Source organism: Pygocentrus nattereri, chromosome 17 (genome assembly GCF_015220715.1).
Source record: "Pygocentrus nattereri isolate fPygNat1 chromosome 17, fPygNat1.pri, whole genome shotgun sequence".
NCBI classification, from domain to species: Eukaryota; Metazoa; Chordata; class Actinopteri; order Characiformes; family Serrasalmidae; genus Pygocentrus; species Pygocentrus nattereri.
In genome coordinates, this window is record NC_051227.1 from 34,632,493 (window position 1) to 34,776,288 (window position 143,796).

The 143,796-nt window shown below is 41.0% G+C and overlaps 6 protein-coding genes and 2 long non-coding RNA genes across 13 annotated transcripts in view; 6 read left to right on the forward strand and 2 right to left on the reverse strand.

Moving 5' to 3' along the window:
* Nucleotides 1-5,301: 5,301 nt before the first annotated feature.
* Nucleotides 5,302-10,510, reverse strand: phykpl (5-phosphohydroxy-L-lysine phospho-lyase). Of its 2 annotated transcripts, none has more exons than XM_037546352.1 (12): nucleotides 10,353-10,510; nucleotides 10,164-10,282; nucleotides 9,921-10,080; nucleotides 9,747-9,821; nucleotides 9,569-9,656; nucleotides 9,364-9,480; nucleotides 9,193-9,233; nucleotides 8,208-8,433; nucleotides 7,943-8,097; nucleotides 6,220-6,309; nucleotides 5,988-6,118; nucleotides 5,302-5,876 (listed from the first exon to the last, which is right to left on the reverse strand). In XM_037546352.1, the coding sequence occupies exons 1-12, from the start codon at nucleotides 10,409-10,411 to the stop codon at nucleotides 5,836-5,838; spliced, it is 1,302 nt and encodes a 433-aa protein (XP_037402249.1). In that variant the 5' UTR covers nucleotides 10,412-10,510; the 3' UTR covers nucleotides 5,302-5,835. The 2 variants fall into 2 exon arrangements, with proteins under 2 accessions (XP_037402249.1, XP_017574144.1); XM_017718655.2 differs by having other exon boundaries at nucleotides 9,151-9,233.
* A 1,887-nt stretch (nucleotides 10,511-12,397) lies between these two features.
* Nucleotides 12,398-32,134, forward strand: ube4a (ubiquitination factor E4A (UFD2 homolog, yeast)). The gene is made up of 20 exons (XM_017718653.2): nucleotides 12,398-12,551; nucleotides 14,114-14,283; nucleotides 14,982-15,158; nucleotides 16,656-16,768; nucleotides 16,876-17,028; nucleotides 18,626-18,785; nucleotides 18,930-19,132; nucleotides 19,265-19,456; nucleotides 23,204-23,537; nucleotides 23,628-23,754; nucleotides 24,320-24,627; nucleotides 24,750-24,882; nucleotides 27,245-27,435; nucleotides 27,562-27,662; nucleotides 28,166-28,279; nucleotides 28,431-28,605; nucleotides 28,698-28,878; nucleotides 28,965-29,112; nucleotides 29,457-29,614; nucleotides 30,520-32,134. Exons 2-20 carry the CDS (start codon nucleotides 14,157-14,159, stop codon nucleotides 30,653-30,655), a joined length of 3,231 nt encoding a protein of 1,076 aa, XP_017574142.1. The 5' UTR covers nucleotides 12,398-12,551; nucleotides 14,114-14,156; the 3' UTR covers nucleotides 30,656-32,134.
* Nucleotides 32,135-33,916: 1,782 nt separating this feature from the next.
* kmt2a (lysine (K)-specific methyltransferase 2A) lies at nucleotides 33,917-68,088 on the forward strand. 2 transcript variants are annotated; one of them, XM_017718652.2, is made up of 35 exons: nucleotides 33,917-34,326; nucleotides 42,795-42,867; nucleotides 43,235-46,596; nucleotides 47,170-47,347; nucleotides 47,428-47,656; nucleotides 48,412-48,476; nucleotides 48,571-49,059; nucleotides 49,144-49,217; nucleotides 49,317-49,556; nucleotides 49,829-49,975; nucleotides 50,546-50,638; nucleotides 50,746-50,866; nucleotides 50,944-51,057; nucleotides 51,229-51,413; nucleotides 51,756-51,929; nucleotides 52,104-52,214; nucleotides 52,317-52,390; nucleotides 53,751-53,953; nucleotides 54,093-54,193; nucleotides 54,704-54,841; nucleotides 54,979-55,137; nucleotides 55,238-55,355; nucleotides 55,455-55,533; nucleotides 55,633-55,787; nucleotides 55,883-56,029; nucleotides 56,197-60,724; nucleotides 60,813-60,872; nucleotides 60,964-61,046; nucleotides 61,156-61,314; nucleotides 62,248-62,322; nucleotides 62,460-62,634; nucleotides 62,792-62,899; nucleotides 62,994-63,077; nucleotides 63,192-63,321; nucleotides 63,449-68,088. In XM_017718652.2, exons 1-35 carry the CDS (start codon nucleotides 34,081-34,083, stop codon nucleotides 63,722-63,724), a joined length of 12,753 nt encoding a protein of 4,250 aa, XP_017574141.1. In that variant the 5' UTR covers nucleotides 33,917-34,080; the 3' UTR covers nucleotides 63,725-68,088. The 2 variants fall into 2 exon arrangements, with proteins under 2 accessions (XP_017574141.1, XP_017574139.1); XM_017718650.2 differs by having other exon boundaries at nucleotides 33,918-34,326; nucleotides 55,880-56,029.
* Nucleotides 68,089-70,744: 2,656 nt separating this feature from the next.
* LOC108439983 lies at nucleotides 70,745-72,400 on the forward strand. The gene is made up of 2 exons (XR_001858798.1): nucleotides 70,745-70,908; nucleotides 72,166-72,400. It is a non-coding gene; the product is annotated as an uncharacterized LOC108439983 (long non-coding RNA).
* Nucleotides 72,401-74,002: 1,602 nt separating this feature from the next.
* On the forward strand, nucleotides 74,003-79,006 carry c1qtnf5 (C1q and TNF related 5). 3 transcript variants are annotated; one of them, XM_017718649.2, is made up of 4 exons: nucleotides 74,003-74,168; nucleotides 74,489-74,539; nucleotides 76,545-76,780; nucleotides 78,010-79,006. In XM_017718649.2, exons 3-4 carry the CDS (start codon nucleotides 76,555-76,557, stop codon nucleotides 78,528-78,530), a joined length of 747 nt encoding a protein of 248 aa, XP_017574138.1. In that variant the 5' UTR covers nucleotides 74,003-74,168; nucleotides 74,489-74,539; nucleotides 76,545-76,554; the 3' UTR covers nucleotides 78,531-79,006. The 3 variants fall into 3 exon arrangements, with proteins under 3 accessions (XP_017574138.1, XP_017574136.1, XP_017574137.1); XM_017718647.2 differs by lacking the exon at nucleotides 74,489-74,539 and having other exon boundaries at nucleotides 74,005-74,168; nucleotides 76,528-76,780; XM_017718648.2 differs by lacking the exon at nucleotides 74,489-74,539 and having other exon boundaries at nucleotides 74,005-74,168.
* A 9,338-nt stretch (nucleotides 79,007-88,344) lies between these two features.
* rnf26 (ring finger protein 26) lies at nucleotides 88,345-92,126 on the reverse strand. The gene has a single exon (XM_017718646.2). The coding sequence runs from the start codon at nucleotides 91,486-91,488 to the stop codon at nucleotides 90,172-90,174; it is 1,317 nt and encodes a 438-aa protein (XP_017574135.1). The 5' UTR covers nucleotides 91,489-92,126; the 3' UTR covers nucleotides 88,345-90,171.
* Nucleotides 92,127-117,128: 25,002 nt separating this feature from the next.
* Nucleotides 117,129-119,544, forward strand: LOC108439967. The gene is made up of 3 exons (XR_001858796.1): nucleotides 117,129-117,205; nucleotides 118,947-119,061; nucleotides 119,250-119,544. It is a non-coding gene; the product is annotated as an uncharacterized LOC108439967 (long non-coding RNA).
* Nucleotides 119,545-123,278: 3,734 nt separating this feature from the next.
* mcamb (melanoma cell adhesion molecule b) overlaps nucleotides 123,279-143,796 on the forward strand; it is a 57,118-nt gene continuing 36,600 nt past the window's right edge. Inside the window, exons 1-2 of one of the 2 annotated variants that reach the window (XM_017718643.2) lie at nucleotides 123,279-123,823; nucleotides 130,137-130,260. In XM_017718643.2, coding sequence (XP_017574132.2) covers nucleotides 123,821-123,823; nucleotides 130,137-130,260 — 127 coding nt within the window. In that variant the 5' untranslated portion in view covers nucleotides 123,279-123,820. The remainder of the gene's footprint in view (nucleotides 123,824-130,136; nucleotides 130,261-143,796) is intronic. The other variant, XM_017718644.2, reaches the window with a different exon arrangement.

The following is a 143,796-nucleotide window of genomic DNA, read 5'->3' on the forward strand; positions in this document are numbered from 1 at the left end:
TGGGATTCTGCAATCTCCAGATACCCACCAGTCCATAATCGGACATGTACTGTTTAAGCAAAGTTGTTGAATTATTATTTATGTCACATTGTGCTGAAATGGAACGATCTATGCGTGGGTTCAGAACTGTATTGAAGTCACCACCAATTATAAAAGCTGAGTCAGAGAATTTAGACGTTTCTGAGACGAGTGAATGAAAGAAAGCAGGAGATTCTGAGTTTGGTCCATAAATATTTACTAAAGTTAAGGTGTCTTTCCCAATAGTGCCATTAATAATAACGTAATGGCCCTCTGGGTCAGTCAGTATATAGCTACTTATGAATGATATGTCCTTCCTGATTAAGATGGAAGTACCACATTTTTTTAAATTACATACTGAGTGATAAGTCTGGCCAATCCATTTGGCAGTTAATGTAGGAGACTCTGACTCTGTAAGGTGGGTTTCTTGAATAAAACATGATTCTAAACTATTGAGACGGTTTAACACTTTTGTTCTTTTGGCAGGGGAGCTGATTCCGCTTATATTCCATGAGATTATTTTCAGGGATAATACCATGATTGTCGAGTAGCCATATAACATTGAACTGGCATAATACATATAGATGGGGTGGTTATATTTACAACAAGCAACAGAGACAGGACAGACAAGTACAGAGACTCCATTCAGAAACAGACATAAAAAACATGGCATGGATATGTATGTGTGTGCGTGTGTGCACACACTTGTTTTTATATACTGGTTATAGACCTAACTGCGCACTAAACGCGTGGGGACCACTTGCGCGGTGGGGACCCTCCCCCAACATTACAGAAAGCACATGGTCATTTTGAGCAATATGGCTGCTGTGTGTTCACCTGACATTTGGGGTTCCCACCGCTACCACCCCTTCCCCAACATTAAAGAATGTGCATGGTCATATTGCAATTAGGGCAATAAGAGTAATAAACCCCTATCTGGATGTGCTGTAGAGAAATGGTGATATTGGATATGATATGATGAAGAGTATAATGTTTCAGTATTTATCTGGAAACACAGCATGCTGGGTATTTAAATAGTAACCTTTAATCACAATGTTTCTACAGTATAATCTGAACAAGACTGTACCCAGATACACTATACTGCCAAAAGTATTCAGTATCCAAAACACTGAATTCAGGTGTTCCAATCACTTCCATGGCCACAGGTGTATAAAGCCCAGCCCCTAGGCCTGCAGCCTGCTTCTACAAACATTAGTGAAAGAATGGGTCGCTCTCAGGAGCTCAATGAAGTCCAGTCATGAAATTTCCTCAATACTAAATTAGATTAGATTAGATTCAACTTTATTGTCATTGTGCAGAGTACAAGTACAGGGCCAATGAAATGTAGTTAGCATCTAACCAGAAGTGCAATATATAACATTATTTACATAAAGTGCGGTGGTAACAGTGACCAGTGCATAAATATAACTGTTATATACATGTGTGTATAAGTGAAATGTGAAATATGTAATATAAAATATGAGACATACAATATAAAATATACAGTGTTATATATGCAGTGTTATATGTATCTATCTATCTGTGTATTATGTTTATATACAGGAATGTACATACTGAATATATAGTATATAATATACATATATACATAACACATACATAGTGAGATATGCAGTAATATGAATGTAGGTTATTATATACACATGCGTATACAAATATAGACAAATATAGACTTAAATATTCCACAGTCAACTGTCAGTGGGATTATAACAAAGTGGAAGCAATTGGGAACGACAGCAACTCAGTCACAAAGTGGTAGGTAATGTAAAATGACAGAGCGGGGTCAGTGGATGCTGAGGCGCATAGTGCGCAGAGGTCGCCAACTTTCTGCAGAGTCAATCACTACAGACCTCCAAACTTCACGTGGCCTTCAGATTAGCTCAAGAACAGCGTAGACAGCTTCATGGAATGCGTTTCCATGGCCAAGCAGCTGCATCCAAGCCTTACATCACCAAACACAACGCAAAGTGTGGAATGCAGTGGTGTAAAGTGGACTCTAGAGCAGTGGAGACGTGTTCTCTGGAGTGACCAATCACGCTTCTCTGTCTGGCAATCCGATGGATGAGTCTGGGTTTGTCAGTTGTCAGAAGAACGGTACTTGTCTGACTGCATTGTGCCAAGTGTAAAGTTTGGTGGAGGGAGGATCATGGTGTGGGGTTGTTTTTCAGTAGTTGGGCTCAGCCCCTTACTTCCATTGAAAGAAACTCTTAATGCTTCAGCAAACCAAGTGATTTTGGACAATTTCACGCTCCCAACTTTGTGGGAACAGTTTGGGGATGGCCCCTTCCTGTTCCAACATGTGCACAAAGCAAGGTCCATAAAGACATGGATGAGCAAGTTTGGTGTGGAAGAACTTGACTGGCCTACACAGAGTCCTGATCTAAACCCGACAGAACACCTTTGGGATGAATTAAAGGGGAGACTGCGAGCCAGGCCTTCTTGTCCAACATCAGTGTCTGACCTCACAAATGCACTTCTGGAAGAATGGTCAGAAATTCCCATAAACACACACCTAATCCTTGTGGAAAGCCTTCCCAGAAGAGTTGAAGCTGTTATAACTGCAATGGGTGGGCCGACATCATATTATTCCCATTCCCATGCAAAATGAATGATTTTCTTTAGGTTCTTCGAAGTCAAAAAGAAGAAAATGGTCCTCTGAAGAGATCAAGGCAGTGGAAGACATTCAAGGATTGGATATTCTCTGGCAGAGGTTTGGGGAAATAGGAATGCATGGAACGTATAAGTGCAGCTCCAGCAGCACTTAAATCCAGAAACTGGGAAGCAGTTAAGTTTTATGTGAAGAATCGCATAACTGTGTATCAAAGAGTGTGAAAAAAGGAAGTAAACAATTAGTCTTGTGTGTGTTTGGTCAGCGTGACCTACTGTTTTATTTATCAGTTTGGTTTTTTGGACCATAGAGGCTTCACCTAATCTGTTAAAAAGAAAAAACTGGTACCTTTCTATCTTATCTGTCTATCTGTGCATTTAACTATCTATCTTTGTCTTTCTGTCTTTGTCTTTCTGACTATTTGTCTGTCTATCTGTCTGTCTATCCATCTATCCCTATTGATCTCATTGTCTCACACACCCCATCTATGTGGATCACTTCATTTTCTTTTCATTGTAGCATCTTCCCTCCCTTCATTCTGTTATTCCATCTCTTTACTATATTTCTTCATCATTTTATCCAATCTGCTCCCTTTCTTTTTCTATAACTCTTTTGTCCTATCTCCATGCTTTATCATTTCCTTATTCTTTTTCCTAACTCCAAGAAAGTTTATGACCAGTTTTCCACCCAAGAGACTTTGTATAAGTAAAAGTTTACCTAATCTGTGTATATAAAAAAAACCTGACTTTAAAAGGAAGATGCAGATTAAAAACAATATATTTGGAGTAAAAAATTGACCTTTTTTTTCCTAATACTGTACTGACCTACAAATTCAAACAAGTCAAATTTATTTATGTAGTGCTTTTACAACTGTTTGTCACAAAACAACTTCAGAACACCTAATGAGCAAGCTAAGGGTAAGAAAAAAATCTTGACATCTGGAGAACAGGTGAGCAAGAGAATACTGATGACTGTTGATACGGTCTGGAGTACATGTGAATTATGTTTAATATTTCCTTAGAAATTGAGAGGAAAAAAACATTTAAAAACCATATTTAAGATTTGGTCCCCATCGTTAACCTTCCATACATACATATGATGTCATATTTTCATATGCAATTTTTTTACATCACCGGTCCCCACAAGGATATCTGACCTAACAGGGTCCCCATCTGTATGTAGAATGTCAGGTCTGGCTTATGTTGCTAATTCTTGTTTTTTGAAGTGATGTGCATTGCAGTGGGATCTTACTCAACTCAGATCAGCTTCTGCCTTGTCTGTAGACACTTTAGAAAGGGTGGTCCCCACCCAGCTGCATCTAGCCATGTGTCCCCACCAGGTAGCAAAGACACGTGTGTGTGTGTGGGTTTAAATGGGCTATAAGCTTGGGTTAACGTGATATACTGACGAGAGAGAGGGGGAAAATAAAGGGGGAAAGAAAGATGGAACAAACGCATAGAGGTGCATTTCATATAAGGTGGTTGCTGGATCGAATCAGTTTATCCTCCTCCTTTTCCATGATCCTTCTTCTTTCAGAAAAGGCACGGTGTGATCTGTGAGTCTCTGAAAAGCTGACCACTGATGTATAACTTTGTCTACAACTAGTGAGACGCGTTTGCTAGAGAGTCTGTTCTTTCATAAGAGGATATAACACCTTGCGTCGCTCATTTATCTCCTGAGGAAACTGGTCATCGATACCGAAAGTTGTTCCTTTTAGTTCTCTTCCTTTGCTTTTTACAAGCTCTTTCTGTTTATAGTGTTCGAATTTAGCGATTATTGGTCTGGGTCGATTTTGTGAGCGGGCTCCGAGACGGCGTACATGGTGGAAGGAGATGTTTTTCACGGTTTCAGGTGGCAGTTTCAATTTCATAAAGTCTTTAATGAATAATTCTGGGTTATCCATTTCGTTTTCATGTATTCCGGAAAAGATGAGATTGTCTTGCATGTTTCTAGCCTGAATGTCAAGGAGTTTCTTTCATTTCTTTGTTTTCTTTTTTGACTAGCTCGACTTGTGAGGTAAGTAACGCCCCAGAGTTTGAGTTATTTCATTGGAGGTTGTTTATCTGTTCTTGAGAATATTCTAAACTGGTTCGTAGGTCTTTCATGTCCTGATGCAGTATTCCTACTATATCCAATACTATATCCATATATTGGGCTGTAGCAAATGTCTTACTATCTAGCAGCAGGACGACACCACGTTGGATTCACCTCTACGTTCACCCTTCAGTCGCCCTCTGCTTGTTATATCAAATTATAAGCTTGTTTCTTCCCTTAACTCTATAACATTCCAAACGTGCGTATTCAAACAATTTTATACTGTAGTGTTGTCAAGTTAGACTAAAGCGCTTTTCTGCAAAGGTGACTTCATTTATTTTATTCCCATTCTATTGTTTATTTTCACTCTCCATGTATCAGGTTGTGTTAGTTATTTTTCCTTTCAGAGTTTTGCTACTAATCATTGGCTGTTTACAAGCAAACAATTTGGCTAATTCTATTGAATTCAATCTCATTCTAGATTAAGACTACGTGTTCATAGACACACTATTTAACGACCTGATGAAAATCTCTGTTTACATGCACACTACAAGTAATGAGATCCAAAATTACATGCTTGCCTAGAGTGCCACTATGTAGAAGTTTCCACAACAACCATCACATTGTTTTTAGGAGGTGCACTTATGTTTTTAATTGCCTTAAAATGAAGGCAGACTCAGTACATTTATCCTTCATATGAACTTATTAAAGAAGGTGCAAGAGGAAGACATGCTGAGACAGTTTGGGTCAACCCACTGTTGTTCATTTGCTCATATACTTATCTGAACAACTCGTTACTGTAAGCATTAATAGTTAGCAGGATGGCTATAATTAAAATTTTTTTAAATTAAGTCTTTTAAAGTTTGAAGCATAAACTTTGTCTCCTCTGTGGCCCAGTTTCTGTATTTTGCCATGCTGAATGTTATAAACCGCCATTATGACACAATGTCATTGGATACAGGTATTTACATGGCTAATATTCTTCTATTTTATGGATTATTTCCAGAATTACTCACCTCATTCAGTTGATACAGACTGTATTTGAAATAGCTTCAATCAGAGTAGTCTAATCTGACTTAGGTGTAAAAAAGTACATATTCTATTCCAATTTAGCTATCAGTCGCATTAACAGATTAGCAGGCTGCATGTAAACAGGGCTATTGTTTCTGTTGTTCCTGGTTGGAGGCATCTTCAAATTCTGTAAAAATACAGAAGTACAGTAATCACTTTCACAAACCTTTGTTGTATGCCATTACGTTTTTTCTACATTATTAAGTACTTCAGTTGGTATCAATGTCAGGTTTCTGACCTCTGAGAACATGGCTGATTTCTGCAGAGACCCTTTCAGCATCCTCCAGGCTGAAGCACATGGGGGGTTTGAATTTGATGACACTGTTCCATGGTCCATCAGTGCTCAAACATATGTGCTTCATTTTTAGCCTGATGAAGCAAAGTGACAACACAGTCTTTAAGATCACTGTGAATCCTGAGTAAGCATGAATAAACACCCAACTTGGCTCAGCATTCTTGGTGTTTCTCACCTTCCAACGAGCAGTGCTGCCTCCTCAGTTGCAGGTGTTAAAGTCACTCTATCTTTAACCAGTTCAAGCCCCACAAAGAGCCCGACGCCACTGCAGAGACGACAGAGCCAAATATTCAGCAATAAAGTATAAATTACACAAGATAAAGTCTAAGTGCTTTCAGATGAGCTTTGAGGAGTTCAATATTTACGCATTATGACTAAACAAGGTGACCAGGCTTTTTGTATTAAGCAGGTCCCACATTTCAGGTTTTTATTTATTTACTTAAGTAACATAATAAGTAACATAACTTAAGTTATAACACATTCTCCACCAAGCAGAACGTGCACTTTGATCATTGATGTGCACATGCAATATGTGTGTCATTCTGACTATATCAGACCAGTCCTGTAGGCGATGACATTTTATTGTACTGTGCTATATTGTCACAATATGCTTTTCTGAGCACATTGTGCATATAATTACTACTTAAACAACACTGATTAACTGCATGTATCATTAATAAGAGATCATAAATACATCGTTTTTGATTATATTTGTGTAAATGTGGCACTATTAGTGCATTCCGATTAGTCCAATCCAATTCATCACAACTCACAATACATATCACAAAACAGGATATTGTGATCTGTATTGTAAAACACAAATACCATGGTGTTATACAGTACTGTAGAGTGTGTAAAATGTAGAGACCACCCTTTGTTTATATCAGTTCTAGTCAAAACAACTGTTAGTTATGAGTTGCTCTTTTTTTTCCAGACAGGATTAAGACAGGTGGAAAATAACAGTAAATTACACAGAAGCCTCAACAACTAAACATAATACCAATTTTTTGCCTTATTACAAATTCCACTCTTTTCAAGGGACTTGCTTTCAGTTGTTTAAAGAAATCTGCAGGGATGTTTTACCACACCCCCACAGTTCAGTTTTAGAAGGTGGTTGCATTTTCTGCTCCTTATGATTCAATTCATCTGTGATGTTCAGGTCTGGCCTCTAGGGTGGTCAGTCTACTGTTCTGAGAAGACCAGCAGCTTTATTTGATGTGTAAATGTTTTTTTTTTTCCCTTTATGTTTAATTTCTTTTCTGAGTAAGGGCTTCTTGACAGCTACACATCCTTTCAGATTATTAGTGATTATTACTTCTCTCAGTAGAAGGATTGACAGATACACATGAATTTTTTTTAAGGAACAGCGCAACTTGATCTTGTCCTCTCAGTTCAGGTGGTCTACCAGCTCTTGTATTATTGTTACGAGATCCATTTTCTTTAATATATTTCTTTATCTTCTGATCATTTTCTGGACTCCTCAGTTTTTCCACTTATTTTTTGACTTTGCCCTTCATTTTGCGAGTGGATTAACTTTTATCTAATCACCTCAGAAGTATCTCCTGAAAAATGAATAACTTGTACTTCATGGCTGTTTTGGCTGGAAATTTAACAAACAAAAGGTGGTCAATGATGTCAATTGTACTGTTTTTGACATATTGTTTGTAATATGGGTAACGGGAGATTATTAGCTAGCTAAAATCTAGCCCATCACATTCCCCTATTTCTGACAGGACTGTAAGTGGGGCTGCCATGTTAAACAGCTATGGTTAAGTTGGCATTTTTAAGTAATGGAGGAAGAAAAATGTAGCCCATTTTGTGATCTTGCAAAAATAACTCATATCCTGGCAATGTTTTCACACCTGCTAGGCTTTCTTAAGGGCTTTTCTATTTCTTACCGTACATCTCCAATGATCGGGTGTTTGGCCTGGAGCTGTTTAAGGAGCTCCTTCAGGTGATTGCCAACACGAACAGCATTCCCTCTCAGGTCTTCCTTTTCCATCACATCTAAGACCGCCAGGCCAATCGCACATGACACAGGGTTCCCACCAAACTACAGTAAAAACAGGTTCAAATCTATACCATACAAAGCAAATTACTCATGAGCAGAGGACCTCTAATGAAAATGCCCCTGGGCAATTTGTAAATGAAACAATAGCTCACAGTGTTAAAGTACTCTACTCCATTGGCAGTGAAGGCTCCAGCTATCTCCTCTGTGGTGACCACACATGACAGAGGATGCCCGTTACCCATGGGCTTGCCCATTGTCACAATGTCTGGACAGAAATCTTCACCCTGGAGCTGAAAGGCCCAGAAGTGGCTTCCCACACGACCAAAGCCGGTCTGAACTTCATCAGCTACAAACACTCCCCCAGCAGCTCGAACATACCTGCAGGAAAAACACACATTCATCAGGCAATCGAGTAATAACCAAACTCACTGTATACAGATTGGCATGTAAAACCACTCAATCCCTCTCTTGACTTTCCAAGTACAGTCAAGTGAATCAGAGGACAAACAGAGCAAATACTGCATGTTAAACAGGTCATAATAAGCAGGGATTAGAATTTGAATCTGCATTTTTAAATGAATACGACCAGAACATCATAATGAGAAAACATTTAAATTGTTATGAAAAGTTTAGCATTCAGTGTGTGCAGCTAGTAGTAGCGGTAGCAGCATTCACTCATTCAACTGATTGTGATTTATCTGTTTTGATACTACTACTTATCCTACAGAATAATAACTCTGAGTTGCACAAATTTGCTATTGTAAATCTGTCAAACCAATGCTGCACTAGAGAATACGGAATAACAAGAAATAATAACATTAAAATCTCATTAAATGTGAGATGCAAGGTCAGCTGCTTGTGTTGTGATATCCACATACTCAGTTGAAAACATTTAAAAACCGCAAGACAGGTGCATTTCAAGCTATTCATGCCTTTACTGTACACCTGGTAAATACATTAAATGAGCTAAGGTGAACTACCACATCCATCCCTAATTAAGTATTTATGAAAAATGAATCAGTCTGAGGTTGGCCCACGGCTTTTTGACAAGACCAGTCTTATTTTTAACATACTTTGGCGTGCTACTGCACCTACTCTGCAACTTTTGGAAAGTAACCAGAAGGCAAGATGACTTGCCCACCAACGCTGGGTAAGGACTCCACAAAGAAAGATGAAATCTATGAAAAAAAAAGGAGGTAAAAAATAAAAATGACAAGAATGGAACAATATGCGACGTCAGACAAATCATCTCTCCCGTTTCTTTACATTCTCAAGAAATGAATCTCGTGCCAACACAAAACAGCGTACCTTGCGTCCTTTCCTTTGCGCTTCATCGATAAGATCCTTCACAGTGTCCGCATAGGCCTGGCCTGGATTAGGGTGGTCTCGTCTGTAAAGGCCTCTGTATGTATCAGGAAGGGGAGCCTGCATAAACACAAAGCAGCGCTTCTATGTGGACAAGAGTAATTCTGAGATGCTGATAATGTCTGTAGATCTCAGGTTCCTTACACACCACGTGAACCCACTCTTTTTGGCCCTCCAACTTCCGGAACTTGTAAGGACTTATGTCGATAAGACTGGTAAGATGCCCATGATACGCACTTGAAAAGAGGAGAAGGGAAACATTGGCTCAATCAAGCAAATGCTGCAGGTAAATGAGAAGATCATGTATCAAGAGTTGGATCCCTTACTGGTCTAGAACAATCACATCCTCATTTCGAGTATACTGACGGGCCAGTCGCAGGGCAAGATCATTGGCTTCAGACCTACAGGAGGAGAAATGTGCACAAGACACCCAGCTGATTATTCAAACCTGTACATGTAAAAACAGATCACAATGCTTTAAATCGAACAGGGCTACTTACCCTGAGTTTACAAAGTAGAAGATACAGAGCTTCTTGGGCAGTGTGGCTGCAAGCCTTTCAGCATAATGCACTATATTATCATGGAGAAATCTGGCGTTTGCATTAAGAAGCTCCATCTGAGCAGAAGCAGCCTGGGTGACAAGAGGATGGCAGTGGCCCACTGCAACACACAGGATAAGAGTCCTACTTCATAACAAGCTGCAGCAGAAAGGAAGGGGAGATTACGGCACTACATTGACCTACCGTGGTGAACATTGCTAATGCAGTCCAAATACTGCGTCCCATTCTCGTCGTACAAATACTGGCCTCGAGCTCTCACGATTTTAACCGGGTCTTGCGGGAAAAAGAGCCTGCATGACTGCCTACAACACGAAAACAGAGATTCAGATTCACTACCACGTTGCTCAGGGAAACAAGCGCAAAAGAACGTACCCAATCAGCCTTTCTCGCATTTTCAAAGTGCGCTCCTTCTGAAACATTTCCTGAGACATGACGGCGTCTTCTTTAAGTATCTGTCTTGACACTAACTCACTTTTATACTCATCACCTGAAGCTCACACCCTCTTAGTGATTTCTGATTCGTAGACGAATCGATTCGTTTGAACCGGTGTTCTAATGGTTCGTCCTACCGAGCATGCGCACATCATTACTATCGCGTAGAGTAGCACATGCCACGTTCACGTCGGAAATATCGTGTTTACGAGATGGATGCACATAAACGGGACCATCGTGTTTGCTCATAATCTCGTACGTACTTGTGGGAAACTCGAATTTTTCAATGAGTTTCTGAGTTGGGGGCGTGTCAACTGGTTGGTCAGTGTAGTGGGGAACACCTCTGCCTTCTACACTGTAGACTGGGGTTCAATCCCCACTTGGGTAAGCTCCCTACAGTATACCAATAAGAGTCCTTGGGCAAGACTCCTAACACCACCTTCGCCTACCTGTGTAAAATGATCAAACTGTAAGTCGCTCTGGATAAGAGTGTCTGCCAAATACCATAAATGTCAACCGGCCGTATTTCGGTTATTCATCAACGCTAACGCTGCAGACTGAAACCATCCACACATGGGAATACAGATGTAATCCATATACACAGACTCTCTTTAATAACAGAAAAATAATAGTAAACCAAGAACATTTACACATATTTCCAACCAAAACCACTTGACATCAAGTCGTACGACCTCCGAAGTCCTAAGTAAGAACATCTGAGGAGAACCTGAAGGGAGCTTTGGACCCCACGTGTCAAACACAAGGCCCGGAGGCCAAATCGGGCCCTTAGCATAATCCTATGTGGCTCGTTTTCATTTTCTATTAAAATGTGCCTGTTTTACAATGCGCTGCACTACAATGCATGCGCTGCAGCGTAATGTGCGTAATGTAAAGTAGCCTATTTTAATGTGCATAGTGTTGTGTCCTGTAGCCTATTTATTTTTTCACTCTTTCCAGTATTCAGTATGTAATATTTCAAGGTTCACTACAACTGCCTTTATTTTGATGCTGGTGTTTTGGTGTATTTTGAATAAGCAATGAGCAGCTCAGGTTATAGCAAAGTGTTATTTAACAATCAAATAAAACCAGATATTCTCTGGCCCACAATTTGTAGAGGTTTTTTAATATGGCACTTTTAGCGCTTGGTTTTGACACCCCTACCATAGACATATAGGCTGTGTCTAATGTCATAAATGCTGCCTACTGATATAGTATTCTTAGGCAGGAAGACACCCGGTCATGTCTGAATCTAACGTTTGTATAAAAGCTGTCTGTTGAGGTTCCACTGTTCAGGTGTTTTTGAAGGCAGCTGCTTTACATGTTATAAAATCCTATGTGTCTGTACAGATGTGCTTAGGAAAGCACCAGCACAGACACAGTGAACAACACTGCCTTCTGACTTGTGCTGGTCTAAGCTGGTATGTGCTGATTTATGCGGGTCTAGTGCTAGACTGGTGCTGGCTTAGCTGGTCACAAAGTATGGTTATGCTGGTTGACCAACATACAAGCATCCAATACCCAACATTAAGATTAAGTGACCCTTATTAGTCCCACAACGGGGGGATTCCCCCTCCACATTTAACCCATCTGTGAAGCGAAACAGCACATACACTCTAGAGAGCACACACACTAGGGGGCAGTGAGCACACTTGCCCAGAGTGGTGGGCAGCCCGATCCGCAGCACCCGGGGGTTAGGTGTCAGTCATAAGCTGTCGGCACTGGGGATCAAACCGGCAACCTTACGGTCATGAGGCTGGGTCCCTAACCTCCAGCCCATGACTGCCCCAACATTTATGCTGTTGTTTCTAACAGGATATTGTAAAACCTCAAGTCAGGGACGTTTTATGGGACAGCGCTGGCTCCCAGGCGAACTGACCTCTCCCGTTTTGTGAGAGATCAGAACATCTCTCGAATCCATGAATCATTCAGTTAGACGTTTGATTCACCGAGTCGGACATTTCTGAAGATTCGGCTCGTTGGGCTGGATCGCTGCGTTGTGTGGCTGCGCCGGGCGTCTGGTCCTCCAGTGATGACGCTCCACACGTATGTGTTTATGCAGGAAATGCAGTAGTGCAGAGTAGATTAACGCTGTCGTCTCTGATATAGGGAGCAACCAGACACGTCGCCAGCGGAAAACGGGTACGGCGTGGCTTGTGCTTGTTTTATGTGTTATGCTGGTGTCCTCCTATCTGCTTTAAAGCGCCCTGTCTGTCAGTCTGCGCTCACTGACGCCGCCGCCGCCGCCGTTCTCTGCAGGCTGCTACGCTAACGTCAGTTAGCCACAAAGCTAGTTAGCCAGCTAGCTGTTTGTCCTGGAAGGCTTTACTTGGCAGCTGGAGACCGCCACCCCAATATCTGCCATGACAGCAGTAACTGCGTTGTTATGTGAAGCCGTGTTGGCTGGTGTGTGCTGTTCACTGTAACGGAGCGAAACTAACAGACGAACAGGTGAAGCCATATGGCTGCATGCAGTTGTTTGGGGTCAGCGCTTACCAAACTGCCAATTGTCAACTTCGCTTACTTTAGGTAGCTGACCCAGGTTAACAGAGTTAGTAGTGTGGGTGAGGGTGGTAGAAATGCAGTGTTGAAGCGAGAGGTCAGTTCTCAGCGTTCAGGTACCGAGATTTCCGGAAGCTGGCGTTTAAAGGACGCTCTGGCCTTAAGGAAACTAACCTACCAGTAGGTCCGGTGTAAACATGCTTGTTGGGAGCATCTCGCCTCATGCCGATGTGCCACGGCAGTCTCCAGAGTAGCGGTGGGCAGTATAGCAAAATATGATATAAGGACTCTTCAGGAAGGTTTCTTGATCCGTGATATGCATCATGATATTTAGTTTTTCTGAGATTTGAAAGGTTGGAACTGACAAAATAGTACCTGTAGTAGTAGCAGCACATAAATAATACATAATGATACCAAACATACAACTACAGAGGTTTTTATTGAGTGTTTTGCAAACAGTGCTGCACTAAATCCAGTTGAACAGGACTAGTTATGCTCACTTTGTAATGAGATGTACTTTGTGTGCTTTAAGCACTGGCAATATGCACAGAAAAGCGTATTTTGGCATGGTTTATCACAAAAACGATAAAATATTATCATGTCGCCCACCCCATGTTCTAGAGTGAGGTTTTCCAGTTAAAATGCTACCTTCTGATGACATCATGAAGGTGGGAAGATCTGTTGAAAAATTGATAGAGATGTTTTTGTGTGTGTGTGTGTGTGTGTGTGTGTGTGTGTGTGTGTGTGTGTGTAAGCAAGCTAATGTTACTGCTAGGAAACCAAGTATCTTATTGCAGCTATATGACTGTCTTCAGTTCATTTCTAGCAGTTGAATTGACACCACAGGGTTTGAAAATGGCTGTTTAATCCCATTTGTTTAATGTGTTCTGGGTATTCTAGCGAGAGAACATCGCTGAACAGTACAAACCGATGAGGCTGAGAGATGTAACCCTGCTCTAGAGTATATTGCAGTAATGCAGCCAATAACATATGACACCTGCTCTTTTGGATTCACATTCAGAATAGCAAAGCATACAAAAGGTTCTTTTCCTCAAAATTTGTTTCAAAATCTTTGTGCCACGAATAGTGACAAATGTACGTGACTTTCACTGAAAGCGAATGCTCACTATTTAAACGCTAGCATGACCAACGTTGTGTTGAGAAGAGTGAATAAATGTTCACATGCATTGTTTCTTATACAGGCTGGTACTGAGCTCCTGTTGATGGAGTACATGCTCCAGTGAAATGACAGACCAGGGAAATAACAATCAGAATATCTCTGGAAACCCGTTTGCTGCCCTCTTCAGTTCCCTTGCTGATGCAAAGCAGTTTGCATCCGGCCAAAAACTACAGCAGCAAACTGAACCGCCTTGTAAGTTCCTTGTTTATTGCTCTATACTGGTATCCCAAAAGCATCTTGGCACGAAACACATTGTTGAATGGTGGAACGAGATTCATGTTAACCATTTGCTCCATCCATTCATCTTAAAGCTGCTGGACTCTGTAAAGTAAACCAATCAAAAGCATTCCACGTATGTATTGTGTTTATGAATATACAGTGGGTCCAAAAGTCTGAGACTGCTTTGAAAATCTAGGAATGTTTTTATTTAATCCTGCAAATAACCAGCAGATTTTTTAGAATTTTAAAAAAGACAAGTTAAAGGAGGTCTTTATTCAAATTTAAGCAAATTTGTAATATTGACCATGTTGAGGCCTTTGTACATAAAGTCCAGAATTTTTTTTAGCCTTTTCTCCATTGAAGTGCAAGTTCAGACGACTCTCCGGTGGATTTGATCTACTCATCGTAGGCTTTTATCACTTTTAGTGATCCAAGATTAAAGCAAAAGTGGGACACACACTAAGAAATTCTGAAATCCATATGAACACTCAAAGATTCTACCTTTTCAGATCATTATGCTGATAAAATATAATGAAAATCTTCGTGTTAAATTAGAAAGGAATGCAAAATAGAAGCCTTTTCACGAGTGGTCTCAGACCTTTTTCACCCCACTGTGTATTGTGATATGTCTTATTGTACTCTTGTCATGTTATTGTTGTGATGTCTTACAGCGGAAGACTCTGGGGAGAGCCAGTCTGAGTCAGACAATTCGGTGTCTGACAGCATAGAGGACAATGATGACTCGGTGGCAGAGATCAGCCGCTCTTTTCGCTCGCGGCAGGAGCTCTGTGAACAGCTCAATGTCAATCACATGATCCAGCGGATCTTCCTCATCACTTTAGACAACAGTGAGTGCTTTCTGTCCGGTTCCGTTGAGACGTGTCTACAAAATCAAAAAGACATGGTTCATTTGTAAAGTCTTCAGTATGTACAACTAGGGTTCACTACCTTGCAGAACCTTTCACTTGTGTTCTGTCATTTACTGAAGGCATGTGAAAGACTGTAAACATGACATCATTTCTCTTAACTCGCTTGATGAGCTCACTCGAGAAGATTACAATAAAGGGGTGACATTGCTTTCCAGAAGTAGAGCAAATAACGTCACCCTTTTTCTGAGGCATCTCCGTCATCCTTATCTCTTCCGATCCTGACTCATTTCTCAGTGTTTTAGGCCTGTTTTCCAATCTTGAAAACCAGTCTGGCCTAAAGTTAAATTCTAACTTGTAGTCTGGGTTTTCAGTCCTACAGCACGGCTGATATTAGGGGTGAACAAGATGGCAAAAATATCAGAATGCTTGACAAACTGATACACATCATATTTCATCTTTCTAAGGTTTGATGAGTTGGAACAGACAAAGGGCACCAGGAAAACAGTAACACCACATAAAAAAAAAATTAAAGTAAAAAAAAAAAAATAGTACGGCGCTTTAAAAACATGTAATGTACTGCACATACATTTAGTTATACAAGGTCAATTATGACCCCCTGAATTCTGGATTTTGTCAAGATTGTTGACTGTTTAGAGCAATGCTGTTTGGGAGCTTCATGTGAAACTATTTTCTATGAAACGTCAGTGTTCTGCCAGCGTTCTGTCAGCGTTCTTTAAAGATGGGAAAAGTTTATCATGATGTAATGACAATGTTTATTGTCTAGCAAATTGCTTGATTTACTTAATGATGCCATTCTTTTGTTTTATCACTAAAACGTTTTTGTAACAAACAATTTCATGTATATTTCATGTATATTGTAGCTTTGACACTTCTGACTTCTCTGCCCCTGACCTACAGATGAGGAAATTTAGTTTATTTCTTTTAACATTTTTGTTTGTTTATATTATTATCATGCAATATATGACAGGTACACACTTTCCATTTAGTAAAGAAAAAGAATCTGTCTGGAAGGGCTCAAACAGATCTATGTGCCAGTGAAATGCTGTATCAGCAATAAAGAAACAAGAAAAAATGAATGAATAAATAAATAAAAACAATAATTTTATTTGACATATAGAGCTTTTTGGACACTTTCTATTTTGAAGGGCTGTCCTCTTCTCTGGATGTCTCTCCGTCATGCTTTTTGTTTATGTTTGTTGTAAGAGGCACGTGTCCTGTCACAATTTATGTGTAAATGTGTTCTTTTCCCCTGGATATCAACAATTTTTCTGCTAGTTGAAAGGAAAAGGTTTTCATACTTTCATAAAAATATGGCAGAGAATTTCTGTTTCCATCACCTACATCCACAAAGATTTAAAAGAGTTAAAATATCTTTTTGGAAAAATTCCTTTTGATGGAAACTTTGGAAGCTGTTGTTGTGCTAAGTATTTAAATGAAGCCATTTTTGACCTTCAGGTGACCCAAGTCTCAGAAGTGGTAATGGCATACCCCCTCGCTGCGTCTACCTTGAAGAGATGGCCGCTGACCTTGATGGCCAAGACTGGCTTGACATGGACACAATAGAGCAGGTGACATGCAGGACATGAACAGTATTTTGCTGTTTTCTCTAAAGTGAGCTTGTTCATTGGTTGCTATGTGTTTTGTATAAGTAAAATCTTTCCACATGGCCTCTCAGGCTATTTTCAGCAGGCTGCTTTTACTAGAACCGGGGAACCACCTCATCTACATGACTTCCTGCAATGTAGTGAACCTGTCTGCAGATCGTGACGCAGGGGAGAAACGGGCCATACCGTACCTTTATGCCTGTTACCAGAGAGCCAAGGAAGAGGTGGGCTGCACTATCACCTACATACAGACTTCATTACTTTTGTTGCTGGAGGCCTCAACTGCTTTAGTTTTAGGACCTGTGAATAAAAACTCAGATTAATTTAAACCATTAAAAATAGAAAATTCATGTGAAGATCTGCCATCTCAGGTTATCCTCTATGGCTGTTATCCTGCATTGCCACTGAGGGGGTCAGCCTTTGTGGAACCTAGAGTGGCCTGCCATAGGGATACATGCATTGGGTGACTGTTAAGGCAAATTTGGTGTGGCATGTTCCAGTTAGTGCATGTCAACATTTCTCTCCAAATTTACTCACATTTGTTTTCACAACTCAAACCATGGGTGTGTCCACAAAAATGTACTATGTGAGGTTTTTTAACAGATTTATTTCATAGATATCAAGCAAGCTTGATATATTTGTGTTGTGGGAAGGACAGCTAGAGGGCTCAGTGGGTGCTAAGTTGAAACTGGGTAACGCCTTGTTTTAACCATAAGCCCAGAACGACCCAGTTCGATTGATTCATATTCATAGAACTTATATTGATTCTCTTGAAACGTTTTCCTCTAAAACTCTGAAAGTCCTCACTGCCATAAAGGGGCTTCATTATTCAATATCAGTTCCTTAGTAATTGAGTAATTTGCGTATTATTTTGATGATGTATTGAGTATTTATGGACTTTTTAAAAAGGCCAAACAATACAAAATTGACTTTCAAAGATTCCAAAATATCAGAAAAAATATGAACTAAGGAAAAAGACTTCATTTAGAATAGATATTTTTAAAGTATGGGGCAAAAAAAAATATTGTAAATTGATTTGTTCATCAGGTTCTTTTTTATTTGCTGAATTAAACATATCAGGAAAAAAGCAATTTTCTCCTAGAAAATAAACAAAACGTCATTTGACTGGGTGTGTTTATCCCATTGCATATCACTCTATGTTAAAAGCCACGTCTCTGCCAGCCCTATTAAAATGAATTTAGCCCAATTTAATTTAACTGTAGTATCTTTACAATGTTGAAGTTTTAAAGCACTTTTAGCTCTAGAGATATGTAAAACGTATATTCATGCACATGGACAAGTACTTACACCAGTTCACAGATAAGGTAAATTTTAATAGTTAAAAAAATTAATTGAATGAAAATGGAATTACTTTCAGACCCCTGGTCAGTTATTGTAGCAGTGCTATTTGATGCTGTGGACCCTCACTCCTTGTGCCTTTTTTAATAACTCTCCACTGTTGCACTTTCTTGCACCACAGAATCTTGTTACGTGCTTGCTGTGTGGCCCAGTTTTAACATTACTGAATCTCTAACCTTCTGACTTTGCTATACATGATAAATCATCTGTTAGGTTCCACCATCAGTAATTGTCCTGTAAAGACACCACAGCTGTGGTGGTTTTGTTGCTGTAACACACTCTGAACCTGATAATTGTGTAAATTCAGGTGTCTTTGGGCTGGGAAATCAGAAACTGTGCTTGAGCCCAGGTAACCAGGACTAGAATTGGTGATGTACTGCATCAACCAGCGTGTTGTTTTTTTTTGTTTGTTTGTTTTTTTTTAAATCATAAAGTAATAATTGTTTACATAATAAACCACAGGTCACTAAAGTGCCAGAGAAGCTTCTGTCTTATGCTGTGCGCTGCAAGAACCTGACTGTGTCCAACGCTCGCACGGTGCTGCTCACCCCGGAGATCTACATCAGTCAAAATGTGTACGAACAGCTGCTGGACCTGCTGCTGGAGTCGGTCAACAGAGCTCGTATGTCCTCTGCATTACTCATTCACTCTTGAGTTATGGTGTTACATTAGTAAACAATACAACTCTGTCTTCTTGTGTCCTGTAGCCCAACATTTATGAGTAATTGCTTCTGTCGGTGTTTCTTGTTTTGCTTTGTGTCTGCAGAAATTGAGGAGGTGGTGGAGTTTCTAGAGGAAGTGATCGCTGGTCTTTTGGCTGATCAGGAAGTGCGCTCTTTTGGAGAGGTTATGGTGCCAGTGTTTGACATTTTCCAAGGCCGCGTGAAAGACTTAGACCTCTGCCAGCTGCTGCTTTATTCCTATCTGGATATTCTGGTCTACTTTAGTCGACAAAAAGACATCGCCAAGGTTAGCGTTTTCTCTCAGTTAGTGTAATTCATATACTTTTGGAATGTGCTGATATTATTTTTTGATGGTGTTTTCTTTTAAAACTCTTAGAATCAATCATAGACCGTACTGTGGAACAATGGTCTTTTCTAGGTACTTGTGGAACATATTCAACCCAAAGATCCTAACAATGGACTTCAGTATCAGAAGACCCTTCTGGGCACTGTGTTGAATATTTCTTGTTTGCTGAAAACTCCTGGGGTGGTGGAAAGCCATGGATTTTTCCTCAATCCCTCCCGCTCCAGTCCACAGGAAATGAAGATTCAAGAGTCTAATATCCACCAGGTGAGCTCCCATTCTGACAGAGAAGAGAGTGTATACTTTAGTTCTTCACAGAAGTGTTGCATTTCTTTGAGCTATTTGAGATCATGTGAGTTTGTTTAGGTTTGAGTTTAGTGTCAGCAGAGACACGAACATTTAATAGGGGTGGGTGCTATAATGATATAGTTACTGCAATATAAGTTATACCACAAGATGCTTTCCTGAGCACATTCTGGGTTATATCAGTTATAAAGAGAAGAGATCCGGTGCCCAAGCTGAGCCAGGATTGAGAAAGGGGGTTTTGGGCCAGGTTTGGGTCAGTCTTTAATGTACAATATTTGGTTTAGATTTGGATTTGTTTTGTAAATGGTTTATTTAGTAGTAGGCCTGTTGCCAGTAACAGCATCCCCTTATTTGCCTAAGCATATGGAAAGTGACTGCGGCAAGTGGTTAAACATGGCTCGCAGGAGGGTTTTTCCTTTCCTTTCTGTCCAGTAATTTTTAGACGGCCCCTTACACTGAGGCAAGAGCATGCACAGTGATAGTGTGTGAGTTGAAGTGTAATCTTCAGCAAATAAAAGTACATAACAGTGCAGTTTAATGAAAGTTGTGGTTGTAGTATACTGATATTTCTGAATTCTGCATTAAACTGAAATGAATCAAGTAAGAAAAAAGAGATTGAGACTGTCACACAAACTTTATCATCTGAGATTTAGCAGCTGCTGAGCTTAGCCCTTTGGCTTCTTCTCTGAAGCTGTTTCACCGGAGGCCATTTGAAATGACCCCATTTCACTTGATGTCCAAGAGCTAAGACATGATTTTAATCATGTGTTTTTCCTGTGACCAAAGTCGTTTTGTCTGATGTGTGAAACCTGATGCTGTGGTCTAAGGATGTACATCACATCATAGAGGCAGCTTTTTGTACAGGCAGGAAATCTGTCTGCTGCATGTAGCAGGTTTAACCAGGGCATGTGTGCTTTTACAACAATCTCTGCTATGTTAGGTGCACTAATGGCAATGTTAAAGCTAGATATCACATCGCCTAACATTTGAAAGTTATGTTTAAATGGTTTGCATGAAGTGAATCAATTTGCTGTGGTACATCAGTAAATTAAGGCTTTTTTTTGAACTGGTGGTAAATAGGTTTTTATTGTCAATTACTGAGGTACAGGCCTTATTTTTTTTTATGAATATGCCTGTGGAAATTATTTTTCTATCTAGTATAGTGTAGTGTCTGTATAATAAACCATATCTTACTAACTGTTTTCTATGGACGAAATAAAAGCTTGCAAATGGGGAACTGTTTAAAATTCCAATTGTGTCAGGGACATCATATTGCAAGCATTATGACCCTTTCAATGCAGTAGGTGCAGTAAAGAGTTTGTGGTAGTATTACATTTACATTTACAGCGTTTAGCAGATGCTCTTATCCAGAGCGACTTACAAGAAGAGCTTTGTCTATCTAGAGAACGTATCTTTGGTAGTTACCAATAGCTTAGAGAAAAGCAGTGATGGACGAAGTACACAAATCACGTACATGAGTTAAAGTACAGACACCCAAGGTCAAATATTCCTCCAGTAAAAGTAGAAGTCCTTACTCTAGACCTCAACTTCAGTAAAAGCACAAAAGTATTTGCCTTCGAATGTACTTAAGTATAAAGTAAAAGTAGTAAAAGAGTAACTCTGGCTCTGATGCCCTGTTATCATTTTTATAACCAGACTGGCTTCATGAACTCATTTCAGGTGAAAGTCCTCCAGCGTCTCTCTTGGAAACCAGTCTTTTAATAGAACGTCATTAATTAGTGACGCTGACGTCTATTAAAATGATCATAAGCACAAAACACTGAAGGTAAACAGTTTCCATCAGGGAGAACCGAGTGGCTCTGAAATCACTTTTTACACACAAGCAAAGTTTCAGTTTAAGATTACTTTGTAAATTAGTTACAAGTTGAATAAAAACTGGCTTTAAACTCAGGATCACAGATGAGCTCCTTTACTATGTTGATCTGTAGGCGTCTGTTCATAAACATAAACCAGCCCAAACTAATTTACTATAAAATGAAAGTGTTTGTATGAATTCGGAAAAAAAGAAACGCGTCAGTCACGACTGCATATGTGGACATATTTCTATATTGTGCTCTATTTACAGGTTAGGTTAGTTCATCATTGGTGCTTTTGCTTTGCGCTTCTTTTGCTTTGACATGTTACACACAGAAACCAAAAGGAACGACAGATTTCTCAAAATGTAGTGGAGGAAAAAGTCAGATATTACACTCTGAAATGTAGCGGAGTGAAAGTAAAAAGTCGCCCACAATGGAAATACTTGAGTACAGATACACAAAAAAACTACTTAAGTACAGTAACGAATTACATTTACTTAGTTACTGTCCACCACTGGAGAAAAGTCCTGAGCTCAGATACTGCTAGAAACAAAAAGTCACTGTAGATACCGAGAGAAAAAGGAACAGAGTTGAACACAGAACTCTGTGCCATTCAATGCAATGCAATACAATAAAATACAATACGATAAACTACAATACACAGTGCAATACAATAAAATAGTATTTTTAAGCTGTGGTTACAGGAGGACTGGAATGTCATCTCTCCAGTGACACAGTGAGTCAGTGTCAGCTACAGCAGAATCTTGGCATGATCTTGTTGTTTATTTCATTTTCTGTCACTTAACAAAAGCACTTAGTAACAAAGCAAAGCGCTGTGAAACTGCATTCGCGATATTCCATCTCTCTTAGTTTGGGTCAGGTTAAGATTTGAAGTTTAGCAGTATCAGTCGGGCCGGGTCAAGGCTACATTCACATTACAAGCCTCGTTGCTCAATTCCGTTTTTTTGCTTGAGTCTGATGTTTCTAGCTTGATGGTTCCCATTTATGTAGGTAAGTGGATCAAATCTGTCATTAATGTGAAGGAATCTATGTCCTGAAACGACCTACAGGCACACATCCTGACCAATAACATCACGTCAGCTGAATTCTGCATTTCTGTCTTACTGATGCCTTTAAAACTTAAATATTGTATTATACATCGATCAGGCTTAACATTATGTCCTTGTTTCTACGCTCATTGTCCATTTTATTAGCTCCACATACTATATAGGTGCAGTACAATTGCAGACTGTAGTCCATCTGTTTCTCTGATACTTTGTTAGCCCCCTTTTACACTGTTCTTCAGTGGTCAGGACCCCCATGGACCCTCACACAGCAAATAATGTTTGCGGGGGTGGATCATTCTCAGCGCTGCAGTAACACTGACGTGGTGGTGGTGTGTTAGTGTGTTGCGCTGGAATGAGTGGATCAGACACAGCAGTGCTGTTAAGAGTTTTTAAACACTGTGTCCACTCACTGTCCACTCTATTAGACACACCTACCTTGTCGGTCCACCTTGTAGATGTAAAGTCAGAGACGATAGCTCATCTGCTGCTGCACACTTTGTGTTGGTCATCCTCTAGTCCTTCTTTGTTGGATGCTTTTGGCTGGATATTTTTGGTTGGTGGACTATTTTCAGTCCAGCAGCGACACCGAGGTGTTTAAAGCACTGTTGTGTCTGATCCACTCAGACCAGCACCACAAAGTGCACCTATAGAGTAAGTGGAGCTGATAAAATGGACAATGAGAGTAGAAACAAGGAGGTGCTCATAATGTTATGCCTGATCAGTGTATACTGTGAAGATGTCTTCATCTGTAATACTATATTTCTTGCCATGTTCTCCACCCTTATCCTTTAATAACTTCATGCTTTGTCTACTGCTGATATCAGTTCATAGGCCAGTTTCATGATAAGCTGCACCAGATTTTGAAGAACCTGCTGCAGCAGTCTACTGAGACCCGTCACCTGCTGCTCTCCTGGCTGGGCAGCTGCCTGCAAGCTAACATGGGACGGGCCAAAATCTGGGTCAACCAGATGCCTGAAATCTTCTTCCAGATGTTTGCCTCAGACGCGTTCTTCCTGAATCTAGGTGCTGCGCTCCTCAAACTCTGCCAGCCCTTCTGTCGCCCTCGCTCCCCCAAACTCCTCACCTTTAACCCCACCTACTGTGCTCTTAGGGACCTGAGTGAGGAGGAGAGGCGCAACAGGAATGTGCATGCCAGAGGTAAGTTGCATGTCCTCTGCTCAGAGCATCAATTCATTCATGTTGTTAAAGGTCAAAACAAACTCTGTTGCACTTTTTTTTTCTCTACAGGGCTAGATAAGGAGACTTGTCTCATTCCGGTTCCCCCTCAGCAAACGACTGAATTTGCCCAGTCGTACAGCCTTCTCACAGAGAACCTGATCCTCACTCAGCTCACCCTGCACTTGGGCTTCCACAGGTCACAGTCTGTTCTGCTACTTCCAAAAGAATTTTGCAGTTAGTGATGTATGTCGTGATTTAGTGCTGTATAAAACTTAATAATCGTGCCGTGCTGTGGCTAAAAATTCTGACAAACGTGTATGAATACCATATTTTTAAAATGGTATTTTTACGTAGTAAAATACTCTAAACACTAAACAGTAGTAGTGCTAGCGATAATTTCATACTTGTTTAAATTGTAGTTGAGGTTATAACATGGATGTTGGATTATGATATATAAAAAAATATTGACGTGACCAAAATTGTGTTTTCTATCTACAGTTTCTTGCCTTAAACATTCTGATTATATGTTAACAATGAAGCTATTGAAAATTTTGGTCACCGATATCATGACAGGAAATTTTTATACGCATTTTTATACTCTATCCCTAATCTAAGCAGTCATATTGTTGTAATTCCTCCCGCTTCTGTAAGGATCTCTAACATTTTGATATGAACAGTTATTAGCAGTAGTTCACTTTATTCTTTTCGGGAGGTACAAAAATGCTCATAAAGCTTTTTTTTTGTTTGTTTGCTCTGTCTAGACTACATGATCAGATGGTAAAAATGAACCAGTCTCTGCACCGGCTGCAGGGCACATGGCGAGAGGCCCAGCTGAGCGGAGGTCCAGTAGCAGAGCAGCTGCGGGAGCAGTTTGAACACCTGATGACGGTTTACCTGTCCACTAAGGCTGCTGCCACTCAGCCTGCAATGCTCCAGAACTGCCTCAATCTGCAGGCCTCCTCTGCAGCCCTGCTGGTCCAACTCAGCCTGGGCAACCAAGGCTCTGAGCACGTTCCCCTCTCGTTCCCTTTACCTCCACTACAGAACAGCCTGCTGTGCTATGTGCCAGGTAGAACAGCCCCTCATTAGCAGGTCTTCTGCAAGTTATAGTAGTTACAAAATAATAAAGCTGAAGAAAGCTGAATAACAAGCCAAGGGTTTGAGGCCTTAAATAAATACTTGGTTTTGCAGAGTTCTTTGCTGAGAACATGGGTGACTTCTTCATTTTCCTTCGACGCTTTGCTGATGAGGTGCTGGAGTTGTCCTCAGAGAGCTTGGAGCAAGTTCTCAACTTCATCACTGTGTACATGGGAAATGTAGAGAGGTGAGCCCATTACATTCCTTCTTTATGTCCTGAGTAGATGTGGGCAGTTTGACAATATATTGAAACATATAAATTATATCACATCACTCTCTTTCTCTGAGTATGTCATGCATGTAAGAACTTTAAGGCACTGAAAACCTGCATGTATCATAAAAAGACAGACTTGTATTAGTTATCTAGAGCCCTTAAACAACAGTAACCAGGCTGTTGGGTAATGTGTCAATATACCATGATAGTGACATGCTGTGATATTGCGTTCCAATTGAAGCCATATTTTCAATGATATTTTTGATAATGAGCATGTAATACCCCAAAAAAGCCCATAAAATAGTGATGTTCCTGTTGCCAAGTGGTTTGCTTCTCACTTTACTTGATACCCAGAACCTGATTGTTTACTGTAGTGCATGTCGTCTGCTGAGTGTTTCAGACTGTTTTAAAGGAGTAGTTCAAAGTCTACAAATATTAAACAAATAATAAGTTCTTTCTGGAAAACTGTTTTCTGTCTTCTAAATATTTACATTGCTGTGCAAGTTCCCTTGGCAAAAACAGAATAAGACAGTCCTTTCAAAACAAGCTATGTCAGCTTTGTAGGACTCTCTTTTTGAATAGCAGTAGCCAGGGAGGATGTTCATGAATTGTATCAATGCAGAATCAAATATCATCCGATTCTGCGATCAGGGTTGGGAGGGTCACTTTAAAAATGTTAAATCTCATCTGTAACTTCATCCAAAGGAGTACTATATTACAGTAATGTAATCTGATTCCTTTCTGCTATTTTTACATAACTTATCTTTTTAAAGCCATATAATTAAATATTTATTTAATTTTACATCCATGATGTATGGTTTGGAGACTCTGCCTCTGTCTAAAAGACAGGAGGCTGAGCTGGAGGTGGCGGAGATGAAGATGCTGAGATTTTCGTTGGGAGTGACAAGGACGGACAAGATTAGAAATGAGCAGATCAGAGGGACAGTGAAGGTGGAGCAGTTTGGAGATAAAGCCAGAGAGGCCAGGTTGAGATGGTTTGGACATGTGTTGAGGAGGAATAGTGGATATATTGGTCAAAGAATGTTGGAGATGGAGCTGCTGGGTAGAAGGAGAAGAGGTAGACCTCAAAGAAGGTTTATGGATGTAGTGAAGGTGGACATGGAGATGGTTGCTGTGAAAGTAGAGGAGGCAGTGGATAGGGCAAGATGGAGGCAGATGATCCGCTGTGGCGACCCCTAAAGGGAGCAAGAAGAAGAAGAAGAAGAAGAAAATTAAATAAAGATGGGAAAATGATTTTGACAAGGAGACTTTAACTCAAACCAAACAGGAAATTGCACAGTTTATGAAGCTAATAATAAGTGGCATAATTGTCTGTGGAGCAAAGACAAGGGGTCAATCTGTAGATATCTTCTGTTGCCACCCCTAATCAACAGTAATTATAAATACAGGCTGGTATATCTGTTAAAAGGCATGTACTGGTTTATTAGACTTTATAATAAAGCTTCGCTATTATATTGTGCTGATCACCATTTGCGATGTAATTTGTAGATGTTCCCTAAGCTCTCAGCAGACCACAGACATCAAGTTTAAAAAAAGTTTAGAGGTATGACTGTGTGTGTGTGTGTGTGTGTCTGAGTGAGTAGGAATGCAGGTTGTTATTTTACTTTATTTTTTGTAGTCATTTTATCTTATTCCCTATATGTGAATGTCTGTCTGATACTGTGTACTGTGAGCTCCTGTAACCAAAACCAAATTCCTCGTATGTGTAGCATACCTGGCCAATAAAGCTTGATTCTGATTTGCAAAAGTTTCAAAACAGTGAAGTTTTATATAGTAACACACACCTCAGTTTGCTGCTATAGAGTTGGGGGATATGGTAAATCAGGGCAAATGCCTGATAAAAATATATTTAGAAATACACTGCAGAACTTAGATCTGCCAATAAAAATGAAACAGTCAAATTTCTATAAATTGGCTGAATAAAACACTGCTGGTGAACTGCTGCTTCAGATTTGTCTGCTGGTGGCAGCCCCGACCCACATCTTCCCAAAAAATGGAAAACTCAGTGAATCTACACTTCTCATGTGGCATATTTATCATTAAAATACATACATTTTGACTAAAGGGGACGGCATTGTATGCATGCAGTTTGAGTGTTGTCATCCTGGAATAGAATACAGGTATTTCTTTTGTGTCCTGATTACATAACACCGTGACATGCCATTACTACCCAGTCCTGACCGTTACACACTGTAACACACTAAAAGAATACTGTAATGTTATATATGATGTTATATTTTTGCTGCATCACCTGCTCATAGTTCTGTATACTTGTTATAATGGTTGCTGATTTTCTTGAACTATTTACTGACAGAATGAAAAATCCTCATCTGCGGGCAAAGCTGGCCGAGGTTCTGGAAGCTGTGATGCCGCATATGGAGTCTGTTTCGCCTAGCGCTCCGCAGCCCATTATGTTCCAGCGACAGAGGGTGTTCTGCTCCTACTGTCACGCGCCTCATCTAGCTGAAGCGCTCATCACTGTGTTTGTAGACATTGAGTTCACTGGTGAGTTTCACATTACATGAAAACAGTTGAATCTAATTCATAATTTGTAATGGAAATTGAATTTAGTCAAATTTCATTACAACAGCTTACAAGGCTTACAAGCCTGTACTTTGTCTCTCCCCCCAGGTGATCCTCATCAGTTTGAACAAAAGTTTAATTACAGGAGGCCCATGTACCCTATTCTGAAGTACATGTGGGGAGAGGACAGCTATAGAGAGAGCATCAAGGTGGGAATCTCCAAGGATGATTGTTGTGTAATTTGTTACACAAGAGGTTTTATTTGTGGTTAAGCTAGAGTTGTAAGCAAATCATTTAAACACTCCTGGACAAAGTACATGTTTTGCTAAGTTAAATTAATGAACACATCCTTTACAGTGAACAAACTTAAAAATGCCATTTTTCTATACACATTTTTGCATAGAATTTCTGTTTGTTTGCTGAGTTTAACATATTGGGGGAAGAAATAAGAACAAAAACTTTCGCAGAGGCCACTTATTATGTCCATTTTTAGCCCAAAATATTAAAATCGGCAAATAAACAGTAATTGTACATTTAAATGAGCAGAAGTGTGATATCTGTAGAGGATGTGTTTAACTTATTTTCACTTCATCCACAAAACATAATTTGACCAGGGGTCAGATTTTGCATACAACTGTTCTTATGATTTTTAGACTTAATTTGCTTATATAAAACTCTAAAAGAATTAAAAGCATATTTTGTGTTCTTTCAGCATCTGGCGGATTATGCATCCAAAAATCTAGAAGCCATGAACCCACCACTTTTCCTAAGGTTCCTCAACCTACTTATGAATGATGCCATCTTCTTACTTGATGAGGCTATACAGGTATTGGTTTTCCAGTATGTTAATATTGGACATATTACTTCTGCAATATCTGTGTTAATTGCGATGACCCATCCCACCTTAATGTATGCACATGCAGAGAGTGCTATACTGATTTGTTGAACCTTGTCTGCCCTGGTTCCTTTCTGTCTAGTACCTGAGTAAGATCAAGCTCCTGCAGCTGGAGAGGGACCGGGGTGAGTGGGAAGGCCTGGCCCCTGATGCCCGCAGAGAGAAAGAGTCCAGTCTGCAGATGTTTGGACAGCTGGCCCGCTTCCACAACATCATGTCAAATGAGACCATTGGCACCTTAGCTTTTCTCACATCTGGTAAGATATACGGGGTATGTAGTCTGTAATAGAGATGTCATGATATTGTATACATGAAATTATTCTTACTTTTCTTCTCTCATCTTGCCCAGAGATCAAGGGTATCTTTGTTCACCCTTTCCTTGCTGAGAGGATCATCTCCATGCTCAATTACTTTTTGCAACACCTGGTGGGACCTAAAATGGGTGCCCTGAAGGTGAAGGACTTCAGTGAGTTCGACTTCAAACCTCAGCAGTTGGTATCGGACATCTGTACCATTTACCTGAACCTGGGGTGAGCAGTATGTATATTTGACATTTTATACATTTTCACATAATTCAACAAGAGCTTTAATTAAATGTATGTTTCCTTGGGCACAGAGATGAGGAGAACTTCTGTGCCACTGTTCCAAAGGATGGGAGGTCGTATTCTCCAACCCTGTTCTGTCAGACGGTTCGAGTCCTGAAGAAGATTAACAAACCCGGCGATATGATTGTTGCTTTCAGCCACCTAGCAGATAAAATAAAGGTTTGGCTCATTGTTGATCAGCACTTTTCAGACATAACACCGCAACAATAACAACACTCCACAGTGTCTGTTACCAGGATTTGTTATTATATTAATGTGCGGTCAGTTTGAACAGGACTAATTTTACAGAAGGAGCTCAGACAGAGAAAGCAGTTCAGTCTGGGTTATTACAGACTTATAAAAACAATAGACATTGCAGATTCATACTGGATTAAAATCACAGATCTCACAAATTACATTACCTGTAGAACTAATCCAGCTCAAGTAGGGCTTCAGGGTGCTCGTTTTCTCTCTTTTATGTGTTGACCCTGAGGAACATGTTGGAAATTCTCTTTGTCATACAGTCTCTGGCAGACCGGCATCAGCAGGAAGAAGAGACATACTCGGATGCTCCTGATGAGTTCTTGGATCCCATCATGTCAACCTTGATGCTTGATCCTGTGCTGCTACCTTCTTCAAATGTCACAGTTGACCGTTCAACAATAGCTCGCCACCTGCTTAGGTATTCTGTTTACATTGTATTTAACAGCTTGACCGCTTACACACAGTACTGTGCAAGAGTCAGAGATCATCCTGTATTTCCAGTCAAAATGGGTGTTAAATTTGAAGTTTTTTAATTTAATGTTACTCATTTTTCAGGAACTATTTCTGAAGAGATAAATATATGATAATCTACTTGCATAAGGAAGGAGAAAGGAAAATATGTGAAAAATATTCCGAAACATTTCATGTTTATATCCAATTATATATTAGATCTAGAGTAAAAGGGGACTCCTAACAACCATTTAAGGCATGGTAGACCACCTAAATTGTCTTCATCAGATAAATGCTACTTAAAGAGCTCCCCTCCTTTTTCAGATCCAGAAAAATGTGCTGAAAAGTTTTCTGTCCATTTTTGTCCAAGTTTTCTGTCTCCACTGTGACAAAACAACACAGTGGGTGAGACGGGATGTGTACCTGTCGAGACGCTGTTACTGAGAAAAAGCAAGACAAAAAAGGAAGAAAATTAGCAAAGAAAACAAACATGCTGACATTCTCAGAACAATGGACTGACCACCCCAGAGTCCAGACCTCACCATCACTGAATGTGTTTGGGATTACTTGGAGCATGAGAAGCAGAAAATGTAACCAACTTCTAAGACTGAACTTTGGAGGTGTAGAAAAATATCCATGCAAATTTCTTAGAAAAACTAAAAGCAAGCCTCACAAAAAAATGGAAAAAAATATATCTAGCTGTTAAAGCTTTTGTTTTCTGTTGTGTTCAATCCTTACATTAAAAAAGGAATGACTTGTACTTAATGGCTGTTTTGACTGGAAATTAAATAAATGAAGAGGGGTCTCTGCACATTAATGTACAAATGCAGTTATTATCTCAGTCCGACATCATTGATCTTTTCTTTCATGCAGTGACCAGACAGACCCTTTCAACCGCAGTCCGCTCACCATGGACCAGATCAGACCCAACGAAGAACTCAAGCAACAGATCATGCAGTGGCTGGCCGAGCATAAGCAAAGGGGTATGCAGATGGGACCCAGTGGCTAGTCCACTCGCGCTACCACCACCCCAACCCTCAGGCATGATCCAGCGGAGCTTTATGTACTGTTTCCCTTTCATACAGTTCTATGCCACAGAGAGACAACATTCAACCACTGGTGGAGGAACGCAGGTCTTCTAACATGGTCTGGTATTTTTACTTAAGGTCAAATGCAAATGGCATACATCTGTAGCATTTAGACATTCTTCTCTCCATCTGCTCAAAAGCCTGGCCATCATCAATGACATTAAGGCTATCTGGACAGCCAGCTTTTATACTGCTGCATTAAACACTTCATCTTACTTTTATTTTGAAAGTTGCCTTGTCAAGATTTTTTTTCCCTGCAAAAGTTTATTTTGATTTATGTGTAGAAACAATATGCAGATCTTTGCAAATAAATGTATTATGTTGTAATATAGATTTGTCCTCTACCTCTAATCAAATCAGTTTGAACACATAAATTCACGTATTTTATTCAGTTAGAGAAGTGTGTCTCGAGGTAGCTACTGTTATATGAAAATAAGGTGTGGAAGCAGTATTGCCATACTCAAAATTAAAGTTAACCCATCTTTGATGTAAGAAGGACAGAATACTCAGTCAGTGCCTATCCATCAGCCTTGTTTACTCGTGTATTACAACAATTTGTTTTGACAGTGGTGTTTGTGAAATCTAAAACCTCTGCTCACACTAGTTTTTCAAAATGTGTGTATAATTAAGTCTTTAAGGTGGAAGCAGCAATTCAGAGTGATTTGTTGTGAAATGCTCCATTTAACAGAGACTTACCAAGTCAAAACGGTTCACAGGTGGTGCTGATGGGAACTGAAGAGTTTAATGCCTCTGAAGGCTCTCTCACAAAGTTAGAACATAAAATAATTATGAATACACTGCCTGATATCTGAGACAATGTTTTACAGTAGTTTTGAGAAGGTTTTGGCCTAAAGCATTTTTGTAGTACATTTAAGGCGGAGTGGAATATGCAGGGTGTTGTAAAGCAAAATGGTACCCAAACAATCTTTTTGATTTGACAATATTTTACCTTTATAAACATCACATATAAAACACCATGTAGGTTCACTGGTCATTTTAGATTGTAAATTAAGTTGTTATATTTGCATTGTTAGACATTGCAACTCCTGGTTACCATCACTATTACTTTAGAGAAATTCTGAATCTGTAATTTTCTGTACACTTCACATCTAAAGGTTCTTGAATTCTTGATATTTTGCAGATATACGTAAATTTATTAAGAGCCATGATATACTAAAAGTTACATTCAGGAACTTGCAGCACTTTTTTTTTCTCTTCCTGGACCATTATTAGCCATAGAGCATATTATTATCTTTTGTTTATTGAAATTCAGATTGAAATTGAAATTTTATGTTTGTGTTATTTGGAATTGGGAAGTACGTTAAGTGAGTCTGTGTTACATGGTAATGACATTGTAATACCTTAAGTTTGGGAAACAGGCTCTTTTTATTTTGCTGGAATTCATTGTGTCTGTAGTCTTTGTTCCTCAGTTCCTTCTGGGAATGGTCAGCATCGGATGAGTCAGAGAAGGCATTTCCAGGTACTGTAGCTCATCATATGCTGTATGACATCAGTTTCCATTTGCTTGTGATACTGAAATGCTGATGTGCTGACTTGTCCTCTAAAGGGAGAACTTTAAAGGTGAACCATGCATCCTCTTTTTGCATGGATGTTGCCGTCGAGACAGCTGGTGATTGGAGTATGGCTGCATTTGGGTTTTAATTTTTTTCCCCACATATGCACAGTTTCACAGCTTGTTCAGTCACAACCTTGCCTTGGTGATAAAATGTATAAATAAAAATGCACAGCTTTTTAAAATGCTTTGAAATTTGCCACTTATTTTAAACCTGCCTTAATAGAGTGATGGTCGTTCTAACCTTAAATCCACATTCGGTTTGTGTCATATGGTATTAATTTGTTTATTTTACTGTAATACTGTTGAAATAGTGTAAACAATTCCACAGCCTTATTAGAAATACAGTTGTGGAGTTGCAAGTTCTAGGATACAATAAATATATAATAGACATTTGAATTGCAGGGGCATAACTAAGATCTTAGTTCTCTCTGTGTCTGCATGGGTTTCCTCTGGGTTCTCCGGTTTGCTCCCACAATCCAAAGACATGCAGTCAGGCCAACTGGACATGCTGAACTGCCCCTGGGTGTGAGTGTGTGAGTGACTGTCTGTGTGTCTGACTGTCTGCCCTGTGATGGACTGGCGACCTGTCCAGGGTGTATCTGGGATAGGCTCCAGCACCCCCCCACGACCCTGAGGGAGAAGCATCTTGGAAATTGGATGGATGGATGGATGGAACTAGGATCTTATAGACCCCACTGCAAAAATGAATGCCCACCTTTCAAAAGTGACTTTCAATGAATAAATAAAAACCAGGTAATTTGCATCTTACCTACCATTAAATGATGATTTTAGCATGATAAAAAAGTAATACATGTTTAAAGGATATAATGCATTTGAAAACAGGTTATCATGGGTGAGTTGCATCCTGAATGAGATGGAAGTAAAGACATCAGGACTGTCTGTGTGGCGTTGATGGAAGTTAACTGCTGAGGGATGTTAAGAAATTGGATCTTTCTGTGAGTCACAAGTGTGCCAGTATCAGGGTGGACTTCAGAGGGCCCAGTAACCCCGGGCACTCCTGTAGTCGGGGCCCCATCAGATACACCACTGATGTGTCGTAATTAAAAGTGCTAAAGAAATAACAGTAATAAGCGTCTTATTACAATGGCACTGAATGTTGAAGGGATCATTTCTAAAGGACCGAATCCTTATTATGCGACCACTTAGTTTAAGGGTGATTTTATGACTACACAACGTGCTGCTTCTATACAATCACTACCTACTGGTAGGAAATGGTGGTAAACTGCTGAACTGACTGATGCACCTGCAATACTCACAACTTTGTTTCATATAATATGCAGCTAAGAAGTAAAATAGACGGAGGTGAATTTTCTTTTCTGGCTTGATTTTTCATATTTTTCTAGCTTCTGTGAAAACTTGTGGCTGCACTCGGCTCCTGTGAAAAGTGCGTTAAGTAGCCGAGTTTGAATGATGTTCTGCTGCTGTCGAAGCGTCTCGCCTTCTCGGGTTTCATGACTACGTTCGTCGTGCGACCGGAGGCGGGTTTTTTTTTCCCATTCTGCTCTGTTTAATCTGTTCTTTTTACAGTCTGCTTTTCTCCTGGGTATCAGCAGTGAACCTGCGTACAGACATAATTATTCTGCTACTGGGATGTTGTAAAATGCGAAGTAGGGGTCCATGTTACCGCCGCCCCGAAACATGGATATGCAATGCTCGCCGCTTGACGAGAGTGGCAGCTCACTGAAATCGCTGGTTTGGGGCTACGCCCACCGAGCTCCCTGATCCTAGGGCAGGCAGGCAGAGTGTAAAATGGCGCACAGCTGTCGGTGGCGGTTCCCTGCTCGGCCCGGAGGGAGCAGCAGCTCGGGCGCGGGGAGGAAAGCGGGCCGGATCAGGGTCACCGCTTCCCTCCGAAACGGCTCGGGGACTCATCCGACCGCGAGCGGGCTCGGCCCGGGTTTCGACGCCGCGCTGCAAGTGTCCGCTACGATCGGCAGCAACCTGCAGAAATTTCGGGATGTTTTGGGGGAGTCGAGCGGCTCCAGCAGCGGAGAGGTGAGATACGCGGGACCCGTCCGCCCGCTGCTAGCCGTCCAGTGCACCAGCTTCAGCCTGGAGGAGCGAGAAAGAGCGGGGAGAGAAGTGGGAGAACTCGGCGCTGAGAGTTACTCGAGCTGGTTTCTCGCTGCGCACTGGAGCCCTTGAACAGTTATTTCGCTCCTCCGCGCAGACACACATGCCTCCATCCATGTGCTGTTTTCTCCTCTCTGACTTAAGCCAGCTAGCGATTAGCGAGCTAAAGCAACTTACTCGGAGCTTGTGAGCAGTGAAGAGATGGGCAAAACGAGTCCATCCGTACGCTTTCGTGCGCGCCGATTGCCCGGTCGCTAGTAACGCTGTCTTGTTTTGGTTAGGAAGCTGCACTAACTGCGAAGGCTGTGGCCCTTAGGAGTAGCTACAGCCCCAGTGCTGTGACAGAATAGAGTTTAGATCCTAATGAGGGCTCCTCGCTAACGAACGCTAGCTGACTGAGCTTCACCCGACGCTGCCGCTTCGCCGTGGTCTGCTAACTTCATACCGAAGACGTTGGGTGCGAATTTGCAGCTGAAATGTGAAACAGCTCTCCGACGTTAGCCAGCTGTAGCTAATGGTAAACTTTGGGCTACACAAGGGAAGCGTAACGAGCTAGCCTAGCTAGCAAGCGAACAAGAGGAGCGCAAAAAGGGGGAAAAAGCACCAAAGCTAGCTATAAGAGTCTGTTCCGGTGCTCATCTCGTTAGCCAGCTTAGGATAGCGACATTTGAAAGCCTCACGAGAAGAAAAGCGTATAACGGCTCGGTCTTCGGAGCCCGCCGTAATTTTAAAACGACGAGTTTAACGGGTTGCCTAGCCAGCTTTGCTAACTTAAGGTTAGCTCTCCAGTAATGTGAATTGAGTTTTATAAACTGAAGGCAGAGCAGGTCAGCTCAAAACGGTCAAGCTAGGAGGTCATGGACACAGTACTGGGCAGTAAACCGCAGGACTGTGCTGACCGGACATGATAACCAAAAGGCATTTGAGAGAGGTTGAGTAGCGCTGATGATTAAAGAAGACGTTTTCTGAATGAGGAGAGTCCTGCAGATGTTTCTAACAGCCTCTGGAGCTGACCCCTGAGACCTGACCAGCGTCCCTACCCATATGTACGTCTGAAATAAACATCTTCCATTTCAGCTGCGACGCGCGGTAGACGGTGAATTGGAGACTCTTGTGCGTGTTAGTTGTGGTAGTTGGCGTCATTTGTCTCCCTAAAGTGCTCCGGGGCGACGTATTTAGGTAGTTTATTAGCTCGCTATCAGCCAACGGCCCTTCACGTATCTCGGTAATGCTAGGCAGGTTTAGCCACAACAGCGCAGCTGCCATTATTTTTCCTGTGAGTTTCTCGGCTAGCTGGCTGGCGCCGCTTGATATCCGATTTATATGTGTTTGCAACAGTCCGTGCGACTTAAACCTAGACTGAGACACTCGCGCATACACGCTTTAGTTATTTATGTTTCATATCATGAAGGCAAACTGTGAATTTCTCCTCCAGCCCCCTTTACGCTTTAACGCTGGCTAAGGTTTATTAGCGCGTTAGCTATCGCTGCTGATGATGCACAGGAAAATGGGAGGTGGACATGTTTTTTTTTTCTTAGCACGTATTGCGTAGTACCGAGATGAAATCGGAAAAACTGCGAGGATTGGAAAATGGATTTACGAAAGTAAAAACGGGGACTGTGCTGAGATACGGAGCCTATATGAGTGATTATCGCTGTAACGATCGCACTTGTGCGACCAGCTAAAGGGCTACAATAACAACGCGCGTTTTGACGGAGGAGGAGGGTGTGTGTGTGTGTATGTATGTATGTGTATATAATATAATATAATATAATATAATATATATATATATATATATATATATATATATATATATATATGGGGGTGTGTACTGCTCCGAACCAGCTACCATCTTCCTTTTTCGTGATGAGCACGCTTACGAGGCGAGGGGTGGGAGTTTCGCACCATGGGGCTGTGGATCATACTGGCAAGCAGAAACGTGATGCGATCAAAAGGCGCAGGGACGTTTTGTACTTTCTCTTTGCAGATTTAAAAAAAAATGTTTGAATTATATTTAGACGCCGTAATAGCTTTAATCGGTCAATCTGCATTGTATTTTGTTCTATCAATACACACACATACACTCACACACACACATGTGTGTGTGTGTGTGTGTGTGTGTGTGTATTAGGGGTGGGAATCTCTTGGCACCTCACGATTCGATTACGAGTCAGAGGACAGCGAGGCAACTATAAAACCATTATTGAAGCATCTTTTTTCTATACAGGATCTTTTTTTTCACTGTGTGACGTCTTGGTACTTTTAAAGCAAAGTATTTGTAAAGATCTATAATGAATTTACTTCCAGTATCTTTTATTAATGAAATGAATGGAAGTGATGTGGTGAGTGAACTGGAAGGCTTTTGTTTGGAGCTCATGAGACGCTGCTGCCACTCATCTGCGATCAAATGCGCTGTTAGGGTGAAATAACCTCCAGTGATAATGGATGTACATGTTACAGCCGTCCTGCCCGGTTTCGTTATGGATTTTATAACTCCAGGTTTGGTCTCGTACAGAGTCAGGGACACAGCCCCGTTTCTCAACGAGACTGCAGGTCACTTAGCGCAGTCTCTCCTGCCTGGTAGCTACGAGAAGGCAGAGAGAGATTTAGCCAAGATGAACATTTGGAGACTTGTTCGCATTTATAAGCACCTTCGTTGGTTTCTTGGAACATTAAATCTGCGAAGGGAGACTGTCAAACACTAAAAAGTTGTGAAGTCGCTTAAATGGTGCCACGTTTACATTCGGCGCCTCAGTCAGAATTTAAGGTGGAATGGAAAAATTCGAGCAAGAAGCGACTTCAGTCTCATACCAGCCGAACGATGAGAGACATTTTACAATAAGCTGCTGTGCTTCTGAGGGAAAGGTTTAAGGTTGGAGACGGAAGGAAAGCGGCTGTAGCTGAGCTGAAGCTTAAAGCAGAGCAAAGTAAGTCCGTGTTTTGGTTCAGATTTTGTAGCCTATACTAGGACATCAGCACAGAGACACCCCGGGCATTAAATGCTGTGGCTCCCAAGGTGGTTTGACTTTTGTTGAAAGGACAAAATGTCTCTTCTAAACATTTGGGTTGTGACTCCTGATCTAACCTGGCTTTAAAGCAGAGCCGGTCTGATTTCTCACTCATCCAGCTGTGTTTTTGTTATGTGCTGCCACAGACTGTCCGGGCGCTGCGCTTACCCACTTCCAAGTTCCGCCCTTTGCGTTCCGTCAACATTACGTTATAAATTAAAATGTAGAAAATCTAATCGTGTGTGTGTATATATATAATTTTTTGTGTGTGTGTAAAAGGCACGATATTCTTGGGAAACTGGCTCTTAGCTTGTTCTGGTTTTTTTTTTTTTTTTTTTTTTTTTTTTTTTTTTTTTTTTTTTTTTTTTTGCCTTCTTGCACTTTCATCACTGGGACAAGGAGGGGGAACTGGCCCAGTGTGCCTTGCATCCCCATCTGTTCCAGTCAGACTTTGAAAGTCTGTATGAGTAAAATAAGAACACTATGTAAAATGCATAAGTGCTATACAAGGCAGACAGACGGGCAAAATCCCAGTGGAACTTGCAGCTCATGGAAGTTGCGGACACAGCATTGTGATTTCATTCAGAGGGGATGTTGCGCCTGGCCAGGATTGTTCTGGCTCATCACAGCCTGCTGAGCTCACAGAGCAGCCTGAGGCCAGTGTTCACTCAGTTAACAGAAGGACATAGAGCCCTCCTTCGTACTAAACCCAAATCCTGCTGCTTGGGTCTCAATAGGAATTCACTTGTTATGGATGCCTTTTTTAACACTGCTTAATCAACTTGCGTGGGTTACTAATGCTGCAAATGTGTCCATACTGCTACGGTTTTAGTAGTAAAAAGTAAAAATGGACCTACATTGTGTTTAGCATGCATAAAAATGTTACAGACCTAAAATCTGGTGGTCAGCAAAACATTAAAAGCATCCTCACTTAAGTCCATTCATGTTTTTGTTTCGTTAGGGACGCCATTTGGCTTGCCTTTTGGTGTCTAGAGTAAGTCCTGCTTACCAAAGTAGAATGAGGATCACTATCAAGGCCTCATACAAAAGTGTAGCTGAATAGATACAGCAAATTAATGCTTTGCTCCACTGGTTTCAAATGAATGGTGTAGCTTTTACAGAGGGAAAAGGTCCAGCAGGTGTTTGGCCTATTTATGTGGAGAGGGCCCTATCCCCCCAGACAGCGTGTGGATCATAGCAGGAAGCTTTGTGTCTGCTTTTATTCCAGTCTTTAAGAAGCGCAGGCGGCTGAAAGAGCACAGGCGCGGATATCAAAGGGTGAAGAGCGGGCCCTCCTCCCCCAGGGACAGTGCTGGGAGGGAATTGGACTCAAGCCCTCCATGGCTTTATTGTACTTTTTTGTAGGCGGGCAGTCAGAGGAGTTTCTCTCCCGCTTTTCGGGGGTTTGTTGTGTTGGGGGGCGGGGTGTGTTCAGCCGTTCGAGTATGCGAAGCTGTTTCTCCCATCTTTATGTCCCTCATTAGACTTTGCAGGAGGCGCCTCTTTGTTTTTATCACACCTCTGTTTTAAAGCCACAGCTCCCCAGTTGTGTAGGTGTTGGAACATGGTGTCTGTGCAGTCTCAGTTTAGGGCGCACAGTATGTGGTTAAAAAGGAGAGGCACAGGGGAGTTTTATTTGCATAAAGTAAAGGGAAATTTCTCCAGGTGCCTTTGAAGTGTTTTTGAAAGGGTGAGAAGATGGAGAATGAAGGCTGACAGGAATTCCCCTTGTTTCATGGTGTTTCGCTGGGGTGGTGAAACAACCCAAGTGAATGTTTCAGACAGCCTGCTGTGTTCTTTCCCTTTCTCGTAATTAGGCTATTTGCTAATCTTTCGTATGCGTTATGTAGGCTGACATCCTCTGGTTTCTATGTTTGTAGTTCAATAACATGCTTATTTATAATAGTTGCAGCCCTGACTTTTTTTTAGCAGCTTCGTCATTTATCATTTTAAAACACATAACCCAGATGCTGATGTTAAATATTCTTTATTTAGAGGATTTGATGATCAGCAGCTGTCAAAACTCCAAATGCTTTGGGGAAAATGTGTTCGGTAAATTTGTCGTAGGCCGCGCTATCAAATATCCTGGGATTTACAGTTAATGTTCAGTTATGTTACTTGATGTGGATATGTGGGTCTTCGGTGATTATAGGGGTTTGTGTATGTTTAGTATCGTTGGCCACACACACAGTAGCGTAATTATGCCCCATTCTGGAGGGGGATAGTTGCCAGCTTTTGCTGTGCTTGCCAGTTTATGCTGGTTCTCGAGTTAACTGCCGTGTTGAACTTTCCTGGGTTTGTGACCATCTGCTCAGGATGGGATGCGTCATGGCTGCATGTAAACAAATCGCCTGCTTGTTAACCTTTTGTTAACTAAAGCTGACAGATGGCCCAAAAGTTGTTTGTGTGATCATTTTTGTTATGATGTGTAGAGGAGCTCCATGCTGCCCTTGCTAGACCATGGCTGGGGGTCAGACTCTTCGTTTGTAAGCCAATCACTTTGGTCTTGTTTCTTTTTGCTAAGCTGAAGCCAGAGGATGGGCAGCATAGCAGAATTATAACATTGTGATACTTGATTTTACAGGACATGTTAAATATTGCTATATTGAGTTTGATGCACAAGTTGCAAAGGACAGAACTCACCAGCAAAACAGTAGAGCTATACTTTTAAAAAAGGAAGCGGAAAAACAGATTTAATTATTTATTTATTTATTTTAAGGGATGCCTAGGTACTAGCTTGATGCCGATATTCAATATTTTTCCATATATCAGGTCAGGCCTGGACAGACTAAGAAAGAAAACAATGACAAGCCTTTACAGTTCGCTCTCACCCATTTGCCACTGTGTGTTCCTCCCCCTTCTTGCACTCGGAGCAGGTGTCTGTGTGTTGGCCGTGCGGGGTGTCGCTTTCTTGAGCCCAGTATCTGTGAGCTCCCCGTCTGCCTCGGCCGTGGGCATTGATTGAGCAGCCCTGCCTGCAGTGTAGAGACAGGAACTTGTAGTGCGTAGGCGGTGTTGTTTAGATTAGCTTTTCTTGTGTGCTTGTCGGCCACTGAGCCTTTTTCATCTCCCTGAATCTGGGCTGTAGCTACTGTTGCTGTGTGGTCAAAGTAGTGCTGTGCCCAGCCTATCTCCCTCTTCCCCTCCTCCTCTTCCTCCTCATCCCCTCTCTCCTGTCACTGGATGTTGTTTACATCTTGCTGTGTGTGTGTGTATGTGTGTGTGTGTGTGTGTGTGTGTGTGTGTGTGTGTGTGTGTGTGTGTGTGTGTGTGAGTGAGGGCGAGTGTGCCGGAGGCAGAGAAGCACTGTCACTGAGAGCTACTCATGCTGTCATAGTGACTCTGAGCTGCAATCTTTCTTTAAGCTCTCCACTACTACCAATACATATTGAAGAGCTGCATTATGTTTTCAGTCAGATCCCTCACCACAGAATACGAAGAGAAGACTCCTGGAACTCTTGTTCATGAGTGCCAACCCAAATTGGTGTAGTCCCACTGATAATTAATTACACATTAATTAAAATTTCTACTAATTATTTCAGAGCCGTGTTCAGCACAAATGTTTCCAATATTTTTTCTTTAATAACTATTACGCCTCAAAATGAACTATTTTTAATTGAAAAATTTCATCTAGGATGGCCATCTAAAAGTAGGCAGTTGTGCTTAAACTACTCAGACGCTCTACTGCCCTGGGAAGAGATGTGAATGTGTGCTATTTCAGGGTAGATTTGTTACGGGATCATTTGCCCTACAGTATCCAGTCCAGCATTTTCTGCTTAAAACAGCCCATTACCAAATCAGCTATCAGATTGGTGCCACTTGTAATATTTAGCTTCTTGCCATTTCTAATGGCTATCTATAATTGATTCATTTATTAATTAAAGAAATTTCTCAGCACTTGTGGTCTTAGATCAGTTGGTAAGAGCTCTACAAACTTTGATTGGAGCCCTGCATGCTGTAAATAAAGATTGTGAAATGAAATGTCCCACAAGGAACAAAGGCTGTGGGATGAAGACTCATTGATAATCCTGTTGAAGAAGTAAACCTAAAATTCAGCTGTGTGGATTACATGGTGAATCCAGCTGTAACATCTACTTGTGTCTAATTAGGTCTTTATATGTAAAATGCATTTTGGTCACATATTGGTTTGCCAGTGAAGAAGATGCTAGGCTTAGTAATATTTGAGTGAGTGTTCAGGATGCAAAGCGTGTTTATACGTTGCTTCTGTGAAATAAGCATGTCTTCATGAGAATGACAATGTTAAGACTTGTTAACGCATTGTGTGTGTGATTTGTCTGACCGATTTCAGAATAGGCATTAATTAACATCATCTGTAGTGTAAGTCCAGTGAGAAATCTTATATGTGTGGACTTCAATGGACCAGTTACATTGCTTCTAAAATAGTTTTGGAATTATGACCTACCTAAACTGTTGTGACAGAATTAGATCAGAAGAACTATAAATGGCTTTTGTAATAAGTGTTCCTCCCACTATCCCTTGCTGTAAGCCAGGGATAGGCTACAAAATATTATGTAGTGCTGTAGTGCTGTAAGATACAAACACCTTATTTGTGCATCTTATCTGGTAGGACAAAAGTGGAGCAATTATCAGGTGATAACACTTCGTTCAGCAGATGGGTACTATTAATAACATAACTATTTGGTTAATTTTCAGCTTTGCCTGGCTACCTCCTCATTAAATCAGATTTAATTCTCTTTCAATCTAGTTAAGATTACAGACTTTGCACTGAAGTTGACAAGTCCTTTGGCAGAATTGGCAGCCGTTAGTTCTAGTTTGGCTCTGACACTGATGCTTTGATGTGGTACATAGCTTATTACTATATTACCATCATTCATTTCTGCCATCATGCCCTGCAGTTTCAACCATCCAAACAAACCATTCCCAGTGGATATTACTTTGAAATGATTAATGTAGCCTAATAGCCAGTTTATCAATTTACATGATAAAATATTCATAAATACTTTCACTCAGAGTTTCAAGCATATGTCAGGCACTGTATTTGTGAATGTTTGTTTTATTTCTGTTGGCACTGAATTGAATTTCAAAACGTAACTTTTGCAAGCAACTGAAATGCAGAACCGTTAGGTAAAGACCTGTTGTTTGGTTTCAGATTGAGAATTACTATCATTATGTGTGTTCTGCAACCTCAGGCATCACATTTGTCATGAAAATGGGATGTAACTGAATGAATCAGCAAATGAAAGCTAAACTGCATTGTGGTAATTATCTTGGGAAGTTATTGAGTCAGAAGATGAGAAGAATAGATAATGTACCAATAGTGTCTCACTAAATCAATGACTTTAAAAAAACACCAATAATGAATGAATCCAGCTGATGTCATTTCTGTATTGCTTTATATAGGAGGAAGCATTTGGAGGCTTTGGTACGATCACTGAAAATGGAAGACTACAAAGTCCTGGGTGGACCTCACCAGGTGAACTGTTTTTAACAGAACTTTTCAATATGCATACTGATACTAACTTAGACTAATGCTGTAGTGTAAATCTTTGCCTTTTATCATGCCTCCAGTTTAATACCCCAATAGGAAATTTTTTTGTTTGCTAAATTTTAAAACAGTTCAATTGATAAGTTGATAGATATGTTTGTTTAGATGAATGTGTGAGAAAAATAATTTTGAACTCTTTGAAGTCATATAGTGCTTTGGTTTTGTGATATGTGACATGATATGTCAGGACTTTTTCGAAGGCTTGTACTATTTGCACGTCACAGCACAGACTTTTATGCTGATAAGAGGGGTTTTACTTTCAGTTTCTGAATTACATGCTTTCTCTTTGTGTTAGTTACTTCAGCACAGGAGAAGAAGCCCAGAGGCCGTCCCCCAAGAGTAACAACTGCACAGAAATTAGCTGGAAGTGTTGAACCTAAGCATCTGTCTGTCATCACAGTTCCTCCTACAGAGAAAGTGAAACGGCCACCAGGTAGACCCCCTGGCTCTGGTGAAAAAAGAAGAGGCCGTCCTCCTGCATCTGCCAGCCACAGAAGCTGGTCACAAAGTGGCCATGTGTTACCTAATGACAGTAGGGATGCTGCGCTGGAGCACAGCTCAAGCGCAGCACTACGCAAGGACATGGTGGAGGATGACCGGGAGAGAAAGGCCACAAAACGAACTCCTCTTGGTTCTGTGCAACAGCAGGGATCTGAGGCCAAGCTGCCCAGAATGGGCCGCGATTCTAAGGTGACCAAACTAAAGCGACTACGGGATGTCAAGCTAAGCCCCCTTAAGTCTGGACTCTTAAAAGGTGTCCCAGTCCCTGTTGTGCCAAGACGGAGGCGTGGCAGACCTCCTGCTGCTGAGCGCCTCAAAGCCGAGGCTGCCGCTGCTGCTGCTGCCCAGGCTGCTGCCTCCTCAGTCCCAGAGCTGTCCCCCACTGAGGCTGGCACAGCCAAACAGAAGGCCTTCAGGGTTCGCCCAGAACGAGATTTTGACCCCCGCACTCCACAGCATCTCAAGCTCAGGGCCTCTCATCCTGCTGATGAATGCACTAGCCCAGATCCCCAAGATTCTCCATCAACAGACCCAACCACACCTTCAAAACTCGGAAGGCCTTTAGGGTTACGGCAAAGCCCTCGCCATATCAAGCCTGTGCGCATTGTACCACCTTCCAAACGCACTGATGCCACTATTGCTAAGCAGCTATTGCAGCGGGCTAAGAAAGGGGCGCAGAAAAAGAAAATGTTAGAAAAGGAGACAGTAGGTACCCAGGGATCGACAGGCATGGAGGCTGGTATTAGGAGGAGAAGAAGAACGCAGCTGAAAAATATTCGCCAGTTCATCATGCCTGTAGTCAGTACAGTGTCCCTACGGATTATTAAGACCCCAAAACGTTTCCTTGAGGATGAGGCCAGCTTTGGCACTCCACCACCACACATGAAAATTGCACGATTGGACTCTACTGCACCTACTCCGCCACCCCAGCCTACATCATCCTCATCCACTCTTGTTTCCACTGCTCCAGCAGCAACTGGAACACCTGCCATCACTGGGGCCGGACCTGCTGTTGATACTCTCCCACCTCCCCCTGCTCCTACCCCTACTTCAAGCTCCACTGTTGTTTCAGCAACAAGTCTCCTTAACAACAGTATGTGTAACAACAGCAATGGCCGCTTCAGTAGCAGTGCAGCGTCCTGTGGCTCCAGTGCAGTGTCCCAACATTCCTCCCAACTGTCCTCTGGAGAGTCTTCCCGCTCCAGCAGCCCCAGTCTGGATGACTCCTCCTGTGACTCCCAGGTTTCAGATGGCACCCAGGCTCTCTCAGAGGAGCCTGACCATTCCCCTTCCTCTCAGGGAGAGAGGGAGGCCAATATGCACCATGCCCCACATCCCCTATCCCCACCATCCGAGCCTGAGACAGAGCAGATGGTGTTGATGGAGCCAACCCGACGAGGACGCAGAGGACAAGGCCTCAGGAGAGGCAATCTTGTGTCACGTGGGCGTGGCAATCTGATAGGTGATAGAAAAAAGTCCATTATCAGCCCTGCCACAGGTGTACTGATGTCCTCTTCTCAGACAGGGTCCCAACAAGCTTCTTCTACTGCCTCTTCTTCCTCCTCTCCACCGCCACCCCCACTTCTTACTCCGCCTCAGCCTCATCAGTCAGCTTCATCCAATGCACCTGCCATCAGTGAACATCATCCCCATTCTGCTTGGATCATGCCTCATCCCATCACCTCCTTCCTGTCGACTCCTCCAATACTCCCTGGTTCTCATGATAAACGCCGCGCCATACTGCGGGAGCCCACATTCCGCTGGACATCTTTGTCCCGCACAGAGCAGCAATACTTCTCCTCTGCAAAGTATGCAAAGGAGGGCCTTATTCGCAAGCCCATCTTTGATAACTTCCGCCCTCCACCACTTACAGCTGAGGACGTGGGGCTGATGCCTCCTGGCCCTGGCGGAGGTGGTGTGGCACAAGGAGGTTTCCCTGCAACTGGGGCAGGCACCAGGCTGTTTTCCCCTCTGCATCATCACCACCAGCATCCCTCATCTCGTTTTGAGCCTCCACTCCACAAACGCAGCCCACTGCTCCGTGCCCCTCGCTTCACTCCTAGCGCTGCCCACTCCCGCATTTTTGAATCCGTCACTCTCCCATCTTCCTCAGGGAGCAGCCCTGGCTCTCTCTCTCCTCTCCAGGCCACATCACCATCCAACAGGACATTACGACGAAGGAAGAGAAGGTCGTTTGGGCTTTCACGTGGACACCCCAGATCACCCTCACACTCCATGACCACACGGAGTGGTCAGTCAATATCCCAGGCTGGTAAAAGCTCCTCTGAACTCTCCTCACTGACCAGCTCTGTACCCACAAGTGTAACTGGTAACTCCAGCCCTTTACAGGTTGCGGTCAGTCCGATAGCTCCAAGTGCCTTAAATCAAGCCCCTTTCAGCACCTTCTCTTCAGGCTCCCTTGGCCCCATTACTCATGGAGCCTCTGATGGCAGAAGAGCAGCCGGGTGCCTCAGTGGGAGTTCAGCTTCTTCCTCTTCACAGCTCTTCCCTCGTTTTGCTTCCAGTCCCCAAGGTCCAAGTGGGGGCGTTGGAAAAGCTGGGAGAGAGCGAAGTGTCTCCGCCTCAAGAGACACCTTTCCCAAGGAGAAAGAACGGGAGACAGAGAAAAGTAGGGAGCGTGAAAAGGAAAATAAAAGAGAAGGGAAAAAAGACTGGGAAAGAAGAGGGAAGAGCCTCCCTTCAGAAGGTCCTAACAATTCCACCGCAAGCCTTTTTGCTACGGATGGCAAGGACGTTGAAGAATCTTTCACCCAGAAAAAGACTCCTGGCCAAAAGAAATCAGTTTCTGTTGACTCTGGTGCAGAGGCCTCTCCTGTTGACGCAAATGTGGTCCAGTCAGTCGGGGCATTGTTATCCAAAGGACGCCTGTCCAAAAAAGGCAGAATGTCAGAGAAATGTGTGGAAACTGAGGGAGTAGAGAAGGACAAAGACAAGGAGAGATCAAGCTTACCTATCCAGCCCGGACAGCCTGGAAAACCCCCCAGCACAGCATCACTAGGTTCCATGCTGGCTCATGCTGAAAAACAGCCAGTCACAGATAGGCGTGTGGCAGGCCTGCTGAAAAAGGCTAAAGCCCAGCTTTACAAGATAGAGAAGAGCAAATCATTGAAAACCGTGGATCAGCCTAAAGTGCAGGTTGGTGTCATAGAACATCCTATGTTAGCACATGCTATGGGGCTGCATCACACAACAATGGACTGTTCATTATAATTTTGATGAATTAAATATTCCTTAGTTTAATTTCAGTAGTCTATTGATTAAAAAAATAATACTGATAGTTTGTCAAAAGATCAAATGTACACAGATTTCATCTTTTCCCAGATGTAGGTTTTGCATGTGAGCTGTCAGGATAATGTTGCTAACAAGTAATGGAAATTCATAACTCACCAATTAGCACTGGCATCGCCACACTCTTGTAATCTTAAATACACTTCCTTTTCGTTTCTGAGCCTTTATATATCTATGAATAAGGACAAACTGTTTATATATGTGTGGTACTTTTGTCCAAGGTTTCATTTTGGTTATATATATATTTTTTTACCATAAACACATAAGTAAGAAACAAGGGGGCGGTACACAGCAATGTTTTTAAAAGGGGGCTTTATCACATGACTTTTCACAACAGTAGTGTTTCTGGCTGGTGTTTATTTGCTTCCATGTATTTGATTGTTCAACACAAAATACATTTGTGAATGTTTGTCTGCATAGGGTCAGGAGAGTGATTCTTCTGAAACTTCAGTCCGTGGTCCACGAATCAAGCATGTGTGCCGTCGTGCCGCAGTAGCATTGGGTCGCAACCGTGCTGTGTTTCCAGATGACATGCCCACCCTTAGTGCCTTGCCATGGGAGGAGAGAGAAAAGATCCTGTCTTCCATGGGGAATGATGGTGCGTGTCTTCCAATATTATCTTCATTTTATGTGTTAAACTCCTGCACATCTTCATATTTGTTTCTGATTCTCGTGTAGATAAATCTTCAGTGGCAGGGTCAGAAGAAGCAGAGCCATCCACCCCTCCCATTATTAAGCCAGTAACAAGGCACAAAACTGTCCAGGAGGCCCCACCCAGAAAGGGCCGGCGCTCACGCCGCTGCGGGCAGTGTCCTGGCTGCCAGGTCCCAGATGACTGTGGAGTTTGCACCAACTGTCTGGATAAGCCTAAGTTTGGAGGACGTAACATTAAAAAACAGTGCTGCAAGTGAGTACAAATTTGTGGGATAAGGAATTAATTGTACATGAATTGTAGGTCTCTAAAATAGAAGACAGCTGAAAATGGCATCTTGTTAATTCTGCTTGTGCTCATTGCCATAAAATCGCCACTGCTCATAAATGGACTTAACAAGAAGAATATGGTCCCATATTCTAAAACGAGAAATGAAGTAAGCCACATCAAACATAAAAATTGCATAAAACAACCTGAACCTGAACCAAATGTTCTTAAAAGAATAGTTTTGTTCCACAGGAACAATGAGGTTGCCAGTCTGCCACCTAGCAATTCTGTATTATGCTGTATGCATGGGTGCTAATTATACATTACACATTTTCCATCTGTGATGTGTTAAACTGTGGCAGTCAGTTGCCTCTCAGTTGGCATTTAAAGAAGTAAATGGTATGCGATTAGTTAACTCCTAAAACTCATCTATGGACCTACAATTTAATGTCTCACTCTCATAACAACAGAACTTCTATATTATATTCTATAACTGAACAATACACCTTCAGTTTGCAATTGATGCGTTCTGTTTATTATTTATGTCCAGTGAGAAATGGTATTTCTCCTTGGGCATAAACAATTCTGTGTGCACACTCCTTCTTGAAGTATTTTAAACTCTTGTTATTGCAGTATTTGGGCTGAATAATCAGTTATCGTTAATGTTTTAATCATTTAACCTTGCATGGCTTAAGTACTTTTTCAGTCGCACTTAAAAGATACATATTCGCACATTTTCACAGGGTAAGGAAGTGTCAGAACTTGCAGTGGATGCCATCGAAGATGTTTCTTCAGAAGCAAGCAAAAGGTCAGTTCCCTACACTCTCCACTGGCACTCTAAAAATATAGTTTGAAAAAAGGCGCGCCCTTGCCCTATATAAATGACGTATTTATTGTTTCAGGTAAAAAAGATAAGAAGAAAAGCAAATTGCCTGAAAAAAAGGATGCACATCACTCCGTCAAATCTCAGTGTCCTGAGCTGAGCCCCAAACCAGCCCCTCCTCCCTCAAAGGATGACCCTCCCGCAAAGAAAACTGAAATGGTCCCCCCAGCGAAGGCTGAGGACAAACAAAAGCAACCGCGGCCTCCATCACCTCCACCACCCAGCTCTTCCCCAGCTGACCCCCCTTCACTCCCCAGTCCAGAGGATCAAAGACAACCCTTAACCTCTCCGAGTTCTGCCTCTAGGAAGGAGCGAAAGCAGCAGCAGACCAGCCCTTTATCCAGCTCCCCACACACCACTCCATCCTCCCCACCAGCACTGTCCCAGCAACCCATACAGCAGCAAAGCCATGCGCTAGCAAAAAAGGAAGGACCCGTAAAGTCACCATCTAGTGAGCCCAAAAAGAAGTCCCAGCAGCATAACCAGCCTTCATCTGTTACACACTTGGGTAGGAACCACTAATGACATGCCTTGCCAGCTTTGGTTCTTGTGTATGATTTCACATTATATGTTATCTTGCATAATCTTTCAGTACAAGAAGCAAAGCAAGTAAAGAAGCAAACCGCTCGTTATGCTTCTCCACCAAAGCCAAAATCAAAGGAGAAGGTGAGGCCTTCTTGCTAAGTAGCTTTTAGCCATCAATATCTTTTGGTGCCATATTATGTACTTCTTGGCTTTACCGCCCACCTGATCTGTTGTTTACAGGAGAAACAGATGGCCACCAAACCCGACCGCAAGACTTTAAACTTCCTGAGCACTCCCTCGATTGGGGGCACCGCCCAGCAGAAAGCACCCTGCGACGGAGTGCATCGAATCAGAGTGGATTTTAAGGAAGACTATGACATTGAGAAGGTGTGGGAGATGGGTGGCCTCAGCATCCTCACCTCTGTGCCAATCACCCCACGGGTGGTCTGCTTTCTCTGTGCCAGCAGTGGCAATGTGGAGGTAAACAGATTTTTTTTCCCACTGTGTAACACTGTGCTCCTCTAGGGCTGTATGATACGCACGGAATACCAGTATTGTGTTTTTTATCGACACACAGCGCTGTTGCGAATTGCCGTGCAATATTTTCAAAAACTTAAAGAGAGTAAGGCTCTCCTTTGTATGCAAGAGGCTAGGTTTTCTTAGAGGCTATGTTTACTGACCATGTGTCCCCACCCTCCTTCTCTGATGCATATAAATGAGGTAGTTTTGCTAACTGTGTGGCCTCTCCACAGTTTGTGTTCTGCCAGGTATGCTGTGAGCCTTTCCATCTCTTTTGCTTGGGGGAGACAGAACGCCCCCACAATGAGGAGTATGAGAACTGGTGCTGCCGCTGGTGTCGCTTCTGCCATGTCTGTGGCCGCAAGCACCAAAAAACTAAAGTAAGCTTTTTCTTTTGTTGTTATGAGCATGAATGTTTCCTACAGATTTAGTGCACAGAAAGAATATCCATTTTGTTGGTTCAATTCATTAATACCTCCTTGATTAGCTTGGAGTGACTTATAATAGAGCTTGTTGCATTTAAATTTCAAAGACTTCCAACAACAGCTGGGATTATTTTTTACCGGAATAGATTACCAGAATTTCACAGGAAAACATTTGCCCCATGTAATATGTTTTGAGTTGAAAAGAAGTACCACTTAAGGGCTCCACACCTAGGGGAATAAAAGTTGTATCAAATTCTTTAGGCCTTATTCTGTATACCTTTCAGTGTACATGTTTTACATTCATTAAATGTTTCCTTTGTATGTGCATTTTCCTTGTTCAAGTTGGAAACAGTTATGCCTGTAAGTGACCTGTAAAAATGTGAGATTGGCTTATTGAACATTTCAGACTTTGACTAGATAGATAAGTGTTAAGTAGAGTGGTGAACTGATGTGTGTGCCCACATGTAGGCCTATGAGGTTTAATGGCTTTAAGTTGTAATGAAGCTGTTCTCTTTCTTCATACAGCAGTTGCTGGAGTGTGACAAGTGCCGAAACAGCTTTCACCCTGAGTGCCTGGGACCCAACCATCCTACTCGACCCACCAAGAAAAGAATTTGGGTATCTGTACTTGCTAAATTCTGGGTGTTTTTGCATGTATCAGTAACCTCTGATTGTTTTTCTGGCTTGTTTTACAGTTATTTACTAAGTCTTTTCATCTCCCACAGATTTGCACAAAGTGTGTTCGCTGTAAGAGTTGTGGGGCCACAAAACCAGGAAAAGCCTGGGATGCCCAGTGGTCACATGACTTCTCCTTATGTCATGATTGTGCCAAACTCTTTGCTAAAGGTTGGTATTACTTACACTGGTAGATGATTGCCTGTATTTGTGAGTACATGTGGCTAATATGCAACATCTGTTTGCAGGCAACTTCTGCCCTCTCTGTGATAAGTGCTATGATGATGATGATTATGAGAGTAAGATGATGCAGTGTGGGAAATGTGATCGCTGGGTTCATGCCAAATGTGAAAATCTAACCGGTGAGTGAAGTGTTGGTTCTACTTTTCAGACAGTCTCGTCACTTTCTTTGGTGCACTTTGTTTGGAAGAAGGCAGGAATGCTATGCTTGGTATATTTGCCTTTATTCGGTGACACTTTTCAGAAATCTCAGAACTTTCTTTCCCTTTTTATTGTCATTCATTTCATTTAAGATGAGATGTATGAGCTTTTGTCCAACCTCCCTGAAAGTGTGGTATACACCTGCATCAACTGCACTGAGCGCCACCCACCTGAATGGCGCACTGCTTTGGAGAAAGAGATTCAGAGCTCCATGCGCCAAGTTCTTACTTCACTCCTCAACTCTCGCACTTCCACTCATCTACTCCGTTACAGACAAGTAAGCCCATCCTGCCACTTCTTTTCTAGTATGCTGGATTGATCCTCTTGTGCTGCACTGTGGTTCTACTGCTGATTTATATGCTGTTTAGAGCTGTACCGATATATATGTCGGGACAAATGAATCTTTCATAGATTTATCTGTATGCTAATAAAGCACCAGTATTGCTTTGAAGATTGAGAGAAATTACTAGTTTCTGAAGACTGCAATGGACTTGTAATGAATTATATCACAATATGCTACGGTGTGCGCATATCACTGATATGATCATCTGTACTATCTGTACACTGACTGATGGCATGTATCACTAATATTCATATCAATAAACTTGTTCTATCATAGGCGGTAATGAAACCACCAGAGCTGAATCCAGAGACAGAAGAGAGTCTCCCTTCGCGGCGCTCTCCTGAAGGGCCAGACCCCCCTGTCCTTACAGAGGTTTCTGTGCCCACTGACTCACCCCTTGACTTGGAGTCTGTGGAGAAGAAGATGGATTCAGGACACTACGAATCTGTGGTGAGGCATCAAACAGGACATTAAACCATGCATAACTGTCTTAAATCTCAGTGGGATGCCACATTCCTGGCCCTGTATATAAGATTAGTAATATCTTGTTGATCCTCAGAGGAAGGTTCAGATGTAGGTCAGTTCAGTAGCTGAGTGACACTTTGATGTGTTAATGTCTTTCAGCTGGAGTTCAGTGATGACATCGTGAGAATCATCCAGACAGCTATCAATTCAGAGGGAGGGCAGCCCGAGAGCAGGAAGGCCAACAGCATGGTCAAGTCCTTCTTTATCCGGGTAAGGACTGAGAAAGAACAGGCATAGTGTTCAGAGTGGATTGTATTTCAGGTCTGGAACACCACTGTCTGTGACTGTCTAACTCTTCTGTGTTTCTTACAGCAAATGGAAAGGGTTTTTCCATGGTTCAAGGTGAAGGAATCCAAATTCTGGGAGCCACATAAAGTCACTTCCAAGTGAGTTTTTCTTTTAATGACTTTGTCAGCTGTCACTTTTCTTCTGCGAAGTTATTCCATCGCCTTTGTTTTTCGTCATGGTACATTACTTGTTTTAGTTTGTTTTATTTTATACATGGACAGGTCTGTTGAAAAAAGCTTCATAATTTTGAAGTTTGAGAGGCAGTGATAACACTGTTATCAGTTAATGTAAGCAATGGTACCAAAGGTTGCATTGGCAATGACATGATGAGGAGCTATAACAGCTTGTCGACGGGGCATCTGTCTATTCTTTGCTCTCCTTCAGAGCAGATATATCAGCTTTCCATAGGGAATGCAGTCTGCACGGTCTAGTTCCATTGTTTGAGGCCAGCCCGCAGTGTCACATTTCACATAGGTGCTTTGACAAGTCGTGCGGTCACCCTGTGGTTAGTCTGTTGGTAGACTTCATTTGTTAATGTGCATTATTCACGAGTGTGCAAAGCATTTTTTTTTTAGATTTCAGAGCTTGAAATATCCTTCCACAAAAGCAGATGAGACCATGTTTTTACATTGTAGTCATTAGCTTGGAATTGCACCACCATCTTTAAAAGAGATGATTTTGGTCACATGCTGTTTATTTTCTTTCTTTTTTAAACATGTTTCTGATTGCTGATCCCCCTATAGAGCTTAATAGATTTTTATTGTTAAATTGTGCCAGTGTTTTATACAATACTGTGCAAACGTCCTTGGTATTTAAGAAAATATGTAAACCTATTTATGTGGACAATAAGAATGCATTTACATGTAATTTATATCATAGAACTGGGGCTGCACATGAAATCTGAATAGTATTAGTATCAGACATAAGTTCAGATTTGACTGATATGTCAAATGATATTTGATGGCACATTTATTGTACTCCAGAAGAACAGAACATTGAGGGAAAGTTGGACTACTGTATCTGTATTTTACTGTCATTTTGCTGTATCTTTTAACCCTAAAGAAATAATTCATAAATTTTTTCATAATGCTAGTTCAGGTAGCTGTACTCCTAATTTCTGCTTTTTAGAAATGTTTTTGTATTTACAGCAGCAAATATTTCTATATGAAAAATACTAGACATCCACGTATCCCTACTTAGTACTACAGTGATCTTTGCACAAAAACAGTCAGTAGACTCTAGATTTGCCTTATTACGTTGTAGTTATTAACATGAAAGTGCACCTCCAGTATTGAAAGTCTTTCTGCCACATGCTGTGATAGAGGTCCCCCATATTAAGTGGTGAGATTATCAGTTTTTGTTTTGTGAGAGTTGCCAAGTTGAAACAGTTACATTGTGCCAGTGTATTGTATGTTTATTGTTATGCTAAATAGTGTTATTCTCTTTGTTCTTCTGCAGTAGTGGGTTACTTCCTAATGCGGTACTGCCCCCTTCTTTGGACCACAACTATGCCCAGTGGCAGGAGAGGGAAGAGATTGCACGTGCTGAACAGCCTCTGCTTATGAAGATCATTCCTGCTCCTCGACCTAAAGTCCCCGGAGAGCCTGACTCCCCAATAGCTCCTACCCCACCACCACCTCCAGCTCCACAGCTTATACATGGTGAGGAAAAAGACACAGGATCCAAAGCTAGCAAAGTAACTTTCATCAACTGGATAAAGGAAAATTTGTAACTTGAAAGATGTTTTTTTCTTCTCTTTATTTCTTGCTTTATCACTCCTTCACTTGACAATTCACTTAGACCTCAGTCGGGAGGACAGCCCTGAGCTTCCCCCTCCTCCTGGTGTCAGTGACAACAGGCAGTGTGTGCTTTGTCTTAGCTATGGAGATGAGAAGACTAATGTAAGTGGCCCCACTGTAAGTGTGTTTCACAAGCAACAACCAAGTAGGAATCAAGTGTATAATAATTCACTGGTTTCAAACCCAGCTAAAACCATTATACTCTTCCGACATTCCTAATGATAACCTAAGTAATAGTTTGCTGCTGTTGGAACAAAACCTCTTTATTTCCATTTTTGTGAGAAATGAACCAAAAGAAACAGCCCAAAATTACTTGGAAAATAGTCTGGTTACATTGACTTATATTAAAAGTAAAGTATATGTTTATTTTTCCTCTAAAGTTATCATTTTGGAGATAACATTGTTTTGTTGTGTTAGCAGTTGTTTACAAAGCTGTTGCATTTGGAAAAAAATCCAAATTGTTTTACACACTTTCCCAGATTTCCAGTTTGGCTGGTTGCTTCTTGTGATTGTGGAATAATATTAGTATTACTAGTATTTAACTAGCATTTTTGTTCTCTGTACTGGCTGAAACATTTGTGTCAAATTTATCATTTATGCCTTTGTTCTTAGGAGTGCGGAAGATTGCTTTACATTGGCCAGAATGAGTGGGCCCATGTAAACTGTGCATTGTGGTCAGCAGAGGTATTTGAGGATGATGATGGCTCTCTCAAAAATGTCCATTTGGCAGTGAGCAGGGGCAGACAGTTGGTAAGGCCATGTTAGCCATATACTTTGTGCATTTTATGATGAGCCTGTCTGCATGTTATTTATCTTCTTACGTACCATTTATCCAGAAATGCAGAGTAATCATTTGTGTTTTTTTTTTTTGTTTTTTTTTGTTATAGCGGTGTGAGAACTGTCAAAAGCTTGGAGCCACTGTCGGTTGCTGCCTCACCTCCTGCTCAAGTAACTATCACTTCATGTGTGCACGCCAGCGTAACTGTGTCTTTTTGGAGGACAAGAAGGTCTATTGCCAACGCCACAGAGACCTCATCAAGGGCGAGGTATAGTACTCGCTATTTAAAAAGGTTACTCCTTTGTGCCAGTGAGGACACAATGAAGAGATACACATCAACACGTATTGTTTACTGAATTATTGTTTAGGTGGTGTCAGACACAGGATTTGAAGTAACCCGGAGAATTCTGGTGGATTTTGAGGGAATCAGTTTGAGAAGGAAGTTTCTCAGTGGTCTTGAGCCAGACAATGTCCACATGATGATAGGTGAGAATATAATTATTTTTGGAAAATTTTGTCTAATTTGTATAGAGTGAACCATAATGTCATAAAGTGATTTTTGCCTTCTTTTTGTTTTTAATGTAGGGTCTATGACTATTGATTGTCTTGGTATGCTGACAGAGCTCTCAGATTGTGAGAGAATGCTTTTTCCTGTTGGATACCAGTAAGTAGCCTATTATGTGAAACTTTGGAATTCATGTGCATAGTTCATTAAAAAAAAAAAAACACTTAAAGGTAATTTCATATTTTGTTCCATTTTAAGATGCTCAAGGGTCTACTGGAGTACTCTGGATGCCCGCAAACGCTGTGTATATACCTGTAGAATTTTAGCATGCCGCCCTCTGGTGGCAGACACCATCAGCACAGTCCCACCAGAGGATAACCACACCATTGCCCACAGCCCACCGCCTGTCTCAGGTAACACTTGATTTTTAAGTATGGTAGATTATTGTAAATTGTTGACTTCATTTAAATCTTGTCCCAAAATACTTATCACCTTATTTCACCAGAAGCGGACCCGTCACACTTGGCTGATTCAGGTCCCATTGACTGCAACACCATGGCCATTACACCAAAGCGAAGGGTTTACTTTAGAAACAGACACCCCAGTTACCCACCCTGCCATCGTACTCCTTCATCCAGACCGCTTCCCTCTCCAGGTATCCATGTTAATCATGGGTTCTGTTATTGAGGCTGTGTAGGACCAGTTTCATTATACATTTAAATTTACTGTGTTTAGCAGACATTCTTATCCAAACTTATTGTACATGCTTTTAGTATTTGATTGTTGTTCACACAACATTTCTGACTGTTTTCTTCCTATTAGGGGGTGTCAGTATTTCAGCCCATGAGATTGTAACTGTTGGTGATCCTCTGCTGAGCACCAGTCTGCCAAGTATTGGGTCTCGTCGCCACAGCACGTCTTCCCTCTCCCCTCAACAGGCCAAACAGAGAACCTCCAGCTCTCCGCAGGGAAGTGGTGTATCTAGCCATATAGGCTCTTCTTCATCTGCCTCACCCCTAACCTCCCAGGACCATGGAATTAGAGACTCTGTGAAGGGCAAAGTACATAGCAGTGAAAGATCTCAGTGTCGGGAGATAAGCACTATAAATGCAGGAGCTCAGGGTAGGCCCAGTTATGGTGTTAGTGAGCGAATGGATGGTGGTAGAGATGTTGCTAGAAAGCAGCCAGAAGGAGAGAGTTTAAAATCTGCTTCTGCAGCAATACTGACTGGAGTGGCCCAAGTCTCCCCTCCTCTTGGAACTGCAGTTTTAACCGGACATCAGAGGGGCAGTAGTAGTTTGCGAACAGAAAAGGGGAAACAGGCTATGAAAGACACTGACTTACCAGCTGGAGTCACACTTTTGTCCTGTCATCCACTTGCCAGTCTTTTCAAAGATAAAGCCATTCCAGGGAAAGAGGGAAGCTTAACAACCGTACAAGAATCTAAGGATACTGGAAAGACTGGCTCTTCACAGCCACTGTACCAAAAAAGTGGAGGTAGGAAGCCTCATGACTGTGTCTCAGGACCATCCCCTGCTGCAGCTATCAAGCCTCAATGGTCATCTGGAGGAAAGACAGGAGAAGAGGATATAAAACGAGGATCCCAGGCAAGCCCTTCTGTGACGGCTAGTCATGGAACCTCTAGCACCAAAGAAAAGCACTCCAAAGTTAAATTAACAGTGGGCAGGGATACTTCAAAAGACAGAAAAGAGATGCCTCAAAACAGTAAGCCACAAATTCTCAACAGCAACTCTAAAGGCAGTAATAGCAAAACACATGGACAAGTCCCATCCACACAAAACAATACTAATAGAGCTGCTCATAGCAGTAACAAAGCCTCAGGCAACACAGAAATTAATAAAACGGATATTCAGGCAGGTGAAAGACCATTAAAGTCTGGGGACAGATTTAGTACAGAGAAAAAGCACAGTTCTACAATGGAAGCAATTCAGCCAAAGGCAGGTTCAGAACGAAGTTTAAAACTTCCACAAGTTCACCCTAAATCAAGTAAAGAAGCCACACCAGTGGAGAAGAAACGCACAGAAAGACTGCCTTTGATATCTCAAAAAATGGACCCTAATGGGACTAAAGCTCTTAGCACATGCTCTGATACAAACACATCCACTTCCATTTCCCCCATTAGCCATGGTCCACAGAAGAGGTCTTCCCGTACTGTGCTGTTTTCCCCTTCTGCAAGCTCTGAAAGCTCAGAGTCTGATAGTCACACTCACCCAGAGGACTGTGAGGAGCACCTCATGGATCACCACTCCCCTGAGGATGATGCAGATGGGGAGGACCATCATTTGGAAGATGAAAGCTCTGTAGACAAGCACCATGAGGAGGACAGCGATGGTTCAGCAGGCTCAGCAAAACGGAGATACCCGAGGCGAAGTGCTCGGGCTCGATCAAACATGTTCTTTGGACTTACTCCTTTCTATGGTGTCCGCTCATATGGTGAGGAAGACCTTCCCTTCTACAGTAGTGGCGATATCTCCTTGAGGAAGCGTTCAGGCAGCAGTAAGCGTTCAGCTGAAGGCCAAGTAGATGGGGCTGATGACATGAGCACATCATCTTCCGCAGACAGCGGAGAAGATGAAGAAGGAGGGTTTGGTTCGAATAAGGATTCATATTATTACAATTTCACACGAACTATTATAAACCCCAGCTCAAGTCTTCCTACTATTGAGGGTATTGACCAGTGCTTGGGGAGAGGGTCGCAGATTCACAGATTCTTAAGGGATGGAGCAAAGGAAAAGGATGCAGAAAGTGATGAAGTAACTGCAACCACAAAAAATCTGGAGTGCCAACAAATTGGCCAACTAGATGGAGTGGATGATGGCTCTGAAAGTGATGCCAGTGTAAGCACCAATAGCACTACTACTGCTACAACTTCATCTACACTTAAAAGCTCAACTAAGAAGAGGGGGAGAGCTGACAGTCGGGCTGAGAAATCGAACACTGACTCAGGGAAAGGGACTGAAAATACTACTGGTGGAGGAGGTAGCCAAAGTCGTGATGGCCGTAAAAATCAGAAAGATAACTGCCTTCAATTAGGAAGTGTGAAGTCACAGGGACAGGATCCTCTTGAAACTCAGTTGTCTCTCAGCACTGACCTTCTAAAGTCTGACTCTGACAATAATAACAGTGATGACTGTGGTAATATCCTGCCCTCTGATATTATGGAGTTTGTGCTCAATACCCCTTCAATGCAGAGCTTAGGACAGCAGTCAGAGGCTCCATCCACTGAACCATTTTCCCTAGATGAGGGCTATGGAGTTGATGTAAATCGAAGGAAGGATATACTCTTTGAAGACTTTCCCCAGCCACTTGCCAGCACAGAACCTGTAGAAGCTGGAGTGAGCACCTCGATCGCAGTAGAGGAACCCTATGGCCTGCCTTTGGAGTTGCCATCAGACCTCTCTGTGCTTACTACTCGTAGTCCATCAGTAAATAATCAGAATCATAGCTCACTCATCTCTGAGAGCTCTGAGCGCACTATACTCGCCCTGGCTACAGAGGAATCAGGAGTTGATAAAGGAGAGAAGCAAAGAGCAACTGCTGTATCCAGCGAGAGCCCCCATGATAATGGTGGAGATGCACAGGTGACAGAAGGTCACATGACACCTGAACATTTCATTCCCAGCCGCATCGATGGAGACCACATCTCAAGTCCTGGAATAACCCAGGTAGCAGAGGCAGGTAATCAAGATCTGGCCAGGACATCTGGTACACCAGGCCTGCCAAGTTCGCCCACCTTGGCTCTTCAGAGTCAGAAGTTTATTCCTGCTGCCACAGCCAGTACAGGTCCTTCTCAGATTGCAAGCTCTGCTGTTCAGTCCACCGCATCTCATTTGAAACCTGGTCCAGAAAAACTGATAGTTCTCAATCAACATTTGCAGCCCCTTTATGTATTGCAGACGCTCCCCAATGGTGTAACTCAGAAGATACAGATTACACCATCTGTCAGTGCAACGGGTGTAATGAACACAAGTGCTCCTGTATTAACAGGCCTCAATGCTGGGATTTCCACCTCTCAGTCTCTTTTTTCTGGCGGCAAAGGTTTGGTTCCTGTGCCTCATCATCCACAGCTTCATGCTTTCACTAGCACCACTCAGACAGGTTTCCAACCTGTTATTCCTAGCACCACATCTGGCCTCTTGATTGGTGTTCCTTCTCATGATCCCCAGATTATTGCATCTGAAGCTGGGCATAGACATGATCTGGCCCCCAATGTTGCCATGGTGTCCAGTGCATCATCCATTTCCCCACCTCCTGTGCTATCCACTGGACATGGCAAGAAGCGCCCTATTTCTCGCCTCCAACCTCGTAAAAGCAAAAAGTTAGCTCGATCCAGAAGCCAACCCACACTGGCTCCATCAGAGGTTGGGCCTAATATGACCCTCATCAACCTGTCCTCTTCACAAATTGCTACCGGAATCCCTGCTCAATCTGGACTGGTTGAACTTGGCACCATAACGACTGCAACTGCCACATCTCACCGCAAAATGCCTAACATTATAAAAAGATCAAAATCTGGAGTAATGTACTTTGAGCCTGCTCTCCTTTCACAACCAATGCCAATCTCAACTAATGCTCAGCCTGGTATCCTTGGGCATGATTCCTCAACTCACTTAATACCATGCACTGTGTCTGGACTTAACCCTAATCAGTCTGTGCTGAATGTGGTGTCGATGCCTCCTACAGCGACTGGAAACCTATTGGGAGCAAATTCAGTATCTTTAAGTACTCCGGGGCTCATCAGCTCTACTGACATCACAGGACCAATAAGCAACCTTCTCTTTAAAGCCAGTCCACATAACTTGGGCCTTCCAGAGCAGCAAATGGTTCTTCATTCAGGAACACCAGTGATGTCACAGATTGCTAGCTCTGTCCAGACTTCCATTGCTAGCAGCATTTGTGTTCTTCCACCTAATCAAACCATCAGCATGTCTGTAAACCAGCAGGTTGATAAAGAAGGCAATCTTCATCTTCAAAACCCAGTTAGCAGAGTTGGGGCAGATAAGATGGTCGATCCCAGCACAAACACATCAGGCCAAATGGCTCTTGCCCCCAGTCCCATCACACAAGACGCAAACAAGGGTCGTATGGTTGGAGTTCTCACCCAAAGCTCACGTACTACACCTATCTCACGTCCTTCAAGCCAGCAGCAAGCCGTGAAGTCTCCCACAGTCGCAGCTTCCACAGCCGTCGGGAAGGGGAAGCAGAAAGCAAAGAGAGCGCTACCAAGTATAGACAAGAATGGTGGAAAGAAGCACAAAGGTCTGCAGTCTGAAGCTTTGCCAGAATCGCAGGGTGTTCCTGGCTCTGCAAATCAGTCGTCTTTAGCAGGGTAAGCCCAGAGAATTTGTAATTTATTTTGCTGTATATGCCTAACTAAAGCAAATCAGATTAAGCTGTAGTATTCTGCGTATCCATAGGTCAAGACAGCCTGAACCGATGGATACAGGAAAGCCTAATGAAAAGGGTTCAAGAAAGAGGTACCATATTTATGGTGGTGTGACAAACACATTTATGTTCCCATATGGATTACTGGTTATCTGCACTAAACAACATTTATATTGCCTGCAGTGACTCTGTTACAAGAACATGTGACTCTCCTGCTCTTAGACAGAAGGCCTTAGAACCCCATGATGAAAAACCCAAGACTGCAGGTGGGTGTAGCAGTTTTTGAATAGACAGCAAATACATCTAAGCCAAATGTTTAGATACTTTTTTTTATCTTAGTGTATAGTTTCATTGAATGTACACTGTCTCTTTCAGGCCAGAGTAATGGAAAAGGATCCAGTGTGCTGCTAGAGGCCAATCCTGATCAGAAGGATGGTGGGCAAAACTCTTCTTCAGACTACAAGCCTAAAAAAGGACTCCTGTTTGAAATTTGCAGTGATGATGGCTTTAAGATCTGCTGTGAAAGCATTGAAGGTAGGGTTCATTTTGGTTAGTAATAAAGCCTTGGATAAGAATTTAAGTATGTGATGTTTGTAACAGTTGAAAGTATGGGTGCAGTCTAAGGATACAGATTTTGGCAAGGTTCAAAGGCATTGTAAAGTACTTGACATACACGCACATATGAGCACACCCATCAGCTGAATTCTTTAATAATGTGCCAAGAATTTAAAAAGTATTCCTTGTATGGATTGTTGCACATGGTACTGATAGGTGGGGCCAGGCACGAGCATGTATATAAAGTAAATGGTCCAAAACTGTAGGAAACATCCTGTGTAAGAAAATCGAGGGGCTGACAAGTATATGTTCTTGATTATTTGACCGAAAACCAAAAAGTTACTTGATTGATTGGAATAGATAAGGATAAGCTAGTGTAAATTTAAAGGTCCTAACATAATTATATTTACCACCCCTTACAGAATAAGTTCAAATGAACATAAATGGCATGACCTGGAGTAGTCTTGGTTCACTGTACATCAGTAGCTCTTAAAAACTGCTGCTATCCACATTGTCCTTCTCTATAATTATGCACACAGATGTATGACTTCCTCATACTGCCATGCATCACCTTTTTGCCTGTAGAACATGAACAAAATAGTTGTCTATTGTTATTGTCTACTATTGTAGTTCTGCATCTTCTTGAAATGGTCCCAAATGCCACTTTTCAGTATTGGTCAAACAGTTGTTTGCCAGTTAATCATACATCCCTGTCATGCACAGTAGTGTGAAGTGTTTAACTTTTGTGTAAATTATATAGGTACAGCACTACATATGAAGATCACTTAGCCTAACATTGAATGGGCAAGTGGTCAAGGACCCACTGTTCTGCCCATTTTGAACAGTTGTATTAATGAATCTAGAATCAGATTTAACCTGTTAAGAACAGTTCATTTCTGTATTTGATTACAGAGGCCTGGAAATCGCTGACAGATAAAGTCCAAGAGGCACGCTCTAATGCTAAATTGAAAGAGCTGTCATTTGATGGTAAGGACACATGAACACAGCATGACTGTTTGAAAAACATTTTAGTCTGTAGTGTGTGTGTGTGTGTGTGTGTGTATACAAAATATGTGTATACAAAATATTCTCTGTTTTTCTGTCCTGCGTCATTGTTCTGCCAGGAGTTAATGGGCTACGGATGCTGGGTGTTGTCCATGATGCCGTAGTTTTTCTTTTGGAGCAGCTATATGGTGCCAGGTACTGCAGAAACTACAAGTTCCGTTTCCACAAGCCAGAGGAGGTTGATGAGCCTCCTATTAATCCTCACGGATCTGCACGTGCGGAGTTCCACCACAGGTATGCAGTTCTAGCTTCGTGGTCTGTTTTTATGTGCAGTGTGTATTAATGTCATGATGGATTATTTGTTCAAAATGCATTTTTCAAGCAAAGTTTGTTCATGCTGTTGAATATTTTTCAAACCTTTTTATTTAATGTTTTTGATTAATTAATGAAGGAGGTCAGTGTTAGACATGTTCAACTTCCTGGCATCCAAACATCGGCAGCCTCCTGAATACAACCCTCAAGAGGAGGATGAAGAAGAGCTGCAGCTCAAATCTGCTCGGTGTGACTTTGAGCTCATTTGCCTTGACATTTTAGATTTAGCCTTACTTTTTATTATTTTGCAGTCCTCAACATTTCCCTTCTTACCATTACAGACGAGCGACCAGCATGGACTTACCACTGGCTGTGAGGTTGAAAAACTTGAGGAAATCATCCAGAGAGTCTGTAGGCGTCTACAGGTACGAACTTCTGTTGCCTCTAAAATTCTGGCTCTGTAAACCAAATAAAGCGCATATGTACATATTTCATGCACATACTTGCTGTATTTTCATGAGCTTTATCATTGTTCACAGGTCAGCCATACATGGCCGAGGTCTGTTCTGTAAAAGGAACATTGATGCTGGTGAGATGGTGATCGAGTACTCTGGTAATGTCATTCGCTCTGTCCTCACTGACAAACGGGAGAAATACTATGATGGCAAGGTAAAGAAAATTATACTCTCAAACATTGCTACACATATATTTTTTATACTATATGCATACTATAAATATAACATTTCCTGCTTTAATTGACAGCAAGTTCTTAATAGAAATTACTTTTACTTAACAGGGCATTGGCTGCTACATGTTTCGTATTGATGACTATGAGGTGGTAGACGCCACCATGCATGGCAATGCGGCACGGTTTATCAACCACTCCTGCGAGCCTAACTGCTACTCCCGTGTGGTCAATATTGACGGCCAGAAGCACATCGTCATCTTTGCTATGCGGAAAATCTACAGGGGCGAGGAACTCACATATGATTACAAGTTCCCCATTGAGGAACCAGGCAATAAGCTGCCTTGCAACTGTGGGGCCAAAAAGTGTCGAAAGTTCCTCAATTAACAGCTCTCCTATTATTATTTTTGCCTGAACCCTCTCCTCCCAAATGAATCTTTTGTCTAATGTTGACAGTATGTGTATTTTAACTGATATGGTTATTTATTGAAACAGGCTCAGGTTTTCAGAGGGATAATGGCACTGTGCCTCTTAAGTTGATTCAGGAAAGGTGTCAAGAGCAAAGTCACAATGAAGAAAAGGTCTGCCTTCAGTGGATATCCCCCCCAAATGACCAGTGAGAAATAGATAAGTGCCCCTGCTTGCGCTCAAATTTTGCATTGTTCTATCTTCCTAATGATTATTATGAACTATTCGTTTGTAATATTGAGTCTTGCCTGCCCATGCTTATGGAATGTGAGAAGAAAAGTGTGATGGAATTGCCACATTGTTTCATTTGACACCAAAGTGCAATTTCTAAGGGAACGATACACTGTCTTTTCTGATAGATGAATTGCAAGTGATCCATAATTCTTTTCTTAGCCTGACCTGCACAGTCTCATCTCCCTTTCTGAATGTACATTGAAGCCTTGTCCCTCTAGTTATGTGAGGGATGTCTATGTATTTTAGACACTGTAAATATTACTTTTGAGCCCCTAGAATGATAAAGAGGAAACACTAGAGGGAGCAATGGTCCTGTTGATGGACCTTCTGGTACAGCTTTTTCAGAGGTTTTGGTTTGGATCAATGATGAGCAGGACTGTAAATGTAGTATACCTAAACTGTGTTTTTAAGAAGTAATAATAACCCCTGGGGCAGTGATCAGTGGGGGCTGGCTGGGTTGAGATCCTGGTGGACTGACAGCCAAGGGACTCGAGAAATTTGAGGGGTGGGTGGGATGGCTTAATATTTTTATCCATTTTTATAGTGACTTAGACTGACGGTAGTGAAATCAAGGAAACTTACTATGTGCATGCTCTAAGGACTGTTGAGAGTTGGTCGGATTTACTAAACTCAAGGGCATCCAAATGGTTTGGAATTTGTTATTGTTGTTATGGAAGTCATTTTTAAAATATTTTTCCTGTCTCTTTTTGTTGTAGACAGGTAAATGTCATTATTTCCTTTGATATGTAAATAATATGTATATTTTTCTATACAAAAAAAACTGAAAAGCACTCACTAGTGAATAGCACTTAATGATGGTATTTATATTTTTAATAAAGCATTGTATTTATTTTACCAACATTTTGTAGGAGATAGTGGTTTACAACACTAATGTTTGGTCATCATTTTTATAGTGCTGCCTTTTCTTTTTTTCCTTTTTTCGTAGGCCTTATTTCTTCCTCTTACCAACATTCTCTTTATTTTATTATTCCAAAGACTGAAGCAGTAGCTGTTCCCATAGAGTGCAGTCCACCAGTAGCTCTCATTGCCAATCCATGTCAGTCATGGTCATTTCAGATGACTGTGTATATAGTCAGAGTAAGCTGTAAAACGTAGTCATGAATGCTCATCTGCTGAAATGGCATGTCTCCCCCATTGCCAGCCTTAATATCACACATAGGAACACCCCACCTTCCCCCAGAAAGCCCCTCTTTGGTAGTAAAGTGCAACTGTCTCAAGGGGAGAAAAAGGAATATAAAAAGATGCCTGAAATAATTTTACATTTAAGCAACTGGAAAGTCCCAAAGTTTACTCCATCTATTTTATTATTGTAAAAATATTTTCATAGATATTAGTTTAACCCAAGGAATTTGCCACGGAGGCTAGCCCTTGAAAACTTTCTTCTAAAGCACTATATCTGGAGGAATGGAGGAAGGCCCTCATTCTCCCTATCTTGTGCACTGAACATCAGTCTTCTTCCCAGCTTGACACATGTTGCCTTGGCACTGCACGGACGTTCCAGCTAGCCATTCAAAGCACATGATGTGCTCATTTGTACCGTTTCCTTTCGACAGTTTGAGTCCTCCGAATTATCCCTTAGGGCAAAATTTCAATTGATTTCCTATTGAATATATATATGGCAGCAACACTTCATAGTAGTTACATGTATGGCTCCCATGGTTCGCTGTCCTGTAGTTCTTTATAACAGAGGTGTGGTGCCTTCTTTTTCCATTATTTTCTTCTTTTATTCATAGTTTTATTCATTGTGTCATCACTGATACAGACCATAAGACACTTGCTTTGGGAGCATTGCCAGTTCTGTGGCCTTTTTAGGATGGAGGCATAGCTACTCTGGAGAATAACGCAAGAGTTTTAATACATGTCAATTCTGAAGGTCTTAATATTGGTTAGACTTCTGCCCCTGTTGTGTTTGATTTGAATTGGTCTCTTAATAAAGCGATTTCAAAAGCTGTATTAAAGGGATATCGAGCATATCTGCGTTCCAGGAAGGTTAGGGATGCGTATATACCTCCAGACAAAGCTCTCTTGATTTGCTGCTTTGTGCACCTCTGGCTCTTGTTTTCAGAATGAGCCACTAAAAGGCCAGTTTCTCTTTGTAGCATTGTCTTATTGCCTCATAATATTAACTCTAATATCTTTTTAAGGCAGTTGCAGACTCCCAAAGGCCTGACCCCTATCAGACTCAGCATGTCACCTGTGACAAAGGCACTGACCATACAGAGAGAAATCTCTGTTTTGCTTAACATCATTACCAACTGGCTACTATTTTTTTTTTCCAGATATCATTTTGTACATTAATGGGTTTGACGGAATTGCCGCAGCTTCTTGCTGGGAGCTTCTTGCCAGGCTCCTCGGTAGTGTGGGTCTTGCCATCGATTCAGGGATAGAGTACCTCTCAGTCCGGCTCTCTGGGTGCGGCACAGGGTCGGGCTGAACTCTGCAGCTAGGCCTTCGTTGAATGTATTTTTGAATTTATAATTGATTTTTATCATATGTTGTCTTTTTTTTTTTTTTGATAGTTCCAACGTGAAAGGCTGGGACGTTACAGGACAGCTTTATGTTTAATTTCAGTGGGCGAGGATTGTACAGCAATGGCAATCTTTGTACAAAAAAAACCTTGCATTCTATCAGTCTGACAAAATAAGATTTTAGTAATTCAGTTACTAAACCTAAGGGCTTTGTTAAAGACTTTCCTCCACATGTTCACGTCAGCGCAACTTCAGATTCTCCACAAACCGGTGAAATGTAGTGTCGGTGTTTCAGAAGCAGACGGGTTCTGTTGTTTCCTGGACTTTACTCTTCCACACCACACCAGTGGTATCACACCATATCCTGTTATGCTCAGTATATATATGTATACTTCTTACATACATGATGAATATATATACCTAAACATATGTATGGATAGTAACTTGTACTTCAGTATCTACAATATCTACACAATATACGGAATGGACAGACAAACTTAGTTACAGTAGCAAACAACAGTTTCATAATGGTTAATAGCAATGTTCAATGTAATCTATAATGGTTTTGTGTTACAGATACAGTTTAGAGTAATGTGCAACAACATTTTAAATATTGACATTATGTACCAGTTTTCCTGTGCCTGTGTGCTCTTTCCGTGGAGCATTGCAGTTAAGATTTATTCTTTTGGGACTTTTATTTTGTGGTTTCTTTTTTTTTCGGGAGGGAGGGGGGTGTTGGTTGGTTGGGCAGGTGGGAGGTGATGATATTTATATAATGAATTGTAAAATGTGGTTGTAAACTTTTTGAGGTTAGCCATTTGTTTGTTTCAATGCTGTAGTTTTTATTTTACTCTTTGTACATTTTTAACGGAGTTTGTGGACATCAGGAGAACAGAAATTGACCTTTCATTTACCCACTTGTGTTTTCCCATACCTCTTTCTCCTGTCTGAACTTAAGTTGAATTTTAATGTGATGTTCTGTAATGAGTAACAATAATAGTACGCAGTTTATTTATTTATTTTGTGCAACTTTTTGAAACATCTATCTGTGTATGCAGGTAAAAGGGTCACGTGAACTCCCCTGAGAAAAAGATGGCAGTGTGCCTCTGTCTAGAATTGTATGCTAGGACCCTCTGTACCGAACTGTATTATCAGTAGTAGAGATGGGCTGTGCTTTGTGTGGTCAGATATTGAGCTGATGGGAGAGAGGTTGAGCCCCCCTCCCTCCTTCTGAGGCCTTGTGTTTCCCTTTTGACTTATGAACGCTTCCTCTTTCTCCTTAGCTCTCTGAGTGACCCATGTTTATTAATGCTGACTATTTTACTTTATCCAATTGCCCAATCAGTGTTCTCCCATATCACAGAAATGAAGGAATGACCATTCAGTGACAATAGTAAACCACAAACTACTTAAGGATGAATGTATAATGAGAAAAAAAAATGTACATAACTGTAAAAAGGAAAATTTCTAATCATGTTTATTTTCTATGCACTTTTTTTATTTAAGTGATAGTTTAAATAATAAACATGTCTCGTTTACTCAGCAAGGCTTCAAGCAGTATTGTTTGGCTTACTGTTATTGGGTGATTCATGCCTTTTGCGTTTCCAGGTGTCCAAGATATTCTCCAAATGTGTTTAGAACTTTGCAAGTTAATATTGTTTTAAGACTAGTTGCAAGACACGTTTATAAACAAAAACATTCTTTCATTATCCTGCCAATCAAAAGAGAGTTTTTCTTTGTCTGCCAACAGCAAGTGAATGGTGTAATACATATTCCCAGACCTTTTAGAGCTTCTGACACAACAGGATGTCCCTGGCACCTTTGTTGGAGTACTGACCCTTAATGCTGTTTTACAAGCAGGGGGCTGTTGCATTGCTACCCCTCACAGGTAGGCATGCCTCATAAAAACCACAGCAGTAAGGAAAACAGTCAGGGTAAAGAGACCCAGGTGTGGAAATGAGGGGCTGCCACACCAGGCCCGGTTAGAGGCCCTCTTCCACGTCCCTGTTAGCTGACCCCTGTGGATTACACTGCTTTTTTATAACTGTGATTAGATTAAATTAGGGGAGACTTTACAATGCACAGTTACTGTAATTGCAACATTTTAAAGGGCTCATTAGTATTGTCTATTCACTGCACTGGACCAAAATAATATCCCTGGAATACTTCTCAAAACATTCAGTTGATTATAAAACATTTCTGGCATCTTATAAATGTATAGGAATATTAAGATTAGAGGCCTGGTCTTGCTTGGTGTACACACAAGATTTGCAGTGTGTACTTTCATGCTCTGCATTCTATAAAGATAGGAGGGTTTGAGCAACCAAATGTGGCTCCACAGATAACAAGATAGGATTTAGTTAGAAAGTTTGTCTAATCTGAGCATTTTTAAAGAGCCCATTTCCTATTCATGAATTTCATTTATACTTCTAAGGTTCACATATGTTTGTGCAGGTTTATATACCAAAAAACAGCCATTTCAACAGCCAGCTCTGTTTATCCTTTTGAATTAATCACACTGTTTTGGTTATGTTGGCTTTAAGACTGATGTATGCAAATAATCTCTGCTCTGATTGGCTGCCTTGTATTGCACCTCTTTCAAAAAGCAGTCCAAGCTAAAACACTTAAAACTTGAGCATGAAAGGCCGAAGCTAAACTACTGTACAGTGAACATGCAGACATATTCAGATGTGCTGGTTTTGTGACATGACAGCATTGACTATAGAACAGATTATGTTTCCATGTACAGTTTATATGGACTGGAGACTTAATGGTATGTATTTACTTCAACATAAGGAATGTCAAGGAAAAGCAGGATATGGACTCTTTAAACTTACCTCAGCCATTTGGTAATTTGGTGACTGCTTTATAAAGAACCCACACAGATGGGATTCCATTGACATGGACGCACCTAGAGACACAGTCTGTACAGTCAGTAAAGCGGCTGGAGATAAAATATACACTTTTAAATGATGGTTCCTCAAGGGTTCTTTAGTGAAGGCAGTGGTTTTATATAGAACCACTTCAATGGTTCTTCAGCTCGATGGACAATGTGTCGTATATGGTTCTTTAAAGGTTCTTTGGTACAAATAGTTCTATATAGATCTATGAACACAAAGAGCAATTTGCACTGTGAAATGGTTCTTGAATTTGATAGAGTATGTGCTGTAGGTGGTTCTACATAGAACCTTTTTGAAAAGGGTTCTATATAGCACTCAAAAGGTTTCTTCTATTGTTATGATGTCAAGCCTATAACAATAAAAGAACCCTTTTTGGTGCTATATAGAGCCCTTTCCTATTTTTCATTTTAAGAGTGTAGAACCATACAAAACAAACTATCAATCTAAAGAATACTTTAATCATGCAAAGGTTCTTCGATTGTTCGTGGTTCTATATTACCATTTTCTTTACTAAAGAACTCTTAAAAACATCATTTGTAAGAGTGTAGAACCATATAAACACACACTCTCCATCAATCCTGCCAAGCCTTTAATCATGTAAAGGATCTTTGAGTGTTCATGGTTTTATATTACCATTTTCTTTACTAAAGAACCATTGAAGAACAATCAATTTTAAGAGTGGAGAACCATATAAAACACTCTCCATCACAACAAAGAACCCTTTAATGATGCAAAGGATCCTTGAGTGTTTATGGTTCTATATTACCATTTTCTTTACTTAAGAATATTCGAAGAACTGTCATTTTTAAGAGTGTAGAATCATATAAATCACATCTTATATTCTTCTATATAACCATTTTGTTTACATTTATGGCATTTGGCTGGCGCTCTTAGCCAGAGCGTCTTACAATTTAATCATTTTACACAGGTAGGCCAAGGTGGTGTTAGGAGTCTTGCCCAAGGACTCTTATTGGTATAGTGTACGGTGCTTACCCTGGTGGGGGACTGAACCCTAGTCTACAGCGTAGAAGGCAGAGGTGTTAACCACTACACTAACCAACCACTACCATTTACCAATGATTCCTTGAAGAGGGAGAGTGAGGAAGCATATAAAACACACTCTCCATCATTCTGAAGAACTTTTAATCATGCAAAGGGTTCTTTGAGTGTTCATGGTTCTATATTACCATTTTCTTAACTAAAGAACTCTTAAAAACATCATTTGTAAGAGTGTAGAACCATATAAACACACACTCTCCATCAATCCTGCCAAGCCTTTAATCATGCAAAGGGTTCTTTGAGTGTTCATGGTTCTATATTACCATTTTCTTAACTAAAGAACCCTTTTTTCCTCTACAGTAACAAGCCTGACACCATAACAATAGCAGCTGCAGGATCCCGCGCGCACAATCAATCACGTTTAAAAATTCAAATTTTAACGGTCACTCGCGGATTTAACGGATCCGTAACCGTAACTCTGGTAAGTCAACCAGGCCAACTTAGCTAATGCTAACAAGCTTTCCTAGCACAGTTCTCTAATAAGAAACTTAGGTAAACGCTGGTAACGTTAGTTATCTTTAATAGTGGAGCACGGCACAACGTAACCCAATTATTTGTTCATTGTTGCTTTGTTTCGAGCACCTGTCGTTCGTGACACTCTACAGGAACCTGTTAACCAACGTTACATAGGTCCTTGTTAGCTAACTACATTTTGTCCTGCGTTAGGTCGTGCCCCACTCTGTCTTACGGGGGAAGCAGTGGTGTTATAACCAGTAAACTGAAAGTGTGGACAGCTATTGGGTTACGTTCCTTCATATCTGTGCTCGGTAACGTTAGCTAGGTTAGCTAGTTAGGCTAGTTAACTTGGCTAACCTCCCCAGACTGAGTGTGCTAGCGTTAACTACCGGTATTGATGTTGCCTTCAGGTCCTCCTCGGAGGTTCCTATTTACACCCCAACTCCCGAGTTTCCCAATAGTAAATACGGCGTTGTGGTGCCGTTCATGTGCATCCATCTCGTAAATACGATATTTCCGACCCGACTTGAAGGCAGCCTGAGTGTGATGAATCCTGATCCCAGATCAGCGCTTACTGCTTTTCGTAGCCTTCAGTGTTTGCTGTGTAATCTTTGCCTTTGTCATAGATTTATGAGCTGTGGTTTCAAACAATATAGTGTTTAATGTCAAGTAAAGCGTCTTGTTCGGTCCCACAAGGGACATAAAATACCTGGCGGTGGTGCTTCGGGGGGCGGCACAGTGGCTGCATTTCACAGCGAGGAGGGCCTGGGTTCGATTCCCCGACCAGGTCCTCTCTCTGTGTGGAGTTTGCATGTTTCCCCGTGTCTGTGTGGGTTTCTCCCACAGTCCAAAGACATGCAGTCAGGCCAATTGGACATGCTACATTGCCCCTGGGTGAGAGTAATTGAGTATGTCCGTCTGTCTGTCTGCCCTGCGATGGACAGGCGACCTGTCCAGGGCATGTCCTGCCTTCCGCCCGATGACCGCTGAGATAGGCTCCTTGCTTTAACATGTACTTCAGCTCAGGAAGGGATTGGTGATTAGATAACTAATAAAATGAAAATTGGCTAAATGATATGTATACAAAACTGAAATGTAAGGGGTTTCCAGGACTGAAGCTAGAAACACCGCAATATTCAGATGCAGATATTCTCCATGCCATTGTGGCCTGACCTAATCCTCTGTTTTTTTTGCTGTCTTTTTGTGTTCTTGTTCCCACTAGTTCTCAAAACAAAGTGATACCCATGAGCCACAACCTTTTTACTGATTGTGACTGCATGGTTTGCTGTGATTGGCTAATGGAAGCTGCACAGTGTGTACACCCCTACCCACCACATCCTACCCCAACGTGGGAGCAGGGGTTTCATTCAGATACTGCAAAGTTCTGGAGCTGTCAAATGATCTTCGTCATCATGTCTGCTTGTGCCACCAAAAAATAAAATTGTGCATCAAACTGTCCAAATATCTCGTATTATCCATCTGTTATGTCCATATCATGGACATGAGACTCATGTCTAACCATTACTATGTGTTAAAGACTGAACAAGTAACTTTTTCCTCAGTAGACAGGTCCAACATTTTTCAAACATGAAATAAAAGCTTCTTGTGTCTGCACATTTCGTCCACATTACTCAGTTTATACATTTAATTTGCCACGTGATAACAGCTGTAGTTTGAGTTTAATGTGAGTAGAGCGTTTGACCTTTGTTTGCAGTGTGAATTAAATCTGTGGAATGACTGTTCCCTTTCAAACTGAGTGACCGTATAGCTGGCTGTTGCATCTCATGCATGTGTGTTTACTTTTCCAGAAGGTGTTTATTCCATTTTTATACCTCTGTGGCATCGTGCTAAGCCTGTATTATCCTGAACGATCCCAGAGCTGTGGATTGGTATCACCAGCAAACTTCCAAGATGCCATAGTATCTCTACCACTTGGTACTCCTTCATCCTTCCGAAAGAAAACTAGTTTTCAAAGGTAAGATGCTTTAATGGAAAGTTTCATTTTTAGCAAGAACACATATGATTTCTTATTTTAATGGACATGAGGCTCATTGTAAGATAGACCTGCCTGTAAGGTTGCAAGACCCCACCTTTTCTGCTGCCAGTGCACATTATGGGAGAAGGCCAGTCTGTTAGTATTGTGCTGTTTTATTCACTGCTTGTATTTTCTAGTCATGTGTTTATGTTCGAAGCTCTGAATCTGTTTTCATTTTCCATGAAATTAACTTTTCTTGTGGAGTCTTGTGGTACAGTAGTGCTCCCGAATAGTGGAAGCTAAAACTCAGAGGCTCCTTTTGAGCATGGCTGTAAGCCAGCCGGCTAAGGCTTTCTTCTCTTTAACAACAGCATGCTGAGGTTGACTTAAAAGACTTTTGCACACGTTGCACTTTGAATTTGTTCCAGGTTCCCCTCAGGGATGCTGGTTTCACTGACCCTTTTGTATTCACCATGTTTAACCAATAATTTATAAATCATAGTAAGTCATATCATTATAAATCATAATCGCCTCATTTCCAGCAAACATTTTTGTTTTGTTTTTAAAATATATTTTCCAGACAACCAGTAACCACTGAAACATCAAAGGAAAAAGTCTGAAATCTTCACATTACGATTGACAGCAGATGAAAAATGAATTTTGTTCAAACCATAGCAGTGTTTTTATTGCAGATATGCATTCTGTTTAAGCTAGATGTTGGTTTGTCATTGAAAAGGTAGAGAGGTTATATTTCCTGACTGACCACAGATTTTCTGATTCATATGTGGTTTTATTTCTAGTGAAATCCCCTCCTTAATGAAAATGGAGCCAGCAGCCCATCACTGTTGACCTCAGACTAATTACTCACATATTTGGAGCTCACCAGACTGTTCTGATCCACATCTACTTTATTGTGCAATGTTTAGAAAGTTCATTGTTCTTTTTTCCCCCCATTCCCTTGGATTCGCTTCAAACATTTTGTCTCCGGCCCTTGGACGCTCCCTCTCTCTCTTGCTCTTTCCCTCCCTGACTCCCACCCACCCTCTTTCTCTCTCTCTCACGCTTTCTCTCTCTCGCTCTCTCTCTCCCTGTCTCTCTCTAATTGGCTTTCTTTTGCCATTTCCTCTCAAGCCTCAGAGTGCTCACTTTTTCCCAGACTCCCTGCTCTGGGACGGAAAAGAGTCTGTTGTTTTCACTTTTCCCTGCTCAGACACTGTCACTCCTGTGAAGCTCCTGTGAATAACTAAATGGTAAGTTTAGCCAACTTATGCTGATTGTTGTTTTTGATAGTAGCTCAGGTGGGAGGAGGTCAGTTCTATATGCCCTTGCTGTTTTTCTTAGAAACATTCTGGACCAGGTGTTGGGTCAACCTACTGTAGCAGGCACCATTTTAGGATGACTGGAAATGTGGAATAAGGGGAATTGCATGAAGGCTCAAAACAGTGCATAGAAAGTTCAGTGCTTTTTCAGTACCGCAGTACGATAAACAGTTAAAAGTACTTTAGATTTCAGTATTTTCTTTTTCCAGTTCTTTATTTAACACTGCATTGTTGTTGTGTTCTACCTATAGGCAGATCAAACTGCACAAGGGAATACCTAATAGCATACATAAATCATACAGGTGATGTACATAACTTGTTGATTGTTTTAAGGTTATAATATGTTTGCGTGACCTTTGTCTGACTGTTAATCTTTCCAACAGAATGTCGGAAGAGGCTGTGTTCACATTATCAAGTTAATGATTTGATTTGTTTAACATTTGAAGAGTTTTGCATTGATAAATGTGTTTATGCAGTTAGCAATGGTATGAAGCACCGTGATACTACATTTGCTTTTAGTATAGAAGTCAAATGTCCAGTGACATCAGAAGCCTGACTTTAATGATTTGACAGGGCAACAGGTGGATGCAGTAACTGAACTCACTATGAATGTGTTATTTAATCCTGGCTGTCAGCTGCTCCACAGGAGATGTAACATTTCTTTACCTTTGGAGTTGTTTGCACAAAAGTTTGTACAGCTTTTTTCTAAGATTCATTGTGCTTATTCACATTGTGAAAAAAAAGAAGAGCCCGCCTGAGTGGTCCTCCATACCCCTTTATTAGCTCTTGCAGATCTTCTGAAGCAAACCTAGCAGTCAGTGCAGGCAGCTAATGCAGGAACCGAAATCTGGCTTCATGTGGTTAAAGTGTAGCCAGATATTAAAAGATGAAACAGACGAAACTGAGATATGCAGGTATGAGGTTTGTTTGCAGAAAGGCTCCGGAACGATGGTGTTTGCGTGCTCTTCCTGCTCTGTTTTGACATGGCTTAAGAAAGAGCTCAACCCAAGACAAACAAACACCAGCCCTAGAGGTAACAGTAGCTTTTGTTGGAGCCTGAGACCTAGAGACAGATGTTCTGTCTGTCTCGCTCTTAAATTAAAAGATATTTGTGCCTGTACAGTGCTGGCTGCCTTCTGCAGCATTCTTTGGTGGTCTGTTTGTGTGCTGTCAAAGTGAGTCATCAGCAGTTTCTTAACTCTTACTTAAACCAGCTGTTTGAAAAGTAGCAGATGAGCAGAGAAACCCACTGATTTACGGTCAGGCGTAAAGTCTCGGAAACGTCTGGCCTCAGGCAGCATCATGAAAACCCACCAATCACTGAACATTTCTTACTTTCGCTGACGATGCATTCTCAGTGCCTGACTGCGGACGGCTACTACAAACATATGCTCTTCACAGTTTGAGTTAAAGGGGAATTCCGCTGAATTTCCAAAATTGCTGCATACTTAAATGGTTAAGGTGTAAACGGAGGCATTCAGAGTAGTTTGTTGTGAAATGCTCTGTTTTAGAGAAACTTACTGAAGCAGTGTTGTTCACAGGGGTGGTGATACGAACCAGATGTCTGAAGAGGTTAATGCCGCTAAAGGCACCTTCAACCAAAGTTATGAGTTGCAATGCATATGCAGCCTGTTGCCTGAGACATTGTTTTATTATTTTGAAGTATGATTTTGGCATAAAAGATATGTTTTAAAATCCATTCATGGAGAAGAGGTACATGCAGGGTGTTATAAGGCAAAATAGTCCCAAAGAACTTATTTACCTCCATTTTTCAGTTATCAACACTACATATAAAAAGACAAAGTACGTTCACTGATCATTTTGGACAGTAAATAAAACTGCTATGTTTGCACTGTAGACATTGCAGCCTCTGTAATTTTCCTTACAGTGACTGCAGTCAATGGAGAAACACTTGCATCTGGCAAAAAGTAGTGTGCTTCTTCATTTTTCGATGCTTATGTGAGGCTTCACCCTTTGGAGAATCAATCAGAAGCTAATGGACCATTAAAATACACTGAGCTCCTTTTATTAATTTTTTTATGCGCTTTCTGTGGTTATACTTTCACAGCTAATCTCATGCTTTAGTCATTACAGGGAATTATCGAATTTCCCGTTGTGCTCACTCTAATGAGTCAGAACTGGCAGTTCACTTCTCAGTGTTGTGCTTTTCACATCACCTGTGAAGCACACAGCACAGTGTTATTTCACACCTACCTAGCATTCAAGTCCATTTTACCCAACCATAATATAAGATAAGCGTGGAAAAGCAGTTTAACTTATGCTTTGTCAGTTGGTCTCTCTCAACAGACTCAAAGCAATGACCCCTCTCCAGTCTTGGCCTCTTGTCCTCTTGCTTGTTTTGCTGGTCCGTTATTCGAATCCACTCGACGATAACAAGATTCCCAGTCTGTGTACGGGCAGCCCAGGTATCCCAGGTTCCTCGGGGTTGCACGGCAGCCCAGGCCAGCCTGGCAGAGACGGAAGAGATGGACGAGATGCACAACCAGGAGAGAAAGGGGAAAGAGGAGACAGAGGAGAGCCAGGTATACACATTTTTGCACCATGCAAGCCATGGAGGTTTTTGATTCATTGAATGATTCTACACACTTTTCACGTCTTAAGTAGTCCATATCATGGAAAATGTCATTTCTTTTTTAAATACATTTGATGAACTATGGAGACGTTAGGTCTGTCACAACTATTACATACATGCCTGATTGCATTTACGTGAGCTGATCGCAGTTGTTTTCTGCAAGTGTTTATCAGATCAGTTGATTATTGAGAAACAGTTAGGTTTATGCAAATACATAAAAGAAAGCAGAAAACACTTTTATTGGGACACATTATGAGTCTTACGAAAACAACAAAAGCTTCTGACTGGTGCTGTTTCTGAGCTTGAGCTGTGTGTCTCGTCAGTTTGGAGCTACTCAGAATCAACAGTTAGGAAGCAAGACAGCTAATCAGCCATATTGGCTGCTTTAGTCTTGTATTTTAATAGCTGTTCATGCAGAAAAAGACAATTACATTGTTATTTGCAATTATTTATGTGGCAGAAAATTGTCGGCTCATATTTCGTGACTGTGACAGGCCATGATAGACATTGTTAATGTTTCCAAACATTGGAACATCCAGCATTTCACAGTCCATACAGTCCATAAATGCCAGTTAACATGCAAAATTGGCAAAACAGACAATTAGAAAAGAAGCCATAAACATTTTGTTGATGTCTGAACAAAGTCTTCTAATTCCATTTTTGCTATTTTTCAACATTTTTTTTACATACTTATATTGTATAAATATTTCATGATGAATGGACCGACAGAAGTGGCCCAAAATTTGTTGTAATAAAAACTTATTTTATTACCTTACTGTAAAATTTAAAATCATTTTTCTTCTCCTGTAAAGCCACCATTTTAGATATACAAAGCCACACAAATGTTAATGGGGTCCACAGAGAAAATGCCTGTAAAGCCACAAAAATATTTATGGTGTCCACAGACAAAATGCCTATAAAGCCACACAAATGTGGTCCACAAAGAAAATACATGAAAAATGTAAAATATGGGCCCTTCACATTTTGGGATACTTTTTAACACAATCATGGATATTAACACAAGCAGTGGGTTTCTAACTACAGACTCTGGGTCAGAGGTATGCTGTGTTCTTGTGGTCTGGCACAAAATGTGCTGAAACAGCGATGAGACAAAAAATGTGTTGTTTATTATCACATATGTTTTGAGTGATCCATCCTAGTTGTGCTAATATTTTGCAGGTCAGCCAGGCATAAGGGGCTTGACCGGGGACAGAGGTGATCCAGGAGAGAAGGGTGAGAAGGGGTCACCCGGAGAGTGTGCTGTAGCCCCCAAATCAGCATTTAGCGCCAAAATATCTGAGACCCGCACCACGCCCTTAGTAGTAGGGGATGCTGTGCGTTTCGACAAGATTGTCCTGAATGAGCAGGGGGATTACAACGCTGAGACAGGACGCTTCACTTGCAGGGTGCCGGGCGTTTACTACTTCGCTGTCCATGCTACCGTGTACCGCTCCAGCCTGCAGTTTGACCTGATGAAGAATGGGCACACAGTTGCTTCCTACTTCCAGATTTTTGGAAACTGGTCCAAGCCAGCCTCACTGTCTGGCGGCACCCTGCTACACCTCATTCCTGGGGATCAGGTGTGGGTGCAAATGGCTCTTGGCGAGTACACCGGCTTCTACTCCAGCCCCAAGACGGACAGCACCTTCACTGGCTTCTTGGTGTACTCAGACTGGAAAAACTCTGCTGTTTTTGCCTAGATTGCCAAGATACATGCAACTTATCGCAGCGCTAATGCACACCAGCTAACAAAAACGTATTGAGGGCAGAAATGCTCACCACATTTTCTCTTTTTCTGATGTATTGCAGTCTAACAGTTACGGACAAAGGCCCATGTTGATCAGTGTTCGGCCTACAGGAATGCTTTTAATCTCTTTTACACTTGGATGCTATTTGCTCAGCAGCATTAGGACATTCTGTCACTGTCAATAAGGATAACAGACCAGCAGCTTTTGCATTACCTACCTCACAGTAAAAAATGATGAGGAGGAATATAAGAATATAAGATTTTTACATTTTGGTACAGATATGGGTCCATTATTCTGTTACAACTTACAACTTTGAAACATCAATATCAGAGCACCCTTGAATGATCACATTAATAAAAGTATGACCATACTTCTGTTGAACATATTGTGTTATTGGTGAGAAATAAACTTAGTCTTTACTGGTTTTAGTTTGTGGCTTATGGAATTCAATATTTCATCTTATGTATATATTTAAGGAACCTGCTGCCACTTTAAAGGTAGTTGCACATTGCTCTTGTTGTGAGCCCAAACCATGATTATGCAATGGAGAGCTATTTATGCCAAGTCACAGACGTAACCTGGCCTAATGATTTCACCATATTCAAAAGGTCATTATTAAAGCACATTTACAGATTCCAATCTGTAACATTACTACTTAAACTCCTCAGCCAGGACACCTGGTATACGGGTTCGCCCTCTATTTCTCCCTCTCTCTCTCTCTCTCTCTCTCTCTCTCTCTCTCTCTCTCTCTCTCTCTCTCTCTCTCTCTCTCTCTCTCTCTCTCTCTCTCTCTCTCTCTCTCACCCTCTCTCTCTCTCTCTCTTTCTCTCTGTCTCACCCTCTCTCTTTCTCTCTGTCTCACCCTCTCTCTCTCTCTCTCTCTTTCTCTCTGTCTCTCCCTCTCTCTCTCTCTCTCCCTCTCTCTCTTTCTCTCTGTCTCACCCTCTCTCTCTCTCTCTCTCTCTGTCTCACCCTCTCCCTCTCTCTCTCTCTCTCTCCCTCTCTCGCTTTCTCTCTGTCTCACCCTCTCTCTCTCTCTCTCTCTCTCTCTCTCTCTCTCTCTCTCTCTCTCTCTCACACACTCACTCACTCACACACACACACACACACACACACACACACATATTGTCTGTATCTTTGTTTCTGTTTCTTTATTATTATGTGACCCCAAATCTCCCCTCCCCTGCCCTTGTCTTTTTCTCTCTTTCTTTTTATCTTTCTTTGCCTTTTTCTGTTTACACTGAGACAAGCTAATCCAATTTTCGTCTGGTTACTGGCAGGGGCACATACGGAATGTTTTTCTTGACACATTTTTTATTTTTTTATTTTTTGCTGAAATAATGCGAGGAATGAGGGAGCCTCACCCTTCCCCTTGAGCCGCTCACTCTTTTCCATGAGGTCATGGCTGCTGAATGCTCCCACCCTGGGAGAATATGGCTCATCAGTTACAGCAGACATAACAGGCTCTAGGGCGTCTCAGAGCACACGATGTAACTCGTATACTCAACACCAGCTTTCTGATCTGTCCATCTGTCCATTCATTACTCTCAGCTAGAAACATCAGATGAAAGAGGGAACTACGACAAGTATATTTCCCAAGTATATTAATATTGAAGATCATAAGTGTGTTTATAATATGATTGTTGGTCTTGGAACATTAATCAATCAGTCTGATACAAGCCTGATTTTCTTTCTTGATCTTTTGTCTCCCTCCTATTTATAATGCATCTCCGTTGTTTTCAAACAGATCCTTCACACCCTAGTAATATATTCTTTGTTTATAATTGTAAAGTCTTGAAAGCTAGTGGGTAGAGCGGGTAGGGTGAAAGCACCGACTTGTCATTTTTTGAATTATTGAAAGTCATTTTCAAGAGGGGGGCTTTTTTGTCACTGGGGCCCAGTGACACGAATTCTACTGCCCCACAGGAAGAAATGCACAGCCACCAATAGACGTCACATGGTATTTCAGGTTAGATTTACAGGACTGTTACAAGATCCAGCATTTAAGGATTAGCACCAATCTGATATCTCTAGTATTAATCTATTACTTATTTTACAACCCAGAATTCTTAAGCTTGGTTGGTGAGGAGAACGTTTGCAATCAAGTGTTAACGATACCACGCAGTGCAGGTTTAATTATTTGGAAAACAAGACAAGCCTTTGTAAAAAAGCTAATAATTGTTCACAGCATTCAGTTCTTTTATAAGGATAGATATGGGTAGAGTAGCCTAAACCCATACTCAAGTAAAAGTATTGTTACTTCAGTGAAATACTACACAACTGTAGTAGACGTAAAAGTACCTTTCCATAAAATCACCTGGGCTTAAGTACAAAAGTACCAAGTACATTTATAGAACTGCAGAGCATCCAGCATCTGTCAGCACAGGAACTGAAGGCATGTTTGTTCTCTATTTGTGATCCTTTTAGTCCTCAAAAATATGCTTGAGTACAAGTGTAAATATTATTAAGTAAAGCTACTCGAAGAAGTACAAATCTAAACTTTATAAACAAAAGTATTGAGACACCCACACATTATACCTACAGGAGTGTTTATGATATCTCATTCTTAATCCATAAACATTGATATGGAGTTGGTCCCCCCTTTGCAGCTGTAACAGGTTCCACTCTTCTGTGAAGATTTTGGAGTGTGTCTGAATTTTTGCACATTCGTCCAGAAGAGCATTTGTGAGGTCAGACAGTGATGTTGGACAAAAGCCTGGCTCTCAATCTCTGTCCTAGCTCATTCCAAAGGTGACTGATGCGGTCGAGGTCAGGGCTCTGTGCGCGCCAGTCAAGTTCTTTCACACCAAGCTCATCCAGCCATGCCTGTATGGACCTTTCTTTGTGCACTGGGGCGCAGTCATGATGGAACAAATAAAAAGGCCTTCCCAAACTGTTTCCACAAATTTGGAAGCATACAATTGTCCAAAGTGTCTTGGTCTGCTGAAGCAGTAAAATCTCCCTTCACTGGAACTAAGGGGCCAAGGCCAACCCCTCAAAAACAACCCCATATCATTATCCCTCCTCCACCAAACTTTACAGTCAGGTGATGTTCTTTGGGCACTCGCTGAACCCAGATTCATCCATCAGACTGTCAGATAGAGATTAATTCATTACTCCGCAGAATATATTTCCACTGCTCTAGTCCAGTGCTGGCGTGCTTTAAACAACACCGTCTGACACTTAGCATTGTGCTTGGCAATGTAAGCTTTGCATGCAGCTGCTCAGCCATGGAAATCCATGCCATGAAGTTCCCAGTGCACAGTTTTTGTGCTGATGTTAATGCCAGAGGAGGTTTGGAACTCTGCAGTTATTGAGTCAGCAGTGTTGGCAACTTTCATGCACCATGTGCCTCAGCACTTGGTTACTGTAATTGTACATGGTCTGCCATTATGTGGCTGAGTTCCTGAGGTTCCTAAAGACTTCCACTTTTCAATAATACCGCTCATAGCTGATTGTGGAATTTGGCAAATTAGTTTGTTACATCAGTGGCATCCTATTACAGTACCACGTTCAAACCTCTTCTTTCACAAATGTTTGTATAGGCAAACTGCATGGCTAGGTCCATTGGCAATGGGGCTAAATGAAACACCTGAATTCAATGATTATGAGGTGTGTCCCAATACTTTTGTCCATATAGTGTATAGTGTTTTATTGAGTAAATATAACAAAATGTAACTAGTTTCTACCCACAGAGTAAAACTGTGTGGGTAGAAAAACTCTCTGTGTGAGGAATGTGAGGTTTTTCTCACTAAATATTGAAGGAAGAAACTTGAGGCTTGGTCGCCTCATGAAATAACTAGACATGTCTGCAAAAGAACCATCGTGCACTGCAATAAAACCGACAGACAAACTGTTTACCCTTTCTGAAACTTGCTTCCTCGTTTTATATGAATGCTTGAGAGACTGAATTGCCTGTAAATGGTGTAATCTCAGATGGAGCCGGATTGTGTTTGCTTGGAGACCTCCCTGAACAGTATGTGGGCGTGAATAACAAGGAGTTTGCCATTGTTCCCTTAGTGCACAAACATAGATTTTAATGGCAAAATAAACTCGTACTTGTTTGCTTATGCTGCACTGAGGCCAAGGCCAAACATGGAGATATCTGCAGTGTTAAATAGACAAGGCTTTGCAGTGTAGTCTTACTGCCCTCCCGTTTCATAACCTGTTCTACGGGGATGTACCGAGCCACATTTTCACTGATGACCTTTTCTTAAATGAAGAATTGAAAGGATTTGCCTATATATACAGTCTTTATAGTCACTGTAATTAGACTTGATGAAGTATTGCAGGTTTTATTATATGTATACAAGCAGTAGTAGCTTGCATAATAGCCTACATATTATGCTGTGACACTCTAGTTAAATACCAGCAGGGGGCATCATTTAATCATTTAAACACCGTCCTCAAAAAAGACCAAGCAGATTAATAGTTTTTTCAGTGATAAAACCGAGCTGAAGCCTGAACATGGTCATTCCGTCACTGTAATAGAAACAGAACTAATTGGATTTTCTCTCTCACACTGTACTGAATTACATTGATGTCCCAAAAGCCTCTAAGGAATAGGCTAGCGTCTATCTGCTGCACAGTTATAAAGGAAGTCAGTGGACATTCACTTCAGCACCTGCCCATTGACTTTTATTAGAAGGGCACATTGAATCAAAGGGTTTTCTGTTTTTTTTTTGTTTGGTTTTTTTATGGTACATGGAAATGTGTCAAAATTATTGTCTGTGGTAATCTTAGGTAGGAAGAAAACGAGTGAGGACCTCGATAGAAGGCCTAGTGATTTCTGTGAAATAAAAAAAATACATCTGTAATTTTACTAATTTATTTAATCGAATAATCTTGCTTTTGTATTTGAAAAAGTACTGTGGTAAGCTGCTTATTTCACTGTTAAGTTTTCGTTGGAAACATGTTACATTCTTGGAATGTCTAATGGAAAACTGTCCCATCTGGATTTTTTTCCCACTCATGGTAGCCAAGCTAGGGCTCCCATTGGTTAGGACTTCAGGGGCTGAACTAGATGATCAAGAAGTGACTGTGGAATCCACCAATCAGATTTTGATTTTCAACAGGCGGAACCAATTTTGTGGGAAAAAATAAATAAATGTCACTCTAGGCCTTCAGAAAGTTCTAGCTAGACAAGTCACTGACTGAATACGAGCAGTAGCTTAACCTGGGGCACGTTCAATCTCAAAACATTGGGCACAGTTTTGCTACAATTTCCAGCTTAAAGGACATTTCATCGAAATGGTTCAAAACAGTGTGCAACTCTTCTCTCGTTTGATGGTTGTGTTAGAAGTGTTAGCCAATCAGCTGCAGCTTGGTGGACGCAATAACTGAAGATGTTAGGAGGCGTGTTTCTCATTTTAAACCCATTTCAGACTGTGCAGTCTTCGAAAAGCACCACTGTTAAATAACCGTGCTATGCTTTGTCAGAATGAAGACAGCCCAGGTTTCAGTCAGTGGGGCAGTCATGGGCTGGAGGTTAGGGAACCAGCCTCGTGACCAGAAGGTCGCTGGTTCGATCCCCAGAGCCGACAGCACATGACTGAGGTGTCCTTGAGCAAGACACCTAACCCCCAACTGCTCCCCGGGTGCTGCGGATTGGGCTGCCCACCGCTCTGGGCAACTGTGCTCACTGCCCCCTAGTGTGTGTGCTCACTAGTGTGTATGTGGTGTTTCACCTCACGGATGGGTTAAATGCAGAGGTGAAATTTCCCTGTTGTGGGACTAATAAGGGTCTCTAAATCTTGTTAGATGCAGAAAACAGTGGTGACTGCCCTATACCAGAGATCTTTGCTGAGTCACAGTGAAACAGCTACTTCATTGTCTGTTACAGGTTCAAATAACATTTATAGAATGTACTTTAAAAGATTTGAATGCTCAAGCTGAATCTAGAACAGCCCAAACGTTTTCTGAATTGCAGTTATTTTAGTGCTAGCAGAAATCACCATTGTTATTTATAGAGGGTTTTTTTCTCTGACATTTGACTTTTCTGGTCCCAAACTGAAGGCCCAGCACTACTAGTCACTGTTCACCACTGCTTGTACGTCTGTTAGGAATGTGGACCTGTTTTATATAATGTTTCTAAATTCCACACACCTTAACGGGACATCTCCTCACTTCAAGGACACACTCCTCAACATTCACTACTGTGATTTTAATAGACAGTATAACTCGGCCATCTGAAGATAAAGTATGTGGTTATAGGTCCAGTTCAGAGATGCAGTGTTCCTGCACGTGGTAGATATTTAGTGGATTGCCTTTTACAATCATCTCATAATCGCTCAAACAGCAAACAGCAAGTAATATTTTAGTGCTTTACTTTTCAACCTCACGTTTCTTCTGATGTTGTGCAGGACGAACAGCTTTGTAATTAAAACAGGCATTAAAGGGACAGTGGCTAAAATTAAAAAATTAAACCATTGCTGTTGTAAACTTGCTTAATCGCCTGCTAGTGCAGTGCTGCGGTAGTCTCTAGAGCGAGATTTTTTGGTTTGAAGACTAAAACTCCTTCTGGTTATGTATCTTGGAGGAAGGAGGAACTTGAAGACTTATGTGCACCAACACTAGCTAACATTTCTTCTAGGCAGCCCAACATCTCATCAGTATTAATTAAACTTGGCAAGATTGAGGACTGTATAAAAGACATAAAAGATTGGATGTCAAATAATTTTCTGCTACTTAACTCAGATAAAACAGAGGTCCTGCTTCTTGGTTCAAAATTAGCCAGAAACAAATTGTCTAACTCAACACTAAAACTTAACAATCTCTCAGTTTCATCAAGCTTATCTGTTAAAAATCTTGGTGTCATGATAGACGCTGATCTCTCCTTCGACACACATATAACCAATATTACTAGAACAGCTTTCCTGCATCTCCGCAATATTGCTAAATTAAGAAATGCATGATCTCTACAGGATGCAGAAAAGCTAGTTCATGCATTTATCACTTCAAGGCTAGATTATTGTAATGCCCTGCTGTCTGGATGTCGCAGCAAAAGCCTTAACAAGCTTCAGCTAGTCCAGAACGCTGCAGCCAGAGTCCTCACAAGAACTAGGAAGTTTGACCATATGAGTCCAGTTTTATCAGCCCTGCACTGGTTACCAGTTAAATTTCGCATTGATTATAAAATTCTATTACTGACATATAAAGCTCTAAACGGGCTCGCCCCTCAGTACCTGAGTGAGCTCCTCTCCCACTATGAACCATCACACCTACTTAGATCACAAGGTGCTGGCTTACTACTGGTACCTAGAATTAATAAAGCTCCATCAGGGGGGGAGCTTTCTCATACAAAGCCCCCCAGCTCTGGAATAATCTTCCTGCTAATGTTCGGGAATCAGACACAGCCTCAATCTTTAAGTCTAGGCTAAAAACTTATTTGTACAGTCAAGCATTTGGTGATTAGTCTTCCCTGTCAGGTCTAGACCTGCTGGAGTCTACACTGCTCTGTTTTACTGTAATCTGTGGTCAGCCACTCTTTACAGAACTAACTCTGTGTTTTTTCTTTCCTTTATCTGCCGAGCTGATCAGCTGCCCATCCTGTGCGCCTGATGCTGTTGCCTCTACTGCCTTGATTGGTGCCGCTGCTCACCAGCCTTCTGGACCAGTTTGACCACCACTGAGCTTCTTGCTTTACAGCGCTGTGCAGTCCTCACCCTCAGATCTCTCTCTTTCTTTTCCCACTTTACTATAAAACTTCATACTAATAATGTTTGCTATCTGGTGTTGACCAGAGGAGGATGGGTTCCCCTTCTGAGTCTTGGTTCCTCTCAAGGTTTCTTCCTCTTTTAGGGAGTTTTTCCTTGCCACCGTCGCCGCTGGCTTGCTCATGGGGGCTCGGACCCGGATTTTCTTTCTTCTTTTCTCTTCTCTCTGTAATACTGATTGTTCTGTAAAGCTGCTTTGTGACAACACCTGTTGTAAAAAGCGCTATATAAATACATTTTGCTTGCTTGCTTGCTATTTATTAGCCTGTACATCAGTAGCAGTCAGGATTTCTTTATTGCTGTGAGGGGTGCATTGCATTGTATAATGCACGCTGGGTATTGTAGTGAGCCTAAATGCTAGTTGAGGCTGGAATGCCCCTTTAAGTCTTTATTTAGCTAGCAGACCACTTAGATATTGATTTTTAGAATTTTTACTGCAAATTGAAATGCTGCAATGACTGTGGAGGAATGTATACAGAATCACTGCTATAAGCTCACTGTCAGATCTGTCTTAAACCTCCACTAAGGCTTAAAATTCATATTCATATCACATATTGTTTCATTTATACCAGCTAAAAAAATCATAAAAAACATACTAATGAATACAAAGTATACATAAATCTAGCATTTATGACTTTCCAGTCTTCTGAAAATGAGCTCCTGCTGTGGGTCTGCCTTTGCTTATGGATTCAACCCAGGACTAAAATTTATTACGGATAGATAAACCATTTAGCGTGGCGATATGGATTTCATGAGTCATACAGAACAGTGGTTATAAATATCCATTTAATCCACATAATTGTAATGGGTGTGTGGGGAAAATCTCATTATGTATCATTGACTGAAAGATCCTCATCTTATTCTTACAGTCCTCCCATGACACACAGGAAGCCTTTTCTCTCTCAGTCTCAAGATGTTTTCCTCCTGAGTTAAGAAACTTATTATTAACCAATTGTTTCCAATGATTCACTTCCACTGCAGGTGCGAAACACAGTATTTGCTGCGTTATTTCAGTGACTGGCTTCATGTCACATTAAGGCGTTAGAACTTAACCACTAAGCTCCTTAGTAATTTTATAACGAGGAGCTGTCCGTAGTACTGAACGGGCCTTTTAGATTCACTAATTTGGTCACAACTAGCTTATTACAAGCCAGTAATGCAAGTAAAAGGAAGAGTGACATGTTAACACAAGGACAGCAATGTAGAGCTACACTGACTCGGCTGTATCACCAGATCCAGGTTTTGGAAAAGCACACATCTCTCTGGGGGCTTTTCAGCTCCTGAAGGAAGTAGCTTCCATTCCACCCCCCCGATCATCTGCTCCCACACCCACACTCAGCTGCTACTGAAGACAGGATATTACATGTAGGTCAAATGTTCTGCTCATATTCAGACAGACTACTGGTGCAATATATATGCAGGGTTTCATTCCAAAATGCCTTAAACACCAGTTTCTCAAATTGTCTTCTTGATTAATATCACACACACACACAACTTATGTTTTGGTCTCTGGTTTCTAAAATCCAAATCTACACTGTATAATTATTACTGAATTAATTATCCCAATGGTAGTCTACACACATAGTGTGACATCTCTACTCCCAAGAAATTCTGGATCACTTCTATTGGTCCAGTCATCAAGTTTACACAATAGAAATGGCAGCTCGCATTTTCAAACTTTGTAAAAAAAACCTTTTCTTACAACAGTAACAATGTAAATACCATAGTGGTAAACGAGACTTTGAGCTATCGCTGGGCAATATAATTTATTGTACTTATTGTTGTTGTGATAATATGCTTTTCTGAGCAGATCGTGGAGATCATCCATACTTCATACATTTCCCAGCTTTTGATTAACAAGAGAACATAATTAGTCCCATTTTTCTGGATTTAGCGCAGCAGTGAAATTCTAAGTAATCATTCAATTTCATTATTTAATTATAATTATGGGGATTGTGATTTTACACCTTTGCCATGTTGCCCATCTCTACTTTGGGCTATTATTATTATTATTATTATTATTATGTATAAGACACAGTCTGAGCCCAAAGTAATTCCATTCAGGCAGCCATATTTGTGCTTTTATTGGATTTCTTTCTGGGCACTGAAAGTGCATTCTCTGCTAAGCTGTGATATTACGTAGATAATAATAACAACAAAAACCACAGGCATCCATTAATACCATCCTTAGACACCCTGCATTAACAGCTGGACAAAAAAACTAAATCTGGGAAAAATGCTAAAACTCAACCTGAACCTCGTTACTTTATGGCAGAAGATTTAATTGTGTGTTAACTGCATTTGGCAAAATTTTAAATGGAATACAGCGAATAACATTCAGGCTTTGGCTAAAGGTTGTGATTTTTATTTCCCTGATAATGTGACACATTGTCTTTTGTAGTAAAATCATCAGCTGAAACAAATGTAAACCGCACCTCTTAAATACAGAACAGGATTGCGTCATTGGTGTCATTCATCATTAATTTGGCAACGATTTGAAAAAGCATTCATTTGGTCCATTCTGTAATTGTGAATGCAAGATTTTGACAGTAGTTAAACAGTTCAGTCAACACTGTGGTAAGGAATATACGCAAAGGTTTGGTCAAACTACATGTTCTGTTGTTCTTCTAAGTGAAAATAAGTTCCACGTTCTCTACACAGAACACACTTCTGCACATTTTAATGAAGACCTACTGACTACAGCACTGCTTGTGCAAAAAGTTATACATTTTATGTTTTCCAATATGTTATAGTCAGCAAATACGCAGACACTGTGCATTTGCTTACACACACCATATTTAAGCTTCTTCCCTGTAGAGTTTCACTTATTTTCTCTTTAAAATTCAACAAAACATGCCAAACCAGGGGTTTTCAAAGCTTTACATACAACTGTAATTAGATCTAGTCCTTCTGATCTGATAGTGTTTTAAATGATCTGAAAAAAGAAAAGACATCACGTGAAAAAGTAAAACATCTTGTGCTCACCTGCTAAAAGGTTTTCCTATGGTGCCACCTGGGTTTCAGAATACCTTTTTCCCCATTGCTCAATTGAATTAGGAGACATCACATTGTAAAAATGTGAGACAGAGGCCTAATGTTTGGATTTCAAGGAGCACAAATCAATACCTTTTACATTAGGACACAAACACTAGAGAGAGGCCATTACAGAACATCATTGTTCAGCCTAAAGCAGATTAACAATACCAGCTATTGTCATGACATGAGACCCTAAAATCTAGAAATAGGACCGTATGTGCATATCTGATGGAAAGAATTAAGGCCAGCAAAGCGAAACACCACCAACACTAAGAACAAATCGATAAAACATTGCAACAAAATGTTCCCATTAAACCTTTAAAGAATTCGTTGGGCAATTTTTATCTTTCACATGGTAAGGCTAGAGTATTGCATCACACACAAATATGTGCCCAATAATAGCTCACTGCTAGGCAGCCCTATAGTGCATACTACGTTTTGGATTGCAATGAAAGCATGTATCTTTGCAGTTATTACTCCATGTAAAGCTTACATTCACGTCAACACTGCCGTATAAAAAGATTGAGTAATTCAATACAAAAGCTCAATTATAATACAAAATCCACATAAGAAAAGATACTGTAGTAGCAAGCCTCGACTTAACAAGCTGAGAACAGCTCTCAAGAATATAAAAGGCCATGACCACATGTATTTACAACTCACAGTAGCAAAAGATTCAGCACAGTGGAATGGACAAAACATTTACAGGGAATCTGTGACCTACACAGCCTTATTGGCTGAGAGGTGGCACAGCTCACGATAAGAAACAGTCGTGTTTCATTAAACCTGAGATTCACAGAATTAATCCATCCATCCATCCTTGCAGATGTTTACAGAGTCTCTCAGAGATACACATCCATGGTTTGCAGGATCATGTGGCGGCACAGTGGGCAGTTGTGCTGATAGATGGGCTGGCGCAGCAAGATGTTGGTGCAGTCTCGACATAAACACAAGTGACGGCAGGGCAGAAGCACCACAGTCTTGGTGCTGTCCTGGCAGATCACGCACTTCTTCCTCTCCTCCTGCTCCTGGAGGAGAGTCAGAAGATCAGGGTTGCTTTTGGAGCCTTCCTCTGATCGCATCTTCTGCAGTGGTCTCTGAGTGCTGGAGCCTGGAAGTGGGGGATCAGGTGCTAGCAGCAGTGCCTGGGGTTGATGTATGGGATCATCAACATCTCCCACTTCTCCCTGTTCAGCCACAGCATCCCGAGGAGCTTCATGCTCGGCGTTGATTTGCTGAGCATCTCCATCTCCAGTCCCCAGGCCTTCCCTCCCTTCAGCTGATGTCCAAAGGCCAAGGCGGCTGCGGGGCCAGGAAAACCTCTGCCACAAGTTCCTCTCCAGCAAGTAGAGGCGCTGTAGGGTTCTCTGGAGCCGCTGCAGGGTGGGCACCGTGTTGACGTAGTCGATTATTTGCTGCAGCACTCGCTGAAACAGTGCAGGGTTCAGGTAGACAGTGGCACTTACGATTATGACCAGTGTGAGCAAGAGCCCATAGGAGTTGAGCAAGAAGACGCTGATGAAGATGTGTCCTAGAGAACCTAGGAACTCCATGGCCAGTCTGCACGGTGTCCAGAGCAGAATGGAGGTGCCCACTATTGTGCTATAGAAGAAGGTGAGTACAGTCAGGGTGAGCTCAAGAGCTTTCTGTAAAGGGCTAGACACAGCCTCCACCATGCTGACCATTAGGCCATACAGGTTCTGAGTGCCTATGAGCAGAAGGTTGATGATGGTGTTGATGAAGTACAGCAGCAGGCTGAACACAATGCTGCAGCCCTCGCAGGCCTGCCGCAGCAAACCGTGCCCTGACAAAAGCCCACGGTGCAGGAGCTCTTTTGTGCGCAGCAGTAAATGCGAAGACAGGTACCCCACCATCTTGAAGCTCTCAAGCGCACCACCAAGCAGCTGCATCCAGCCTCCGATCATGTTGTGGGTCACAACGGTCACCCCGTCCATCATGGTGATGAGGCAGAACAGGGTGAGATTCATGCACTCCACCACAGAATTTGTGAGTAGCATGGGCAGACTACCAATGAGGGAGATTACCGCCACCAACAACCGAACTAGTGAGTTGACAATCACGAAATTTAAGTCCAGAAGGAGGCAAATGATGTCAATGCACTTTCCAATGGAGGTGAAGACCAAGTGCAGCAAACCCATATTAAGGATCTCCTCACTGATACTTTTTGAGTCAGTTTAGGTCTGTAGACAGCCGTCAGTCATTGGTGGCCCCAGTTTTAGGCTATGTAGCTTTAGAAGACTCTAATTATGTGGACAAGACCAGGACACTTGCTCCTAAACATGACTAGGTACTGAACTAGCAGCAGTTAGCTGGCTAGATTAGCATGGCCAGTGAACTCTGCGTGCTTTCAAGAAGTAGCTTAGCTTACAGTTCACATCCTCAGTCCTTGATTTCTCGGGTGCTGGTGGTGGATTACAGCTTCATTAACTGCTCAGGCTGCACACAAATGTGTGAATGAGGCCAGAAAAGTGACCTAAGCGTCTAAGGGAGAAGCTCCTCGTCGCTCCTCCTCGGCGGATGTTGATGTTTGAACGGCTCAGTCAGCGAGCGAGCTTAACGAACACCAGTCCACACGGACTGGCCCTGACGGCGCTACACAAACAGCAGGAAACCCCGCGAACGTCCACCGGCCAAACGAAGCGTCAAGAAGACAACAGACGAGTCTGACCGCTGCCATTACTCACTTTCTCTTTAAGCTGTGATTTGTTTCATACCACACAACGCCATGTCGTTCCCCCGCGTTACAGCGGATCAATGCGGCGCAGAAACTGCGCAGACGTCCGAGTAAACAAAGCGCGGGATTGTGGGTAATCTCTGTAAAACGGACCAGGCTGACGTCACACAAAAAGAAGATCGGGTTCAAGTTTTAGTAAAAAAAAAATCCCTTTTTATTTGTTGTGTTTTTTTTGTTTTGCTGTTGTTGTTTTCCAGTGTTTGTTTTGTGACTAAAAGTGTCTGGACTGTTCTAGGTCCTACCTTATTATGAATTATTATTAAGTGACCCTTATTAGTCCCACAACGGGGAAATTTCACCTCCACATTTAACCCATCCGTGAAGTGAAACACCACATACACACTAGTAAACACACACACACTAGGGGGCAGTGAGCACACTTGCTTGGAGCGGTGGGCAGCCCAATCCGCAGCACCTGGGGGAGCAGTTGGGGGTTAGGTGTCTTTCTCAAGGACACCTCAGTCATGTGCTGTCGGCTCTGGGGATCGAACCTTCCGGTCACAAGGCTGGTTCCCTAACCTCCAGCCCACGACTGCCCTTCCTATTTAAATAGGAAGTAATTGTTGAGCACCTGTGCCTTAAGACTTGATAGTTTTAAAAAGGTAAACAATGAACAAGAAAATTTGCTTTTTTAATTTATTGAATTTGATTAATTGTGATGTTTATGGAGAAGAATATATTTTATTCGTCGCACATGCCATAAGACGGCTGAACTCTGAATAAAATACTGCTCCAATTCTTTTTCGATTACTCCACACCTGGGAGCTCCCGTACAATGCACTCTCTTGTGTATATACTTATTTAAAATGTATTTATCTGTTGATATGCATATGTTTACATATGTGCTACACTTTGCACTACATTGTATTACTTTTTTTTTCTCTTTTCTCTCCGATCCCATTATCTCCGTAATTCCATTCTAATGCGCACTGTACGGTGTAAATTTGAATGATAATAAAGTCTAAGTCATAGTTTTCTGTTTGGATTAAGATTTTTTAGAAAATTGTGGCAGATCAAGCTGATAAACAGCAAAGATATGTTTTCATGTCCTTTTGCCCATTTTCTGTAAAGGATGCTAAAAAATTCTGGGGCCACTTTTTTTTTTTTTTTTTTACAATGGGAGTGTTACTTTCAGAAAAATCATACCACTATCGCTTGAATAGCATTTGTGAACATTACAAATTGTATTTTGCACCTTCATTTATTATTTATGTTTTGAATGTGTATAATTTAAATAGACGTCTCTGTAATCACATTTGATGCATAACATCCAACATGATCACATATTATTCACATTATGTGACGTTTACTTGTGAACATGGGTTTTAGGCACTTCACATACAATCATACACTATATTTGCGAAAGAATTCACTCACCCACTCAAATCATTGAATTCAGGTGTTCCAGTCACTTTCATGGCCACAGGTGTATAAAGCCAAGCCCCTAGGCCTGAAGACTGCTTCAGAGTCCAGTCGTGAAATTTCCTCAATAGTAAATATTCCACAGTCAACTGTCAGCGGGATTATAACAAAGTGGAAGTGTTCGGGAATGACAGCAACGAAGTGTTCGGCCAGGTAAAATGACAGAGTGGGGTCAGTGGATGCTGAGGGGTATAGTGCACAGAGTCAATTGCTACAGATCTCCAAACTTCATGTGACCTTCAGATTAGCTAAAGAACAAAGAGCTTCATGGAATGGGTTTCCATGACTGAGCAGCTGCATCCAAGCCTTACATCACTAAGCGCAATGCAAAGCGTGGAAGGCAGTGGTGTAAAGCCCCGTCACTGGTCTCTAGAGCAGTGGAGACGTGTTCTCTGGAAAGATGAATCACGCTTCTCTGTCTGGCAATCCGATGGACAAGTCTGGGTTTGGCGGTTGCCAGGAGAACAGTGCTTGTCTGATTGCATTGTGCCAAGTGTAAAGTTTGGTAGAGGGGGGTTTTATGGTGTGGGGTTGTTTTTCAGGAGTTGCGCTCGGCCCTTTAGTTCCAGTGAAATGAACTCTTAATGCTTCAGCAGACCAAAAGATTTTGGACCATTTCATGCTCCCAACTTTGGGGGAACAGTTTGGGAATGGCCGCTTCCTGTTCGAACATGACTGCGCACCAGTATCCCTTGGGTGTTTTTCCTGTTTTAACACAACTAAGCAACTAAATAACAAACCCTTTCTGAGTTGAAGTGGATGTGTTAGAGCAGGGAAAATGGGAAACATTGGGAAATGAGCACTTCTCCAGCACTTCTCACTGCTTTTGAAGCTTCTGTCTGATGAGATTCCTCTCCAATCTAATTGATCATCCTTCAGAATTAAACACTGTACCAAAATATCAACCACAAGCCAACAAATGAGCCACAGAATTCCAGTTACACACTGTAGATAAATATAGGCTATGCCAGTGGTTCTGGTTGAGCTCAGGAAGGGCTTTTTCATTAGTTAACTAATTGCATCAGATGTGTTGGGAGCAGCTCTGAGATGTGCAGGGCAGTGGTGCTTTCACTAATTTTCCTGATTATTTTATCAATAAAAATATTTAATTATTTGATATTCCATGTATAACTCAAACAACAAAAAAACTAATGTCATTTCCATATTTCTTGGTCACAGGTCATTTTTATCACTTCCTAAATCTTCATAAAATGCATTCCTATGGAATTTTGAGCACTGTGGTAGTTTTTGATACATTTTGTTAGTATTTGTCAATATTTACTTATTTGACATTCTGTGAGTAACAATGTGCTGTTAATACGAGGACTGTGTGAATCTAAATCTCTTATCTCTAGTCTAGGTCCTTTAAGGCGACTGGCTGATTTAAATCAACCTGACTGACATTGAACATATCCTGTCCGTCTCAGGGATGACAAAAGACAATATTTATTCATTATTTGATATGTGTGTATTTAATAGTGTGTGTTTGTCTTTCTATGCTATTAACTGTCTCATCCTGTCTGATTCTGAAGAGGCGGGTATCAGAGAGCTGAAAGTGCGCTGTTTCGATGAATTGATGATGCAGAGATGATGATGTGGCTCAGTGAGGATAGTGAGGCAGTCCAGCTGAAATGGAGCTCAATGATGATAATTTAAAAAAATATATACATTAAATACACACACATATCAAATAATTGCACATTAAATAATGGGATACTGGATGAAAACATCCCTGACTGTTTTAGGCTAGGAGACTGTCACAACAAACATCTAATATCAATGTCTTTATCAAATGCTACACAAAGCAGGCCGGGGTCATCAAATGGGTCTCATGGATGCATATTCAGGGGTCCGAGCCACTAGGGGCCCCCATCGGCAGTTATGAGAAAATTATGATTAATGGTGAGCACGATGGGAAACATGAGCTAATTTGTCATTGTGTTACAGGCGATCATAACTTATATTATATGGAGGTTCTTTACACTCACATCTCATTTACAAAAATGTTTTTTAAAGTACCATCCACTGAAAGTGTTTTACGAAACCAGAAAGAAGAGGTTCTTCTATAAGATATAAGCTCCAAAGAACTCTTTTTGAAAGTTTTTGAGGAATGTAGCATGTCTTCTTATCTGGCTTATGACACCATCTCAAACACAGAAATCCATCTAAAAATAGCCATTGTCACATGAAAATATCATTCTAGTGTAACAGTATGACCTTATCTTCACCTGCCCAAATGAATTTCTTAAATTGTGAATTTGTCAAAATGTCATTGGCTTCAGCTGTAAGTGTTACCAAACACAGAAGAACACCCTTGTGTACCGATCTTGATCAGGTACCAAACACCATAAAGCTGGAGTCTTCACTGCTGGACTCACGGCCAATGCAGAAGCACATTCACAGTTTACTGGTGCCAAAGAATTCAGTACTAAAAGTTAGCAGTGGAAAAAAAATCACCCTTGGAGAGAAACACATGCAAATTAGTAACAAGAAAAATGCGCACTTATGGAACGTTAGGCAAATGTTACTCTTCACCAGTAGATTGCTATGTCTGGTCTATTTTTTACCACAGTTACAAAGGATTATTCGGACCTAGTGATGTTTTCTCTTGGTCTCTCACACACCCCCCCAAATCTGACAGGACGGAACACAATTGTTTCCATGTTTGACGTTTTTTCAGAGCTGACAGGGCATGCAATCTTTAACCTTGGTCTAAAGCCAAACACAAACTCTCAGCTCTGAGGCTCTTGGGACAATAAATAAACTCCACTGATCTGAGATTTTCACTGTTAAACAAAGCCTGAGAGACCAGATCTCTGCTCTCAATCACACAAAGCCAGTGTGTGTGTGTGTGTGTGTGTGTGTGTGTGTGTGTGTGTGTGTGTGTGTGTGTATTTACACCCTTATAAACCCTCTAAAATCTGTTACCGGTCACAATAAAACATTGTAAATTGTACTTTTAAAGGAATAGTTAGCTGAAAAAATCAAATTTACAGTTTCCCAAAACATTTTTGGTATCCAAAGTTTGCTTCTAGAGCTAACAGGCTAACAACATGCCACACAAAAACTTGGCACATTTGGTTACATAAAGACTAGATGCTAGTTCAGCCCAGGCCTTCAAAATATGACTGAAATATAGGAAGTCTGACAACTGGAGTTCTGGGTGGCTTCTGCTTGAGATACAAAGAAGGACCTCCTGAGCATACATGGTAACCTTGTCACAAGAAAGAGAAGGTAGAGATGGACATGTTTAGTATGTCAGACTGGCAGGTGGAGGAGCTTCAGGCATGGTCCTCCTCCCAACCTTTAATTTTTTCATAACTCAGGTTAAATTAGCCATGTAGTACCAGAACAAGATTAAAGAGGCAAACCTCAGACAGTAAACCCAGCCTGGCTGATCAACTTTTTTGTAAAGTCAGGGCAAGTTTATCTATATAGCACATTTCATACTCTGCTGTCATTCAAAGTGCTTAAAACATGATTATTAACAATAGATGTAAAGGAGAAACGTGTGTATATTTGTTTTCTAATAACGTTATTTTCTTTAAAGAAATTTCATTTTAAAGACTTTTAAAGAAACTGGGATATTTCCCAGTGAGCAGGGAACTTTAACTTTGGCTAACGTTACCTACAAGTTCTAATAATGTGTAAAGAAAGCCTTTTAATCTAATGTTCAAAGAACATTTAGGTTGTTTAGCATTTCAAATAATGTTCCTATAAGGTTACATGTTAACTAAGACATATTGTTTTAACTGCAACATTTGGACAATGTTTTAAGGACGCTGTCAGGGCCACTGATTATGGTACATGATGATGTTTTCAGGGATGTTTCACATTCCCATGCTGGAAACATTAATAGAACACATGCGTAATACTCTCAGAACATTTTCATAGCAAAAAAAATTATAGCTGGGTTGAAGTCACCTCAATATCGCTTACAAAGACCTCAATATCACTGAGAAAAAAGGTTCTTTGAGTGATGCCATAGATCAGGGGTGCTCAGTCCAGGTTCTGGAGATCTACAACCTTAATAGAGTTTAAGGTTTAACTCCATTAGTTTAACTCCACCCCTAATCTAATACACCTGATCCAGGTAATGAAGGCCATCAGGAGTATTTATATATTAGAGGCAGGAGTGCTGGATCTGAACTCTCCAAAACTAGGATCGAGCACTTCTGCCATAAAAGAAACACATTTGATTCCCTAAAGAACCAAAAAATTTGTGTTTGGAGAACCTTTTAATGTGCAGGTTCTATACCAGTTTATGGGTTCTTCCTACTTCTTTACACTTTAAAAAAGAGCTCTTCTTTGATCTATAAACTTAACAGGGGTGTCCAGTCGTAGCCACAAATTGCTGGCATGGTTACAAGTTTTTAGTCCAAATAAACAGGAGCTGTGTGGTGTTTTTAGAAAGAAGGTTAAAGAGTTCAATGATTAGCTCCTGACTGACTGTGGTTAAAGGAAATGTGTGCGAAGCCCAGTTGACAAGGAAACACTTAAGGAGTCATGTCACTTTGTATGAGTAATAGGACTATAAAAATAAATGTTTTACTCTTGATGATAAACACTAAAATGTAAAACTCTTGATAGACATTTCCTCATATGTTTCATGATGTATCTAACGTTTGTTTCTCATACAGATTCATTGTTTTCTGGCAGAGTGAAAAAAGATTAAGAATAATGCTTGCAAAAGTCAAAATATGTGAGGTTACTAAACCTTGTTAAACTTTGAAGTTTTGATCACATTGATTTATCAGTCTAGTCAGGCTTTAGCAGAGCTCAGTAACACTGAGATTAATAACCGATCACATTGATTTATCAGTCTACTCAGGCTTTAGCAGAGCTCAGTAACGCTGAGATTAATAACCGATCACATTGATTTATCAGTCTAGTCAGGCTTTAGCAGAGCTCAGTATCACTGAGATTAATAACTGATCACATTGATTTATCAGTCTACTCAGGCTTTAGCAGAGCTCAGTATCACTGAGATTAATAACTGATCACATTGATTTGTCAGTCTACTCAGGCTTTAGCAGAGCTCAGTATCACTGAGATTAATAACTGATCACATTGATTTGTCAGTCTACTCAGGCTTTAGCAGAGCTCAGTAATGCTGAGATTAATAACTGATCACATTAATTTATCAGTCTACTCAGGCTTTAGTAGAGCTCAGTATCACTGAGATTAATAACTGATCACATTGATTTATCAGTCTACTCAGGCTTTAGTAGAGCTCAGTATCACTGAGATTAATAACTGATCACATTGATTTATCAGTCTACTCAGGCTTTAGCAGAGCTCAGTAACACTGAGATTAATAACTGATCACATTGATTTATCAGTCTACTCAGGCTTTAGCAGAGCTCAGTAACACTGAGAATAATAACCGATCACATTGATTTATCAGTCTACTCAGGCTTTAGCAGAGCTCAGTAACACTGAGATTAATAACTGATCACATTGATTTATCAGTCTACTCAGGCTTTAGCAGAGCTCAGTAACACTGAGATTAATAACTGATCACATTGATTTATCAGTCTACTCAGGCTTTAGCAGAGCTCAGTAACACTGAGAGTAATAACTGATCACATTGATTTATCAGTCTACTCAGGCTTTAGCAGAGCTCAGTAACGCTGAGATTAATAACTGATCATCACATTGATTTATCAGTCTACTCAGGCTTTAGCAGAGCTCAGTAACGCTGAGATTAATAACTGATCACATTGATTTATCAGTCTACTCAGGCTTTAGCAGAGCTCAGTAACACTGAGATTAATAACTGATCATCACATTGATTTATCAGTCTACTCAGGCTTTAGCAGAGCTCAGTAACGCTGAGATTAATAACCGATCACATTGATTTATCAGTCTACTCAGGCTTTAGCAGAGCTCAGTAACGCTGAGATTAATAACCGATCACATTGATTTATCAGTCTAGTCAGGCTTTAGCAGAGCTCAGTAACGCTGAGATTAATAACCGATCACATTGATTTATCAGTCTACTCAGGCTTTAGCAGAGCTCAGTAACGCTGAGATTAATAACTGATCACATTGATTTATCAGTCTACTCAGGCTTTAGCAGAGCTCAGTAACACTGAGATTAATAACTGATCACATTGATTTATCAGTCTACTCAGGCTTTAGCAGAGCTCAGTAACACTGAGAATAATAACCGATCACATTGATTTATCAGTCTACTCAGGCTTTAGCAGAGCTCAGTAACACTGAGATTAATAACTGATCACATTGATTTATCAGTCTACTCAGGCTTTAGCAGAGCTCAATAACACTGAGATTAATACCTGATCACATTGATTTATCAGTCTAGTCAGGCTTTAGCAGAGTTTAGTAACACTGAGATTAATAACTGATCATCAAATTGATTTATCAGTCTACTCAGGCTTTAGCAGAGCTCAGTAACACTGAGATTAATAACTGATCATCAAATTAATTTATCAGTCTAGTCAGGCTTTAGCAGAGCTTAGTAACACTGAGATTAATAACTGATCATCAAATTGATTTATCAGTCTACTCAAGCTTTAGCAGAGCTCAGTAACGCTGAGATTAATAACTGATCATCACATTGATTTATCAGTCTACTCAGGCTTTAGCAGAGCTCAGTAACGCTGAGATTAATAACTGATCATCACATTGATTTATCAGTCTACTCAGGCTTTAGCAGAGCTCAGTAACACTGAGATTAATAACTGATCACATTGATTTATCAGTCTACTCAGGCTTTAGCAGAGCTCAGTAACACTGAGATTAATAACTGATCACATTGATTTATCAGTCTACTCAGGCTTTAGCAGAGCTCAGTAACACTGAGATTAATAACTGATCGTCACATTGATTTATCAGTCTACTCAGGCTTTAGCAGAGCTCAGTAACACTGAGATTAATAACTGATCACATTGATTTATCAGTCTACTCAGGCTTTAGCAGAGCTCAGTAACACTGAGATTAATAACTGATCATCACATTGATTTATCAGTCTACTCAGGCTTTAGCAGAGCTCAGTAACACTGAGATTAATAACTGATCGTCACATTGATTTATCAGTCTACTCAGGCTTTAGCAGAGCTCAGTAACACTGAGATTAATAACTGATCACATTGATTTATCAGTCTACTCAGGCTTTAGCAGAGCTCAGTAACGCTGAGATTAATAACTGATCACATTGATTTATCAGTCTAGTCAGGCTTTAGCAGAGCTCAGTAACGCTGAGATTAATAACTGATCGTCACATTGATTTATCAGTCTACTCAGGCTTTAGCAGAGCTCAGTAACGCTGAGATTAATAACTGATCATCACATTGATTTATCAGCCTACTCAGGCTTTAGCAGAGCTTAGTAACACTGAGATTAATAACTGATCATCAAATTGATTTATCAGTCTACTCAGGCTTTAGCAGAGCTCAGTAACACTGAGATTAATAACTGATCACATTGATTTATCAGTCTAGTCAGGCTTTAGCAGAGCTCAGTAACACTGAGATTAATAACTGATCACATTGATTTATCAGTCTACTCAGGCTTTAGCAGAGCTCAGTAATGCTGAGATTAATAACCGATCACATTGATTTATCAGTCTAGTCAGGCTTTAGCAGAGCTCAGTAACACTGAGATTAATAACTGATCATCACATTGATTTATCAGTCTACTCAGGCTTTAGCAGAGCTCAGTAACACTGACATTAATAACTGATCGTCACATTGATTTATCAGTCTACTCAGGCTTTAGCAGAGCTCAGTAACACTGACATTAATAACTGATCGTCACATTGATTTATCAGTCTACTCAGGCTTTAGCAGAGCTCAGTAACACTGAAATTAATAACTGATCACATTGATTGATCAGTCTACTCAGGCTTCAACAGAAACTTCAGTGTTTGAAGAGAAGCAGTGTTTAGTTCCACTTTGAAGTCAGTGTAATGAATGTGTTTGCTATAGGCTGTGCACTGATTTGAAAAAGGTTAATTAACAAGCATGGATGGTGTTTCTCTGACAGATTGTATGTTTTTTTTATTTCATATTCTAAAGTATTCTCTGTGAAAATCAAAAAATAATGGCATTTTGACTTATGCCTTTTCAAAATGATAACTTGGACTGAATGCAGATACTACATTGCTGTATTCTGAATACATGAGTATTTGTATTCTATCACATTCCAGCCTTGGTACAGATCGATTGATGACCTTTAGTCTGCAGTCATGTCCTAATCCTTCACATTTGTAAGTATGATATTGAACATGTGATATGTCTTTGCTTCTAAAGGCCAGGAAACCTGCCTAAGTTACTAACTCTACTGGTAACATGGACGAAGGGCAAAAATATCTCTATTGGAAAGCTGAAAGTAGGCGATCAGATATTTCAGTAAGATAAAGTTCTTGCTTAAATGACTCATGGAGCCAGTTTTTTGATCATTCCAGTCTACTGACCTAAACTTCACTGAAAAACTTTTGAGCTGAAGTTCACAAATGAGGAGCATGAAGGCTTAGGTTTCTCGTCAGTGCTTTAGGGAAAAAATCAAGGTATGAAACTCGGGAGCACCAGTAATAGTAACACATGCCTTTATAAGGAAAAATTTGTTTTGAGAATTCTTTTATTCCTTTGAGATAGTTATGGGTTTTTTACACACACAAGGTGAAGTCTAGCATATGCCTCCTCCGAGACACGTGAAGTTAGCAGCACAATATCACTGGACAGTTGAACTTGGAGGAAAGCATTAACTGCCAAAACTATTACGTCAGCTAACAGTGTCCCACATTGCTCTGAAAAGACTTCTGAAGATGTGTCATCATGCTGTAGTCAGAGCCATAATAGGGACTGGAAAAAATGAATGGTCTTTTAAAAAAAAAATCTCTGCCATCATGTGAACAATAATGTTTCACACCCAATATGCTTTGGAATGTGGACAATTTTCCCCAAATGTCGCCAGATCTTCTGGGTCATTAAAGAGTCAAAATACAACATTGTTCCATTCAAGCCAAAATGCTACACATTGAGCTGGCATCATGCCTTACAATGCAAACCACCAAACTTTGCCAAATGTAGTACAGAAGTTGCTTCGGCAATAACAGCCTAAGTTTTGAGTTGTTGGTGTTACATAATATTGTATAAGTTTAATAATAAATTCACTTCCATACGTCATTTTGGTGCAAAGAAATATTAGCTTGCTTGTAGCATGTAGCATGTGTCAGATCTAATAATATTTGGACACCAACAATGAAAAACACTTTAGTGTTAATTTCAGGACCTTCTTATATTTATATATATTTTTTTATTATTCTATTTTTCTACAACTAGTGTTTATTTTTACAATTAGCGTTTAGTGTTGTTTTAGTGTCTATTTAAATTCACACTTTTCCTGTTTACTGTCTATTTAATGTTATCGCTACACCATGGGGTCTGAAAGTAAATAATCTGTGTCTCCTGTACGTATTGAAAACAAAAATACATTTTTAAATACATTACAATTTTAATAGTCCCCTCTCCTCCTATTTTTAGGAGCTCAAATGCAATTTTACTTACTAACAATTATAAAATTATAAAATTTTAAATCTTGTTTGAAAATTCTTTGCAGTAAATGAGTGCCTAAAGTTTGGAACCCATAGACATCACCAACACCAGCTTTCTTCCCTGGAGATGCTTGTTTTACCTTCAGTTTTGCTTTCACTAAGTGAAATAAATGCTCAATTAGTTTCACAACAAGTGAATGACCTGGCCAGTGTGTAACACTATATTTCTTTGCCTTAAAAAGCCTTGGGTTGCTTTTGCAGTGTGCCTCGATTCATTCGCATTATCCAATGAGTTTTGAAGCATTTGGCCAAATCTGATTACCTAATATAGCCCTGTGCACTTCAGATTTCCTTTTACTGATTTTGTCAGCAGTCACATCACCATTAAATACAAAGAAATCAGTTGCACCAGCAGCCATACATGCCCACTTCACAACACTACCACCACCATGCTTGACAGATAAGGTGGTATGCTTTGGAGAAATGATCAGCTCCTTTCCCTCTCTGTAGTCTTCTTTTCCCATCATTCTGCTACAAATTGATCTTCATCTTCTATAAGACCTTGTTCAAAGCTGAAAGTCAGCACTTTGAGCCCATGTTCATCATTTAATTTCTATATGCTGTAGTAGACAGCTAAAATAACAATAACTTTGTTTACATCCAGATATTTAACGACCTCGTAATTCACATGATTCAATGACATTCTGAGGGCTTTTTTGGACTGGTACCAAACTTGCACTCTTTCAACCCATAGGGTCAATGCTTAAATGCTAAAGTTGTGCCATTCAGGGATCCCCATAATGCAGATTTTTATAAAAAATTTTCACTGTTTCCCGCGACCTTGAGGGAGCAGCAGCTTAGAAAATATGTGTGTGTGTGTGTGTGCACTGTTTATGCAACCATTTGTTTCAGTTTGACTTCATCCATCTATGCAACGAGGTGCTGGTCAGTTTCCATATTGCTGATTTGCTGATGTTCTTGAAACTGTTTAGTAAGGATGTGGAATCATACAGCAAAACTAATATTTTGAACTTAAATGGTTGTGTAAATTTAATAAAAGCAACAGAGGCCACACATCATTTGAGCCTACTGACTTGATTTACATGTGTAGTTTATACACTTTTGTTGAAAATGACATTTTTGTCCTTTGCTCTGTAAATATTCTTAACCTCTGACTTCCTGCTGATCAACAATCTGTAGTGTATATTTAAGATGATGCATTTTAGCAACAAGCACATTTGTTTAGTCATTAGTCTGCAGGAGATTGTGAGATCTCACCGCTGCTCGCTCTAGGTTCTCCAGTAAAGCTGTGTTGGCTTTGTCAGTGTGCCAAATACAGTGTGAGGACAGCTCTTAATATGGAGTAAAAAAAGAGAGACAAATGAAACTGTTGGGGGGAGATCAGTTATCCAGAAGCTTCTATGGGAAAACACAAACTCTCAACATAAGAAGCCACTGGTGTAGTCTAGTCTCAACCCAAGCTGTGACCTCACATACCACAGCAGCCCACGGGTTCAGGCGAAGTCCAACATGTGCGCACTTGAAAAGCCTGATATGGACGGAGCCAGAAAGAGTAAAGAAAATATTGATTTGTTGAAACTGATAGTCCCTCAGGCTGATATTCTTGGTCTGTGAACATTTTTCCTTCCCAGGGATATTTCTTTAATCGTAGTGCCCGCAGTTCATCTGCTCATGCCCTACAGAAAGGAAATGCTGCTTAGTTGTGGAACACATGAGAGTCTAGAACCCGATCTGTATCGATTATGCAGTTGAAAAGGTATTACTCAGATAAAATGTAGATTCTCAGTGAACTGACAATATTAGCAGCATGCATGATGATAATGTATAGGTCAGTTCTCTAACTGGTCTCTCTTACAATGTAGAAACGTGGATTTTGGATGCAGACCGTCCTTCTTTTTGTTTATTTTATTTCCAGTTAGTTTTCATCTTTGAGAGAGAGGAGAAAATGAAGCTCCACTCTGGCTTCAGACCCAAAAACATCACAGGTGTTTCTCTCCATCCTCCCACTGTGAGAGGACAGCTCAACACTATGAGTCTGTAAGGATATTTAGCTGTCAAGACATCATTACTGAAAAATGAAAATAGACTGAAAAGAGGAACATTTTAAAATCAAACAAACAAGCTGCTGATGTTCTCAGAACAATCGGCTGACAACCCCATTATCCATACCACTGAAAGTGTTTGGATTTATTGGATCGAAAAGAAGCAGAAAATGCAGAAAACCTCTAAGACTGAAAACATATCCCTTCAGATTTCCCTTAAAAACTGTAAGCAAGTCTCAAGGATGGCATAAAAGCTGTAATAAAGGTAAATAGCAGACACACTAAATACTGAAAAAAGACATCATATTTAGTTGCTGTGGCTTCTGTGTAATTTATCGGCTCAATGGTCATTTTCACAGGAAATGAAGTGAATGAATCGTGATCTCTGACTTTCAGTAATTTAGACCCAACTTTTCTCCCCTATAGGGTCTTAGCCATTCCACCCGCTATAGGAAGTACGCTCCCCATCACAAAGGCTAGCACACGCTTTCTCCGAGTATTGCCTATTCATTTTCTTTTTAAGTTAAAACCTATTCACTTTTATATCGTCTATGCCTCAGCAGTATTACACTTTTTCCTAAATAAAATAAATGAAGAATTGATTGGGGTGGGTGGCTGCCTACCCCTCCACGACCCTGACGGAGAAGCGGCTTAGAAAATGTGTGTGTGTGTAGGTGTGTGGGAGGGTGTGTGGGTTGGTGTGTGGGTGGCTGCCTCCCAAGCGGGATGTTGCTGAGGCCCCTCAAATGTTTGGAAATGGCCTTGTCTCTGAGACACTCTAAGCCCAGAGTACTTCGTCACTAATATATGCTAGTGACAACCCTTGTGAATTATAAGTCCAATTTAGTTTTATGTCCTGTGATTCCTGAGTGAAAAAAGCATGAATTTTTCAGGATTTCTAAAACTAAAATGAAAAAAAAATTCTACCAAAGTCATGTTTAAAACCGAGGCATCCTTTGGGTGATGTCAGAGACATGTCTTGACAGAGTCACCATAGAAACAGTTTCATGAAGAGTCAGGCGTTGATGCAAAGTGTCCCTCCGCTGGTCTTCTTGTGAGGGCGCTTTGTGTAAACGGGAGCCTAAATGTCTTTGCTTTTCTCCCTCTGAGCCCCCTCACTGCCACACTCACTCACAGCCACCTCCCTTGTGCTTAACAAACAATGGCCTCTTCTCATTCCATGCCTGGGGTCCAGAATGGAAAGAATGACTTTGTTCCCATTTCCTTCCTTTAGGCTGTCCTTAGAACATGGGGAAGGGTCTTTCCACCAGCAAAAGAAAGGCAAGATAACAAACACTTACTGTTGCCACATATCAGTCACTCAAGAAGGTTAATATACAACGAAGATATATTTAACAGAAATGGAGTGGGAGGGGGAGATTCAAGGTTCTCTGTCTCCGTGTGACTCCAAGATGATCTTCAGACTTCTTTAATAATGTGAATAAAAGCAGAAATATGAAAACAAATGAGGACGTATATGACTGCAATGTTTGTCAAAATACATGATGGTAATTGTTCTACAGAGACCTTCATGATTTTGTAGCGCTGTTCTAAAAACAAACAGTTCCAACAGTGCTAATTAGGGAACCGTAATGGACCAGATGTTCAGAGATATCGTTTACCAGGCTAATTGCTCCTGCGGACTGTCAGGTGTGGAGTGAGAATACAGAGGAAAAAGCCACATTCCAGCTATTGTTTTCTGTAAAGAAACAGTTTGGTCAAAAATCTCATTCGTCCTAAATGTAGCCAAGACATGTTTGGAGGGTGAAGCTTGGATTGTTAGTTTTGCATTGGAGCGATGAGGCTAAATCACTTAACTAACTCGCTAAGTCACATGGCGAAATGCACCCGTACTTTCTGTCCATTTTGATAGAACAGCAACTTACACAGTTTCAGAAATAACATAAGCAGGTCTATCTGAGGTTATTTACCAACTAAACACTGTTTGAGGCGAGCGTGTGGTGATCTAGGTATATAGTTAGCATCACGTGATTCCACGATCGGGGTTCCATTTAACACTTCAGCGTAGGAGGTTTCATTGAATCTAAGAAGACACACATTTGATTTCAAAAACAATATTTATTTTTTCCCCTGACAATGTCTTAGATGAGTAATAGGATTGAAAGCAACAGAGTTTAGCATTGAAATAGCAAATCCATACTGCACAAAATATTAGAACCACGCTGATGGCATGAGAACAGTAAGGACATTTTAATGATTTACATTTTTAAATGAATAATGTATGTTCAGTCCTAATGCAGGTAGCAGTAAAATTGAGGTAATTAGAAGGAGCCTCTTTTTCTGATGTCAAACTCGGTGTCACAAATAAAATCTTCTCTTTTTTCATTTACGGAAACTGGTGTATTTGTGGAATGCTCTTTCTCGTCTCACTAGACACACCCCAAGTCCATCTCTGTGCGTCAGTAAATCTGAATGTATTCAGAAGGGTATTCCCCGTTTCTGCTGCCCTTGAGAAGCTAACGTATAGAAGGAAAGGGAGACGCTTTTCCTTCTTGTTTTTTTCTTCAGCCTCCAGTACTGCCTCTGTGACTCTATACTTTCATGTCTTAACTGACTACAGTCTGTGGTAGATTTTGATGATGTTTATTCATTTACAGATGAGTTACTGTATTAAATGGCTGCTATTTCATTTCTTAAGATATGCAATTAAAACATGAGTTTTTATTTTTACAACCATGGGCAGCTGATTTGCAATCACCATAGGAAGCACCTCGTGACCCCATTTGGAGCTCTGCTGAAGCGTGCAAAGCAGGAGGAAAAAGCCATTCATTCTCATTTCCCACTGTCGACCCTTAGCCAGTTCACTGTCTATAGCCCTGTTAAATGAGGGTATTTTCCACTGCTGTGGTATTATGGGTGTCTTAAGGACAGCAAGCAATTACTATACAGACAGTACATTAAAAAATGTTCCACTTTACTGTCTTGTGAAATAATCTCTCTAAATCTCCTTCTTCCTCTAAGGACACTGTGATATAGGTGTGGCAAACAGTTATTGTAAAAGAACGAGGAGGACATGTGGCTCAGTATTCTGAACTAAAAGGCCCAAATCACATTTTTTCTGAAATAAGAGTTTGATGTAGTGTATTGTTGTAGTCGTATGCAAAAGTTTGGCCCAGCCTCAGTCAAATGAAGTTTTGTTGATTTTCTAAGCAAACATCCGTCTACAACTTCTACAGGGAACAAACTTCAACATAGCATGTTTCTGTAAATTTTAGTGCACAAATTCTGTTTATTTGCTGAGATCAACATTTTGGAAAAAAGAAAACATTAAATGTAAAATGTTCCATATTGTTTGCATAATTACAGTTTAATTGTTTTTTTCAAATTCGTTAAACAGTGATTGTGTATTAAAATGGGCAGAAGTGTGTTCTCTGTAGAAGAACTTGATATCACAAAACTGACAAAATGTCATTTGACCATTCATCCATACTTTTGCATACAACTGTAGGTAAACATTTACATCTTTGACATGTACTGTTAAAAATCCAGAAACTAAGAGGCAAAAAAGATGTAGAATATATTTTTTATGAGGGAACATTGTCAGGGCGGCACGGTGGCGTGGTGGGTAGCGCTGTCGCCTCACAGCAAGGAGGGCCTGGGTTCGATTCCCCAACCGGGTGACCGGGGTCCTCTCTGTGTGCATGTTCTCCCCGTGTCTGCGTGGGTTTCCTCCGGGTTCTCCGGTTTCCTCCCACAGTCCAAAGACATGCAGTCAGGCCAATTGGGTGTGCTAAATTGTCCCTAGGTGTGAGTGTGTGAGTGACTGTCTGTGTCTGTGTGTCTGCCCTGCGATGGACTGGCGACCTGTCCAGGGTGTATCCTGCCTTCCGCCCGAAGACTGCTGGGATAGGCTCCAGCTCCCCCCCGCGACCCTGACGGAGAAGCGGCTTAGAAAATGCATGGATGGATGGATGGAACATTGTCAACGACTCTTTTGGAAAGCTTTTTTTGTAATGACTCAGCTGAAAATGTCTGGTTTTAAAGGTACAGAGTGTAAGATTTTAGGGGGGGGTCTTTTAGTAGAAATGGAATATAGTGTACAAAACCATGTTTTAATTAGTGTATAATCACTTGTAACTACAAATTGTTGTGTTTTCTTTAACTTAGAATGAGCCTTTCATAGCTACATCGGCCAAACCAAACCCAACTCTAGAGAGTGTCTTTCATGTTTTACATTGAAGTGGTTGCTGGCAACGGCGAATCATTTTGTGTTGTGACAAGTGGAGTATCATACTTATTATTTACAAGAAAAAGCAAGAGGAGGTGAATCCTTGTTGTCAAAGAAGCAAAAACATGAAGAAGCAAAACAGGACAGAATCAGGACTGAAAACCTGATGACCCCTGTAGATTCTATTCACCCTCAGAAAGAGAAGTGTGAGATAGGGGGATTCAGTTGGTTGCAATCTGCGACTAGATCTTAGACACTGCACCTTTAAGATCGAAAGAGTTGAAGTGCCAGTAGGCACACAAAAGCAAAGAGTGGACAAATTTAATGCTTATAGATTTTATATTATATTTCAAGTTGAAGGCTTTTGTGTCATTTTTTGCTAAATATATGTTTTCTGTTTTTTTACAGACACTGAAAAATGAAACTTGTACTTATTGGGCATTTTGACTGTAAATCGAGTAAATGAAAGGCCAATCTCTGACTTTTGCACAGTGCTATAAATAAACCCACATAAATTTCACAGATGAACTTCAGGGGGAAAAAATTAAATGCAAGAAATCTAGTACCTTAGGTTTCAGTGCAAACTGATTGAGCTATTCTTAAGTTATATATGTGTATAATAAAACTTTGGGCTTGCTGGTGGGCCCTGGTCATATAAGGGACAACAAAAGCATGATTATTTTTTTGCAAATAATTCAAGTTAATAACATATTAGTGAGGCCAGTGTAACAGTTCAAGTAGAGCAGTGGGGCACAGATCCACTCTAGACATAAACCTGTTGCCTGAAGCACACAGTATTTACAGATACAGTGTTAGTGTTATATGCTGTAGTCTACAGCAGTTTTTCTCCAGGTGAGCAAACATGTTCTGTCAACAGCACAGACTGTTTTCACATTTAGCCTTTTGCAGCTTCCAGCATCCTCCCTTTTACCTGCACCAGATGTGTACTTCTAAAAATGACTGTGGAGACATATTTTGAAAACAGTTAAAGGTGGGTGACATAACAAATAAATAACATCACAATAGTTTTCACAAGACTTTTGTACTGACATTTTTACAGTACACAATGTGTATAACTATATTTTCATTTTTATGAACAAAAATTTACCAGACATTGGTTTAGCACATTTAAAAAATAAGTCAATATGTGTATTGAAAAAAAAAAAAAAATATATATATATATATGAATACAAATAATTATACAATAATAGTAAAAGAATAAAATGGAATATTGGGTTGACATCCAATCATCTACTTTTACTATGCAGTTTTTGCAGCTGTGAAACACTCATTGCCCACTCTATTAGATACCTTGTATGGCCAGAGTCAGACTTGTTTTCAGACCAGGAGATACACAATGCATACCAGTCCATCCCAAACTCTAACTGTATTTTTTCAGGTGCACATGCACCAAAGGCGTAGCAGAAATACATTTTTGGGTAGTGAAAAAGTTAATACTGGTCTAACTCTGCTCTAAGCCGATTTGGCACAAAAAACTTGCTTCTCTTATCATGAAGACATTCCGTCCAAGACCACTTGTTCCCTTTTGTGGGTAAGATTATCATACACAGAGCAGAAGCACCCCTCCCTTGGGCAGTTCCTGTGGAACTTGTAAAAGTTGGTAGGCCAACTTGATCAATACAATTTCCGAACATGCTAATGTCCCACAAAGTCATAATGTCAGGGTATAGCATATTCCTGACCCCTGTGCAGTCATACAGTCCAATACTTTTGCCCCTATGGTGATATAAAACAATAGCCACCAACCAGAACACTGGATTCACATAAACACAACCACCACACCGACACCCTTCACTGTAAAGTAAGTTGTGTCTGCTCACCATAGGCATGTTTGCCCAATGAAGACGACATCATTAAGTTAAAATCAGAGGGCACACTTAAAAAACCTAAATCATTGCATACTTTCATGGTGGGCATGAAAAATATTTATGATCCATTTATGTCTTATCTGTGATGGCTCGATGCTTTGAAGTAATGTTAGATGTTTGCTTTGACATTTTCACAAAGCTTTTGTAGTTGCAGATGCAAAGTCAGAGACAATAACTTCTTTGTTTCAGCGCACACACACACCACCACCACCCTGTCAGTGTCATTGCAGTACTGAGATACTTGCTCTGTGGTGGTCCTTTGGGGGTCCTGACCATTGAAGAAAAGGGTAAAAAGGGGCAAAAATGGATGTGTAGACACAGATGGACTACAGTTTGAAATAGTGGAACTTCAAAGTGCATCTATATGGTAAATGGAGCTGATAACATGAACGATGAGTGTAGATAAAAGGTAGGTGTAATACTGCCCAGGTGTAGTTACTATCCACTGTTTTTTGTTGTTGACAGGACCTTTGTAATCAGCATTTGTCTTTTTATGATACATGCAGTTGTTCAGTGATCTAGAAGTACTAAGAATAGTCACAATATCCTTAGAAAAACATATTGTGATGTAATTTATCACAAGAACCATAACATATTACCCATCATATCTGATAGTGGATTTGTAGTCTCAAAGGATTCTTTTCATTGTATACAAATCAATCTTGTCCCTCTTTGGTTCATTAGTTAAGTCTTAGCAAAATTCCATGCAAAATATGATCAAATTAAAGACCAAGGAGGCCAGAGACAGTTCTGTTTATCATCTAACAGATGATAGACAGGCCTTGGTAATAGCATTTATACTAATTGTAATTAAGAATAAGAGTATATTTATATATTATTAACATTATTATTTTAGCACATCATATCAAATGCATGAAACTAAATAAATGAATTTCATTCACTGCTATTAGACTAAGATCTGGAAGGTTAGATAAGGGTTGATTTAGAACAAGAACCCTGTTCAAAACCTCATTAATGTACACAGGGACCTAGAATGAATACCTTTGTTGACAGAGTTAGTTCCATGTAACTAAGTTGTTCTTTAATGCAGTGAGTACCTAACTGTTTAGTTTTATTTGCCTATAAAAAATATAGATACAATAAATCTATTAAAATCAATTTGTAACAGATTTACCTCTATTCCAGTAGTTGAATTACATGTTTGGCAATGTAGTTTAATATGCCCAGGCCTCTAGAGGGAGCTAGTTCAAGTGTCACATATAAAGGTGGCAAAGAAGAAGTTGGGGGCATGTTGCCTCCAACAAACAAACCTCTGTTGTTGTGGAGAAGTTCTTGCTGCTCAACTTTCCTTTGTTTGAGGAACTTCCATTCCCTTTTCATTCAGGAATTGTTGGATGTTTTTTTTTTATTACTTTGTGCCAGATACAAACATTGTTTTGAGGCTTGTTTGGGACTTATGCTAAAGCTAAGCTAGGGTTTGTGTTAGCAGGCCATAATTTCAGTAGAGTTTCAGTAGAGATCATATACTCATATAAACTTGGTAGGACAAGGGTCCTGCAGAGTGTTATATATTTGGTGGCTTGTATGGGGAATGCCTTTGACTTCTTTTATTTTCCCATTTCTGATATAAAAAAAAGGTATTTTCCAACTACCACCCAACATGGCAGCTACTCAGCCTGAGGTAGTGGATGGGCCTAGCCCTTTTGTTACAAGGCAGGAACCTCTTACTGACATCATTAGGACTCTTAGTAGTCTGTATCTCAACTCTGAGGAAGAGGAAGATGACATCAGTGAAGGGGATGACCTAGACATTCCTTCACCTCTGCCTGAACTCCTCTTACATGACCAGCACAATCAGACTTCTCCAGCAATTGGTGCTGAATGGGAGCAGAGGTTGGCAGCCCTGGAAGAAAAAATGCACATCATTTATGGCCTCGACAGTAGACTGGGAGACTTAGAACAGAGGTTGCAGGATCTGACCGGAAAAAAACAAGCCTTGGAGGAGAGGACGCGCTATAAATTGGAGAGACTAAGCGCATTATGGCGGTAGTAGAGCTCAAATTAAAGGACCTGGGTCGATCAGTAGTGGACTGTCTCAAACACAGAGACAAGAAGATTGACAGCCTGCTATCCACTGCCCTTCCTGTCCACCATGCCTCCCCTTCCATTGTCCCTGTCCACCATTCTACTGCTACTGCTTTTCCAGTCCGCCATTCCATTGCAAGCGTGGACAGGAATCCAGCTGGAGTTGATGTTTCTGAGTCACCGCCAAGGCCTAGACAGAGAGTCAGTTTACCTTCATCCCTACATCAGCAGGAAACATGTACTGTTGTTCACTCTAAGCCTCCTATATGCCTTGATTTTCCCAAGTATGGAGGTAGAGACAAGGACATGGATCCCATCACCTTTGTGGAGAAGTGTGAAGAGTTTTTAGCTGTCCACCCCCTGGGTGAGGCTGAATTGTTTGCAGTCTTAACATCTGCTCTGGAGGGAACTGCTAAGGACTGGTGGTCTGCGGAGAGAAGGAATATCAGCTTCTGGACACAGTTCAAAGCTATATTTCTAAAATCCTTTCTAATGGATGATTATGAGGCAGAAGTAGAAAGAAGACTTCATGAAAGGCATCAGGGACTACAGAGACCCTCAGCGACGTTGTCTTCCAGTACCATGCTCTTTGCCTCCAGTGGAAACAAGATATGCCAGAAAGAGATATTGTCCAAGCCATTCTGAAAAACTAATCCTCGCCTGGCTAGCCTTTTGAGAGGTACAGTAAAGACTGTGGCAGATTTAGTGAGAGTGGGAACCCTCATTGAAAGAGATATGTCTGAGATGAAGTCCTTTATGTCCTTTATGCACATGCTAATGGTGAGGCTCAGAAGAAGAGACATCCTCCCCCCAACAAGCAAAAATGTACTCTGGCATACCATATGTCTGCTACTAAGGGACAACCTGTCAACAGAAGTAAACCAAGGCAGCCGATCGCTTTCCCTATCAGGCTCAAGTCCCAAATAATATATGCACTAGTAGACACAGGGAGCACTTATTCGCTCATAAGATATTCTCTTTGGGAGAAGTTAAAGGCACCTAGAGAGATCTGGAAGCCTTTGGGAGGACAGACATTTTCTTTGGTAAATGGGTCAGTGCAGAGTGCTTTAGGCTTTGCCGAATGGGATCAAAGGTCCATGATTGTGAGCTGAATCTGAAGTTGTACATGCTGGATGACAGAAACCTAGCCTTTCCTTTGGTTCTGGGCATTGACTTCCTACATAGTGTTGGGGTAACTTCCAACAGTCCAGATGCAGAGGCTATCTCTCAGGTTTATCAATTTGGTGAAACCCCAACCTCATTGCAAGATGCCCTGCAACTGTATATGGCCCAGCCATTGCCAGGTGTTTCTCAACAAACCCCACAACATCTTGACCTATTGAGAGACAGAGCTGATGTAGACACTTTGGATAAAGAGACTCCATGACCTATTGCTTCATTGGCCACAGGTGTGTACCAATGTACTGGGTTTCACATCCAGGCTCCAACATCAGGTTATTACAATTGAACATATACCCATCAGAAAGAAAGCGTATAGGGTGTCACTTTAGAAGCAGAAGTTCATTGAACAGGAAATCAATGACAGGCTGGAAAAGAACACCATAAAGCCTTCCATCTCACCTTGGGCCTCCCCTGTTGTTCTGGTACCAAAGAAAGATGGTGGAATTCACTTTTGTGTTGATTATTGCGGGTTAAATGCCAAGACTCATTTGGATGCCTACCCCATGCCTCAGATCCAGGAGATCTTGGAGTCTTTGCATGGTGCTCACATATTCAGTACACTAGACCTGAAATGCGGATACTTGCAAGTTGGTCTTGAGGAGTCCAGCATACCAAAAACTGCTTTTGTTACTTGTCGAGGGTTATATGAATTTACCCTTCCAGCATCTCATGGAAAATGTGTTGCAAGACCGAAGATGAAAGTGCTCCTTTGTCTATATTGATGACCTTGTGATCTACTCTCCAGATGTGGAACAATATCTCTCCCATCTCAGTGCAGTCTTCTTAAGGTTACAGCAGACTGGACTCACCCTCAACCTCAAAGTGCAACCTCATGCAGCGATCTTTGGCCTTCTTGGGGCATGTCGTATCAGAGAAGGGCATCCAGATGAGTCCCGACAAAATCCAGGCCATCATGAGCCAGATAACATCAAAGAAGTTCAGCGGTTCCTCAGCATGGCAGGATGGTATCATCGTTTTATCCCTCAGTTTTCCCAGCAAGCTGCACCTCTTCATCGGTTGAAGAAAGGAGCAATCTGGAATTGGGGCAGTGCATGTCAAAATGCCTTTAGGGATATTAAAGAAGCCCTTCAGTCTGTCCCTATCTTGCAAGCCCCAGATTTTTCAAAACCCTTTGTGGTTCAGACCAATGCCAGTGAAAATGGAGTAGGGGTAGTTCTCACGCAAAAGGTCCAGAACCAGGAGCAAGTCATTGCTTATGCTTCTCGATTGCTTAATCCTGTGGAACAGGCCTATTCAATATCTGAGAAGGAGTGTTTGGCGGTGGTATGGGCAGTTGAGAAATGGAGGCAATAGCTGGAGGGACATAAGTTCACTGTGGTCATGGATCATGCTGCCCTTACCTGGGTTTTCAATTAACCAAGGCCTTCATCACGACTGATGAGATGGGCCATTAAGTTACAGAGCCTTCACTTTAAGGTTGTGTATCATAAAGGTCAGAGTAATGTAGTCCCTGATTTGCTGTCACGCAGTCTACCCCCAGCAGCACCTCTTACCATCTGTCAACCCAACTCCCATGGGAATGTCATGGGAAGAGATTGGCACTAGCCAGCTGGCAGATGCAGAGATTCAGAAACTAATACAGGAAATCAGGCAAGAACAAGAAGAACCTAACTGAATATACATTATGTGCTTCAGAATGGCTTTCTCTTTCGGAGACTCCCAAAGAAGGCTGGTGGACATAGGGACCAACTAGTGATCCCTTCAAGTCTTCGCCCTGCTATCCTCAAGTATGCCCATGATAACCCCCTCAGCAGACATTTAGGCAGAATGAAGACCCTGATGCGGATACTCAATATGGCTTATTGGCCAACTATCAGAAGGGACATCTGGGACTACTGCAAACAGTGCCAGGTTTGTCAGAAGTACAAACAGAGAATATCCAAGCTCAGCGGGCTTCTGCAATCCACTGCTCCTGTAGAGCCTGGTTACATGTGGGGTCTAGATTTTATGGGCACTTTCCCTCGCAGTCCTCAGCAAAATAAATATCTCCTGGTCATGGTCGATTACCACAGCAGGTGGGTTGAATTGTTTCTGCTCAGGACAGCTAGGATGCCACAGCTTGTGTCCATTCTGATCGGAGACCTTTTTACACGTTGGGGAACATCAAAAAACCTATCGAGGACCACAGTTTACTTCCCACTTTATCCATGAAGTGTGCAAGCGATGGGGAGTAACACACAAATTGACAACACCTTACCATCCACAAACCAACCTCACTGAACGCATTAACAAGGTACTGAAATCTATGATTTCGTCATATGTTCAGGACAATGTTCAGTGGAGTCAGCTCAGGCAGGCCCGATATTACAATGTTTGGAGAAAGGAGGATGAGTTCAAAGAAGGTGAATTAGTGTGGGTCAGGGCTCATCCCATATCTCGGGCAGACACTGGATTTTCTGCCAAGCTAGCTGCCAAATGGAAAGGTCCAGCTAGAATTGCACAACAAATCAATAAATTTAATTACAAGATAGAGTACTCTGACTCTCCAGGGGTAACAGATACAATCCACATAGAGAACATCAAAAGTTATTACGGCCCAGCTTTCACTGGGGGGAGGAGTTTGTAACAGATTTACCTCTATTCCAGTAGTTGAATTACATGTTTGGCAATGTAGTTTAACATGTCCAGGCCTCTAGAGGGAGCTAGTTCATCTTAGTGTCTCTAGTATCCCATATAAAGGTGGCAAAGGGCATGTTGCCTCCAACAAACAAACCTCTGTTGTGGAGAAGCTCTTGCTGCTCAACTTTCCAAGTCCTCTGTTTGAGGAACTTCCATTCCCTTTTCATTCAGTAAGTTGGATTTTTTTTTGGTCCTTTCGTCCACATGGACTCAGATTGATTCTTTTCTTACTTCTTTTTTTTTTTGGTATCTGTGTGTGGTTGGATTGTGTGTTAAATTTCTTATGTCTATGTAGAGGTGAGGTTGACTGATTTTGATATTGTATATACATCTCTACATCTTTGCAATAACACTAAAAAGGGTTCTTCTTTCTTGCATTTCTTATTTGTTTGTCCATTCATCTAGTATAGTCTAAGAAGTTCTCATTTTATATAACCTTGGTAGAACAAGGGTCCTGCAGAGTGTTATAAATTTACCTCATTGAAGTTTGAGTTTAGTTTTGATTATTTCACTAGGTATCACTCTTTGTAGACCCCAAATCATTAAATTTTAATCATTCTGATTGCCTCAGGCTGGGTCTCAGTGTTTTGTTATACACTTGCCAGCCACTTTATTAGGTACACCTTGCTAGTAAATGGTTGGACCTACTTTTGCCTTCAGAACTGCCTTAATTCTTCATGGCATACTTTCAAGAAGGTGTTGGAAACATTCCTCAGAGATTTTATTTATTTGAGTTACTGTTGCCTTACTATCATCTCGAACCAGTCTGCCCATTCTCCTCTGACCTCTCACATCGACAAGGCATTTTTGTCCATGCAACTGACCGCTCACTGGATATTTTCTCTTTTTTGGACCATTCTCTGTAAACCCTAGAGATGGTTGTGTATGAAAATCCCAGTAGATCAGCAGTTTCTGAAATACTCAGATTAACATGTCTGGCAATAACAACCGTGCCATGTTCAAAGTCACTTAAATCACCTTTCTTCACCATTCTGATGCTCGGCCTGCACCTCAGCAAGTTGTCCTGACCACCTCTACTACTTAAATGCATTGAGTTGCGGCCATGTGATTGGTTGATTTATCTGTGTTTTAACAAGCAATTGAACAGGTGTACCTAATGAAGTGGCTGGTGAATGTATTTCATAAGAATAACCCATTAACTGAATCATTTTTTTTTTCTTTAGAACAAATTACTTAATGGATTAACTGAACACATTTTTTTTTATAAATGTAATAAAAACAAACCCATTCTTGATAGGCTAACAAACCTGTTTTCAGCAACAATATCCTTATTGGTTATGTGTATTTAAAGGAGCAAAATGTAAGATAACACAACCTGTCATTCATACTCCACACCCCAATTAAATAGGGGGCAACATCACCAGAAAGTTGTGGTGTTCACCCCTATCATCAGTAACAAGAAAATACGCAGTCACTCCTCCCTGTACATTCCTCCCCCCTTCTTACCAGTCTAGAAGAAACATTGCAAGCTTGGCATTAAACTTCAGTATTAATCTGTTTGTCAATGCTTCTCTTTGCCACTGAATATGTGTATTGCTTGAAGCTTGCAACAATGAGGATAATGGTTGCTTGGCAAGAGCTTCAGACATTTTGCATATACTGTTCCTCTCATTTGCTACCTATCCTTAAATAGTCTAGCCAGGGGAGGTACCTTCAGCATGATGGAGGATAGAATACCAAAGCCAGTTTAAGGAGATCCTGGCCTCTTTTTTATTTTGACTGTTATATCAAGAACATGACTGCAAAATGCCAGAGGTTGCCTGTGAGCGAGACCTTGGTGAATGGAGCTAAATGGCTAAAAAGAACTTTCCTTTAATTTTAGAAAGCAGAAGGATGTATTTCACCAAAAAAGCAAAGAAAACTTACGCATGTGTTTCCTTTATTCTACAGCAAACAGGTTTTGGGCAGCAGGACACTAGCATTGCTGCTACTGAGTGCTGGTTGGTTGGTGAGTGGAGCAGCTCATTGGTTGTTTGGGGCCACAGATGTCCTGAACCTACATGAGGTGTTTCTATTTTTTTTTTTAAACTTGCGTTCAAAAGCATTTAAAAATAGAACAGCTGTGATAAAATATTTCATTTGCTGTTCTGTGTTCAGAATATGAGTGAACACTTCTGTATTAGAAACTATGATTTTGATCAAATGGTTCCATATTAACCCACTCATATTGGAATCTAGTGTTTCTCCCTCTAGTGTTTCTCCCTCTAGTGTTTATGGAACCTGGAAGATATTAGAGTGGAACACACCCTGGAGGTAGTGCTACCTCTTCATCCTCAGATGTTGAACTGATAGCAGATTTGATGGTACAGTGAGTCACTATCAAAGTGGTATACAAGACATGATGGACCAGGGCTAACTGGTTAGCTTGCTAACTTCAGTAGATATCTCTACAACACGATGGACATCTTTGACAATGTCAGAACTGTTATTTCTTCACATTCTGTTTATAATTTTGAAACATTTTAAATTAAAAACATATAAATTCAAATTCAGACGTTTTCCAAAAATATATATTTGCATCATTAAGAAGACCACGTCGCCAAGTTGGTGGGCAAGCTGTAACTCTGACTGTGCTTTGATGTACCTTTTTACTACAACTACAACTCTGAAGGTGGAAAAAAAATTCAAGCAAAATAGGTCACAATGATGAATGATTGGTGGACTTGACCTATAAAGCCTGCATGAGTTCAGAAGATTCCAATCTGTGAGATTTTACAAAAACTAATAAAAGCTAAAACGTTTAAACTTTTGCACACAACATACAACAGCTACACTAGTTTACTAAAAGCAGATTTCATAAATGTAGGTGGCAGAATCTCAAATAACATCTCATTTTGTAATTCAAACACTGACCTTCAGTTGTTTCTAATCTTAATCACTGCATTAAGACTATAATTGTCATTGAGTTGATTTAAAGGAAAAGATGCAATTATATGTTGTGGTGAGTGGGCAGAAGGGTTGCTGGCTTACCTGCTTATTTATTTGTTTACTTGTATACTTATGGATGTTTGTGTGCTGGTGAGTATGACTCTAACTGGTCCTTAGATGGGAAAGACCTCACGTTATGTACAGACACTTACTGGACTGGCTATGCTATCTTGTGGCCTGGTAACCAGTGATCACTGGACTAGTACAGTGCATCAGCTATACACTAGGGGTGATATTTTGAAGTGGGAAGTGACTGCAAAGCCGAGCCAAGACAGACTGGTGCGTTGGACGGAGGAAAATGTTTTTGGCCTCGAGGGGACTGGGGCTTCATCTCCAACATGTAATTTACTGTATATAAGCGCAAACTGTGCACGAATGAATTCTACTAGCAGTCTGGCATTGAATGTCTTTGTTAATGTTATCTGTTTTTGGACCTCCTGAAGTATGGACCATGTTTTGAACCATTTTTTTAAGTAAGGTTCTCACCAGCCATAATGAGCATTTTAATCATAATTTGAATCCTTAAGTGTTAAAACACACATTTAACACATTATGTTTAACATTATCTTAACTTTATCTAACTATGCTCCATAGATCTTCTTCCCCATATTTTGGCCCACTTCTGTAGTGTATTTTTAATTCATCATCTTGGGACTTTTCCAGTAGGATATACTTGGCTAACCCCTGATTCAGCATCTTTAATAGCTGCTGGACACAAGCTGCTTCATAGTATTTGAGAGGGGAGTACCACATACATTTGTGGTCTAGTTAGTAAGGGGCTGCTCCTGTCCCATCCAGACTGCTGACCCTCATAGTTTGAGTCTGTTTTGTGAGAATGATCCTCAAAGTGAACATGTTTAGGAATCATTTCTCTTTTTCTCACCACTCTGAAATGGGAATATGTGAAACATACTTGCATTATTCAACCATTCAGATATAGAAGTCATTTAGAGTGATCTGATGTGTGAGATGGTTCACTGTGGAAATTTCTTTAGTGTTGCTGATAGGAACCAGGGGTAGTGATGCCTACAGCACAAATATAGCCACTTTATTTTGTATCTTTAGTGGGAATGCGTTTGACGTCAGTGAAACCATGGCAACTTACAGTCCACTTGAGTTCAGAAACCATCAGCGATGATGAGCGGTCAGCGATTTGGGTGATAAGAGGTGAGAAGTCACTGCTAGTGTAAGTGCAGGGTAAAGAGATTAATCACTCTAAAAGCTAGCTTTTTTTTTTACGTGAAATGGTTATGAAAACAGATTTCTCTGTTCATGGCAGAGAGATACATTTAGACAAAATAGTTTCTGAAGAAATGTACTTTTTATTTTAACACCATTAAACATTATCAGCATTACATATAAGAACCAGTAGGTTCACTGGTTGTTTTGTCATATAACCCCAATTCCAATGAGGTTGGGACGTTGTATAAAACATAAATAAAAACAGAATACGATAATTTGCAAATCCTTTTCAACCTATATTCAATTGAATACACTACGACGACAAGATATTTAATGTTCAAACAGAGAAACTTTTGTTTTTTGCAAATATTCACCCATTTTGAATTTGATGCCTGCAACATGTTCCAAAGAAGTTGGGACAGGGGCAACAAAAGACTGGAAAAGTTGAGGAATGCACAACATTCAACAAAGTTGAGGAATGCTTGGAACATTCTACAGGAGAACAGGTTAATTGGAAACAGGTGAGTGTCATGATTGGGTTCACAAGCAAGGACGGGGCGAGGTTCACTTTGTGACCAACTGCATGAGCAAATAGTCCAACAGTTTAAGAACAACATTTCTCAACGTGCAATTGCAAGGAATTTAGGGATTTCATCATCTACAGTCCATAATATCATCAAAAGATTCAGAGAATCTGGAGAAATCTCTGCAAGTAAGCGGCAAGGCAGAAAACCAACATTGAATGCCTGTGACCTTTGATCCCTCAGGCGGCACTGCATTAAAACCCGACATCATTCTGTAATGGATATTCCCACATGGGCTCAGGAACACTTCAGAAAACCACTGTCAGTGAATACAGTTTGTTGCTCCATCTACAAGTGCAAGTTAAAACTCTGCCATGCAAACTGAAAGCCATATATCAACACCACCCAGAAACGCCGCCGGCTTCTCTGGGCCCGAGCTCATCTGAGATGGACTGACGCAAAGTGGAAAAGTGTCCTGTTGTCTGACGAGTCCACATTTCAAACTGTTTTTGGAAATCATGGAGGCCATGTCCTCCGGGCCAAAGAGGAAAGGACTGTCCGGATTGTTATCAGCGCAAAGTTCAAAAGCCAGCATCTCTGATGGTGTGGGGGTGCGTTAGTGCCCATGGCATGGGTAACTTGCACATCTGTGAAGGCACCATTAATGCTGAAAGGTACTTACAGGTTTTGCAGCAACATCTGCTGCCATCCAAGCAACGTCTTTTTCAGGGACGTCCTGCTTATTTCAGCAAGACAATGCCAAGCCACATTCTGCACGTGTTACAACAGCGTGGCTTCATAGTAAAAGAGTGCGGGTACTAGACTGGCCTGCCTGCAGTCCAGACCGGTCTCCCATTGAAAATGTTTGGCGCGTTATGAAGCGCAAAATACGACAACGGAGACCCCGGACTGTTGAGCAACTGAAGTTGTACATCAAGCAAGAATGGGAAAGAATTCCACCTACAAAGCTTCAACAATCAGTGTCCTCAGTTCCCAAACGCTTATTGAGTGTTGTTAAAAGGAAAGGTGATGTAACACAGTGGTAAACACGCCGCTGTCCCAACTTCTTTGGAATGTGTTGCAGCCATAAAAATCACAATGAGTGAATATTTGCAAAAAACTATAAAGTTTATCCGTTTGAACATTAAATATCTTGTCTTTGTAGTGTAATCAATTGAATATAGGTTGAAAAGGATTTGCAAATCATCATTCTGTATTTATTTGTTTTACACAACGTCCCAACTTCACTGGAATTGGGGTTGTAAATAAAACCATGTTTTGAACCTTTTTTTTCTTTTTTCAGTTTAGTTCTACTTTAGAAAAAGCCCCCATTGAAGGTTGGGCTGTTACTGCAGCATTTTGTGGCTGGTCTGGTTAAGTGTATCTATTCTGAAAAAAATGACAGGAAATCTCAAAATAAAATGTTAGTGCTAGCATACCAAAAACTAAAGAATTACCTATGTCTTTATTGAGTACAAAGGTTCAATACTTACTCTGTCAGAGCAAGAAAAAAACTCTTTATTTTATTCTTTATATTTGTTAAAAACAGAACATGTCTGCCCACATTCAAGGCCTTCATCAGATGTACTCAAAGCATGCAAACAAATATTTGATGAAATACTCAAATGTGGGAATGTGAAAACACATGAAATAATTTCTCTTGTACTTGATATTTGTCATATGGGCCTCTTTGGGCCTCCATGTATGGGCCTCTTTGCTTAGGCTGCTGTCCCCACGAACCGGACCCGGATAAGTGGTCGAGGATGGATGGATGGATGGATGGATGGATGGATAGATGGATATCTCTGGTCATGTTATTTCTTTTGGTTTGACTATACATCAGTTAAAGGAAAGATTATTAATTTCTTTAAAGTTTAGAACATAGTGTCTTAAGCCATCAGAATTTACTATAAGCTCTGTAGCAAAATCAGTTTTGAGAATATGACACTTTCAAACTGAGACTGTATTAATTCCTATTTAAAATGTATGCAGAATGCAAATTCTCAAGGAACCACATTACCTGCAAGTGAAGGCTGGGTTACTTAAAGCAGGGACTGCAGTGCACGGATCGCTCAATGGCACCTTTGTGAAGGAAACCTATACTGATGGCAGAGTGAGCAGAGTTCAGAAATGGTAAGAACAGAGTGGAGAGCACTGTGCTTTACATTAAATGAACATTGTAAACTGGTGCGATTTCTGAGGTCCGTCTGTGGGGTTTGTGTGGGCTTATGTACTAAAAAGGTAGCAATTCATAATTCATTTTTACATGACCATTTTCTAACTGCTCTTTATTAAACATGCTGTTTTTGTTACTCTTACTTTAAAGAATGATGTAAATGACCTCCATCTCATCTGCCCTGCCATCGTTTCATTAAAGCATTCCAGACTCCTAATAGGCAAAAGTGTGTGTGTGTGTGTGTGTGATTTATTTATTTTATAAATTTATATATATAATACACACACAAATTTATATATATAATACACACACAGTGGTGCTTGAAAGTTTGTGAACCCTTTAGAGTTTTCTATATTTCTGCATAAATATGACCTAAAACAACTAAGGAGAACCCAATTAAACAAATTACATAAACATTATACTTGTCATTTGTTTATTGGAAAAAATTATCCAATATTACATATTTGTGAGTGGCAAAAGTATGTGAACCTTTGCTTTCAGTATGTGCAGCAATAACTGCAGCTAAACGTTTCCGGTAACTGTTGGTCAGTCCTGCACACCGGCTTGGAGGAATTTTAGCCGATTCCTGCGCACAGAACAGCTTCAACTCTGGGATGTTGGTTTCCTCACATTAACTGCTTGTTTCAGGTCTTCCACAGCATTTCGACGGGATTAAGGTCAGGACTTTGACTTGGCCATTCCAAAACATTAACTTTATTCTTCTTTAACTATTCTTTGGTAGAACGACTTGTATGCTTAGGGTCGCTGTCTTGCTGCACGACCCACCTTCTCTTGATATTCAGCTCATGGACAGATGTCCTCACATTTTCCTTTAGAATTCTCTGCTATAATTCAGAATTCATTGTTCCATGAATGATGGCAAGCTGTCCTGGCCCAGATGCAGCAAAACAGGCCCAAACCATGATACTACCACCACCATGTTTCACAGATGGGATAAGGTTCTTATGCTGGAATGCAGTGCTTTCCTTTCTCCAAACTTAACGATTTCCATGTAAACCCAAAAGTTCTGTTTTGTTCTCATCTGTCCACAAAGCATTCTTCGAATAGCCTTCTGGCTTGTCGACGTGATCTTTAGCAAACTGCAGATGAGCAGCAATGTTCTTTTTGGAGAGCAGTGGCTTTCTCCTCGCATCCCTGCCATGCACACCATTGTTGTTCCTTGTTCTCCTGGTGGTGGACTCATGAACATTAACATTAGCCAATGTGAGAGAGGCCTTCAGTTGCTTAGAAGTTACCCTGGGGTCCTTTGTGACCTCGCTGACTACTACACGCCTTGCTTTTGGAGTGATTTTTGTCGGTCGCCCACTCCTGGGGGGGGAAACGATGGTCTTGAATTTCCTCCATTTGTACACAATCTGTCTGACTGTGGATTGGTGGAGTCCAAACTCTTTAGAGATGGGTTTGTAACCTTTTCCAGCCTCATGAGCATCAACAACTCTTTTTCTGAAGTCCTCAAAAATCTCCTTTGTTCGGGCCATGATGCACTTCCATAAACACGTTGTGAAGAGCAGACTTTGATAGATCCCTGTTCTTTAAATAAAACAGGGTGCCCACTCACACTTGACTGTCATCCCATTGATTGAAAACACCTGACTCTGATTTTCACCTTCAAATGAACTGCAGATCCTACAGGTTCACAGACCTTTGCTACTCACAAATATGTAATATTGGATAATTTTCCTCAATAAACAAATGACCAAGTATAATGTTTTTATGTAATTTGTTTAATTGGGTTCTCTTTATCTGCTTTCAGGAATCTGATGTTGTTTTAGGTCATATTTATGCAGAAATATAGAAAATTCTAAAAGGTTCACAAACTTTCAATCATCACTGTGTGTGTGTGTGTGTGTGTGTGTATATTTTATATTTATATAATATGAGAGAGAAAGTGAGAGAAAGTTGTCCAACATGTAAATGACCTCCATTCTGATCAGCTGCTGTCCTGCCACTGTGTTTCACTAAAGCAGTCCGCACTCCTAAATATATATATATATATATATATATGAGAGAGAGAAATGTCCAACTGTTTTTTTGTGTAAATGTAACAAGCATGAATTATTTCAATCTGTCAGGAACACCATAGTATAGAGTCATGTATAGCAATTCTACTAGTTATACTGATGAGATGGAGTTGTACGTTCCAGTTCAGTGACACAGTTACACATAATGGAATCTGTGTTAAAGAAAAAAACCTAAATAATCAGGAACGTCCTCCTGCTAAACTGTGACAAAGATATTGCTGTTGAATCCTAAGTCGACACAACATAAAGTTGCAGCTTTCATCCTTGACCTTACCTTGGCCTTAGTTGTTTTTCAGTGCAGTCCAAAAGCTACAGTTTAAGACCTTGGAGTAACACTGGTTGCTAGTTTACCATTTGAGTTCCAGTCTCTTAAAGGCTGCATTTTGTTACTTGATACGGAGCCCTGCTGGTAACATCCTGTATAAATAAAAAATGCATGACCACAACTTAGTAAGCCGTGGGAACGTGGCAATGATCTTCCCACACCTTACTAAGTCCTGGCAATGCATTAGGATCTCGTTCCCATGTGTTAATTCATGGCCGTACATTATTTTTATTTATATGGCATGTCACCAGCTGGGCTCTGTAACTTGAAAAACTTATACAAATGAAAACATATGCTTAACCCTAAAGTTACTGAGAAATTAGTTCATATTCGATTAGACCGCTGTTGTTACTGGCTAGTTACCTTCCTGTCTTTCCAAATTGGCTCTGACTAGTTCTGAATGCTGCCCTGCGATGGACTGGCGACCTGTCCAGGGTGTATCCTGCCTTCCACCCGAAGACTGCTGGGATAGGCTACAGCACCCCCCCGCGACCCTGACGGAGAAGCGGATTAGAAAATGGATGGATGGATGGATAGTTCTGAATGCAACAGCATATGTGCTTCCCAGGAAAAGCATATTACTCCAATCTTAATCAGTTGGCACTTCCCATTAAGTTTCACAGTAACTACAAAATCTGATCTATGTTTCTGACGTATAAAGCTGTTAATGGTCTAGCTTTAGCAGATCCTAAAGATCTGTTGAAGCATTATAGCCCATCCAGACTGTTTCGCACAGACGAAGCAGGCTTACTGCAAACCCTTAGGATCACTTACAGCTCAGTCGGTGGACGATCATTTTCTTATGTAGTTCATGAACTATTGAAAATCATTAGAGAATACTTGAAGTGGAATCTTCACAGATTTAAAATATTTACAATATCAAACTACTTCTAATATTATTAATAAAGATACGCCAGGTAAACACAAAATGCTGTTTCCAAATGATGATTTCATTTAATGAAGCAAAAATGTTGTTCAGCCCTACCTGGCTCGATGTGAAAAGGTAATTGCCCCTTAGTTACTAAATGAATCAGTTAACCAAATCTGATTGGCTGTTGGATTCAACGCCACTTGTCAAACCCAGCCGCTTAAATAGGACCTGTCTGGCAACGTGAAGCAGGCAGGTAGGTTTCAAAATGCAGCACAGGAGGTCACAAAAGAATTCAGACTAACATCTAAAGAACTGCAGGCCTTACTTACTTCAGTTAATGTCAGTGCAAATGATCCCACAGTAATAAATTCTGCTCTCTGTCAGAAAATCTTGAAGGAGAATGTCTGCCCATTATTTCATGACCCAAAGCTCAAGTGCAGTTGGGTTATGCTGCAGGACAATGATCAAAACACACAAGTAAGCTCACCTCTGAAGCTCATGACTCAAAAGAAACAAAATTCTTTGGAGTGGCCTAGTCAAAGTCTGACTGGAATCCCACTGAGATGTTGTGGCAGGCCTCAAATGTTGGTAGCTTGCAGTTAATGCTTGAAAACCCGACAAACCCTCCAACAGTTTAGGCTGACAATTTCTTGCCCACTGGTGTCCAACAGTGCTCTGTTTTAGGGCACTTACAGTTCTACCTCTAGAATACAAAACCCTTAAACATCACTTTTATACTTAGTAGTCATACATGTCATCTCAGCCAGATTCAGATTAACAAAACCTATTGGAATAGTGTGTTAAAGACAAAAGCCTGGATAACTTGGAACTTTCTCTTGCTAAGTTCAGGAAAAAAATGGAAATATTCATGTTGGGTTAAAAGTATGGTTGTTTTTAATCCTGTCTTGCTTGTCTTCATGGTCATACACCAGAGAAGTAGCTTAAACATGTTTTGTTATACTCTACCTCTATATGTATATCCATCCATCCATCCTCCAAGCCGCTTCTCCGTCAGGGTTGAGCCTATCCCAGCGGTCATCGGGCGGAAGGCAGGATACACCCTGGACAGGTCGCCAGTCCATTGCAGGACAGTCAGTCACACACTCACACTCACACCCAGGGGGGATTTAGCATGTCCAATTGGCCTGACCGCATGTCTTTGGACTGTGGGAGGAAACTAGAGAACCCGGAGGAAACCCACGCAGACACAGGGAGAACATGCAAACTCCACACAGAGAGGACCCTGATCACCCGGCCGGGGAATCGAATCCAGGCCCTCCTCGCTGTGAGGCAACAACGCTACCCACCGTTCCACCATGCCTCCCCTCTATATGTATAATGAAAGTATAAAGTTGAATTGCATTAATGTTTTTTTTCAGTGCTGCCAGGTCAGGTAGATACATCCAGACTACTCTGATGTTCACAAGTGTTTTTATAAGAGGACTTCTCCACCTTTTTAACCAGGATAGCACTGGGTTTGACAAGAGAACCACAAGCATGCATGGGTATTCTCTGTTTCTTTTTCTTTCTCATTCCTTTCCCTTTGCTTTTTTGTTAATAACTCTTTTTCCCTATTTAGGCAAATTGATTACTTTTAAAAAGTTGTGCAAAGACGTAATGGCGTGGCATGGGATGTATTCAGAATGCACTGAAGAGCACCCCATAGATGATTTACATATTTTGTTGTTTTATGTATTTTAATCATGTGATAATGCTTACCATGTGCTGTTGCTGTTTAATGCATAAAATGACTGAAAGCTATTTGGAAATAAACTGCAATTAGTAAAAGGTATGTTTCATATATTTTATGATGACTTATTGAGATTCATGACATGTTAGCAGCCATTTGTGAATGTTTCTCCAAAACAACAGATCCTACTTGGTCAGGTGAGACAGTGGTAAAGTCGTCTCTTTTCAGTTTATCTCTCTTCTGACTGAATGCGGTTTGTATTATCAGTTAAACTGAGCTGTGAATTGCAGGCTAAATGTAGCGTTAGCGATGCTGGAGCTATTTTTGACACAACTGAAACTAATTTATAAACCACAAACAGAGACTTTTATACAGACATGGTGACAGAATGAACCTGTGAACCTGTTTCTGTCGAAATTGTAGCCCCACTCACTCAGTGGCTGTGTTTACATGCAAAGATTTTTACCAATCCGATTGAATACAATCAGATTACAGGTTCAGAGTTTTTGCTCACTCTGCTCAACAATCTGATGAAAATCTTCGTTTACATGCCCACTACAAGTAATCCGATGCAAAATGACGGGCATGCGTGGAGCAGCGCTGAGAGTAAACGTTACCATGAGAGTGAACATCACGTGAGGTCCAGTCGGCGAGATGAGCAGCAGTGAGCAGTGCTTGTGTTTTTAATGGCTTTAAATTGACTTCAGACGTCCTTCACATGCACTTATAAAGGAAGACGTTGTGCTCTGAGACACATAAGCTGGCTGTCTGTCCCACCGCCGCCTTTTAAGCTCAGAGTATTAACCTCGTCTCCTCTGTAGACCCGTTATAAACCTTTCGCTATGATGCGCCGCGCATGCGCAGAACTTTCTTCCACCTTCTGATTGGAGTGTAATCGGATTCAGGCGTTTACACGGCTATTATTCTTCTATTTAACGGATTATTTAGAGGTTTACCCACCTCGTTCAATCGGATAGAAACTGTATTCCGAGTGGCCTCAATCGGATTAGTCTATTCCGATTGAGGTGTTTACATGGACGGATTCTACTCCGATTGAGCCATTAGTCGGATTATTAACGGATTATCAGGCTGCATGTGAACGTGGCTTGTGTTTCTCTGTGCTCGCTGTAAACAGTCAGATGATTCAAAACTCGGGAGTGTTCGGTTCACTTCAGCAAAGTGTTCAGAATGTCCGCAGAGTCAGTAAAGTGAGTCGACTCAGACAAGTGATTCGTTTGCTTATCATAACGCGTTCAGACCAGCCCACTGTTCCCTCCCCTCTCTACCACGCGCCCTCACACTATGCAAATATTGCCCCCCCCTCTTGTGGTGTGTCCTGCAGCATGTAGCTTTCCTCACTTCTATCGACCAGTTGGCTCGCTGGACAGCAGCTGGAGGACTGTGCAGCATGGCTCAGTGGAGGCTTACTCTCACACTTACAGCTCTTTGCGTCTTCGTTTGGCGGGGTAAGTGAGGGAAAACCTCTGCTTGACAGCACATATGTTAGTTTTAAAAACACAGCTGGAAAGTTTTGGCTGCGAGTGATGCCCAAAGTGGGCAGTAGAGAACTGATGCTCATACGCCTTGCGTGGGCATTACATTTGGAACTGTTGTATAGACTGATGGTGATTCTGATGAGCATCCAGTTTCATTATGAATCAATACTGTGTAACGGTTTTGCAAATGTCTTATCACCTGTAATGTAACCTAGCACCAACTCCTTTATATCTTCCATAGCTTTGGCTTGAATTCTGTTCCAGCTTTACTTATCTTGCATATGGTCTTCAGCCATAGCCTGTTGGTGAGATGCTGGCATTCCAGTTTCATGTTTGTTTGATGTGAGGTGGATCATTTTGAAGCAAAGTAAACTTATGTAGATTAGTATAAATATAATATAAATTGGGTCCCTTAAAGAAGTAATACTGCCAAGAAATATGAATGACTGAATTTGTTATTGGGAAGCATTATTAGGATAATCGAGAGATTCACCGACGTGGGCTATCCAATATCTTTCATTTATGTATCTGCTGATGCCAATACATATACCTGATGAAGAAATGTAGAAACTTGGCCTAAATCTACCTGGATCAGCTTTATGGAGAAATGTAATGTAATGTACATTATATGTACCGTATCATACTGTATGATTTTGGTTTGACATATCACGCAAATCTGAGCATCTGTTTGATGCTAGGAATTGTTTTTAAACAGTTATCTGCCCATACTGATGTTATCCAGATGTTGTGTTTTCATCATTTATTCATGTACATGGTGGAACATTTACACATATATACAGCATGTAAAGAAATGAGTAAGTTTTCAATTTTTTTTTCTTTTTAATATCACAAAGTGTAACATTAGAGAACATAGAAAGAGCATAAAAAGGCAGCGCTTCTATGACGACCACTGTACAACACAGCCAATGTCTGCTTGACAGACGATGAGCGTATGTGGTGCGTGTTTGTTGTCTGGACGTGTCTTAGTTTGAGTCAGGATGTATGCAATGAAATCAGAAGCACAACTGTGTGCCGCCCACCTCACAGACCACGAGACTGCGCTTAAATGGAGCCTTGCTTGTGAGAGCACTAAGCTTCCTTTCATAACATCATGATCAACAGGGTTATTATCACGATGTGGGAGAGAGAACACTTTTAAACTAGGTTTCACAAACCTATACGCTGCAGACTGCTGAATCGCCCCAGGCCTGCTTGTGTTTGCCGTTTGTTAAACAAGCCCATTTATCATGTCATCCTTCACAAGTTCTTTGTTAGGTGTTTTTGTAGCAGGGAAGGATGTTGAATGACAGCGGCATCATCAGCAGCATTGTTCCAGATCCAAGGTGTTTGATATTTTACGTCAGTGATGCCATTTCCCTTCGCTCCCTCTCCTCTTTCTCTAACTTCCTACCTTCCTTATTCTTAATCCCCGGAACATCCTAGTATGCCGAACCCTTGCTAAATGCTTCTCCTCATTGTGCAGACCTCCTGTTTGAGCTCATGTTCCAATTTTGTCTGTGATCTCATGCTTCTCTTAAGTTAACCACATGCCTTCTTTGGTTTTCTGCAATGCTCCTTATCTAATCTACCCTCCTTCTAAAGGGGGAGCCATTTAAGTACAGGGTGGAAAAAATGAAAAATTAACATGTGAAGCTTGAAATATTAAACTATTGCCAAACGCACCTCTACCCTGGATCGACATACATCACTCCTCTGATGTCTTTCATGGGAACCACAGTCAGAGTTAGTCAAAATTAGGCATTTGGATGCATCCTTACTGTGTTTCTGTGAATGTTATAAAATCTCTGTTTTGCACAAAGACGAGCAAATTTTTAGTTTTTTCCAAATAAAAGTGCATTTTCTGAGCCAAACCAATCTGTGTAGCACATACATGTAGTGTAGAATCAATACACATCGATTATATCCAAAAACAAATGTATTGATTTTTAACCACAAAGTTGATGCTCATATAGAACTTGAACATGTGTTGTTGCACCGCTGCCTCTTTTTGATACATCCTTTGATCACAGGAAGTTCGGGACATGCCTTATTTTTTATTGACTTGTTTTCAAAGTTAGCCTGAGGTTTTGGAGATCACTACATGGTGCAGGTCTACTCTTGTTACACTGTTGAATGAAATAATTGATTGATAAAAATCGTCTGAAATCACTGATGTATCACTGTAACAGTAACTTCATAGGAGAAGTCAAAAAGTTCTTAACGTTAGTGTACGTAAAGTTAAGTGATACTTTCTTAGTCCCACAAACGGGGAAGTTCCACATCCGCATTTAACCCATCCATGAAGTGAAACATCACATACACACTAGTGAATACACACACACTAGGGGGCAGTGAGCACACTTGCCCAGAGCGGTGGGCAGCCCTATCCACAGCGCCCGGGGAGCAATTGGGGGTTAGGTGTCTTGCTCAAGGACACCTCAGTCATGGACTGTCCGCACTGGGGATTGAACTGGCAACCTTCCAGTCACAGGGCCAGGTCCCGAACCTCCAGCCCATGACTGCATCAGTAGTGCTGGACCATTTCTGTCTGTCTAAACATCATGAAAAGTTCACACAGTGTGAAAGGCAGCTGGCACTGTTAAATGTTTTAAAAACAGAAAAGTATGTTTCAATTTTTATCACCGTGACGGTATATGGGATGGTTTCCATGGTTACACGGTGGGCAGCCCTATGCACGGCACCCAAGGGGCAATTGGGGGTTAGGTGTCTTGCTCAAGAACACCTCAGTCATGGACTGTCGGCACTGGGGATTGAACTGGCAACCTTCCAGTCACAGGGTCAGTTCCATAACCTCCAGCCCACGACTTGGGGCAGTCACAGGGCCAGTTCCATAACCTCCAGCCCACAACTTGCATAGGGCTGCCCGCCGTTCTGGGTAAGTGTGCTCACTGCCCCCTAGTGTGTGTGTGTGTGTGTGTGTGTGGTGTTTCACTTCACGGATGGGTTAAATGCGGAGGTGGAATTTCCCCGATTAAAAAAAGTATCACTTAACCTCATAGTATCCCTCACTCCGTGTCTGAAACCAAAACTACGCTCATGGTTGCTGAAATTACAGTGGTAGTGTCCTCAATCTTTTTTTTTACTTTTCAGAAGGAAATATTGGGGATGTGGTATCACCTTTTAATATCTAAATGATAGTATAGCTTCATGTCTTCTACAGTTTGTCTTGTGTGTTTAGCACACCATGTTTATACAGTGATTGACAAAAAGAATCGCTCTAAGTATGCCACATGCTCATCACCCCTGTCTCTCTGTAGGTGGAACTCATTCAAATGGCTAAACTAATATCTGTGACAGAGGTTAGGTCATACCTTGCTGCTTGTTGCTATCTAGACTACCTATAATAGGAAGCACGTTTTAGAGCTGTAGTGTCTCTGAGCCTGTATCAGTTTGGCTGGCTAAATGTGAGATTGACTGTACAGCAAATAGAGAACAGAAGCTTTGAGCAGTTGACTTTTACCTCATGAGAGCAACATCAGTGCTTCTAACTCAACCCAAACCTAATAAATGAATTTGCTACCTGTGGTTATCAGCATATTTAACCCTTAGAAATCACAGTTAGTCACCAGCAATAACAAAACATATGATATATATAAAAATAATTTCCCACACATAGTTCACTGAAACATGCAGGGAAATTATGTTGAAAATGTTGATTATAAACTTTCAGTCCTTTTTTTTGTTCATAAGATAAAGATATTGTATTATGATTTGAATTAAAGTTTTTTTGTACTGTTGTGCAGTCTTGTGTACAGAAAGTTAAAAACCTCTAACATTTTTGTCATTTCTTGACTATCAGAAATGCAGATGTAGATACAGACTGTGAATTAAATATGCAATTACATAATTACATTTAAATGTACAGCAAAAGTGCAGTAATTACTCCGTGTCTCAGGGTTAAATGAAATAATGTAGTGCTGTGTGTATGAACACATACAGACTACTCCCAGAGAAATCTGACGTAGTCTCATTGCCCAAGGACTCTGTATATTGTTTGTGTCTCCTAAAGGATGTCCTCACTTCCTGGCTCATCAAAGGAGTAATACATTGGGATTCCAGCAGTTTTTGCCACAAAGAGAAAATATGCCTTGCTCCATGAGACCATCTAATTATGGGTGAATTGCAGTCCCATACTACTGCAGTGTATGTGATATGGAGCATCCTTCCTCACGTACAAAGAGCTGTAGAGCAACAATAAACTCCTTTGTGGCTAATCTTCCTTAGAGATAAGGCAGTGTAGATCTGGTCAGTGTACCAGCAGAATGCTGCTTTAAACAGAAGTAATTATATTTCCTGTTGGCGGGAGAAAGTGTCTGGAATGCTGCATCCTGACGTCTAAACTATTTTAGCGTACGACTTGCCAAAAATGAGCATACTTACTAAGAAATAAAGATGCCAGAGAGAACAGTAAAGGGGTCTTTAGAGTGATGCCATAGAATAAGGACTTTTTGTTTACCTTGAGAATCATTCAATGAATTTTTGTTTATGGAAGCATTTTAAAATGAGATGTGCAAGTTTAAAGTATCTCCACATAATGTAATGGTTCTGTAATAATTAGTTACTGTAGTTACTGTAAGTCAAAAACAGCTTTATTTGTAAATGTGCAGTTTGTTAATACTAGTAGATCTAGTAAAACTGCAGACATTGTGAAAACTAGTCATTTTGCTGTCTGTTTTTTGCTATGCAGGTGCTGTTCACTTTGTTTGGCTGGGTCAGTTCTAATTGTCCTTTTCATGCAAATATTGAAGTACAAGCCAAACAGCTCATTAGCTCTCTTCCCTCCTGACTGTTGCTGCTTAATAGCCATGAGTTGAGGAGCTCAAATAAATAAACGTGCTCACTGCTGCCCTCTAAAGATGTTATCAGCTGACGTCAAATAAACAGACGTTACTCACTGTTGTGTTATAGCACCAGGTAAAAGTCAGAGATTTTGTTTTTTTTGTATTTAAATAAGATTAAATAATTGCAATCAGACTTAATATTTTCAATAAAGTGTATGTAATTATAATAATTCTGTAATAATTTCTATAGTTCTGCATGGGCACCACATACTGAATACAAAGCAAAAATAATGTAGTATGTGACAAATTAGAATATACTGTAAATAACGCAGTCGTGCCAATATTGGATTGCCTTGACCTCAGCGTCAGCAGTCAGAATGACTTAGATGAAGTTTAATTAATACTGGCTGTTCTTTTTAATAGCCCCCCAGTGGCTGAGCTGAATTAGCCTGAATGATGAATAGCAGCTGATCTTCCATTACTTTGCAATCACTGTGCATGGTTTTCTGTCTGTGCCCCTGCTGAATGGCCTTTTGCCTCTTCAGTTTCCAAGAAAAAAAGAAGGCCTTGTGTGATGCCTAAGTCTGCATTATTTTCCCCTCTGTATCAACATCCAACCTCATAACATGTCCGTATGATGGTAGAAAGAGACATGTGCCGGCTTTTGATATTGTACGTCTATCGGTAATGTTTAAATATGTGTCTGGATAATTCATTGTTGTTAACATTAGCGTGACGGTATCCAGATCTCGGAAATACCCGGAAATGTGTTCTCTGAGTGAACTGCTGCTCCAACTAAAGGGTTATGTTAGTGGCTTTCTGAAAACCAATTTTTTTTGCTTTTTTCCCAGGAACATTCACTTAAAATTACAGGGCAAAAAGTGATTTGTGATTCACAAAAAAAATAGTGAATTCCCTAATAGCAACATTTTGCACTACCAGCTAAATTAATGACATTTTTTTAGATGCCTTATTTAGCTGAATACATTTATGACAACTTCCTCAGTCTTCATCTTTTATCTGTTTAATCGCAGTGAGGGGGTAATTTGTAGTAGACATATTTGGAGCTCTGTGTAGTGCTGTAAAAAGCAGATATAGCTGCAGCTGCAGATCAGAAATCTGCCTGAACTGTAATGGAACAGACTCTAGAAGGTACACTAAAACTCCAGACGAAGCTGACGAACTGGTGCCCTGATGTCCCTTCAGAAGATTTGCTGATAGAACGTTCATTCCAGTCATGGTGAAAGAGCTCCGTTCTCATATACCGTGCACCACTCTATGGAGAACTGCATGAGATGCAGCCATGCGTGCATGACCTGGAAAGTCTACGCTCTCCATCATTCATTCTGATCTTTCACAGAGGCCAGCTAGCAGCTGCCCACACCTGGCACGGCTCTCCCACAGCAGCAGCTGAAGCTCAGCTATCAAACAGCAGACACGCCCACACTTCCCCTCACTTCTTCCGCCGACTATGAGCTGTTCACCCCAGTTCTGTTGTCCATAGTGCTCCCTGCTGAGCGCCCTTCTTTCTTTTCTTATTTAGATGCTGTCTTTTTCTGGCATGCACCGTGTTTGTTTGGCTACAAGCTCATGTCATGCTCAGGACTCACAGATGATTTAGAGGCAGAAAAGAGGGTGGCTTTGGACACGCCTACTTATACATTTTACAAAAATGTATAACATTTTTAAAATCAGTTTTAATAACAAAGCAATTAACTATGTGGAATTATTCCATTCAGAAATATTGGCCTTCTGTTTAGTAAGGCTTTTTAGACACCCCCGCCCCATCACAACACAACTGATTGGCTGACATGCATTAATGAGGACAGACATTTCACTAATTTGCTTTTAATGAGGATTCCAACTCTAAATGTCACTTTGTTTAGAGTCTTTTTTTTTTGCTTTGGCCGTCAGTTTATACAAAAGCAGCAGTTTGAATATACTTATTTCAGAACTAACTTTTGAAACTAAAAACATACAATCGGATGTTTTCACACATTTTACTGGTAGTGTTGTCGTCATAAAGACACATGTGGAGAGTGTAGATATGTGTAGTACCTACTTATACATACATTAGTATAAGTACTCTGTATCAGTGTCATCCCGATACTCACCAAAATCCCTGGATCGGATATTGGAAGGAAACACAAAGTATAATCAGATATGATCTGTTGGCCTAAACTATTGTGTAAATGCTTCACTAAACTTTGAGCAAGATGTGTCACAACTTGGGCCATCAGCAAATATTCTAAATTGACTGTATGCTTGAATTGTGAAAGAAACAGACGGGCTCCTGAGGACGTGACTTGCGGAGGGAAAAGTGAATTTGAAGGGCAATTTAATCCAATGCAGCTCACTTCCTGTGTTGGTTTTCCCTCTTATGGACATAATGCGCAAAAAATTGACATTTGAATGGTTTGAACCTCTGTGCTCATCATTTTTGGACAGTTTTGACAACTTTAATCATGAGACAGATGAGCAGCATGCGTTACATGAACAATAGCTTGAGCGTGAGTGAGACCTGTCAGCAGCTCAGTCATCATGTTAGCTATGTGGAGCTAGCAATGCAGCTAACTTGATATCAGGTGTGATAGTTTCACTTGTGAGTGCCGTAAGATGCTGTCTACTGTACTGTGTTCCACTGCACATTTTTCCCTGGAAATGCACTTATTTTTGTTATTTTTTACATTGCAACTAGTTTTTTTGCTCCGTTATTGAGGTATAGGTTACATTAAATGTTGAAACTTTTGCACAAAGTTGCACTTTAATTTCATTTGGAATGTTTGAACTGTGCTGCCCAATCAAAAACGCTGCCAGAAGTTGTGTGTGTGGAAAGGTTTCAATGAATCTGACTTCTGCAGAATTATGTAATTGCATACAATTGAAGTGATTGCTATTGCAGCTCTGTATATTTATGACTTTGTGTTATAGTTTAAGGCAACCCTCACAGACAACAAAATCATCCGAGTCAGCAATAAACAAATCTTCACATCCAGTAGAAATCAATGAGATCAGTTCGATGAGCGTTGACCCACTTACAGAAGAGACCCCTTACAGAAGAGGCTCTGTGTTAGCACTGGTTAAAAGCCATGCAGCAGTCACCTGGCCTGAAACGGAAATTCCTTGATGTTTGTGTTTTCCATCACAGCAGAACTAGCTAAAGATGATTCTGAGCCCCTGATAAAAGTTCAAGATAATCAAGGTTAATTATAACAGCTATATCTATATAACTATAACAGCTATAACATTCTCTACAGTGGCCATGAGTTTGTCATATGCCTTTTATACACAGGCGAGGCAGACGGCCTGACTTGGAGAATATGAACAGAAGTGAATGTTAAAGAGATATACTGAGGTTTACTTTTCGAATATGTGACTGTTCTGTGACTGTGACATTCAGTAATCATATTATCTCCATGGTGAAACAGCAGGGCATTCTCTTATCAAAAAGAGGGTTATAGTTAGGAAGGTAGTTATAGGCCAGGATCGCTTGCACTAAAAGTGATATAGCCTTCTTCAAAGATTGCAGATTGTATTTGACCAACATACATTTCCCAAGTGCGCCAAAGATACCCAGATGATGTTCTGCTCTGACTACATGTTCCAGTACACGGGCAGAGCTGTCTTTGCAATATACTGCTTCAAAAATGCAACTCGGTCAGTGCAGAAGGACATGACCTACTGAGATAACTGGATACTACTTTTAATAGCCCTGATTCATGCTTTCTATGCATTCTTTTCTATTCATACTTTCTATGCATTCATACTTTCTAAGACTCTTAAATTGCAATTAGACGTCACTGCAATGGCACTTCGTGTCCACTTATTTATCTCTGCTGCTGTACTGAACCAGTGCCCCCACTATATCACCCCTAACACATGTCACTTTATGCATTACCAGTATTAAGATGTACACCTTCTACCTCGTACTCATGCTGCTGTGGTTCATGCTGCTGTTATTTGCACCTTCTATTTATTGTTTATGTTACTTTGGGAGTCGACTGGACCGTGAGTACAATGTTTCGTTCCACCTCATGTACCACATGTGATGCGAATGACAAAGCCTTATCTATCTATCTATCTATCTATCTATCTATCTATCTATCTATCTATCTATCTATCTATCTATCTATCTATCTATCTATCTATCTATCTATCTATCTATCTATCTATCTATCTATCTATCTATCTATCTATCGATGGCAAAATGAAAATAATTTGTCCAAATGCTGCTGCAATGCTGAAGCCACACCAGCTTTCTCTGATTTTGAGACTGGTTCGTTTACTTTGTCTTTATAGTAAAAGGTGCTTACTGCATAGATAACATGGTTAAACCGGTAACTCAATAAAGTTGGTCTCAGCCGAGCACTCTGCTCAGCGTTTCCTTTTCAGGCTCCTGTGTGGAGTCACACTGCTTATTATTCAGTCGAACTAGCTCATATTACCAACTCTGAATGTAATGAAAATGAAATGACTTGCAAACGAAAGAAAATAGTGTATGTTTGGAAACCACACAGGTTTACCACAGATGAAGCTGACATATTTCAAGTTTCTTTGTGTCTTTGGAGGTGGGTAGAAGACAACGTCCTGCTGTCTGTCACTGTATGGGTCACAAAGTTACATCTCAAAATATAGACACCTTGAAAAGTGGCTAAAAACGATTGCTAAGTAGTCCCTGATGTCGGCAGGAATGTATGCTCCCCTTCGTCGTAATGCAGCCCATGTGTCATATGCTGAATAATATTCAGTGTACTAATGATGAAAATGAGCATTATTCAATGTTGGTGCATTATACAGTATACAGTACACAATATGCTATTTTGCACACAGCCCAAAACTCTCCCTCCAACCAGACCAAGCAAGGACAAATTAGTATTTAGTTTTTCAACTTGGAATATGTGTTTCTATAAAAATGATTTGCTACTAAGACACAAAACAGAGCCTAATAAAGCTTTCAGGCCAGACTCTTTTACCTTTTAATGCTTTCCATGATTTCAGCCTTGATAAAATCAGAAAGAGGCAGTGGACCTCAGGCCTAGAATTAGGAAAATAGCAAGGAAACACGAACAGAGAACTGGCCAAAAACAGCATGTTTTTGTTTCATTGATTTTGTGATGCCACAGAAGCCAAAACATTTGCATTGCCTTCCAGAACTTAAAGCAGTTTATCCCCACCTATTCAAAGTAAAATTGTAAGTACTTTTGAGCTTGGATTGCAATATGAATGAACTGCAGTACAGGAAAGCCAACCAGAACAGATGTTAACTGAGGAACCCTTGATTTTTTTTCTCCGGTGACATTTTTGCTGGAGTGTAAGGGAAATGAGTGTTTAGCGAGGCCGGAAACCCAAACGGGTATCTGGAAACCCAGCGAGGCCGTAAACCCAAACGGGTATCTGGAAATCCAGCGAGGCCGTAAACCCAAACGGGTATCTGAAAATCCAGCGAGGCCGTAAACCCAAACGAGTAACTGAAAATCCAGCGAGGCAGTAAACCCAAACGGGTATCTGAAAATCCAGCGAGGCTGTAAACCCAAACGGGTAACTGAAAATCCAGCGAGGCTGTAAACCCAAACGGGTATCTGAAAATCCAGCGAGACTGTAAACCCAAACGGGTATCTGGAAATCCAGCGAGGCAGTAAACCCAAACGGGTATCTGAAAACCCAGCGAGACTGTAAACCCAAACGGGTATCTGAAAATCCAGCGAGGCCGTAAACCCAAACGAGTAACTGAAAATCCAGCGAGGCAGTAAACCCAAACGGGTATCTGAAAACCCAGCGAGGCCGTAAACCCAAACGAGTAACTGAAAATCCAGCGAGGCAGTAAACCCAAACGGGTATCTGAAAACCCAGCGAGGCCGTAAACCCAAACGAGTAACTGAAAACCCAGCGAGGCCGTAAACCCAAACAGGTATCACCCATCCTTATGAGATAGCTATATAGAAAAGAAAGATACATGGAGTCCTGTCTAGAGCACTACATAAGAAACTAATCAGGATTTACTGCCACTTCAGAACTGATCCAGGGCTCAATGCCTCTTCAGGATACTGTAGCTGTGTAACAGGCAGGAGTGCAGTGGTGACAGTGTACAGCATTTTGGTTTGTACAAAAGCAGCACGAATCCACAAGCCTGTTGATAGCAGATATACGTACTATGATATCCTACACTGTGATATCCTCCTGAGTGTTTTGCCTTTAAAATGAACGAAACTGTATGTAGAACCCTGACGTAGAAATATATACGTTATAACGGATGGCATGGCTAATATGTCAGAAGCTGTGCTGTGTAATATGTCTAATTGTTACAGAGGATATTTCTGCCCATGACCTCTGTTTCCTCAGTTATCCATTGATCCCGCTCAACAGAACTTCCTCGTAGTTCACAACCATTTTTCAATGACACAATTTGTGGATGTTATAATACTTGATTCCCATTGTTCTCTTCAGTACTTTTTCCAGGTGCAAGTTGAAAACAGTTCTGTGAACTTTCCCTGCACTCTCCTCAAGTGGACAGCTGCTATTAGTATCTGCACATCAAATCCCATTCTGCAGGGTGTGTGTGTCTGTGTGTGTGTGTGTGTGTGTTGTGGGGGGTTGCTATAGCTCTGATACCTGTGCCTGTTACAGTGTTTGATGTATCAGTAATGATAGCCTAAGATATGTTGAAAGGAATGCTTACTCAGCAAGACATTTTCTCTCTGAGAGCTTCTTGTAGAGTGTGCCTCTCGGGGGCTCTGTGCTTGTTCTCTCTCTCTCTCTCTCTCTCTCTCTCTCTCTCTCTCTCTCGCTTTCTCGCTTTCTCTCTCTTGCTCGCTCTCTCTGTCTCGCTCTCTCTCACGCTCGCTCTCGCTCGCTCTCTCGCGCTCTCTCTCTCGCTCTCTCTCTCTCGCTTTCTCTCTCTCGCTCTCGCTCTCTCTCTCTTGCTTTCTCTCTCGCTCTCGCTCTCTCTGTCTCGCGCTCTCTCTCTCTCTCGCTTTCTCTCTCTTGCTCTCTCGCGCTCTCTCTCTCGCTTTCTCTCTCTCTCTCTCTCGCTCTCTCTCTCTCACTCTCTCTGTCTCGCTCTCTCTCTCGCATTCTCTCTCTCGCTCTCGCTCTCTCTCTCTTGCTCTCTCTGTCTCGCTCTCTCTCTCGCATTCTCTCTCTCGCTATCGCTCTCTCTCTCTTGCTCTCTCTGTCTCGCTCTCTCTGTCTCGCTCTCTCTCTCTCGCTTTCTCTCTCTCGCTCTCTCTCTCTCTCTCTCTCTCGCTCGCTCTCTCGCTCTCTCTCGCTCTCATTGTCTCGTGCTCTCTCTCTCTCGCTCTCTCTGTCTCGCGCTCTCGCTCTCTCTCTCTCTCGCTCTCTCTTTCTCGCTTTTTACCCCCCCCCCCATGACCCTGAGGGAGAAGCGGCTTAGACAGTGTGTGTGTGTGTGTGTGTGTGTGTGTGTGTTTAAATACAGGCCAAAGTGGATTTGTAACATAGATTTTTGGGGGGATTTTTGTTCCAACTTTCTTGAAATGGAGGATTGTACCATTGTAACATCTTATCTAAATAACAAGTCTACAGACTCGCACTACTTGAGATGGATTTGTGAGAGAACAAATGCAGCAACCGCAGTCAGTCATAATACTCTATATACAGCACTGTGGTAAACTGATTGAATATTAATTGCTTTATTTTAGAGCTATAATAATGCATTGTCAGCAGAAACATCTACTATGAGTTATTGAACCATCCACCATTTACAGTAGCCTGAAAGGGCGCATCCCTTCGGAGTTGTGACTGTGTTTGGATTATGACCTTAGAAACCACATTGTTTAGCTAATGACAGTGAGCAATGTGCGCTGTGATTTGCTGTATCATGCTGTTGCAGGCTCCTTAGAAGCAGCCTGGCTCAGCACTCTGTCTTGTGTTTCATAGTTTTGTGGTTAGTAACACAATTAATGTGCTTCTAAAATGGTGCTTGAGAGCTGGAGCGGAGGGTGAAAGCTTGAAATGAAAGTACAGCTTGACATGTTTGACATGAGATTGTCCTCAGCAGCTGGACAGAGGACATTACCCTCGGAAACCTTGCGCTCACTCACGATTATATGAACATGATTTGCTCAGCTATGTGTGCCCTTCCATGGGTAGTGATATCATGTTCTACACAGTGAGCCAAAGCAACAGGGTGAGTATATGTCTGGGAGTCGATCCCAAAAAGAGCCTGTTTTGTGATTCCAGGCATCAAGAGTCCAGAGTCAATTCCAGAGCTTTGGACAGTAACGTTGAAGCTCACAGAGTATGTCAAGACATCCATCCACAAGAGACACATCAATTTTCTGGTATTTTACTTTGGACAAATTGGAAATAAAGTCAAGTGTAAAAATTGTACCAAAAAACATAGTTTTTTGAATATCTGCCCATTGTTAGCCATTTTGTTGGCAAAGTTAACCTAACTTATGTTAGCACTCCTTATTGCCTTGCCAAGACCTAATATATCAAGTAATTAAACCTGACATGGTGTGTCTGGATTTTCTTCCCTACATTTTGATTTTTGGAAACCAAAAAAACCCCAAAAAACATTTGTGTGGATTGAGTCCCATCACTTGGAGTCTGAGTCTGAGTTGACTATTGAATTGTTGGAGTCTAACAGCCCTAGGGGTGTAGGAAAACATTTTATGGTGTGCACAGTACTGTACAAAGGCCAGAGACCACCAATCATTTATTTCATTTCTGATCAAAATGG

Bases quoted from the DNA above. Each gene is read 5' to 3' on its own strand.
- phykpl (XM_017718655.2), bottom strand. From the start codon at position 10,411: ATGTCTCAGGAAATGTTTCAGAAGGAGCGCACTTTGAAAATGCGAGAA. The intron at 10,283-10,352 runs GTACGTTCTTTT...TTCGTGTTGTAG, and splicing joins ATGCGAGAAAGGCTGATTGG to GCAGTCATGCAGGCTCTTTT. The intron at 5,877-5,987 runs GTCAGAAACCTG...GTATTTTTACAG, and splicing joins AATCAGCCATGTTCTCAGAG to AATTTGAAGATGCCTCCAAC.
- c1qtnf5 (XM_017718647.2), top strand. The intron at 76,781-78,009 runs GTATACACATTT...AATATTTTGCAG, and splicing joins AGGAGACAGAGGAGAGCCAG to GTCAGCCAGGCATAAGGGGC.
- ube4a (XM_017718653.2), top strand. From the start codon at position 14,157: ATGACAGACCAGGGAAATAACAATCAGAATATCTCTGGAAACCCGTTT. The intron at 17,029-18,625 runs GTGGGCTGCACT...AATAAACCACAG, and splicing joins ACCAGAGAGCCAAGGAAGAG to GTCACTAAAGTGCCAGAGAA. The intron at 28,879-28,964 runs GTGAGCAGTATG...CCTTGGGCACAG, and splicing joins ACCATTTACCTGAACCTGGG to AGATGAGGAGAACTTCTGTG.
- kmt2a (XM_017718650.2), top strand. From the start codon at position 34,081: ATGGCGCACAGCTGTCGGTGGCGGTTCCCTGCTCGGCCCGGAGGGAGC. The intron at 51,414-51,755 runs GTAAGCCCATCC...GTTCTATCATAG, and splicing joins ATCTACTCCGTTACAGACAA to GCGGTAATGAAACCACCAGA. The intron at 60,725-60,812 runs GTAAGCCCAGAG...GCGTATCCATAG, and splicing joins AATCAGTCGTCTTTAGCAGG to GTCAAGACAGCCTGAACCGA.
- rnf26 (XM_017718646.2), bottom strand. From the start codon at position 91,488: ATGGGTTTGCTGCACTTGGTCTTCACCTCCATTGGAAAGTGCATTGAC.